This window comes from Symphalangus syndactylus, chromosome 6 (genome assembly GCF_028878055.3).
Source record: "Symphalangus syndactylus isolate Jambi chromosome 6, NHGRI_mSymSyn1-v2.1_pri, whole genome shotgun sequence".
Taxonomy (NCBI): Eukaryota; Metazoa; Chordata; class Mammalia; order Primates; family Hylobatidae; genus Symphalangus; species Symphalangus syndactylus.
Genome location: NC_072428.2, coordinates 71,241,838 through 71,386,016, shown reverse-complemented (window position 1 = coordinate 71,386,016; position 144,179 = coordinate 71,241,838). Strand labels below are relative to the sequence as shown.

General features: G+C 39.4%; 2 protein-coding genes, 1 non-coding gene and 5 pseudogenes across 3 annotated transcripts; 5 read left to right on the top strand and 3 right to left on the bottom strand.

The window, feature by feature from the left end:
- Window positions 1-2,639: 2,639 nt before the first annotated feature.
- LOC129485318 (tripartite motif-containing protein 43-like) lies at window positions 2,640-8,587 on the bottom strand (annotated as a pseudogene).
- Window positions 8,588-26,448: 17,861 nt separating this feature from the next.
- Window positions 26,449-36,201, top strand: LOC129485317 (putative tripartite motif-containing protein 64B; annotated as a pseudogene).
- A 1,707-nt stretch (window positions 36,202-37,908) lies between these two features.
- On the top strand, window positions 37,909-43,634 carry LOC129485316 (ankyrin repeat domain-containing protein 33B-like; annotated as a pseudogene).
- Window positions 42,584-103,764, top strand: LOC129485315 (N-acetylated-alpha-linked acidic dipeptidase 2-like). Its single transcript, XM_055284672.2, has 9 exons — window positions 42,584-42,641; window positions 77,068-77,177; window positions 79,654-79,925; window positions 80,638-80,749; window positions 97,966-98,152; window positions 99,640-99,741; window positions 101,115-101,240; window positions 102,930-103,116; window positions 103,360-103,764. Exons 2-9 carry the CDS (start codon window positions 77,125-77,127, stop codon window positions 103,410-103,412), a joined length of 1,092 nt encoding a protein of 363 aa, XP_055140647.2. The 5' UTR covers window positions 42,584-42,641; window positions 77,068-77,124; the 3' UTR covers window positions 103,413-103,764.
- On the top strand, window positions 69,487-69,557 carry LOC129485561 (small nucleolar RNA SNORD56). The gene has a single exon (XR_008658701.1). It is a non-coding gene; the product is annotated as a small nucleolar RNA SNORD56 (small nucleolar RNA).
- Window positions 103,765-109,098: 5,334 nt separating the features above from the next.
- On the bottom strand, window positions 109,099-109,889 carry LOC134737020 (cytochrome c oxidase subunit 1-like; annotated as a pseudogene).
- A 12,622-nt stretch (window positions 109,890-122,511) lies between these two features.
- Window positions 122,512-128,904, bottom strand: LOC129483949 (putative tripartite motif-containing protein 49B). The gene is made up of 6 exons (XM_055281360.1): window positions 128,494-128,904; window positions 128,134-128,229; window positions 126,101-126,331; window positions 125,366-125,388; window positions 124,101-124,198; window positions 122,512-123,011 (listed from the first exon to the last, which is right to left on the bottom strand). The coding sequence occupies exons 1-6, from the start codon at window positions 128,902-128,904 to the stop codon at window positions 122,512-122,514; spliced, it is 1,359 nt and encodes a 452-aa protein (XP_055137335.1).
- Window positions 128,905-135,561: 6,657 nt separating this feature from the next.
- On the top strand, window positions 135,562-141,722 carry LOC129485314 (tripartite motif-containing protein 49D-like; annotated as a pseudogene).
- Window positions 141,723-144,179: the final 2,457 nt, after the last annotated feature.

The following is a 144,179-nucleotide window of genomic DNA, read 5'->3' as shown; positions in this document are numbered from 1 at the left end:
TGCCTGTTCACTCTGATGATAGTTTCTTTTGCTGTGCAGACGCTCTTTAGTTTAATGAGATCCCATTTGTCGATTTTGGCTTTTGTTGCCATTGCTTTTGGTGTTTTAGACATGAAGTCCTTGCCCACGCCTATGTCCTGAATGGTATTGCCTAGGTTTTCTTGTAGGATTTTAATGGTTTTAGGTCTAACATATAAGTCTTTAATCCATCTTGAATTAATTTTTGTATAAGGTGTAAGGAAGGGATCCAGTTGCAGCTTTCTACATATGGCTAGCCAGTTTTCCCAGCACCATTTATTAAATAGGGAATCCTTTCCCCATTTCTTGTTTTTGTCAGGTTTGTCAAAGATCAGATAGTTGTAGCTATGCGGCATCATTTCTGAGGGCTCTGAAGAACACATTTTAAGACACAGATTATTCTTATAATGAAAGAGAGAGAAACACAAATAATTTAAATTTCAGTTGAATTGGCTGTATTTAGGCCTCGCCTAGTGGCTTATGCCTATAGTCCCAGCACTGTTAGAGGCTGAGGTGGGAGGATGACTTGAGCCAGGAGCTTGAGAGAAGCCTGGGCAACCAGGTGAGACCCTCTCTCTCTAGCAACAGCAAGAACAAAATTACTCAGGCATGACAGTTCAGCCTATAGTCCAGCTATTTGGGAGGCTGAGGTCGGAGGATTGCTTGATCTGGGGAGGTCGAGGCTGCAGCGAGCCGTGATCTCACCAGTACACTCCAACCTGGGCGACAGAGTGAGAGCCTGTGTCAAAAACAAAACAAAACAAAAGCAAAAAGCTGACCGTATTTAATCATTCTTCTTTATTGCTCTAATAGTAATATTCTAATATACAATGAGATTATATACAAGATGAGGATGGTTAAAACAGTATAATGCTATTAAAACATAAATGACTACAGAATTGTATGTTTGCATTACTCCTATCCTTGAAATAACCCATTACGTAACCCATCTGTCATTAAACTTTTGGATCAGAGTTACTCTTTATAAATGGAGTTGGCCTTTTTTAGACTTTGTTCTCAGCAATCCTCATTAAAGTAGGCATTCCTAGATTGCTTTAAATAAATTCAAAAAACACATATCAGAAACTTTTGATATGTTTGTTGTGTGCCATATTGCCAGTAATTAGATTAAATGCTAGAAAATACACCATGAAATATGATATTTGATATACAGTTGGACCTCCCTATGAATGGGTTTGGCACCCATGGATTCAACTCATCATGGATTAAAAAATTTCAGGAAAAAAATGGAATGATTACCTTTTCACTGAACATGTGCAGACTTTTTTTGCTCGTCATTATTCCCTAAATAATACAGTGTAACAACTACTTACATAGCATTTACATTGCATTAAGTATTTTAAGTAATCTAGAGATAATTAAAGTACATTGGAGGATGTGCTTAGGCTACATGAAAATACTTCCTCATCTTTTGTAAGGACATCTGAGGATTATTAGCATCTAAGGATTTTGGTATCTGTGGGGAGTCCTGGATCCAATTTCCAGTCGATACTTTAGGAAAGTCTTCATACAAAATTAACACAATAAAAATATAGGTATTTCTGATAATAAGGATATTTTACTGTACATGTATTTTAAAAACTTCAAACACCTAAATAAATGTGCAGTTTTCTTAAAATGTAATGAGGCTTCTGAGTATTCTGTATTTTCTGAAGCAAAAAGCGAGTCTTACTTTCTATTCTGGTAATGACATGTTCCCAGGTAACTGTCTGTAGGATGCCATCCATGAAATTACTAAAATCTTACAGGTTTTCAGCCTTTTTATCTGTATCATTGTCACTCTCTTAAGATCTGTGTCCATCAATAGTTTGTTCCTGAGCTAAAGAAAATTGACTGAGCCTATCAATTGGATAAGCAGTCCAATTTATAACTTTATTAAATAATATTTCTCAGTATCCCTGTTGATTTTGGTTACATTCAGTAGCCAAAATCAAAAGGAATACAGGGGTAAATTTGGTAGCCTTTTAAACAGTTGTATCATATGTTTTTATCAATTATTTTGTGCATTTATTCTTTTATTCAAACTGACAATTAATGAATGTTAGTTGTATTTTAAGCATTGTGTACTTTCTTGGAATATACCTGTGTGTAGTACAAACACAATCCTTTTCTTGTAACCTGAGAAGCAGAAAAGATGCCTACTATTACACTGTGAGTTTTACAAAGAAAAGTGTAAGGTTTTCTGAGTCTTTAAAACTAATAGCCTAATCTAGTCCAGGAGCTAAAGAAAGAATTCCCTGAAGAAATGTTGGAACTTACACTTGATGAAATGGGACTTGCAGATGTGGAACAGAGAAAAGAAAATTCCAGTTCAGGGGGAAGAAACCTGTGCTCTTGCATTAACCCATCAGTTTGGATAAACACACTCGGGTATTCATTTACCTGGGCTGGCTTGGAAATCAAGGGAAAGAAAAGATACAGCATAAAAGAAAAGACATGCGCAGTATTCTAAGAGAGAGTAGTTTAATGAAAATCAAAACAAATGTATACCTCCACACTTTTAAAAATGGTACAAAGTTTCATAGAAAAAGATAAAGAATGTCAAGTATTCAGTAGGTTAGCATTCTCAGAAGTTGGTGTTTCTGATACCTTTAGTCATGTTACTGACCTATCTCTGATTCTTTGAGTGCAAATCCAAGAAAGCAAAGCAAAGCAAAGCAAAGCACAGTTGTAAGAGGGTAAGGGAAAGAACCAGAGAGGCTACAGATGAGAAAACTGTTGGCCACATTAACAAAGCTTACTATGCCACATTCATCATCTAGAAACACCCCAATCTGGCCTAGATGTCTTTCTGGATACTGAAATAATGGTGGGGAAGAGGTCTTGAGATGACACCGGTAGCCTTCTTGACACAAAAAAGTAGAAAAATTTTCTTGAAGTTAACCAGCATGTCATTTCTCATTGGGCAAGGATCATTGCAAAATCCAACAGCCCAGTGCCAACACTGCCCAACATGCACCTCTCAGTAATATCTTCCAAGGGTGAATGGCAGGGCTCGCCATCAGGAAAACACTTAGATTTTGTTGTAGTTGGGGCAATGTTGAGATGATCAGAACCAAAGAGTAGCCGTCTCAGAAATTCAAACAACGGGAATGTACCAAGTGGTTATTTTATTATCCCAGGAAATATGCACTGCAGGAATAAGAAAACAGTCACATGAAAACATAGTGTTATAAACTTCTAATGGATGTGAGCTTTACATAGTGTCTACGTATGCCAGGTTATCCCTGGAAATATAGGTCAGGACAGCAGGCACATAAAAGAAGAAATACGTCCTTAGATTTAACCATTGTGCTATTCTTCCTTATCGAGGAGTCCTTACAGACTCCCAGAGCCTAGTCCCAAGAGTTGTCCACATCCAGCTCCCAGTAGTGTTTGCCAGAGGAGAAGACCCAGGCTCCCCATGCAGCAAAATAGCCAGATCTGTCAGAATGCAAAGATTCAGGTCTAAACCTCAAACTTCTCACATCCTCAAACAGCCTGATATTGTAATTGGTTACTTCCCAAGTGAAGGAAATTTCCACGGTGGAAAAAAGAGAATGTTCCAGTGAAAAGCAGTTTATCAATTCTTATTTCAGATAAGAAAGAGATTCTCACTAGAAAACACAGGTCAAGATTAGAAAGAAACTTCTGTCTGGAAAAATGTTGGAATCAAAGAGTGTTAGGATATCTGCACAAGTAAACGCCTAAACTTCAATGATCGCAATTTCTATAAACTCCAAAAGTATAAAGGGGAGGAAGGTCATGTCTATGTCTAGTTAGCGACCATTGATAACAACTGAAAAACTGGAAGCTCTTGCACTGAAGCCAAGTCCATAGCAATAAAATTAACATTCATTGTCTCTTCTCTGTCAGGGCAGAGCAGGAGGCTTGGGACAGGAGATGAGGTGGGAAGCCATCCTTAGACCCAAATAAGAAAGTTATCACTTTGCCGGAAATATTATAATCTGCCACTTAAACTAGTCAATTCACACTTAAAGAGAAAATCTGACTCTGCCCTCTGAAAAGTGCAGCTTCCTTGCAAGAATTATCTGACTTTCATTCCAGATTCAGGCACAGACATCTTTTACCTGCTGGGTTTATCATGATCTATCCTGGGGTTCTATCTAAGGCCTCATCAACCAACAAATCACGTTCCTATCGTTCACAGATTCTCAGTTTTTGCATAGTTATATAAGTTACCCGTGTATGCTTTAGTTGATTAAATTGCACACGATTAAAATTATAAATGCTATGAAACTTCACCTGAAATGTATTTAAAAAAACACTGTCACTCAAATCAGTCATTACCTGCACTGAATTTGAAATTGAAATGTCCTGAATTAATTCAGGTCTGTATACTTCCTGTAATAATTGTATACAGGAAATTGTATCACGGTTGAACCATACATGAATGGTTCTACATCCTAAAGGGCCCTTCTGCATGTTTTACTTTCCTAAGAAATTTGTTATATGGCTGGTTCCACCATCTTTTATTTAGTTTTGTCTGTTTGATGACAATGAAACTATAAATATAAATACCTATTCACAGGCCATTTTCTTCTAGATGAAAGATCATTACACTGAGAAAGCTGCTCATAGAAAACCAGAATTGAAGGCATTGCATGTGGATCCAACCAAGAGGGTGACACTCACCTAGAAAGCGGTTGAACCTATCCGCCAGCCCAGTGATGGGCCCTGTAGTGAGCTCTGGATTCACAGGCTGCGGCATGTGCAGCAGCACGGACTCACTCCTGCAAGGAAGTAGGTTGAGTTGGTTAGGTTTCTGATGTCTGTGTTTAAGAAACAGATTCCAACAGAAAATGCTTCATTCAAACCCACTTCTGATATTGTAATGTACCTCCACAATCCTAGGATGGGTTTCTGGCTCTTAGGGTATCTTTCTAACTCTTCACTCCATTTCTAACCTACTGCCACTGAAAGATAAATGCCTCTCTCCCTATCTGCCACCAAATAGCTGATCTCTAATTATGACTCTGAATCCTAAAAAGAGGCAATCGTATTCTAGCAACTTCTGCATTGAACTCTTCAAAACATAACCCCCTGAGTTACTTGGAAAAGTAAGAAAAGGTTAATGTCTGATAAAAGGCATAGGTAACATTCAACACACAACACAAACACATGAGTACACACACACACCCACACAATCACACTGACACATTGTGGTGTTAGTAAATTATGTTTTCACTTTGTTGGAAACAGCTTGATGTTTTTCATACCATGCCTTGTGCTCCAGCTTGCACTGATGGCCAATAACATACCTTGCCACCATGTCTCCCAAATCCTGTAGAGAGAGACAGAAAAAAAAATGACTTCTTTAGAAAGTTGTTATTCCTGTTGGGTGAGGTGGCTCACACCTGTGATCCTAGCACTTTGGGAGGCCAAGGTGGATGGATCAGCTGAGGTCAGGAGTTCCAGACTAGCTCGGACAACATGGCAAAAACAAATCTCTACTAAAAATACAAAAAAATTAGCTGTGTGCGGTGGTGCGTACCTTTATTCCCAGATACTAGGGAGGCTGAGGTAGGAGAATTGCTTGAACCAGGGAGGCAGAACTTGCAGTGAGCTGAGATTGGGCCACTGGACTTCAGCCTGGATGACAGAAGACTCTGTCTCAAACAAACAAACAAACAAACAAACAAACAAACAAGTTGCTATTCTGAGGATCTGCTCTTGAGGTTTTGAAAACTTTAGAATTACCACATACTATCACTGCAACAGTTTTAAAATGTATTCTCATCTCTAACACTTATTATACCGGTAAGACCTATTGACATAATCTATTTCTGATAGATTCAGGACCCTAAATTAGAGTGAGAGGGAAAGGTGTGAGTAGTGACTGCGCATTGCTGCAGCTGTCTACAATGTGGTCTTTTTCAGGGCTAGTCCCCGAAGGGTAATGTGGCTCAAATCAAGAGCATTTCAAACCTACGACTTCCCAAAAGGAGGAAGAAGGAAATGTTAGTTTTTCCCTAATTTCTTTGTATTATCCTATGGAAACAAAAATAGAATTTTCACATGAATTTTTTTCTTCCAGAGTTTGAATGAAATGTGCTGGAGGAGGAAGCTTGTGGTAGAAAACGTTCTATGGAAATCTAGTTGCACAATTCCATAAAGCTTTCTTTCAGTCCTTACCTGGAGCAGTTCCACATCTGGTTTATGACACATTTCCATTAGTTCCTGATACATTTCTTTCAAGTGTTTACTCTTGATCCATGTTGATCCAGCTTCTCTGCAGTTGCTGAAAAATCTCTTGGTATTCCTCGTTCAGTCTCTCTAAATGTTGCTTTTCTCCTTTATGGAGAACTGGTTGCAGCTTCCTATACTTATTCCTGATCATCTGTGCCCAAAAAACCACATCGCTCTGTAGGGACATGTCTTTGTAGGCTAAATGCTTAGGTCTACTTCCACCTCACAGAACACACACATTCATCCTCCTCATTCCTTCTTTTATTTTCCACCCTTTACAAACAGGATGATGAGTTAAGCAAGACCTTCCTTCAAAATTTATGTAATTCATTAATTCTCGAACACCTGCGAAAAAGCCCTTTAGATTTAAATGTTTAAATATATGTCCTCTTAAATCTGAAATACCATTAGAAAACAACTAAAATTTATGATTGATTGTTAAATTGTCATCAATAATATATATAATCTTTGTTATTCAATTAGTTTGTAGTCTCAAACATTTGTACTTCACAGTGCAAACAATCACTCTAAGTAGAGATGCTGTTAGTATATTATAATCAGGATCAGAAGCCATCACACGGAAAGGATCTTAGTAAAAAATTTAACCCCCATCTCTCAAACCGACTACTTATTTTCTGTCTCCCATCTTTCTTCCTTCAAAAGCCAAAGGCTCTGAATTGCCCTGCCATTCTGAGAACATGAATCTCCATTCCATTGTGTTTCTCCTCTCAATATTGACATATTTATTCTCTCACTCCCCCGGTCATTTGTTGTCCCTTCTCCTCAGCTTTTCATCGTGTTACATTTTCTCCTACTTGAGCTGGCATCATCTGGGTCCTTTGATGTCAGATTTCACCAGCACAGGCACATTTCTTAAATTACTGATCCCACCTGCTTTTTTACCCCTGGACAACATCATATTCACCATTAAATGCCTTTATTCCTCAATTATATACTATTTAATCAATATTACATAATTCATTTATACAGAAATCTCTGCCTGAAATACTTACTAATTTTAAGCATCTACTTGTCCTTCAGAATTTATATCTATTTTTATTTATCTGAAAAGCATTTACAGAAAACCTGCACAATTGTTATATTGAACAGTCTGGTTGTTTTCCAGCCTACGAATAAACACATGACAAAATCTGGTATATGAAAATTTCAACTCAAGTTGCTAATATAAATGCTCTCAGCATGCCTGTGTCAAGCTGGTCGTGAGGACTCCTGGTGTCATACTTACCCTCCAGAGGAAGGCTGTTCTTCTCTCCTCACTTAGATTTCTCTGATTTTCTTGAATCTTTTTCCATAAAATCCTCATTTGCTTTATGAACTTCTCCTGCAAAAGAATTACTAGCTTGAACAACAGAAAATGAAACACCATAAATTCCACACTCTGAGTGGTATACACAAGCAAGGGACATAATACATAAATACATTAGAAAGGGGAAAGAAAAACAAATTTTTCACTGCTCATCCTCAATGGATATTTTTCAGTTTGAGGTTTCGGAAGGCAGAACAGATTAGGGAACTGAAAAGTGAAGATTTCCTGTAACTTGGCATTAGCATCCTGCTTCAGAACCCACTATGCTAGCCCCCAGATTTTGTAGTGTGCTAGTCCCATACTCGTTTGTCCAATAATATTGAATATATTTCCAAAATACGTTTCTTTGCGCTAGTAGTTTTGGTGGCTTTTCAATGCCTTTAGCATTGAACTGTAGAATCAATAATAATGACATTTACTTGTTCACGCTCTGTTTGGGTCCAAGCTTCATGAAGGAAGGTAGAGTTGCATATTTTATTCAAAATTTCATCATTGGTACCTAGAACAGCACCTGGCACTCAGTAAAGAATGGAGTAATCACCATGATGATGCTCATCGTCCTTCTAATCTCTTTAACTCTGCCACCTTCCAGCTTTCAGGTGATCGCAGAACTATCTCTTACCTGGTGTTCCTCAGCTGCCTCTTCAGTGGGATAGTGTTTGTGAGCCCCGTGCTCCTGAGAGGTGGCGCACAGCAAGCAGAGCAGACTCTTGTCCATGTCAGAGAACATCTTCTTTTTTTCCGTGTGGTCCCACATGTTTGTTTCTCCGAGCTCAGGAATTGCCAGAGACTGGCTTTTCTCGCAGTGGTCACTAAGTTCTTCAGAAGAATTTTGGTTTTGAAGTCCTTGTTCAGTGATGGTTCCCTGCATGCAGGGCAGTTGGCAGGACTTCAGGCTTCTTCCCAGGAAAGGCAGAGACAGGGCCTACAGAAGCTGTGCCCACAGCAGACAGTGGCAGGGTCTACCAGGTAGTTCAGGCAGATGACGCAGGTGAGTTCCTTCTGGAAGGCATGTGAGAAGTCTGAGTCCATTTTCCTAAGGAAAGAAAACCACAAGAATTTAATCTTCTACCCTGGAGAGACAAAGGTCCAAGCAAAGTTTGAATCAGGTTGCAATTGAATAATATCCTTTCTTTCTAGAGAAGAATAGGCTTTGATTTGCAACAACAGAGATAGGAAAAATAGAAAACCAAGGCACTAAGAGATATCGACCTCTGTAAGAAAACGTGACTGTTCTCCAATCAACACAGGGCCAGCTTTCCAAACTCTATTTTCTTGCATAGAAGAATGTCGTATTTTTTGAGGGGTTAGTGTCCACAAAATTGCTTGGGCTTCAAAGGTTTCATCAACCTGTAAACTCAAGGGTTGAGTCTTGAATTGTCTGAGAATCAGTAACACTCTTAATTGCCAGTGATTGGTTTTAGAGAAGGCAAGCGAACTAAGCTCTTCTACTGTCACTTTTTCATTTAACTGTAACAACCATCCATCGTGACTTTTCCAGAAGGACCTTGCTTGAAAATGTTAGAGCAGAACTCATACTTAGAGTCAAATCAGAAAAAGCTAGCCTTTACTCTCCAAGATAAAACAGACAAATCGAGGTAAAGGCACTTCTCCAAGGCAAAACAAACAATCATTGCTTTTCTAGGCTGCTCTGTTAATTCAATCAACAGAAACTTTCTGGCGTGTTTACTGTTCCTTTACTGTCTGTTAATTTGGGGATGTACTGGTTAATATTATGACATTTTTAAAAGACAGGTAATTAAAATTACAAAAAGATTGATAAACTGTAGGAGAGTACACAAAGGATAGAAATATTTTCTAAGCCCTTTGGAAGCATTATCATTACTCTTTCACGCAGTCAGAAAACGAGTAAGTATTAGGCAATAATAATAGGCACTAGACAGTAAGTCAGAATTTTAAATGTATGTTATGAAAAAAAAAAAAAGAGGAAAAATAAACGTAGGCCAGGCAAGGTGGCTCAAGCCTGTAAATCACAGTATTTTGGGAGGCCAAGTCAGGCAGGGTGTTTTGAGCTCAGGAGTTCTAGACTGGCGACATGGCAAAATGTCTAGGTCGGCCTATCTCTATAAATATATATGTGTGTATAACAGCCGAACATGACGGCCCATACCTGTAGTCCCAGCTACTTTGGGAGATGAGGCTGAAGGATTGCTTGAAGTGAGAAGTAGAGGCAATAGTGAGTCTTATTTCCACCACTGCACTGCAGCCTGGGTGGCCCTGTCTAAAGCAAACAAAGAAACAAAGAAATGAACAACCTAAATCCTGGTTTCTACACTGTATAAATATATGATCCCTCTATTTCTGACATTTCTGCATGATTGCCAGTGAGACTTTTCTGCAGAAATACTCATTTCTTGCTTTCTTTGACAGACTGAAGTTTGTGAAGAGACTTTTACCATTTTTTAGAAAAAAATGTTTGCCCGAATCATCCAATACACTCTCTACCTATATATAGCCATACATCGTAACACAGGCACATTACCACTAGTACGGTAGAATGTAACACATTTATACACATAAATTACAACACCCATAAGCCATTTATAGAACCCACAGAGATTAAAAAACTACTAGATATTTGGAAACTGTTGCAAAACGCTTACAATCTATACAAATAACTTAGAAATACATTAAGTAAAAAATTAATCATAACCTTAATTTGAGGAACATGTAGCAAGACAGATGACGAAAATGTTAATTTGTAAATAGGTTAAGTAAATGGAGCTTGTAAACCTACAGATTATGTTGAGAATAATTTTAAAAAAGAAATGGAGCCGTTCTTAAAACTCTGAAAATGAGATCATTTCATCTAAAAAAATCTAATTCTGCAGATAAATTAAAGTCCCCAAATTTTGTTTGTTTTGGTTTGTAACCTAATAGTAGCTCCTACTCTGGAAATCGTGTGCTTACCTCAGAAAAATATCTATGTTCTCACCAAAGCCTGCTGTCAAATAAGATGAATTCAGTTCAGGGATCAGAGCCTCACCATGCAGTGCTGGTAGCTTTTGGAAGTCTCCAAGGCCAGTTGCAAAGACACTCTGTGGGTTCTGGAGAAGAATGAGCTTGACTCTTGAAGTGTCCTTATATAAATCTCTGAAGACCAACCCCTTTCTTTCAACTGACTGCATTTCAGGGGGCATAGGGGGGTGTTAAGATAGATGATGATTAAGTCTTTTCAAAACAGAAGTTTTTTTGTTTTTTTTTTTTGGATGGAGTCTTGCTCTATTGCCTTGCCTAGGCTGGAGTGCAGTGAAGTGATCTCGGCTCACTGCAAACTCTGCCTCCCAGGTTCAAGCAATTCTCCTGCCTCAGCCTCCCAAGTAGCTGGGATTACAGGTGCCCACTGCCATGGCTGGCTAATTTTTTTTTTTTTTTTTTGGCATTTTAATAGAGTGGTTAGTAAAGTGCTGGGATTACAGTCATGAGCCACCGTGCCCAGGCGATTCACTTTTATTGTAATGTAAGAATTTAATCTAAGAACACTGTCGGCCTCCACTCCAGAAGGGACATTTCTCCTGCTCCTCATGCTCCAGATGAAGGCTTTCAAAGGCCTCTCAACAACCACAGGATGTAAGATTCCCTCCTATAATGCCTGCCATTGCTCATCCCAGCTCAATGGGTAAAGGAGGGAAAGTCTACAAAGCTCCATCTCAGGGATCTCCCTGGGCCACGGTAGTGTAGGGCATGTTGCTCTGAGATATATTGAAATGCATTTCTACTTGACAAAGTAATGATGGCAGGGCTTCATCTGAATGCATTTATTCTACCGCTCATGGAGAGGAGTGACATGCCATTTCAGACACATGAGAACACTCTCTGCCTAGTTACCGGTGGCTCCAGATCTTCATGCAGTTATGGAAACCCGTGCTGCAGATTCTAGAGAAGCAGCTCAGACCTCGTGCAGACAAGAGTTCTTCAAGAACCACCTTGGCTATGCAAAGACTATCAGGCTCAGCAACAGTCTGAGCTGGATGAGAGATAGAGCAAAGCTCCCAGGAGCAGCAGAAGCTGTAAGGGAGGGAAAAGGGAAGGAAGAAACTCTAGATTTCAGGATATCCCCTTTATCTCTATGAGAATCTCAGCACCCACAAGGCCACCGTTCCTTTTTCTGACTCCTCTTGGATCCAGGACTTTTCCAGGGTTAAGCCATCCAGGGATAGGATAGGAGATGCCATTTGGCTCTAGGAGCAGAGGAGAGAAACTCAGCAGGAAGAGTATCTCTATGGGAGGAAAATTCAGTTGAGCATGTTTGTAGGGTCACAGGGCTGGATATGGGTAGAGTCTAGTGTACATGTTCAGAAGCCACAGTTCCCCCAGATCTTCTGATTCTAACAAGTACACAGAGCCAATCAAATGAAGGAGGGGCGGGTCAAGGGAATTCAGGGACAAGGGGAATGAAGGATATTAGTTGCAGGAGGAGGCTGTTGAGGTCAGTAGGCAGACATTCTCCTTCTCCTCTTATATTGAGAAACAAGTAATGAAGCTTTAAGATGTTGCTTGTGCTCTGGGCCAAAGGCAGCAGAGCACTTGTCTCTGGTCTCCATATACACTTGACCTATTTACTTTCAGTATTCCCAGTAAGATTTTGATTCATTTCACACGGAATAACGCTCACCTACCATGCTGAAATTGCCATACATATTATGAGACTTTACTGATCGTAAGTAAGTTACTCTCAACCTTGAGATCTGGCTTCAGTTTTCTCTATTCTCATTCCTTCTCCTCTATATCAGAAGTTTCATAATAGACAGTGGGGGCAAATATGGTGTGGAGAAATAATCAGTTTACATTTAGATATTTTCAATGTAGTTGTCACTTCCTAAAAAGCTAGGTAAAAGCTGAAATACATGAAATAGACACGCGCCTTCATTTCTAGCCTCCTTTAGGTGTCTGCCAAAATATATTCTATACTAGGTCTTTTCTGATCATAATATTATAAATTCAATTTTGGGCGGGGTGCAGTGGCTCATGCCTGTAGTCTCAGCACTTTGGGAGGCCGAGGTGGGCGGATCACGAGGTCAGGAGATCGAGACCATCCTGGCTAACACGGTGAAGCCCCGTCTCTACTAATAATAATAAAAAAAATAGCCTGGCGTGGTGGCGGGCGCCTGTAGTCCCAGCAACTCCAGAGGCTGAGGCAGGAGAATGGCGTGAACCCGGGAGGCCGAGCTTGCAGTGAGCTGAGATCGCGACACTGCACTCCAGCCTGTGTGACAGAGCGAGACTCTGTCTCAAAAACAAAAACAAAACAAAACAAAAATCAATTTTGTCTATGATACTTTATTTATTTTCCTTTCCTGCTGTGTTTTTCTCTAAAGCACTTATCACAATGCGTTTCTCTATCAATTTTTTTTTTTTTTTCAAAACCGGGTCTTGCTCTGTCATCCAGGCTTAAGCATGGTGCCATATCAGCTCACTGCAGCCTTGACTTCCCAATTTCAAGCAATCCTCTCATCTAAGCCGGTGTCTGAGAATACAGGAACATGCCACAACCCCAGCTAATTTTGTTTCTCTTTTCTTAGAGATGGGCTCTCTGTTGCTGAGGCTGGTCTTGAACTGCTAAGCACAAGTGATCCTCCTGCTTCAGAATCCTGAAGTGCTGATATTACAGGCCAGAGCCACTGAGCCAGCTTCACTTTTTCAATGTTGTATTTTGACTTGCTGACTTGTGTTTCTCACCCTGCGACCTCATTAGCTCTTTAGGTGCAAGAAAATCTGTCTCATTTGTTCATTTCTGCATTGGCTTAGAATGCTTATTAAGACACAGTAGGCACTTGATATTTTGAAGAAAAAAGTATCGTAAGTTACATCCTTTAGGATATCACTTTTAAAGCATCAAGATGACTTATAAATAATTTAGCTGATGATATCTCTCTCTTTCACACAGAGCCAATTTCTTTCTTAGTACTTGGGAGTGTCTTTAATATTATTTGTTTTTATTTTCCATCAGGAAATCTTTACTTCTTTCAGAATGTATATGTAATTTCCTTTAATCTCTTCTCTTCATAGTATTCATTTTATGTTTGAATTAGTAAATGATCCATACAGATTCTTCAGCCATGCATCTAGGCCCCATCTTGAACTACCCTATGCTACCTTTTCTGCTACATCTCTAAGCACTGCCTCTCTCATCATATGTGTGTTAATCACATATGTGAACTAAGTGGAAATCCAATAGTACAATGGTTTATCTAGTATATAGTTTCCAGCACCCCCCGCCCCAATTTACCTGCCTGAAATTCCAAGAAATTTTCTATTAATTTTTTTTATGTAATGTAGTTTAATTTTATTTAGAAAATTAGAGAATATAGTTTTAAAACTTTTGACCTATATATACTGTTGACCCTTGAATAACACTGGTTGGAGCTATGTGAGTCACGTATAATTGGAGTTTCTTCCGCTTCTGCTACCCCTGAGACAGCAAGACCAACCGCTCCTCTTTCTCCTCCTTCTCTGATTACTCAACATGAAGATGATCAGGATGAAAACTCTTATAATGATCCACTTCCACTAATTAGATTTAGTATTCCATTAATGAATATTAAATATATTTTTCTTTTGATTTTCTTAATAACATTTTCTTTCCTTTAGGTAACTTTACTGTAAAAATAGAGTATACATATAACATAGAAAATATGCATTAATCAACTGTGAATATTATCATTAAGGCTTCTAGTCGACAGTAGGCTATTGACAGCTAAGTTTTGAGGAAGTCAAACGTTATACACTGATTTCTGACTACATGGGATCTCGGCACCCCAACCACCATGGTGTTCAAGGGTCAACTCTAAGTTTATTAAATATCATTCAAATAATCTGAGAATCTCTTTGTGAACAAAGACTTTATCTTTCTGTGAAACCCTGTTTGTCTCACGCAGTAATTATTGCATTTCATAGTGATAGTGTATTTTATCATGCTTACTGATATTTTATATCATTTCCCAGGAAACAAAATTGTTTTAGCTGAATATTTTGATATTAGCAAGAAATCCTAATAAAAAGTTTGCTGCCATGTTGAAATGATTAGATAGAACCCTTTTGCTATTGTTCTGCTGCTCACAGTAGCATAACAATTGACACCTTGGTTGTGCCCATTGCTCTGTCTGCTACACTGAAGCATATGCTCTCCATGGATTTCTGATAATATCGTGCATTATATTAATATTTTTGAAAGTAATAGCTATATATTTCTAAAGTGTCCAAGAACTGTCACAAAGTTCCATATTTTGTCACAGTATTTTCATTTCTTGAATTATTTCTTAAGAAAAAGTATCAAATTTGGAAAAGAAAGACTGCTTTGAAAAAGACTTGAGTTCTAAAATGATAATAGCAAGTATTTCAAAGTAACCTCCTGCCTAAGAGAAGAGAAATTACTAAAGAAGTCGATATTCCCCAATGAGAACATTTTATAATCATTAGAATCAATGATTAGAGTCAGGTGTGGTGACTCACACCTGTAATTCCAGCTATTTGGGTGGGTGAGACAAAAATCCTGAGGTCAGGAGTTCGAAACCAGTCTGGCTAACATGGTGAAATCCCATCTCTACTAAAAAACAAACAAAAAAACAGACAAACAAACAAACAAACAAACAAAAAACTAGCCAGGTGTTGTGGCAGGCACCTGTAATCACAGCTACTCAGGAGACTGAGGCAGGAGAACCGCTTGAGCCCAGGAGGTGGCCAGCCTGGACGACAGAGCAAGATTCCGTCCCATAAAAAAGAAAAAAAATTATTAGAGATATAATATAAGAAGACATTTACAACAAAACATGAAGTAAGCAGAAAGAATTTAAAGTTGATTAATTTTATTCAACAAATATAGGAAAAACTTAAAGGGAGTTAATCAGTTAGTATAAGCACTGCATTATCTTCAGAGGAATATTGGGAGAATTATTTCCTTATTGTTCACAATTCTTTCCAATTTTTTTTATGTGGGTAAAAGGTCAACAATGAGAATGAAAATGTAAGCAGATTCCATGAAGCTGATTTTCTATCTTTAAAAGAAAAATGATGTTTTCTCTCCCTGACAAAATGCCTCATCATTTGAATTATGGTTTGTTAAGGACACACAGCTTTTTCTTCCTTGAGTATTTCTATATTTGTTTCATTTTCTCCAAATGATAGTAAAGATCCAGTCTGTGTCTCTATAAGATGTTTACAATTCCTGAAACACCTGAGCAGTGCATTGCACGTAATAATAGTAATTTCTCACTAAGTAAATTAAGTTGAATGTTGAATTTCTCAACAAAAACTTTGAAATCTAAGGAAGAGACATGTCTTCATCCTGCTTTTCTTGTATGACTTCTTTCCTCTGTATCAAAGGATACAGGGTGTTAACATAGGATACAGAGAAAGAGAAGTGTGTGTGTGTGTGTGTGTGTGTGTGTCTTTGTGCATTTACATGTGTGTAGCCACATCAATTTTTGTATTTGTAGCAATGGATTGTGAATTTGATTCAGAAACCCATAGCATTGTATTGAAATTATGTTTTATTTGATCGTCTCATCTGTTTATGAGAGCTGCTAACAGATAGTCTGTGTTTCATTTACTATATACTATTTCAAAATCTGAGTTCGTGATGCTAAATTCATAAATGTTGATTAGAGCTGATATCCAAATTATGGGGGTTGTAGTTATTCCTATTTTTCCTTTGTCAATAGGGTGCAGTTGAAAGAACAATATAGACCTCCCATTTCATTCTAAAACTATCTAGTGTGAGTTTAGGTAAGTTATTTAACTCCTGATCCTTTAGTATCTCATCTATGAAATGGGGCTACTAGCCTGCCCAACTTGCAGAATTGCTCTGAAGATTAAAAATCCTGTATTGTATAAACATTCAAAACAGTAATTGGCTCACAGGAGGTGATCAGCCAGTTCTAAATGCCAACTGTTAGTAAAACTACATTACAAAAAGTAAGAGATAAATGAATGAATATAATAATTAATGCTTTCATAATGTAATGATGGTTTCTCATTAGTTAATTACATTGTGACAGAATGGTATATTGAATTCAGTGACTCATTGTTCATCTACTCAGAGCTTGTTGATACACTTTCAATTAGATCGAATCATTCTTATTGCAATAGCAACCCCATCACTCCTTTTGGACTGTAAGTTCTGTGAAAGCAGGGAGTGTTTGATTCATAGCAGGCATCCAGATACTGTAGAAAGACTGAAATAAGCACCATGTTTTGTGTTCCTACTAGGTTTAGCTTTAAAAATTAGAATATTGATAGTTATCACTTGGTAAATATTTATAATTTGTCAGGCATCTTACTAAACATTACTAGATTATTTTAATTTAATATTAATATTATTTCTGTGAGCAGATTACTAGGAGACCTAAGGTGAAGAAAGTCTTGCCTATATTTGTATACCTGGGTTTATCAGTTAGTTATTATCGATGTAAATAAAAATCACTATCTTTTATCCCATTGGCACATGCAGCTGTTTATGTGCTTTCATAAGCTTTAGCAGAATAGTATTTTATAAGATTTAAAAAAAGTGGTAGCTATGTATTTTATTGTTCTTCATTTGCATATTATAGGAATTTAAAATACACATTTCATACTTGAAGAACACTGATTTGAATTGCACAGGTCTACTTAAGCACAATGTTTTTAAAAAATACGGTCAGCCCTTTCGATCTGTAGATTTCACATCAGCAAGCAAAGATAGGTAGAAAATCCAGTGTTATTCACTGTAATCCCAAGTACTTAGGAAGCTGAGAAAGGAGAATTGCTTACGCCCAGGAGTTTGAGGCTGTGGTGAGGTATGATCAAGCCACTGCACTCCACCTTGGCAAAAGAGCAAAATTCCATGTCTTAAGAAAACATAATAAAATACAGTATTGAAGGAAAGAACCCCACGTATGTAGAGGACCAACTTTTTATTTTTAAAGATGGTAAACTTTATTTTGCCAAATTATTTTTTTAAACTTATCTTTTTAAATATTAGTATTGCATACAGAAAATGATTTTGTTAAAAATATCACAAAGTGCCTGCCTTCTTTCCTTCCTTCCTTCCTCCCTCCCTCCCTCCCTCCCTTCCTTTTCTTTCTTTCTTTCCCTGGCTCGCTGCAGACTTCCTGCGTCCAGCTCCCGTGGTTCTCCTGCCCTGGCCTGCGGACTGCCTGGGATTGCCAGCGCGCGCCACCACCCCTCCCTCGTTTTTCTCCTTTGGCTGGAGGCGCGGTTTCGCCATGTAGGCCAGGCTTGTCTCCAGCTCCTGACCTCCAGTTGTCTGCCCGCCTCGGCCTCCCGAGGTGCTGGAACTGCAGACGGAGTCTCGCTCACTCGGTGTTGCCCGGGCTGGAGTGCGGTGGCGTGGTCTTGGCTTGCTGCAGCCTCCGCCTCCCAGCCGCATGCCTTGGCCTCCCAGGGTGCTGGGATTGCAGCCTCTGCCCGGCCGCCGCCCCGTCTGGGAGGTGGGGAGAGTCTCTGCCTGGCGGCCCATCGTCTGGGTTATGAGGAGCTCCTCTGCCCAGCCGCCACCCCATCTAGGAGGTGAGGAATGTCTCTGCCCGGCTGCCCATCGTCTGGGATGTGAGGAGCTCCTCTGCCAAGCCGCCACCCCATCTGGGAAGTGAGGAGCGCCTCTGCCCAGCCGCCCCGCCTGGGATGTGAGAAGCCCCTCTGCCCGGCCGCCCCGCCTGGGATGTGAGGAGTGCCTCTGCCCAGCCACCATCGTCTGGGAAGTGAGGAGCACCTCTGCCCGGCCGCCCCGTCTGGGAAGAAGTGAGGAGGGTCTCTGCTCAGCCACCCCGTCTGGGAAGAAGTGAGGAGCGCCTCTGCCCGGCTGCTCCATCTGGGAAGTGAGGAGCGCCTTTGCCCAGCCGCCCATCGTCTGGGAAGTGAGGAGCGCCTCTGCCTGGCTACCCTGTCCGGGAAGTGAGGAGCCCCTCTGCCCGGCCGCCACCCCGTCTGGGAAGAAGTAGGAGCGCCTCTGCCCGGCCGCCCCGTCTGGGAAGTGAGGAGCGCCTCTGCTCGGCTGTCCCGTCTGGGAAGTGAGGAGCGCCTCTGCCCGGCTGACTATCGTCTGGGATGTGAGGATCGCCTCTGCCCGGCCACCCACCATCTGGGATGTGAGGAGCGCCTCTGCCCGGCCACCCCGTCTGGGAAGAAGTGAGGAGTGCCTCTGCCCAGCCGCCCCATCTGGGAAGTGAGGAGCGCCTCTGCCCAGCCGCCCCGTCTGAGAAGAAGTGAGGAGGGTCTCTGCTCAGCCACCCCGTCTGGGAAGAAGTGAGGAGCGCCTCTGCCTGGCTGCTCCATCTGGGACGTGAGGAGCGCCTTTGCCCAGCCGCCCATCATCTGGGAAGTGAGGAGCGCCTCTGCCCGGCCGCCCTGTCTGGGAAGTGAGGAGCGCCTCTGCCCGGCCACCCATCATCCGGGATGTGAGGAGTGCCTCTGCCTGGCCACCCTGTCCGGGAAGTGAGGAGCCCCTCTGCCTGGCCGCCACCCTGTCTGGGAAGTGAGGAGCGCCTCTGCCCGGCCGCCCCGTCTGGGAAGAAGTGAGGAGGGCCTCTGCCCGGCCACCCCGTCTGGGAAGTGAGGAGCGCCTCTGCCCGGCCGCCCCGTCTGAGAAGAAGTGAGGAGCGTCTCTGCCCAGCCGCCCCGTCTGGGAAGAAGTGAGGAGCGCCTCTGCCCGGCCACCCATAGTCTGGGAAGTGAGGAGCGCCTCTGCCCAGCCGCCCATCCTCTGGGAAGTGAGGAGCGCCTCTGCCCGGCCGCCCCATCTGGGAAGTGAGGAGCGCCTCTGCCCGGCCGCCCCGTCTGAGAAGAAGTGAGGAGTGTCTCCGCTCAGCCGCCCCGTCTGGGAAGAAGTGAGGAGCGCCTCTGCCTGGCCGCCCCATCTGGGAAGAAGTGAGGAGCGCCTCTGCCTGGCCACCCCGCCTTGGAAGTGAGGAGCGCCTCTGCCCGGCTGCCCCGTCTGGGAAGTGAGGAGCACCTCTGCCCGGCCACCCATAGTCTGGGAAGTGAGGAGCGCCTCTGCCTGGCCACCCCATCTGGGAAGTGAGGAGCGCCTCTGCCCGGCCACCCCGTCTGGGAAGTGAGGAGTGCCTCTGCCCAGCCGCCCCATCTGGGAAGTGAGGAGCACCTCTGCCCGGCCGCCCCGTCTGGGAAGTGAGGAGGGCCTATGCCTGGCCGCCCTGTCTGGGAAGTGAGGAGTGCCTCTGCCTGGCCGCCCCACCTCGGAAGTGAGAAGCGCCTCTGCCCCACCGCCCATCGTCTGGGATGTGAGGAGCGCCTCGGTCCGGCCGCCCCTTCTGGGATGTGAGGAGTGCCTCTGCCCGGCTGCCCCGTCTGGGAAGTGAGGAGCACCTCTGCCCGGCCACCCATAGTCTGGGAAGTGAGGAGCGCCTCTGCCCGACTGCCCCATCTGGGAAGTGAGGAGCACCTCTGCCCAGCCGCCCAGTCTGAGAAGAAGTGAGGAGCGTCTCTGCCCAGCCGCCCCTTCTGGGAAGAAGTGAGGAGCGCCTCTGCCCGGCCGCCCTGTCTGGGAAGTGAGGAGCGCTTCTGCACGGCCGCCCCTTCTGGGAAGTGAGGAGTGCCTCTGCCTGGCTGCCCCGTCTGGGAAGTGAGGAGCGCCTCTGCCCGGCTGCCCTGTCTGGGAAATGAGGAGCGCCTTTGCCCGGCCACCCATCGTCTGGGATGTGAGGAGCGCCTCTGCCTCTCCGCCCCATCCGGGAAGTGAGGAGCCCCTCTGCCCGGCCGCCACCCCGTCTAGGAAGTGAGGAGGGTCTCTGCCCAGCCGCCTCGTCTGGGAAGTGAGGAGCACCTCTGCCTGGCCGCCCCTTCTGGGATGTGGGGAGGGCCTCTGCCCGGCCACCCGTCTGGGAGGTCTACCACAGAGGCCAGAAGCAATGTGGGGGCTGCATATGGTGGCTTACGCCTGTAGTCCCGGTACTCTGGGAGGCTGAGGCAGGTTGATCACTTGAGGCTAGGAGTTGGAGATCAGCCTGGCCAACATGGTGAAACATATGAAAAATACAACAGACAAAGCAACCAACCAACCAAGCGACAACAAAACAGGTCTAACCTGGAGTCATACTCTAATTTTTTATATTTTCCTCCCTTTCTGATCCTTTATCACACTTTCTTTCTCTTCCGCTTCCTTCTCCTTCTTCTTTGTCAAATAGAAGATTGAGTTGTTATCATTGATCCATACAAAGTCCCTCTCTCATTTATTTTCTTTAATTCCCACCCCCTATTTCTATTCTCCGTCTTCCCATGTGCAACCATCCTAATATGTTTGATATACATCATTTTGTTTGTACTTTTAAAAAAATTTTTAAAAAAAAGATTCATAAGAACAAGGATTGGCCAACCATGGTGGCTTATGCCTGTAATCACAGCACTTTGGGAGGCCGAGGTGGGTGGATCACCTGAGGTCAGGAGTTTGAGACCAGCCTGGCCAACATGGAGAAACCCTGTCTCTACTAAAAATATAAAATTAGCCGGGCATGGTGGCACATGCCTGTAATCCCAGCTATTCGGGAGGCTGAGGCAGGAGAATTGCTTGAACCTGGAAGGTGTAGGTTGTGGTGAGCCAAGATCACTCCATTGCACTCCAGCCTGGGCAACAAGAGCGAAACTGTCTCAAAAAAAAAAAAAAAAAAAACAAGGATTATTTACTCAATTTTTGGTGAATCAGGAAGGTTGTGGTCGTGGGTTAAATGAAGAAATAAATGTTTGCAAAACAAAAATTGTAAGGAGCACCTCCTACTACTTCACCTGCCTGAGTTCAAAAACAATCACGAATATGGAAGGCTTGCTGAGCACTTTCGTATGGCATTGTTTATCATTGTGCATCATATGATTATTGGATATTTACAGATTTTTATTTGACAATTAAAAAAAATATCACAAAGTAGGAAGGACATAAATCCAGAAGAAAAAGCTTTTAAGTGAGTCAATTTATTTCTATGGAACAAACCTCAACAATTATTTTTCCTTTAGCTTTGACATGTTAGAACTTTTTTTCATAGAATGATACTCATTACATGAGCTTGAATCTGAGAACCTCAGATGTGGCCAATAAAGAACTAATGAAAAATGTGTAAAGTAAGAAAATTATGAATGTTTTTCTAAAAAACAAAACAAAATGAAGCAAAACTGTTACGTTCCATTGGGACTCTTAGCCATGTTTTTCAGAAATATTTTGTTTTATATTATTGCCTACTTCATTGTCTTAACAATATGAAGACCAGGCTGTCAAAGGGCATTAGGCATGTGGTGAGAGTTATATTATGGCCAGTTAACACAAGGGAGGTCAGATGTGGCTCCACATTCCACATCCGCAGCTACCTTTCCTCACTGAGGCAGAGCAAGGTAATCCAGAAAGTCTTTTCAGACTCTGAGAATGCTGGACTTACATTATTCGGAAAATCACTTGAAAAGATGAAATATTAAATAATTTACACTAAAATTTGGATTATTATTCTGATAGATCAATTTGATTTGTTTAGTGTTTTTTTCACATTCAGCTTGTTAATTCCACAGAAGGGGGGGGCCTACTTTTCATGTATACATGTCTTTTCTGCAGGACTTGAGTATGCACAAATTTTGATCTCTGTCAGTGTCCTGGAACCAATCCCCAGAGCTGACTAAGTTCAGTTTTGTTCTGAAATTTTTATTTTGTCTATAGAAATGCATGTTCATGAAGTTATAACTATATTCATTTTATTTCTCATTCCAATATTATTGAGAATTATGAATAATCAACCAATGTTTCTGTAATGAGCATTTATTGATCCTTAGCGTTACCAGATAGACGTTTTTATAGGTAGAAAAAGAAAAAATGATTCCCTGTTATAGTATCACTTTTACTTTTTTTTTTGTACTGTGGAAAAATATCATAGATGATTTCTTGCAAGCCAATAGAAAATTTCAATATATATGTAGTAATGATAAATATAATATTCTCTCATACAATGTAATATAATTTTTGCATATCTTTATTTTCAGTATCTTTTTGTTTCTTATTTTAAAATAATGTTTATTTTAGAAACTGTAAAGATCAAGAAAGCCACAGCAGAAAGTAAATAGCTGCCTAATTCCATCAGAAAAATATGAAATCATGGTTATATTCTTGTGTGTATAATTCTAGCCCTTTTCCTATTTTAAATATATTTTGTGTATGTATACACAAAACCCAGTAAATCTCTCTATATGTAAGGTATATAATCAACACATCTTTATTTGTTCTTTTTCATATTTTTGACATTTAGAGGTGTCTTTCTTCCTAAATCTTGACTATTGTAATTTTTTTCAGCCAAACATTGACTATCCCCAGGTTGACCTTATATGTATTGATAGGGGTTAGGTCATTGGACAGCCAGAAATGGCTCCATCTTTCTCTCCAGGGATTATCAAAGTGTCTGGCTTGGGAGTAAGAGCATGTTTTCAACAGTTCGATTGGTTGGCCAATGGCAGCATATTTTAAACTTACCCATCGCCCCAGCTTATTTTGTTGTTGTTCTTAAGAGACAGGTTCTCACACTGTCTCCCAAGCTGGAGTTCAGTGTGCAATCTTAGCTCAGTGCAGCCTCCAACTCCTGGGCTTGATCAATCTTTCCACCGCAGCCTCCAAAATCGCTAGGACTACACTCACGTGCCGCAGTGCCCAGCTAATATTTGTACTTTCATTTGTCAAGACAGGGTGTCCCTGTGTTGCCCAGGATGGTCTCAAACTCCTGGCTTCAAGCAATTCTCCCACTTAAGCCTTCCAAATTTATGGAATTACAGTAATGAGCCACCGCTCCTGGCCTTATTTTTCTCTTCAGAGTTTGTCCTTCCTTTCTAGGTCTATGATATGAAAATGTCTTTGCCTGTTCCATAAAACATTCATCTGTCGTGGTCATATGAAACATTACAAAATTATTTTTGATGTTTCTTCATGTTTTATGTTAAGTATGCTAACATGGTAGTGTGGCTTTTTTAAAAAGGACAAAAAAAACACAATAGATGGTTGACTAATCACAAGCAGGACTTTAAGGATCACAGTTGTGCTATCATTTATTATGATATATTAAAAAATCAGCACTTACTTGTAATGTGCCTTGAGACAAACTATTTAGCAACTCGATTTCTCAGACCTCAGTTTCCTCCTCTGGGAAATACTAATATCAACTGTGTGTAGTTTATCTTGAAGAATTAGAAAAATTGTAAGTAAATACTTTATTACCCAGCACGATTGCTGTGGTTATTTTATCGTTGTTACTGTTGTAGCATTGAACCACTTACCACTTTAGGTTATTTGTTCGAAGTCAAATATTATTAATTAACACATATTTCATAAACTAGTCTTTTCCATTTTATTTATTTATTTATTTTTTAAAGGATGGAACCTTGCTTTGTAGCCCAGCCTGGATTGCAGTGGCATGGGATGATCTCAGCTCACTGTGACCTCTGCCTGCCAGGTTCAAGCAATTCTCCTGCCTCAGACTCCTGAGTACCTAGGACAACAGACACGTGCCACCATGCCTGGCTAATTTTTTGTATTTTTAGTGGAGACGGGGTTTCACCATGCTTTCCAGGCTAGTCTCGAACTCCTAACCTCGTGATCCGACAACCTTGGCCTCCCAAAATGCTGGGGGTACAGGCTTGAGACACCGCGCCTGACCATAATAGTCTTTAGAGTTGATTTAATGTGGAAGTTTAGTTGACAAGTGGCTGGTTCAAATTGTTAAATTAGAAATATTCAATGTTAGAATTGTAGAGTGCCCTTGTGTTCCTCTTCCGTATCATTTGGGCAACTAGTAAACAGTATACTGTTTTATCAACAGGTATGTCATCTATGCTCCAGGCAGCCACAGCAAGTATTCAGGGGAGTCATTTCCAGGAATTTCTAATGCTCTGTTTGATATTGAAAGGAAAGTGGACCCATGCAAGGCTAAAGGAGAAGTGAAGAGAAAGCTTCGTTGCAGCCTTCACTGGGCAGGCAGCTTCAGAGGCTTTGAAAGAAGTAGCCTAAGAGGATTCCTTAGAGAACCCATATTGAATTTGTGTGGTATGTCACTCAGAAAGAATCATGATGGGTATATTGATGTATTTTAAAATTAGTATTTTAGAAATAAAGATGGATAGTATATATAGTTATGTGAGTGTTCATGTATTTGTCTTAGTGTATATTTTTTCTTTTATTTTCTCGTGGATTAAAAATAAAAAATCAAAATTTATAATTATACAAGATTATTCTGAAGTAGAAGAATCAAAGTCAGTATTAAATCCAAGGGGAATGGAGAAATATCATAAAACTCTCATCTGGCATTTTCGAGGAATCAAGTCTAATGTGTCCATGTCGCTTCACACATGGGAAAACAGTTTGTCACAGAGCACACTGCGGAATATGCGCAACTGCTCCAAGCCAGAGGCCTCACGCCCTGCCTGGCCTCCCAAGGCTGAGAGGATCACTATCTCAGCGCACTAGTTGGGACACTGATTAAATTACACTTTTAGTATATGTAATCACTCTATAGCATAAGAAATCACTATTTTTTATTAAAATATTTTATTTATGTAAAAGACTATAATATAACACACAAGTATAGAGAAAAATAGTAATGAACATTTGTGAACCTACTAGCCATATTAAGAAAATAACATTTCCAATATCTTTGGGTTCCCCGTGCACTAATAACAGTTGTGCTTTTTCACTGTCTTGAATTTTGTGTTTATCTTTATTTCCTCTCTTATTCTTTATAATTTTATCACACATGGCTATATTATTTACATGTTGTATGGTTTGGCTTTAGGTAGTTTTGAACTTTTTAAAATAAAATCATACCATGTATAGTTTTGTGGTACTTGATTTTTTTCCACTGGTCTTTAAGTGTTCAGATAGATAGATAAGTAAGTAGATGATAGATAGATTGATAGATAGATGATAGATAGATAGATAGATGATAGATAGATAGATAGATGATGATAGATAGATAGATAGATAGATAGATAGATAGATAGATAGATAGATGATAGATAGATAGATGGATAGCATTTATTCAAATGAAAGGAACATTCAGGGTCTGTCAAGACAGAGAAAACATATAATAATGTGAATAGGGAAAGTTAATATAAAGAATGATTAATTATAACAGCATTTGAGCAAGGAAATATTGTCCAGTAGAATGTAAGGAGAAGTCTAAATAATACGTGATGAGCACATATAAGGAATTGCCATTGTTTCCAGGGTGAAGTTGGAGTAGCCAATGAAGAGTCCCCTCACCCCTTGGCCTCACTGAATGTTAAGAAGTCGCTGTGCTGTTGCGCTTGAACAACTTGCTTTAAGTCCACACTTCAGAGCTCCTCAGAAACTTGCCTTCTGGGCCACTTGTAAAGCTGTTTACAAAGAAATGTCATGCCAGACAGGCTCCACTTCAGATTTGGCAAAGCGCAGTATCAGGAGAAGCTCGTGGCTGCTCAGTTCTCCTGGCCACCATGAACTTCCGGAAGTGGATGCTATAGCAACTGCCTGAACTACACAATCTGGGCATTGGTGTATCCCTGTATGCCCTCTGGGCCAGACACTGGAGGTGTCATTTCCAAAGCAGATTGGAAGCGCTTTTTTTGAATTTCTCTCCAATGCTTTCTACTCACACAGACTGACATCTTAACACGTGGCAAAGAAAAAAATATTTAAAGAGTCCAGATCTATTTATGTAAACAATCAAGAGTGAGTTTGTAGTGGAAAACCCAAAGTTGGATACATGGTGCATAATGATATATATTTGTTCATTTTCTGCTGTTGTACACTTGGAATGATTTTTGTGTTTTGATTTTGTGAACATGTCTCCTAATGTAAATAGCCAATAGATTCTCTTTCCAGACAGTATCTTCCGATAACTGGAATGTCTGCGTTATAAAATTTGTGGATGTTAATTCTATTGGGCAATGCCACAGCGCTTCAAAGTAATTTTATTTGTTTATATTTCCACTGACAATCATGTTATACAAAATAATAGAAGTATAGATGATTGTGGCAAGTTAAAGAAATACAAGGCACTCACCCTTACTAGAATCCAAGGCATTTGTGGGAAGAACAATTCATACACTTAGCACCAAATACATCAAGTACGTTTTGGAAGACATCGAGAGGAGTGTAACTACTTTCCTGTAGTTTATCAAAATCCCATAATAAGGTTAAGCAGGTAGGAATATAGGCACATTTCCATTTCAGAAAGCATTCTGGCCTAGATAGAATAGAAGGATATCAACCCAGGAAGAGAACAGAACTAATATTTTGTGTGTGTGTGTGTGTGAGACAGGGTCTCACTCTGTCACCCAGGCTAGAGTCGGTGGCACAATCCCTGCTCAATGCAACCTCAGCCTCCTGGGCTCAGGCAAGCGTCCAGCCTAAGACTTAGCTGAGGTTACAGGCATGCACCCTCATGCCCGTCTAAATTTTGTATTTTTTCTGGAGATGGAGTTTCACCATGTTGCCTAGCCTGGTCTCGAACTTCTCAGCTTGACCGGTCAAGCCACCTCGGCCTCCCAAATTGCTGAGATTACAGGCATGAGCCACCATGCCAGGCCCCACCATCTTTTCTCATGACAACTGCTGTCACTTAGACTTTACTATCAGAAAATATAAGACTACTCTCATCCTTTGGGTTTCAGCTTAGGTGTCATTTCTTTTAGGAAGACTTTTAGGATGACTGTCCCTTCCTTTGTATCAACTACTAGACCATGAGCTCCTTAAGGACTTAATCTTGGGTTTTTTTTTACCCTTTTTTTACAAATTTTAATTTAATTTTTGGGATACATGTGCAGAACGTGCAGGTTTGTTACAATTTTGGCTCCAATCTCTACCAGTAAGGAGAGTCCATAGCAGACACTTATTTTGTGAGTAGTCAGAGTAGTGCACATAAGAGACCTCCTGAGACATTCTGTGCTTTGAAAAGCAGAGCTGCACTGCACACTAGGATTTCCACAATGCCTTTGTTATAGGGTTTGGCCGAGCATGCCCACAGGCCTTTTGTGATGTCATTGATAGAGGGTTGGACAGTATGGTAGATGTAGGACAGTGTGCATATTATTATTCAAAAAAGTGGACCAAAGCCTGCACAATACTTGAAGGCTTTGTCAACTTTCAATCAATTCTGCCAGCATGCAAGAAGCGTCCCCTCAAAATATTGTATGTAACACGGTGGCTTAGGAAGATACTTTGGCAACATATTTAATGTCACTGAAAGGAAAACAGTTTTCGGAGACAGACTGCCTGGTTTCAAACCCTAGTTCTCCTACTTAATTTGAGTATGCCTATGGACAAATTATTAAACTTTCCTGTTCTCACGTTTCTTAATCTTTAAATGAGTATAAAATATTATTTATCTTATGGGGTTGCTGCAACAATTAAGCAAGTTAGAACATGTGAAGCACATAGAACAGTTTTCAGCACAGAATTGGTGATCAATAAATGTCTGATATTTTCACTTGAATGACAGAGTATTTTTTGGTTAGGTAAGGAAATACTGCCTTTTCTCTCTTACCTACCCTGCATGATAACACACTTGTAGTAAAATAGATAACTTTTTCAGCTTCTAGCACTAAAATTTGCAACTATATTTTATTCTTTCATATGCATCTCATAAGTTGCTTATTGTTTATTTCTGTCTAATACAGGGCAGTCTACAAAATGTAGAATCAAATTTTTATTGAGAAGTGAGAATACCAGAAAGTCTTTCTTCTTTACACTTAGGTAGATAACATGCAACATCTTAAGTAGTGTTTGAATCTGTTTTCAGAGAACAAGATTTGTGGAAAAGTCTGCATATATATGTATCTATTATTACCTTTTCTTAACGTTATTGGATATACTTTTTGAAGCATAATGCTGGTGAAATGACACTTCAGAAAACATACTAATTTGCAATGCCATGGACTGATTAAAAGACAGCCACTTCATCTTTTTCTAGGATATGCTGGCTTTTATGAATTTTATAATTTTTTAAATGTCTCTTCAAATGTAAATGGTGACTTTTATATAGATTTCTACTTTTTCAAATTCTAGCAAGGTTTGTTAATTTTAAGTTTATAGAAATGACCTAAATCCCCAAACATTAGATAATTTATGAATACAACTATGTATAAACATAGTTGATTTATGTATAAACATGTATCTATGTATAAACATGGTGATTTATTAAATCATGGTAAAAGACAACAAAATCTGTTAGTATGGCAACCGTGTTACAAATAACTTTCATGCACTATTAAAGATAATTATGGACATAATTATTGTGTAAATAACAGCCAGGTGCCATGGCTCATGCCTGTAATCCCAGCACTTTGTGAGGCCGAGATGGGCAGATCACCTGAGGTCAGGATTTCGAGACCAGCCTGGCCAACTTGGTGAAACCTTATCTCTACTAAAAATACCAAAATTAGCCAGTCACGGTGGCAGACACCTGTAATCCCAGCTACTCGGGAGGCTGAGGCAGGCAGGAGAATCACTTGAACCTGGGAGGCAGAGGTTGCAGTAAGCTGAGATCGCGCCACTGCACTCCAGCCTGGGTGACAGAGTGAGACTGCATCTCAAAAACAACAAAAAAAAAAAAAAAAAAAAAAAAAGGAAGGAAGAAAGAAAGAAAGAAAATAGATCAATAGATCTAACCAACTGGCAAGGGCTCCCAAGAAGCTGCAACTTCCAAGTCACTAAGGAGAATGGTGAATTGGCGGCCACGCTTCCATTAACTGCATTTCTGGATTTTCTAGTGTAGAGTGGCAAACCTAATACATATCTTCATTTTTTTTGTTATTTTAGAAGATAATTAATTGTTGATTCATTCTTGTTAATTATTATAGGTGAAATATTGGCTATTTCAGAATGTGAAAGTGATCTCTCTAATCATCTGAATTGACTATGGGAAAAAACTTTCTTAATTAAAAATAATAGATATTATTTACATTTAATATATTGGAAGGAAGAGTTTTGATATTAAAGTTAAAAGGACAAATTTAATGATTCATAATTTTAGGAGTTGACAGTCCACTCTGATTAATCAATCTTAGATAAAACCTACTTTATTTATAATTGTCTGAGCATACTTCTTAGGTGAGTTTGGAGGCAGGGAGTATAGAATAATACCATAGATACTAAGTGTCTTTCATATATTATCATCAAGGAATCATTGAGAGAGATAGAATGACAGAGACAGGATGACATTCAGAATGTGCTTCTTCGTTGATTAGCTTATATAAGTGACTCAGAAATCATCCCAGCTTTTACCCTCCGCCCAGGCTTTAAGCTTGTCTAAGTAACTGGGAATGATTGAGAGCACGGCTTGTTTAACAAAAATGTCATGACGACTGTTGTCTCATTTTCTCATTTGCATCACGGTTGTTCATATCCATAAGTTTCATACCCGTGAATTCAACTAATCTCAGATAAAAAATATTTACAGGGAGAAAAAAGCAGCTGTACTAAACATGTACTTCTTTTTTGTCTTTTTTTTTTTTTTTTTTTTTGAGACAGAGTCTCACTCTATTACCCATGCTGGAGTGCAGTGGTGCGATCTCAGCTCACTGTAACCTCCGCCTCCTGGGTTCAAGCTATTCCCCTGCCTCAGCCTCCCGAATAGCTGGGACTACAGGCAGGTGCCACCACGCCCTGCCAATTTTTTGTATTTTTAGTAGAAACGGGGTTTCACCATGTTAGCCAGGATGGTCTCAATCTCCTGACCTCGTGATCTGCCCGACTCGGCCTCCCAAAGTGCTGGGATTACAGGCATGAGTGACCGCGCCCTGCCAAACATGTACATATTTTTAATCTTCTTGCTGTTACTAAACAGTATGGCATTACAAGTATTTATACAGCATTTACATTGTATTAGGCATTCAAAGTAATCTAGACATAAAGTATTCAGGAGGATAGGTTTAGGTTACATACAAATCCCACACCATTTACTAATAAGAGACTTGAACATCTTAGGATCTTGGTATCTCAGGGAGTCCTGGACTGAATCTTCGATGACTATTGAGGGAAAACTTTATAAATCCCGTATGTTTGCATTTACTATGTCTCAGTTTGTACTGGAGCTAACTTATTAGACATATTGGACAGAGCTCAAGTAGACAAGGAAAATTGTCCACCAGCCTTTTTTTCCTTTTCATCGGGACAAATAAAAATAAGAGAAAGAAATTCTCACTTTTTTTTTTAATTTTCAGAAACACGGATTCAGATGCCCTGCGAGTCTTCCAGAATGAGCTCATTTGCTGCATTTGCCTGAAATACCTCATAGACCCGGTCACCATTGACTGTGGGCACAGCTTTTGCAGGCCCTGCCTCTGCCTCTGCTCAGAAGAAGGCAGAGCACCAATTCACTGCCCTTTGTGCAGACAAATCTCAGAGAAGCCCAACTTCAACACCAGTGTGGCACTCAAAAAGCTGGCTTCCCTAGCCAGACAGACCAGACCTCAGAACATCAACAGCTCACACAATATCGGTGTGCTCCATGAGGAGGCTAAGGAGCTCTTCTGTGAGGCTGACAAGAGATTGCTCTGTGGGCCCTGCTCTGAGTCACCAGAGCACATGGCTCACAGCCACAGCCCAATAGGATGGGCTGCTGAGGAATGCAGGGTACGTGATGCCGCTAAGGCAGTTTGAATTATGTAGATTCCCAAATAAGAATGATGAGGGCCTATGATAATGACGGTGATGAGAATGCAGATGGTGGAGGTGGTGATAATTCCATGTCAATCATGATAACATAAATGTGTCCTTTCAATGTTGCTGACTAATTTGGCACTCTAATCATAGCTGTGTTGAGACTCCACTAAAGGAGGTTTCCTTAGAAACATTGTTCAAACATATAGAATGGAGCTGTGGAGCAGGTGGCCAGCACCAAGAACACTGTTCAAAGTCGGGTTATATAAAAGCCAGTTTCTCAGAAAATTGATGATATTATCTGAAGGGTCCCTTAAAACTCTCTATTATGTTTCTATCACTTTTCACATCCCAATGATTAGAACCAAATGTGTTTAATTTGGAAAAATCTGACCACTCCACTCTAACTTAATTTATGTTTCTTTCAATGACAGCCTTTTTTTTATTGATAAGGGGATGAAATCTACTATACTGTCTTCATTATTGCTAAGCTTCTTGCTTCTTTTGCAGGAGAAACTTATAAAGGAAATAGACTATTTATGGAAAATCAATCAAGAGACACGAAACAATCTAAATCAGGAAACTAGCAAATTTCATTCGTTAGAGGTAAAAATGAAAATGTTTTCTTTGTTTTTATGCAAATAAACACACTGTTAGCTTATAATTTTTAGCTAAATTCAAACTACCAGTTGAAAGACAGTGATTTCATCCACAGAAAATGTAGTGATTTCAATTAATATAATAGGAATTGCAAACAGAGAAGCCCACACAAGCTAGCCAAATTAATTCTAGTATATTGGATAAATGGCATGATGTGTATTCTAGTTCAAATTTGAAGGTTGGTATCAATCTTTTCAGACACCGCAGATGAGACAACATTTCACTAAGTTTGGGAATGAGGAAGGTGAAAGCAATAGAATAGTATATAGAGTAAAAATAAGGTAAAAGTAAAAAGAAACTGCATAATACGGTGTATGGCTAAATGTTTTTTAACATGTAGGTGAATCAGACAGGGAAAAATCCTAAAAGAGAGATTAATAGAGGAAATAATTGACTCAATAACAACTGTGAAGAAGCATCACAGTGATAGAAACCAGGAGTCTTTATATAGGTTTGATTTAAAAAGGGAGAGAGAATACAAACATTGACAAAGACGGACAGAAGAAGATAGAAAATGTTCAAGACTGCTTGCAAGAGTGAGGCAGAAAGTTTATAAGTTGCTTGATTACACCCAGCATATAATTATTTGAAGTTTTCTATTGAGAGTGAGAACGTGTAATCCTTTTAACCAAACATCTCTGCAGCACTATGTGTCATTAAGGAAGAGGATAATCAGTATTCAATATCAAAAGATGCATATATTTCTAGAAGAGGAGGAGCAACTGCATCTGCAGGCACTGGAAAGAGAAGCGAAAGAGCTTTTCCAACAACTACAAGACAGTCAAGTGAGAACGACCCAACATTTAGAAGGGATGAAAGACACGTACAGAGAGCTGTGGGAGACATGCCGCATGCCTGACGGGGAGCTGCTCCATGTGAGGAGGGAGGGTCCATCCTCAGAGACAGGAAGCCTTTGCTGGACAGTGCTGCCAGGACATGCAAATATCACCTGCATATGTCACTGCTCTAAGCTAAGTGACAAATGCTGTCTGACTTCCACCATTACGTTTCTCCATTCACTTATTACTGCATACTTTGGTAATCTTTGGGAAATTTTTGCCATCTTAGCTGATAGCATATAACAAAGTTCTCTTCAATATAATTTGGAGTGCTATCCACACAGAGAGATCATCCAAAATCATTAGAACTCTAGGCCAGGGGAAGGTTAGTAATACTCCATTTACATGCCCTAGTTCATCCTCACTCTGATGTCCCAGACAGCAGTGATTTGCTGAAGACATTGAGGGGTTTCCCCTTGCCTGGGCAAGATTTCTCAAAGCTGCTCATCAATGTCCATGTACTGTTTCTCATATGGTTCTCTGTTTTGTTTTAAGAGTTGTCATGTGTGGTCAGAACTTTCCTTGGAAATAAGATTAGGAAATTAATGACACTGGAAGCCTAGATATCCTTGCTTTACTCCACCATCTCTTGCTGAGCTCCTTTCTTCCTAATGCCCACTGATGAAGCTTTCTATTGTTTAGTTGAGGTTCTGTTATTAATGTAGCCTTGAATGATTCCTTAGCAGGAAATAAAAAGATATACATTATTAAAACACTAAAACAGAAAGAAACAAGAGTGTGAGAAAAGATGCAGAAGGAAAAATCTCTCATAATTAACATTATCTTTTTTTTTTTGCAGGATGTGGGAAATGTATCAGCAAGATGAGTTTACACTAAAAACAATGCTATTTCTGAAAATTTGTTCTCCTGTGAATGAAGGGGATGTATGCATTTTGAGGACTAACATCGTTGTCAGAGCTATTTCAAATTTTGTTTCAAAAGAGGGCCTGAGGTCTTCTTCTCTTTGGTCTGGAAAATATTCATCTTAAAATTTGTATGAATTAAAATATACATAAAAACACTTTGCCATTTGGAAGTTTTTTCTCCCGATCCATCCATCCTGACCAGCCATACCCCACAGATCTTAATACAAAATTACTCTGAGGAATCATAGAGGCATCTTCTACTCTAGAGGGGTTGGAGGTTAAAAAAAAAAAAAAAAGACAGAGGGAGGAGAGAGATTCCCTAAGGATGGGCTGAGGAGGGATGTTTTGTTCCTAAAAGCATCAATGACCTGGGCCTGCCCCATCACCGTACACCCAGTTCTAGGAAAGACCTCAGGAAAATGGTTGCCTCAGGACCCTCACCAGCAGGGTTCTCAGGCTGGAATTAGACTCCTTTGATTTGCACAAAAGATTAAAGCCTTTTGTCTCAGTGAACATTCTCTGTTACACACTGACTAGCGTTAGTGACAGTTGCAGACTGAGGTCCCAAAGTTTTTGTCTGGGTTTTCTGCTCTCTGAAATATTCCCAAGATTTCTGCCTACCCTCAGGGGGTGTGATGGGCAGAGGGAGGCAATGACTTTTTATGACTTTAGAAGTTGTGTAATGTCTGAGAATAACATATCTGGAGAAATTGGGTTTTTATGGAAGTAAAATTTAGAAAAAGTAACATCCTTATGGCCCCTAGAGTGTGGAATAAAATGTACAACCAGTTAACCAAAACTGGCAGAATTCTGAGGAAACATCTTATATGAAAATGTGATATCTTCGTATGACTGTATGATTAACTCTGGGCTTGGAACTATAGCTGAGGCCATTTTTTTTGCAGGACTGATTTGGCACAGATGCAACAGCCCCAGCCAGTGAACCCAGAGCTCACTTCATGGCGCATAACTGGAGTCCTAGACATGCTCAACAACTTCAGAGGCAAGAGCCAGCTGCTTCACAGTCCAGCCTCAAATTATTTCCTTATTGGGTCCCTTGGTTGAGGCTTTTTCCATTTAAGTTTTATTAGTTTTGACATGTAGTTAATACATACTTTTCCAAAACATGTGCATCTTCTCTACCTGCATAGTAATATTACAATGATGAAAACTCAATTTCCTGACTTACAGTTTGATGAAAATGTAAAGAAAGATACACACTTTATCTGCAGAATAAGAGGACAAAGAATATTCAGATCATGTAGTTATGAAGACACTAGTTCTCATAGTGGCATCAGTATTTCCTGTTTATTCAATTTAATTCAATTTTGAAGGCTTAGATTTGTCATAATGGTTTTTAATTCTTTCTATTCAATGTGCATTTACATGCATTCTACAAGTAACCTTTATTATTTACAAAATCAGAACATTTTGATCAACAAAGAAAATGACTGAAATATCCATAATCAGGACAATTCTAATGCCATCAGATACATCTCAAAACAAGTGAAAAGTGAGGGATCTGTGAACGTGGCTGAACCATGTTAGGCCCATTCTAGAGAGCAGGTCTAAGTAGCAGAGGGCAGGAACCCAGAGTAGATTGAATCAGGAGCTAAACAGATAATGTAAAGCCAGAGTATTCTTTTCAGAAACTTATAAATTTTACGTGTGTAAATTTCTACCAAATTTTTTATGTTTGAGACTATAACAGGCATTACTTACATTCCAATAAATTCCCACATCACAGCAAATTGATGTCTACCTGTTGATGATCTTAAACACAAATAATACAAGAAGATTTTTCTACTGAAGAAAAAAAAACATTTTAGATATGTCCTGAAACAAACTATGCAGAGATAGACATTAAATCATTACTTCGCCCAGTTATATGGTCACATTTTTTCTCTGATTTTAAGGAATAATACATAATTGTATGTGCTGAAGAGGTGTAATAACATTTCATCTTCATGCATGCATGGGGCTAAACTCTCTTGCTTTCCTTCCTTCTGTATTTTCTTGGAGGAAGAGCAAATGAAGTGAATAATTGGGCACAGAGCCTCTGTCCCTCATAGCACTCACTAATATAATATTTTTTCCTTGTCAGTGGATAATGCTCTGAGCACGGAAATGATTCCTTGCTATATAAGCCTTTCTGAGGATGTGAGATATGTGATATTTGGAGATGACCATCTCAGTGCTCCCGTGGATCCCCAGGGAGTGGAGAGCTTTGCTGTGTGGGGAGCACAAGCATTCACCTCCCACAGGCATTTCTGAGAGGTGGATGTGACCCTCTCCTCCAGCTGGATTCTGGGAGTCTGTAGAGATTTCAGGACTGCAGATGCCAATATCGTTATTGATTCTGATGAAACATTTTTTTTTAATTTCCTCAAAAAGGAGCAATCACTGTAGTCTCTCCATCAACTCTCCACCTTTAATTCAGTATGTACAAAGGCCTTTGGGTCGGGTTGGGGTGTTTCTGGATTATGATAATGGATCTGTGAGTTTTTTTGATATTTCTAAAGGTTCTCTTACCTATGGTTTTCCTCCTTCCTCGTTCTCTTCCCCTCTGAGGCCTTTCTTTTGCTTTGGTTGTACATGAAAAGTTGGTTTCATGATGATTTATTGTGACCTCCCATATATGAGGCAAATAGTGTCCTAAGACCCTACGTGTGAGAGCCTGTGAGCTCATTGTAACTTCATGGAATGTAATTACTTTATGGTAATAAATGGGATAACCACCTTGAATGTGTACATTTGTTAATTAAGTTATTTTAATTAATAAATTATTGTGGAATCTTCACTAGAACATCAATAATTTTTTGTACTAGTTTTGTTGAAATTCATTCACTTACCGTGAAAGTCATGTTCTAATGTATTTAATTCAGAGATTGTTAGTATATCACACTTGTGTAGGCATCAGAGCTCTCTACTGCCTGTGCACTTTTAACACTTCCAGAAGAATCCCGATACACATTAACATTTATTCTCCATTCAACCTCCCCCATTCCTTGACACCACTTAATCTACTTTTTATGTTTTTGCATTCAGGTAAATAAAATCATACAATGTAAGTTCTTTTTTTAATCTGACTCCTTTTTCAGAGAGTATGTTTTCAGTTTGTACACACTGTAAATCATTTCTCTTAGTTGTATATTTGAACCAGGCTGGGGTAGAATAATGAAGTGGTGGATATCTTATCTTACAAAGAATAAAAAGTGTGCTTATTTCCTTTTTAAGTCTGAGCAAGTTAAGTTGACCTCACAGACTTTATCGTTTCTCAACATCCTAGTTATTAATCACATTTCAACTCATGCAACAGATTTTCAGTGCCGGGTTGCTCTGCTATTACATCTCTGAATATATTATATCAGATTATAATATTCAGAAAACTCTTATACTTATTACTACCAGATTGAAAATTCCAAAGGGGCAATGGCAGTATTTGTCTTCTTTGCTAATATATTACAATTATTCAACGCAACTTTTAGAATAGATCATACAGTAAATAAGATGAGTAAATGGATAATTAGAGGAGTTAACATGTATAAATATTATTCTAACATTAAGAAACTATTCCAAAATATAAGTAACAAAATAGGATAGAACATACTAATGAATATCTATCAAAAGATAAGAAATAAATTGATTTTCAGATTCATATCAAAGATAACACTATTATGTTAGGGTTTAAAATAATTGTAGCATAATTTTTACGGGGTTGATTTCAATTGTCTTAGGTTTTTTAATATAAACAATCAAAAGAGGAAGGTTCCTATATAAGATGATGGGGAACAGGAACAGGACTTAGAATAATGGAGGCTGTCCTTATTTAAACTGACATATAAATTTAACTACTTACTAAGCATAAAGTGGTATAAACCTTCTTATGCAGTAGAAAGAACAAACTTTGTTTACATTTTAAATAAGAATCCAGATGATAGAGAATGGAAAATTCTATAAGAGAATGTAATAGCTACGTCTCCTAGCACACCGGCTTATGTGCTGTAACAAAGACCACGAATTTGAAATGATTCAGAAGGTGCATTTCTCTCACATGATTGTACCAATATAGGAGTTGGTCAAGAAGAAGACTGACATCTTCAACAAGTGAATTTTACCTCTTTGTGCAGGAAACTTCCATTTATTACCATGTCCCATGCAGCAGGAGAGCCAGAAGAAACGTAGGAGGGTCAAGAGTATTTGGCTTTAAGGAAATCACCTGGTGTTTCTCACAGTGCTTTTATTCCTGTCCTATAGGTTCAAAATTAGGCAGATGGGACACTAAGTGGTAATGTATCTGGGAATGCTGTTTACACTCTAAACCTTATTTATTCTTATCATTTGATTCAGAAAACAAATTAAATGACTGGAACAACTGAAAATAACCCAAGAGATTTGTTCAATGAAACAAAGCTGAACCTCAACCAAATAGATAAGCTGCTGCCTAAGGTTAGCACCAGTTGTTATTCAAGAGTGAGTAAACCCTGCTTTTTACCACTGTCGAGGTGTCCAGTGTCGTCCTTTTTAGAGCCTGGCTAGCTGAGTGTTATGTGTCAAGAAACATCTTATTTGTATTTTAGTCCCTTAAATGAACGATTTTGATAGAAATGATTCTCCCAATTTTGAAGATACTTATCAGAAAGATTCTCTTATTCCTTCACTCTATATCACGTAGACTATAATAAACTGTCTCTCTTCTGCCTCCACATATTTCATGCAGAACATTAGGAGTTAGCAGAGAGAAAGCTTCTCAACAGCTTCTTTTGGACTCGCTGCCTTTTTCCAAGTGATCTGAGATGATAAAATTATTCACCTTAGGGCTCCAACCCGGCACTCCTTTTTGATTTTCACCTATGTTTTGTGAGTTTTTCTGTTGATGCTACAACTCTATGCAACAGTCAAGGCCTCATAATTTAATTACATTATTTGTTGCTAGATTTCAAGGAAAAATTTGTTCCTGACATTCTTCTAATTTAGCTCACATTCACTTTGTCAGGAAGACAGAATTAGCTACTTTACGATCACTTAGTATTTGACTCTGATTTTGGAAGATGAAAATGTTTTTGTGTCTATTTACCACATTTTCTTAGCCATTTAACGAAGATAATTTTATTCTGTTGATTCTCCTAGAGATACTTAATTTATTTATTCTCTTCACCTGTCAGAATTTATGTTAGAATATCACCAAGACTTACTTACAATTGAAATAAGTCTAAGAGAGACCACTAACAACACTGTCAATCATTAATACAGAAATCTTTAACTTCCTGAGATTTTTATCCCTGAAAGAAGTTATTTATGAATAGCCTGGTTATAGTTTCTTTTAATACAAGAATTTTCACTCTTCTGTAGTACAAAAAGTAAAAACTGATAAAGAGGATAACTTGGAAAAAATTAATCTAACAAAACTGAGACACATTCTTGACTAGCACTTTATTTCTGTACTAAATTTAGGAGATATGTAAATGGCAGGTTTCCTAAGTGAAATGAGACAGACACACAGACAAAAATACTTCATGGTCCCACTCATATTTGAAATCGATTTTTAAAAGTTCAATACATTAAAAAATGGTGGTTACATTCATGGGAAGAAAATAAGTAAATGAAGGGTAACAGTGGTAAAGGTGCAGTAATGTAGAATAAATGAATCTGATGTACAACCTGTAGGTATATTAGATAATCTCGTATTGTTTTTGGGAAATATTCTGAGGGACTAGATTTTTGGCGTTCTTATCATAAAAAAGAAGCACAGCTAAGTGATATGATCGATTTGTTAATTTTCTTCATTATAGTAATCATTTCCTTATGCACATGTATCTCAAAACGACATATTGTGCACCTTGAAAATATAAAATAAAACAAATTAAAACATAAAGATAATTTTGTTCTTGCATGTAAGCCGAAAATAAGTGAAGACTGGGTCAGTAATAACAATGCTTTGCTGAATTAAGAGAATTCTAATAAAATATTTTTAGTTGGAAAGCTATCTGTATTAAATAAAATTGATCTAAAGCTCTTTACAGGGGCCATACTTATAATCCCAGTGCTTTGCGAGGCCAAGGCAGAAAAATCACTGGAGGCCAGGAGTTTGAGATCAGCCTGGACAACATAGTAAGACCTTATCTCTACCAAAGCATAAACAGAAAATTAGCCTTGAGTGGTGGTGCACACCTGTTGTCCCAGCTTCTCAGGAGGCTGAGTTGGGAGGATTGCTTGAGTCCAGGAGTGTAAAACTGCTGTGAGTTCTGATTGTGACATTGAACTCCAGCCTGAGTGACAGGGTGACAACTTGTCTCAAAAACAGCAACTAATTCTTTTTGGTAGTCATTTTACCCGAAAGGTATAATTCTTTCTTCTACAATTAAATCCGCATATGTCTAGGCCAGCTATATCAGGTAGAGCTTGTCCTCTAGTGCTTATATCTATAAAACAAGTAAGATAATTATAAGGAGGCTCTAAGCAAAACAATTTTTTTCTCATTCTGGACTTTGAGGTCTTAATTCTTAGACTAATTTTCTGTCTCAATAGTGGATATCACCCTGAAACTTAATTTGTCCAAGCACCTCACATATCCTGAGATTTTACAAAACATATAGTTCATAGGATCAATACGTTCTTATGCCTTAAAAGTCTCCAGGCATTGAAGGATACTACTATGTGGAAACTCGGGCCTTCTACTGCATTACTGAAAGAGCACATTTGAGACTCACAGCACTGGTTGCAGGAGTCTGTTAACAGGTCTGGACAATGAGTAATGTCAGTCTGGATAATTCTGAGGAAGGCTTTCTGCCTTGTTATAAGGAGGATAATCACTGGAGACTCTAGACAAGTTCCCGGTCATCATTCCAGCATTTAGTTGCTGTTTTTGTAATCCCAGCACTTTGGGAGGCCTAGGCAGCTGGATCACTTGCGATCAAGAGTTCAGGACTGGCCTGTTCAACACGGTAAAACTTTGTCTCTACTTAAAATACAAAATTAGCAGGGGGCGGGGGCGGGGAATATGCATTCGAAGGGAAGGAGAACATACTTAACATGCCATTGGAAGGTGAAATTCCTAATATTTGAGAATATTGTTGACAACTATGTTTAATTCTCAGTATAGAAAGATGTACCCTTTGAATGACATTAAAAATTCACTAGAAGAGTGAAGACTAATAGTTAAAATGTCACATAAGTAACAACAGTCTCAAAACAAAGTGTTCTAAAAGGTTAAAGTACGTATATGAGATAGAGGAGAGAATAAATAACAGTTAATTAATTAGACTTTATTATGTGAAAAGACTTTTCTAAAATTCTTCCATAATAATTGAAGATATAAATTACAATAATTAAAGTATACAAAAAATAAAAGCATTAAAATAGTGAAACATTTAAAAAAGGGTAAATTTGAAAATTATTTAATTTTTAATCTCAAAAATCAGAAAGTGATTTTATCAATGTCCTAAAAAATTAAAATAAAAACAAACAATAATGTAAAAGAAGTGAGGTTTCCCCCGGGCTGGGGGGGAGTTAGGGCTTCCTGGGGACACAGAAGCAAGAAGTAGGGACCTTGGCGCCCACCAGGCTTTCCCAGACAGAGCCTTCGCCCCACGCCCACGCCTCCCCCCCGCCCACGCCTCCGGCCGATTGTGTGGTGCTGCTGGCTGGGACCCAGCCACAGGGTGACGGGGCGCGCTGCATGACCCCGCCACCGCTGTCCCCACTCCTAGGCACACAGGTCTAGGAGGATCTCGCTGACTACAAAGAGTTCCAGGACTTCTCCAGTCTGCCCCACACCCGCAGCATCTCCTGGGACGACTCTTTCTACCCTTTCCAGGACCAGGAGGAGCACGGCGTCCAGGGCGTAGAGAGCGTCCTGGAGGAGGGCGTCCTGGAGGAGGGCGTCCTGGAGCAGTGGGGCTGCTGCAGACTCTGGTGCGGCGGGGGCTGAACTTTGAGAAGGCGCAGGAGACTGATCACAATGGCTAGACTGGCCTTAATGTCGCCTGCTACCACGGCTTTGTGGATATACCGTGGTGGCCTTAGCTGAGTGCCCCCAAATTGACGTCAACTGGCAGGACAGGGAAGGGAATGCAACCCTAATCGTAGCTGCACAGGCAGGAGCTGCCCCTGGCCCCATGGGCACAGTTGCCTTAGACACTGGCTCTCAGCCTTGCGCTTCCTGCCTCAGCATCACCTGGACTGGTTCATTTGAGCTTTAACACAGATCTGGTGGAAACACAGGCTACCAGGCCCTGCCCCTGGAGTCTTTCTTTGAATAGGCCTGGGTTGGGGCCCAAGAATGAGCAGAAGAACAGGTTTCCTGGTGAGGCTGATGCCCCTGGCCCAGGGATCCCACGTTGAGGACGGAGGGCTTCGAGGTTTTCCTGGCTGATGATGGCCAGGAACCCTTCACAGTAAGCATTGAAGACCAGCAGAGTCCCAGACCCCAGGAGAGATGTCGTCAGACGGACACAGAGGCATCACGGAATTAAAGTGAAAATGAAGAAAGGAGCTGAGGATGTGTTTCATGACTTTCCTGCGCTGTTTTACTAAAGAGGCTGTTCTGGCCCAGTCAGGGCATGCTATCATCACCAACTACTTGTTGAACTATGTCCTGGGTCTTGACCTTGAAGGATGGACGCGTTAGGTTGCAAAGCCGCCATGCAGGGTCGAACCCATCGCATCCGAGCCCTGAGCTAGCAGGGGCGGGTGTCCACGCGAGGGCCCCGCCGTGGGATGTCGCCAGAGGAGTGGCCACTTACACTTCTGCCTCATGCAGAGGCTCCTGGAGCGCCCCTGCCAGGAGCGGTTGGGGGAAAATTACCAGCTTGAGCTGCCTCCGCTCCAGGGCACGAGCTTGCAGAGGCTGAGGGACTGCGAGCTGTCCGCGCTGACACCGCGCTCCGTGCCTGGCCCGGAGGACCGGGGCGCCCTGGACCACATGGTCAGGATGATCACCAGCCTCTAACAGCCCCGCCGTGGCCCTCGCGTGCCAGACCGTGTGCCCCGAGTGCTCCCTGTGCGTGGGGAAGAGGCGGCTGGCGATGCAGGAAATCCTGGCGGCTCAGGAAATTCTCGCGGCGCGGCGGGGGATGGGGAGGCAGGCGCAGGAGGTGAGTGAAGCCGAGGGCACAGAGCAGCACAAGCGGCCCTGCCAAGTGGCCGCGGGCTCCCGGGAGGGCTCCCCAAGAGCCGGCCTCCCACCTGCCCTGCTACCGGGGTCCTGGGGCTCTGCCGACCCCGCCCGGCGGAAGGCCAGCCTCCTGCCCCTGCAGCGCCTGCGGCGGAGCAGCTTGCTGCCGGGCATGGTGCCCCGGGTCCGCCTCAGCAAGGCGCCCTCGCCCACCTTCCAGCCCCAGAGGCCGGCGCAGAAGGGCAGCACCAAGGTCAGTGGCCACCTGCGGATACCCAAGTGGCCTTACAAGGTGGCCAAGGAGGAGAAACCGGGGGCTGAGGAGGCCCAGAAGAAGCGCCAGGCCAAGGTGCAGGAGAAGCGCCCGCCGCCCTGGAAGAAGAGGACGTGAGAATCCGCGGGCGCTTCACACGAGTTTCGAGGACAGGGTGAGGCGGCGGGGCTGGGCACCATGGCGGCTCCGGGGACCACCAGGCCACGGGCGTTTCCACGCTGTCTTTCTAGGATGCTCCCAGGAAGGGGCTGGGGGATCCACATGGATTCGCCTGACACCAGCCACCCTAGCCATCAGTACACATAGAGGGCATGTTGCCTAAAAGGCTCCCTTTAGAGAACCTCAATTAAGATTTGTTTAAAGATCAATTTATGAGGCCGGGCACGGTGGCTCACGCCCTTAATCCCAGCACTTTGGGAGGCCGAGGCTGGAGGATCACCTGAGGTTGGGAGTCTGAGAGTAGCCTGACCAACATGGAGAAACCCCGTCTCTACTAAAAATACAAAATTAGCCGAGCATGGTGGCACATGCCTGTAATCCCAGCTACTCAAGAGGCTGAGGCAGGAGAATCGCTTGAACCCGGAGGCAGAGGTGGCAGGGAGCCAAGATCGCGCCATTGCACTCTGGCCTGGGCAACAAGGACCAAACTCCGTCTCAATCAAAGAAACCTCAATTTATTAAAGGGTATTTTCTGTTTAATTTTGTATTTTTAATTGTTATCCAATTTGCCAAGTTTTACAAGTGACAGGGCCCCTTGTATCCAAGGCAGTTTTAATACACTTGCCTGAAGACCTTTCATTTAAAATACTGTTTCTAGCAATAAATATTTATGATATCTGTAGGAGTTTACACAGAAATCATGGGATTCTCTCCTTTTTGGCTGTCTGTTTTGGTCTTTTCTTCTCATTGTGGGTGCACGTGCACACTGGATGTTTTTATTAGTTAGATTAAGTGATGCCAGATATTTCTATTTGATGGAGGGATTGACTCATTCAGCCACATGATCAAGTGAGAAAGAGATATCATATTTTATTGTATCTTTTTAAAAAGTATTATCCATACAGTCATATATTGGGGACAAACATTTATCATCAAATTACAAAACAATGCAGAGATAAGCATGTATGTATTGCTAGAATTAAACTCATTTTAATCAAGGAGTTTTAGATAAACTGGATACAAAATCTCTAACATATTAAAAATAGTTATGAGGGCCGGGCGCGGTGGCTCACGCTTGTAATACCAGCACTTTGGGAGGCCGAGGCGGGCGGATCACGAGGTCAGGAGATCGAGACCACGATGAATCCCCGTCTCTACTAAAAATACAACAAATTAGCCGGGCGTGGTGGCTGGCGCCCTTAGTCCCAGCTACTCGGAGAGGCTGAGACAGGAGAATCGTGTGAACCCGGGAGGCGGAGCTTACAGTGAGCCGAGATTGCGCCACTGCACTCCAGCCTGGGAGACAGAGTGAGACTCTGTCTCAATAAATAAATAAATAAATAAATAAAATAAAAAATAAAAATAGATATGAGGAAAACGTGTCATTTGATAAAATGCGGGAAATGTAATAGATGATTACCGGAACTACAAAATTAAGCCATATATGCTCTTAAGTAAATCAAATCCAGACATCCTTAAAATGAAAAAAAAGGATGCAGCAAGAGTAAGGAGCCCAGAATGATGCAAATTAAGGGAATGGGGGGAGGTGATGTTTAGAACAAGCAAAGAGAATACAATGGGAAGCAAATTTACTTTAGGCAAATTCTCCTGGAGTGGACCAGGAAGCCCTCTCTTCCAGACTCAGTTCCAAAGAGTCCCTTATGTGGGTATTTCTTTTATTTTTCCTTTGAGGACTGCACTTGGTGTTTAGTTCAACCTCATGCGGACCTCATGGAATTCCCAAGACTTGGGGCCTTGGCATTGTGGCACCTTCCTGCCACACGTACATAATTCACAGCATTACCAAGTCACCACGAGCTCCACGCTCACTTCTGTCAGCCCAGGGCCCAGCCAGGCAGTGTCGCATGGTCTCCCAGGCATGCCTTTCCAAGCCGGATATCCCTGCTGCGAAAGTTCTCAAGGCACTGGTCCGGGAAGCTGAGCCCTGGGCCTGTCCTAAAGCTCCACAGGTGACTGCACTGCAGCCCACATGGAGAGCTGCAGCTCTAACACAGGCATTTTGAGAGGCCTCAGTCGCCTTTAAGTGGCATTTCCAGGACACCCATCCTGAGCTCTCACAAATGGCTCCACATTCCCAAGGATGTCCTATTGTCATTGGAACAGCCAGTGTCAGGCAGCTTCTGCTCGGGCTGATGTGGCATCTGACCCTTGGTGGGTGGCCAGATATTCCTTCCCATTTCCGCCATGGGAAGTTGGCACTGGGAATGGTATGGAGCCCCCACGTCTACCCTAAGCCTTAGGTGTCTGCTGCTTCCAGGTCAAAAATGGACATTTCTGGTCCTGACCAGCTGCCACCACACTGTAACCGATGCTCATAGTCTCCAGGGATGTTTAGAACAGCAATGGCAGGACAGCAAACAACTGGCGATTTCTCCAGTTCCCACGCTGTTCCAGAGTGGGCATGTTGGATCCCTGTCCCCAATGTGTTCCAGCCTTACCCAGGTGCACACGGTACCCTGGGGCTAGCACAGGGCTTGTCAAGTAACACTCTTGGTGTCCACAAAACAGCTCCAGAGATACCTGCATTTTGAAAAGCCTGCCAAGCCAGCAAGTATAGGGCAGGACCCAGATTTCTTTGGCAAATCTGAAGGTGAGCTGGCCACTTGCCTGGTGAGTAGAAGCTGCCTTTACCTGGCCAGTGTATGCAACTTGAGAGAAAATGACAGCTTCATGGGGTGCTCTGGTGGGACTGGGAAGCCTGACCTCCCGGGGAGCTTTGTTATGGTCCCAGTGGAAAGACTGGATTTTGAAAACGCAACAGACCCAACTGAAAGAAGGGTCATCCCTGATTGGATCCCAGACTCTCCCTGATCTCTCTGGACTCGTTCTAGACGTGGCTTGCCTGTGGGCAGCCCTTCCCTTTGGCCCATGAGGCAGGTCCAGGTAGCTCCTGCAGCTGTGTGCCTGGCTACTGGCCCAGCACTTCTCATTTTCGCCATGTGGAAGCAGATTTGCTACTAGAGGAATTTTCCAAGTCAAAGGAAGTGTCGCCAAGCCTCTTTCCTCGACCTATGGCGAGCCCATGCCCTTGGTTTCTTATTCTCTTTGGAGTGGGCAGCAGAGGGGACAAGCCGGCCTCCAGCCAGGCTCAGGGAGTGTGGGGAGGGCAGGGAGAAAAATCTAGATGATGAGGAACTGGAGCCACCTTGAGGGGGGTGTCCTGGGGTCAGTGTCAGGGTGATAAGATGAGCCAGTTTATATTTAAGCAACATTATTATGTTCAATTATTTTGGGTAAGGGATTCCTCAGGGGAGGTGTGGTCATCTGGTCCCAGAGGGGGAGTGAAATGCCCACACATCTTCCTGAGCCATTTGGAAGCCCTTTCCTCTAGCCCTAGGTACTGATGACCCAGGCTCCTTGGTCTCAGGAGGTGCACAGGGCTGGGGGGTGCAGGCTTTTTGTCACTTACCCACTCAGCACTATTGGGCATCGGGCATTCAGAGGTCTCACAGTGGTCTCTCTAAAAACCTGGTGTCCTAGGAGAACAATTATTATTTTTGACTATTTTTGTTTCTTTGAACTGCTGCATTCACTCACTGAGGGCTCGCCCTCTCTGCACCCCTCATCTTGTTCAGGAAGGAGGGGACTGATGAGCATGGGCCCCCTTCTCCTCTCCTGTCAGTTGCCACTAAACTGTCCCCCCTGGCTTTATCACCAAGTTCTCCCACCCCTGTTGCCTCATCTCTTCTTCTTCATTCACACTTCCTTCCTTTGCCTGTTTTCTTCTCCCAGTTGGTTAAGTTCTTTATGATCCCTAGCACCACCTACCCTGAGGTCTACCAAGGACAGAAAAGCAGGGGCCTCTGTGAGGCAATGTGGTGTTATCATGGTGGGACCTCCAGGCCCCCAGAGTGAGGGAAGAGCAGGCCTGCCAGAATCTGTGCTGATGGCTAAGAATTCCTCCACCGCCGTGCCCCTACCACCCCCTACTCTTTACTCAGAAGGGAGAGGAGGTTTGCTCTCTTGCAATGACAGCCCAGCCCCTGCTGTGCACAGGGATGGGGCTCAGGGTCCCTCCCTGCACCCTGATGTTAATTAACTATAAATAGTGAATTTCAAGTTAATAGCTACCTTCTCAGGGATTTATATATAAATAGAGTTAGAGGAAAATCTAAAGCCTATTTTACTACTTTTTAGTGTTTGTGAAAATTAAGCTTAAAGTGGACAGAATAAATATTTCTCAGACAATGTCGACGCTACTGATTACAAGTGAGATGGCTGGAGCTCGCCCCTTGGTGGAGAATTTTTTGGTGATTGGAAATTGGGGACTCTGGCAACAGAAATGGCTTTACGGTGGGTGTGAAGTCACTTCTGTCCCTCGGAGAGCCTCTTGTGGATGTGAAAGCATGTATGAACACCAGTGAAATCCACCTCCACGTACACTGAGGCAGCTGATGAGAACACAAATGAGCCAGTCCTAGCACTTCCCTCCAGAGCTGGTCACTCCCGGTCTGACGTTAGAGCATGTGAATTAAGAGTGACAATTTTTTCTACTAGCTTCTGTGAATAAAGTGTTCTACAGTCAGCCAGCACTAAACTCACTAGAAAGGAGGAGGGAAGAGCGTGGAGCCAATCATCTAGAATTACCTCAGTGTGCAGAGGCTGTCCCTTGGCTGCCTTTGGGAAAAGCAGTGTGAAATATCATGTGCCTCTTTCTTTTCAAGCTCCTCCTGACAGTCACCTGGCAACACTGGAGACCTCAAAACTATGGAGATCAGAATTTCAATAGCTGTGTCGTCTCAGCATTGACCACTCCTCTGACCCAAGCTTTCTCCTGGCAGCAGGAGACGGAGTTCGTGATGTTCGTAGGAAAATACGATTTCTGAATGCAGGAGGGCCGTGCTGGGCCCCTCTGCCTGCTTCTCTCCCTGCTGTCAGCAGTGACCAGGTCTCCGGTGTGGAGGCGAGTCTGTCGTGGGTGAAACAGAAGTCCCTGGGGTAAGGCCAGACCCCAGGCCTGAAAAGGATGCAAAGCCTGCTGTTTCATGCAGCCCACCGGCAAGAGGACTACATCCGCTGCAGCCCCGCCATCCACATAACATGATATGTGAAGGCCGTCTCTTCACCCTTACCCTGGGGACCAAAGCCTGCCTTGAAGAGTGAGTACAGCACTGAGGTGTGCCTTGCATTGCTCTTTCCCCAGGTGTGCCCGTAGACTCAAGCTTGCTCATTTCTGTCCTGACACATCTCGCTGGTCCTGCGGTGGTCAGAGTCCTCCTGTTCTGTGTCAGCTCCTAGACATCATTAGTCTTTCACGTGATAAAGTATGAGCACTTTTCTCTTTTACAGTATTTGGGGAAATTCTAACACACTCCCCAGGGATTTGCGCAGGTCCCTCTGGCTCCCCTGGTGGGTAATTCTATGGATTCTGCACCTGGCAGCCAGCACTTTCCCTTGGAAGCCCCTGGGGTCCCTGTTTGTGTGGGCCTGGTCCTTGGTTTCTACCCCAGCACCTTTTGGCTGGGACCTGCCTAGAGCTGCCTGGAAGGTCATGGTCTAGGGAAGGACAGGTGGAACCCTGACCACAACAGATCCTTCTAAAACAACAAAGTCACATTGATGACGACGACTGCAGTGGGGTGAATGCCATCACAGTGGGCATGCTGGGAGCCGCCAAGGACTTACGGCAAAAGCAGTTCTTCCCAAGGCGCCCTTTGCATCTTCTCCTCCTCGTCTCTCAGTGCATTTGGAACTTGCTTATGCGTTGGAATGACTTAAATCAACTGCTCCTTTCTGTGCCCCTGCACTCAAAGCTTCCTTCATTATTAGGAAAAAGAAAAGCACACACTACCTGAAATGATTTTACTAATTTTTGAGTGACTCAGTGGAAAGTCAGTGTTGCATACACAATTTCCTCATGCTGAGCCAGCTTGAAATAAGACTCGATAAAAGGCACAGGCCTCAGTAGCAGGCGGTGCCACTGTGGACAGTGTACACTATGGTGTGAGGGTGTGCACAGGCGAGCGTAAGTGTGTTTACTCATACACACAGATAAACCAAAAGGACATCGGGCTTCCTGATGGCAAAGGTTATGGTGCTGCTGTAGCTTGTTATGGGCCCCTGGCAGTGTCAAATGGGAAATGCTTTTTTTTTTTTTTTTTATTATACTTTAGGGTTTTAGGGTACATGTGCACAATATGCAGGTTTGTTACATATGTATCCATGTGCCATGTTGATTTCCTGCACCCATTAACTCATCATTTAGCATTATGTGTATCTCCTAATGCTGTCCCTCCCCCCTCCCCCCACCCCACAACAGTCCCCGGAGTGTGATGTTCCCCTTCCTGTGTCCAAGAGTTCTCATTGTTCAATTCCCACCTATGAGTGAGAACATGTGGTGTTTGGTTTTTTGTCCTTGCGATAGTTTACTGAGAATGAGGTTTTCCAGTTTCATCCATGTCCCTACAAAGGACACGAACTCATCATTTTTTATGGCTGCATAGTATTCCATGGTGTATATGTGCCACATTTTCTTAATCCAGTCTATTGTTGTTGGACATTTGGGTTGGTTCCAAGTCTTTGCTATTGTGAATAGTGCAGCAATAAACAAACGTGTGCATGTGTCTTTATAGCAGCATGATTTATAGTCCTTTGGGTATATACCCAGTAATGGGATGGCTGGGTCAAATGGTATTTCTAATTCGAGATCCCTGAGGAATTGCCACACTGACTTCCACAATGGTTGAACTAGTTTACAGTCCCACCAACAGTGTAAAAGTGTTCCTATTTCTCCACATCCTCTCCAGCACCTGTTGTTTCCTGATTTTTTAATGATGGCCATTCTAAGTGGTGTGAGATGGTATCTCACTGTGGTTTTGATTTGCATTTCTCTGATGGCCAGTGATGATGAGCATTTCTTCATGTGTTTTTTGGTTGCATAAATGTCTTCTTTTGAGAAGTGTCTGTTCATGTCCTTTGCCCACTTTTTGATGGGGTTGTTTGATTTTTTCTTGTAAATTTGTTTGAGTTCATTGTAGATTCTGGATATTAGCCCTTTGTCAGATGAGTAGGTTGCAAAAATTTTCTCCCATTCTGTAGGTTGCCTGTTCACTCTGATGGTAGTTTCTTTTGCTGTGCAGAAGCTCTTTAGTTTAATGAGATCCCATTTGTCAATTTTGGCTTCTGTTGCCATTGCTTTTGGTGTTTTAGACATGAAGTCCTTGCCCACGCCTATGTCCTCAATCATATTGCCTAGGTTTTCTTGTAGGATTTTAATGGTTTTAGGTCTAACATATAATTCTTTAATCCATCTTGAATTAATTTTTGTGTAAGGTGTAAGGAAGGGATCCAGTTTCAGCTTTCTACATATGGCTAGCCAGTTTTCCCAGCACCATTTATTAAATAGGGAATCCTTTCCCCATTTCTTGTTTTTGTCAGGTTTGTCAAAGATCAGATAGTTGTAGATATGTGGCATCATTTCTGAGGGCTCTGTTCTATTCCATTGATCTATGTCTCTGTTGTGGTACCAGTACCATGCTGTTTTGGTTACTGTAGCCTTGTAGTATAGTTTAAAGTCAGGTAGCGTGATGCCTCCAGCTTTGTTCTTTTGGCTTAGGATTGACTTGGCAATGCGGGCTCTTTTTTGGTTCCATATGAACTTTAAAGTAGTTTTTTCCAATTCTGTGAAGAAAGTCATTGGTAACTTGATGGGGATGGCATTGAATCTATAAATTACCTTGGGCAGTATGGCCATTTTCACGATATTGATTCTTCCAACCCATGAGCATGGAATGTTCTTCCATTTGTTTGTATCCTCTTTTATTTCATTGAGCAGTGGTTTGTAGTTCTCCTTGAAGAGGTCCTTCACATCCCTTGTAAGTTGGATTCCTAGGTATTTTATTCTCTTTGAAGCAATTGTGAATGGGAGTTCACTCATGATTTGGCTCTCTGTTTGTCTGTTATTGGTGTACAAGAATGCTTGTGATTTTTGTACATTAATTTTGTATCCTGAGACTTTGCTGAAGTTGCTAATCAGCTTAAGGAGATTTTGGGCTGAGACAATGGGGTTTTCTAGATATACAATCATGTCATCTGCAAACAGGGACAATTTGACTTCCTCTTTTCCTAATTCAATACCCTTTATTTCCTTCTCCTGCCTGATTGCTCTGACCAGAACTTCCAGCACTATGTTGAATAGGAGCAGTGAGAGAGGGAATCCCTGTCTTGTGCCAGTTTTCAGAGGGAATGCTTCCAGTTTTTGCCCATTCAGTATGATATTGGCTGTGGTTTTGTCGTAGATAGCTCTTATTATTTTGAGATAAGTCCCATCAATACCTAATTTACTGAGAGTTTTTAGCATGAAGGGTTGTTGAATTTTGTCAAAGGCCTTTTCTGCATCTATGGAGTTAATCATGTGGTTTTTGTCTTTGGTTCTGTTTATATGCTGGATTACATTTATTGATTTGTGTATGTTGAACCAGCCTTGCATCCCAGGGATGAAGCCCACTTGATTATGGTGGATAAGCTCTTTGATGTGCTGCTGGATTCGGTTTGCTAGTATTTTATTGAGGATTTTTGCATCAATGTTCATCAAGGATATTGGTCTGAAATTCTCTTTTTTGGTTATGTCTCTGCCAGGCTTTGGTATCAGGACGATGCTGTCTTCGTAAAATGTGTTAGGGAGTATTCCCTCTTTTTCTATCGATTGGAATAGTTTCAGAAGGAATGGTACCAGTTCCTCATTGTACCTCTGGTAGAATTCAGCTGTGAATCCATCAGGTCCTGGACTCTTTTTTGTTGGTAAGCTATTGATTATTGCCACAATTTCACAACCTGTTATTGGTCTATTCAGAGATTCAACTTCTTCCTGCTTTAGTCTTGGGAGGGTGTATTTGTCGAGGAATTTATCAATTTCTTCTAGATTTTCTAGTTTATTTGTGTAGAGGTGTTTGTAGTATTCTCTGATGGTAGATTGTATTTCTGTGGGATTGGTGGTGATATCCCCTTTTTCGTTGTGTATTGCATCTATTTGATTCTTCTCTCTTTTCTTCTTTATTAGTCTTGCTAGCGGTCTATCAATTTTGTTGATCTTTTCAAAAAACCAGCTCCTGGATTCACTAATTTTTTGAAGGGTTTTTTGTGTCTCCATTTCCTTCAGTTCTGCTCTGATTTTAGTTATTTCTAGCCTTCTGCTAGCTTTTGAATGTGTTTGCTCTTGCTTTTCTAGTTCTTTTAATTGTGATGTTAGGGTGTCAATTTTGGATCTTTCCTGCTTTCTCTTGTGGGCATTTAGTGCTATAAATTTCCCTCTACACACTGCTTTGAATGTGTCCCAGAGATTCTGGTATATTGTGTCTTTGTTCTCATTGGTTTCAAAGAACATCTTCATTTTTGCCTTCATTTCATTATGTACCAATAGGCATTCAGGAGCAGGTGGTTCAGTTTCCATGTAGTTGAGTGGTTTTGAGTGAGTTTCTTAATCCTGAGATCTAGTTTGATTGCACTGTGTTCTGAGAGACAGTTTGTTATAATTTCTGTTCTTTTACATTTGCTGAGGGGAGCTTTACTTCCAAGTATGTGGTCAATTTTGGAATAGGTGTGGTGTGGTGCTGAAAAAAATGTATATTCTGTTGACTTGGGGTGGAGAGTTCTGTAGATGTCTATTAGGTCCACTTTATGTAGAGTTGAGTTCAATTCCTGGATATCCTTGTTAACTTTCTGTCTTGTTGATCTGTCTAATGATGACAGTGGGGTGTTAAATTCTCCCATTATTATTGTGTGGGAGTTTAAGTCCCTTTGTAGGTCACTCAGGACTTGCTTTATGAATCTGGGTGCTCCTGTGTTGGGTGCATATATATTTAGGATAGTTAGCTCTTCTTGTTGAATTGATCCCTTTACCATTATGCAATGGCCTTCTTTGTCTCTTTGGATCTTTGTTGGTTTAAAGTCTATTTTATCAGAGACTAGGATTGCAACCCCTGCCTTTTTTTGTTTTCCGGTTGCTTGATAGATCTTCCTCCATCCCTTTATTTTGAGTCTATGTGTGTCTCTGCACGTGAGATGGGTTTCCTGAATACAGCACACTGATGGGTCCTGACTCCTTATCCAGTTTGCCAGTCTGTGTCTTTTGATTGGAGCATTTAGCCCATTTACATTTGACGTTAATATTGTTATGTGTGAATCTGATCCTGTCATTATGATGTTAGTTGGTTATTTTGCTCGTTAGTTGCTGCAGTTTCTTCCTAGCCTCGATGGTCTTTACAATTTGGTGTGTTTTTGCAGTGGCTGGTACCGGTTGTTCCTTTCCATGTTTAGTGCTTCCTTCAGGAGCTCTTTTAGGGCAGGCCTGGTGGTGACAAAATCACTCAGCGTTTTCTTGTCTGTAAATTATTTTATTTCTCCTTCACTTATGAAGCTTAGTTTGGCGGGATAGGAAATTCTGGGCTGAAAATTCTTTTCTTTAAGGATGTTGAATATTGGCCCCCACTCTCTTCTGGCTTGTAGAGTTTCCGCTGAGAGATCAGCTGTTAGTCTGATGGGCTTCCCTTTGTGGGTAACCCGACCTTTCTCTCTGGCTGCCCTTAACATTTTTTCCTTCATTTCAACTTTGGTGAATCTGACAATTATGTGTCTTGGAGTTGCTCTTCTCGAGGGGTATCTTTGTGGCATTCTCTGTATTTCCTGAATCTGAATGTTGGCCTGCCTTGCTAGATTGGGGAAGTTCTCCTGGATAATATCTTGCAGAGTGTTTTCCAACTTGGTTCCATTCTCCCTGTCATTTTCAGGTACACCAATCAGACGTAGGTTTGGTCTTTTCACATAGTCCCAAATTTCTTGGAGGCTTTGTTCATTTCTTTTTATTCTTTTTTCTCTAAACTTCTCTTCTCTCTTCATTTCATTCATTTCATCTTCCATCAGCGATACCCTTTCTTCCAATTGATCGCATCTGCTACTGAGGCTTCTGCAATCTTCGCATAGTTCTCAAAACTTGGCTTTCAGCTCCATCAGCTCCTTTAAGCCCTTCTCTCCATTGGTTATTCTAGTTATCCATTCTTCTAATTTTTTTTCAAAGTTTTTAACTTCTTTGCTATTGCTTTGAATTTCCTCTCGTAGCTCAGAGTAGTTTGATCATCTGAAGCCTTCTTCTCTCAACTCGTCACAGTCATCCTCCATCCAGCTTTGTTCCGTTGCTGGTGAGGAACTGCGTTCCTTTGGAGGAGGAGAGGTGCTCTGTTTTTTAGAGTTTCCAGTTTTTTTGCTCTGTTTTTTTCCCCATCTTTGTGGTTTTATCTACTTTTTGTCTTTGATGATGGTGATGTACAGATGGGTTTTTGGTGTGGATGTCCTTTCTGTTTGTTAGTTTTCCTTCTACCAGACAGGACCCTCAGCTGCAGGTCTGTTGGAGTTTACTAGAGGTCCACTCCAGACGCTGTTTGGCTGGGTGTCAGCAGCGGTGGCTCCAGAACAGCGGATTTTCGTGAGACCACAAATTCAGCTGTCTGATAGTTCCTCTGAAAGTTTTGTCTCAGAGGAGTACCTGGCAGAATGAGGTGTCAGTCTGTCCCTACTGGGGGGGTGCCTCCCAGTTAGGCTGCTCAGGGGTGAGGGACCCACTTTAGGAGGCAGTCTGTCTGTTCTCAGATCTCCAGCTGCGTGCTGGGAGAACCACTACTCTCTTCAAAGCTGTCAGTCAGACAGGGACATTTAAGTCTGTGGAGGTTCTTGCTGAGCTTTTGTTTGTCTGTGCCTGCCCCCAGAGGTGGAGCCTACAGAGGCAGGCAGGCCTCCTTGAGCTGTGGTGGGCTCCACCCAGTTCGAGCTTCCTGGCTGCTTTGTTTACCTAAGCAAGCCTGGGCAATGGCGGGCGCCCCTCCCCCAGCCTCACTGCCGCCTTGCAGCTTGATCTCAGACTGCTGTGCTAGCAATCAGCCAGACTCCATGGGCATAGGACCCTCCGAGCCAGGTTCGGGACACAATCTCCTAGTGTGCCATTTTCCAGGCCCGTTGGAAAAGCACAGTATTAGGATGGGACTGACCCGATATTCCAGGTGCCGTCTGTTTCCCCTTTCTTTGACTAGGAAAGGGAACTCCCTGACCCTTTGCACTTCCCGAGTGAGACAATGCCTCGCCCTGCTTCGGCTCATGCACAGTGCGCTTCACCGACTGTCCTGCACCCACTGTTAGGCACTCCCTTGTGAGATGAAACCGGTACCTCAAGCAGAAATGCAGAAATCACCCATCTTCTGTGTCGCTGGGGTTGGGAGCTGGAGACCGGAGCTGTTCCTATTCGGCCATCTTGGCTCCACCCCCAACATTGGGAAATGCTTTAATGGCATGTTGTTCAATGTATATAATGGGGTCTCCCATGGCCCAAGGACCCACTATGAGCACTCCACCTTCTGTGGTGGAGAACACGGCTGGAGTCATCACAGCCCAGGTCTTTATTGAAATGCAGTGTTGACCCAGAAGGCTCATGTAGAACCCATTTGGCCAGGTCTGGACCATCTCTCTCCATCTGAACTGCCTTGGCTGCACAGAGGGACCCAGACCCAAAAGGCCCAGAATCAAGAGGAAACTGAATGACATTTACCATTACACCAGCTTTCATTTATTTTTTCCATATGATCATAAGGACTGTATTACTAAGTATGCTTATATATGCTATTTACAGTCTGTTCCCTTTTATATGATGAAAGATTAATAAAGAACAAAAAATTGCCTGCAGTAAAACCATGCCTGAGGCCAAGAGTGGTGGTTCATGCCTGTAATACCAGCACTTTGGGAGGGCAAGAGGGGCAGATCACCTGAGATAAGCAGTTCAAGACCAGCCGGGACAACATGGAGAAACCCCAACTCTACAAAACACACACACACAAAAAAAAATTAGCTGGGCATGACAGTGAGTGCCTGTTATTCCAGCTACTTGGGTGGCTGAGACAGGAGAATTGCTTGAACCTGGGAGGTGGAGGTTGCAGTGAGCCGAGATTGCACCATTGTCCTCCAGCGTGGATGAAAGGGAGAGAGAGGGAGGGAGAGAGAGGGGGAGGAGAGAGAGAGAGAGACAGAAAGAAAGAAAGAAAGAAAGAAAGAAAGAAAGAAAGAAAGAAAGAGAAAGAAAGAAAGAAAAAGAAAGAAAGAGAAAAAGGAAGAAAGAAAGAAAGAAAGAAAGAAAGAAAGAAAGAAAGAAGGAAAAAAGAAAGAAAGAAATAAAGAAAGAAAGAAAGAAAGAAAGAAAGAAAGAAAGAAAGAAAGAAGAAAGAAAGAGCAAGCCATGCCTGAAGGGCACAGTGTGGTCATCACCTCAGCAGGTTGACACTCACCTGGAGGTCATGAAATCTGTCCATTATGCCAGTGATGGGTTGAGCACTGAGCTCTGAGCTCACACACTGGGGCATGTGCCGCTGCTCTAACTCACTCCTTTAAAGAGGAAAATACAATTGAGCTTTCTAATACCAAATATTTCATCACAGGATTTAAAAACAAATAATCATTCAAGGGAAATTCGTCTTTAAAACCCTTTCCTGATGTAGCACTGCGAAATTATAGGGATTATGAACTTGAGCCACTGAGCCTAGACTGACTGATGTATTCTACCAATAAGCTATATACATAAACCCATGTCTTCCCACTTCTCAGAACCATGAAATCAATCATTCCTCCCTTTCTTTCCTTTATTTTTATTGTTTCTTAACAATACTAGAAGCCAAATTCATTCTTTTCTTAAACCACTTTTATTCATTATATGACTTCCTAAAACACCCGAAGAAAGGTTATTATCCACCATTTCTTCCATATACACCCTTTAATAACAGACAACCTACGTGAGAGTCATTGGAATTTATGGTGATTCACAGATAATTTTTTGCAGTCTTATGTTTTTAAATTAGTCTTTAGTACCAAACCTCCCTACTCCATAGCCTGACCACTCTCTCTGAGCAGTAATCAATGCTGCACTGTACCCTCAGGATTGGAAGCCATGAGAAAAAATCTTCCTCAAATCCTAACCAAGATGTTTTCCACTCAAGTGGTAAGTGGATACATTTGTAGCATGTCTGTCTGAGGCTGAATCTGAGGGAAAAGGCCTAATACTTACAATCCACTGGTTGGTTTTCCTGCTCTCCTCATTTAACTTTCTTTGGTTTTCTTGAATTTTTGCCCAAAAAGATCTCATTTGCTTCATTATCTTCTCCTATAAAAGAACTATGAATTTGAACATCACAGAAACAAATCGCTTTGGGTGTCAGACCCCCATTGATAAAGAAATCAAGGAATGAGATATGAAAGAGATTTGGGAAGATCTCAGAATGTAGAACCACGACATGCAACACAATCAGTTTAATAGGAAAATCATAAGCAGGGCCGGTTTACAGATAATGTGGCATCTTGCATCAGAATTGGAATCCACTGACACCGTGCCTTGCTAATTCTAGCATATTTTATTGTATTATTTCCAGTGTTGGTAAATAGGTTTCTTATATAGAAGGCTTTTGAACTTGTAGTTTAGATAGCCAGAAACCCTTTCTGATATTGAGCTCTTTACAGTGCCTTGAACATTAAAGTAAATAGCCAAATTATTATAATGATTATTAACTTCATCACTCCCTCAGTGAAATGCAAGTTCCAGGAAGGAAGGTATTCTCACAGATTCCGTTTAAATTTTTACCATTGATACCTAGGCACTACATGACATCCAGTACAGAAAAGAATAATCCTCATGCTCTTCATCTTCTCCCTAATCTCTTCACTTGTGCCATCCTCCAGCTTTCAAAGTGCTCTCAGAGCCATCACTTACCCAGTGTTCCTTAGTTGCCCCTCACAGTGTCTGTGAGCCCCGTGCTCCTGAGCGTACGGCAAATGAAGCAGGCTCTTATCCACTGCTCCAAATATCTTTTTTTCTCCCTGTGGAACCCACACATTTGTTCATTAGAACTCAGGAATTGCCAGAGACTGGCTTTCCTGGCAATGCACACCAGATTCTTCAGAAGAATATTGGTTTTGATGTCCTCCTGCTGTGACAATTCCCCACATGTGGGCAGCAGGTAGGAATTTTGGCTTCTTCCCAGGAAAGGCAGAGACAGGGCCTACAGAAGCTAGGGCCGCAGCCTGTAGTGATGGGGTCTATGAGTTAGTTCAGACAGAAGAGGCAGATGGGTTCTTTCTGGAAGGCTTGTGTGATGTCTGAAAACATTTCCCTGAAGGAAGGAAATTAGGAAGGGTATGATTGAAACTTCATCTTATGCCTTGGGGAAACAAAGACCAAAGCAAAATTTGACTCAGGTTGTGACTCAGTGATAAACTTCTGTCTAGAGTAGAACAGGCTTTATTTTGTATAAGACAAAAAGAGAACCTGAGGCCCAAAGAGAGCTCTTGGATCTGTAGGTAAAATTGTTGGGTTCATACACAACTCACAGGGCACTACATCCTACCATTTTCTTTTGCATAGAAAAATGAACCTCAGAGAGGCCAGGTGTGATGGCTCACACCTGTAATCCCAGCACTTTGGGATGCCAAGGCTGGTAGATCAGGTTAGAGACCAGCCTGGCCAATATAGGGAAACCCTATCTCTACTAAAGACACAAAAATCAGCCAGGAGTGGTGGCACATGACTGTAATCCCAGAAACTTAGGAGACGGGGCAGGAGACTCACTTGAACCCTGAATTTGCAGTCAGCTGAGACCGAGCCACTGCGCTTCAGCCTGGATAATAAAGCAAGAAGTAAGAAAGAAAGAAAGAATGAGAGAATAAGAGAGAGAGAAAGAAAGAGAGAGAAAAAAACAGAAAGAAGAAAGAAAAAGAAAGAAAGAAAGAAAAGAAAGAAAGAAAGAAAGAAATAGAAAGAAAGAAAGAAAGAAAGAAAGAAAGAAAGAAAGAAAGAAAGAAAGAGAAAGAAAGAAACAAGAAAAGAAACCTCAGTTTTGTTGAGTTTTGACTTTACTCCAAAAAGCTTCAGGTTTAAGAGTATGAAGTTAGGACCAATTTATACCATTAGAGGATGGGTCCTGAATACTCTGAAAATCATTCTTAATGCTCATTGTGATTGGTTTAGAAAAGACTGATTTAGTACAAAAGAAAAAAAGTGATTTGTTTAGGAAATGGTATTTAACTGCAATTTTACTCTCATTGTTTCATTTAGATGTCATAATTTTCTCCTTTAAAGTATTTTGTAAAATCTCAATCACAATCCACCACTGCAAAATGATTTCTAAATAACCATTATTTATTTACTGAACATTGTGAGATTTGATCAGATTTCACCCAGAAATGCTGAAGAGACATTTAGTATACTCTAAAACACTTGTATATATGCTTGTCTTGTGGAGGCGCAAGCACTATGGACTCAAAAGTGGGAAGCTTCTCTCCCTAGTAAGGGGAGGGCACCACTGGGATCACTGGTGCCATCTCCTGCAATGGATCTTCTGATGTTGGGTCGAACAGAAATTCAGGAGTTGATTTCCCTCGGCGGGTGGAGCGGGATCCTTCCTTGGCTATCTGTTCTTTTGCTACTAACACTGCTGCTGCCTGCCCTCTTAGCCACTGTGGGGGGTCTAGCACCAGCTGTAACCAAGTGTCTATGTATGAAAACTGGTCTGAGTGTCCTGACTTACCAGTTACCTTGTGCCATATCTTAGAAACAAGGGACCTGTCCAGGCTTCTTTCTGATGGCCAGGCCACTTCTAATGTTGGCCAATCTATTCCACACAAAGTTCTAAGTTTCCCTGGTGTCATAGTAACCCCATAGTCTCCATTAAATCCCATCTTAAAATTTTTCAACATAGTTCCTAGCAGAGTAGGCTTACTTTGTGTCTGACCCATGTTTCCTCAAGACAAAACACCAAGCTCACACCACACGCACACCACAGAACAAAGAATGGGTAAAAAGGTCACATACACACTTTTTCAGTTTTCACCAAACCAGAATCAAAACCAAAATCAGAGTATCCAGAAATCCAAGCCAGGTCAAACAAAAACCAAAGTATCAAGCAATTCAAGTCAATTCAAAAACGAAAGCCAAAGTGCCAGTACAGGCACGCAGTGGGTGATCAGGACACACTTCCACTCAAGTGGAGTAGGCAAGTTCCAAAGACCAGTCTTACCAAGTTTCAAATGTCTGGACTCCAAGTGCCTGTTCCTTCCCGGTGTTCAGCCACTGCGTTGATCCTCCACAGGGGCCTACCACACACCGCTCTGATGAGGCGTTCCACCGGGGCAATTGCCTACCCGGGAGCGCTCTCAGGATCCACATCGCTCAAACTGGCTGGAGTCCCCCGCAGGGATGCGCCACAGGGCAGGCCTAAGCCAACTAAGGGGCAGCCTCAACTGTCCATCAGTTACCTCGTTTCCTGGTCAGGGAACCAAGAAATGTAGCAGGACGAGTCACAGACAAAACTCCTCAGACACCGGATTAAAGAAGGAAGAGGTTTTTTATTCGGCCGGGATCCTCAGCAGACTTGTGTCTTAAGAGATGAGCTCTCTGAAAAAGAAATTCCTAGGGCTTTTAAGGGCTTACAACTCTAAGGGGTCTAGGTGAAAGAGTCGTAATAGATCAAGTAAGCATGAAGAACGTGACTGGGGGCTACATACATCAGCTAACAGAACAAAAAGTTTTTTTTTTTCTTTCGAGACAGAGTCTTGCTCTGTCGCCCAGGCTGGAGTGCAGTGGCGCAATCTCAGCTCACTGCAAGCTCTGCCTCCTGGGTTCATGCCATTCTCCTGCCTCAGCCTCTCCGTGTAGCTGGGACTACAGGCGCCCGCCACCACGCCCGGCTAATTTTTTTGTATTTTTAGTAGAGAGGGGGTTTCACAGTGGTCTTGATCTCCTGACCTCGTGATCCGCCCGCCTCGGCCTCCCAAAGTGCTGGGATTACAAGCATGAGCCGCCGCGCCTGGCCAGAACAAAAAGTTTTACAGTGCTTTCTCATACAATGTCTAGAATTTACAGATAACACCAGTAGTTTTGGTCAGGGGTTAATATTATTATTATTTTAACCACCAGGGCCAGGTGGTGGCACCAAGGTCGTCTAGGTATTTATCTTACTTCTGTTTCTTTCTTTTTGCTTTCTCCCTTTTCTCCTGTCTTATAAACTACAGAAAAGGGGAGGGTGGGGAGCAACTGGGAAGGACAACAGGAGAAGTGGTGGTCTCATACCATAATACAACAGCTAAATCTAGCTCTGATGCTTATTCTGTGTGGACAATAACAGCAGAGCCAATGGCTGATTTGTGGGAGGTAAAAACTACTTTTGCAGAATCGTACATGATTTCAGCAGAAGGGCAAGGACATTTCAGTTGGGAACAGATTGCTCTGTGGTAATGTGATCACTATGTACCCAACAATGGCTCTTTCTTCCTAGCGTCAATGCAGATGTTATTTTCTCCTTAACTATTATCATCTCTGTTTCTAACCATATAAAAGTATATCCACTATATATCTGAAGTAAATTCATACTAGTGGTGCAACATCTCCAGCATTTTAAGTGTAAAAAGAGAAAACGTATGATGTGTTTACTCACTGTTTTATACTCTGTAACACATGAAGAGAAGACCCTTTTATTCATTGCCTGTACTATTATTTTTAAACTTTCTGAAACACTTTATCTTATATCCAGCATAGAATTGAGTTTCCCTTTTTGATTTAATCTGACAATATTTTTTTCCTCTAATAAGAGCATGTTATGCTATGATCTATATGCACATATCTTCTTTTGCTGTCTTGTTTGTTTTTATTGATTTTGTTTTGATGTTGTGATATTTGGAAGAGTTAAATTTTTATTCTGATGGCTACCTTACGTAATTTCATAAAATCATCTCTTTCTTTAGACAGTAGCTAATGTCTCTAAACTAAGAACAATGATATTAACTCTTTCTTGTCTTCCCTATGTGATCTTTCATCCCCCAATTGGATATAATAATATTAACTTTGTTTCCCCTGGTGCCATTAAGTATGCCTACATTTCTATAAACAATATCCTTTGACTCCCAGGCATTACAGATGTGCAGTCAGTAAAATCATCCTGCAGAATACCTTCTTTTTCCTTTTCTTCTATTTTTCTTAGTGTATCATTTCTGTAATGCCAGAGCACCTACGGTTGCATTTCTTTCTGTCAGCTTTATCCAGCATTTGTTTTTGTCTTTTATTTAAGGTTAAATATATTCCTTGCTCACTATGACACTGGGGAAAGGAAGGTTTTTGTTGTCATGGTTGTGCTTGTACAGTTGCTTATTTAAAAACATTGGCGAAAACAAAAAATGTATGTAGATAGAATGGAGATAAGACAGAAAATGAGAGCGATTGATGATGAGTGTGCTTATTCTAGGCTGGGAGGGGTGCTACACCGAGTAGTGTCTCCAAGGCTACAGGAAAGGATGGTTGATTGGGAGCAGGTGGAGTTTCCAGTGGAGGAGAGAAGTCCTGTCTTCAACAACCTGTGCAGAACCAGGAACTGGTAATGGTTCAAATCAACTTACAGACCTGGAGGTAAAAATTTAGGACAACTCGTTTAGCACCTCGTTTCCTAGAAAATATTAGCTACTATTTGCTGAGCATCTGTCAGTCTGTCTGTAGCATGGAAGATCTGAGTACAGGGGAGACTGGATTAGTAACAGTGGGTCGGAAAATTATATAATATCCATCCAAAATTCCTGCTTTACATACACTGCACTTGGTATTTCCAGAACTAGAAGTTAAAGAAATTATTTGTGCTTGAACTTGCAGAAAACTGCCTTTTCCCGTCTTCTCTTGCATCTTAAACTGGAGTTTCTCTTTTTCTTGAGCTTCAGTGTCCTTCCCAACTCACTTTATAATTGACTTCCTGCAGTTTCTCCTTAGGGCAGGGCTTTGTTTCAGAGGTGGTTAATTTGTAGGGTTCATAGGATACAGACCACTCACAGCACCTGCTTTTTGCCATCCTCACTCTCAGCTGGGAGTTGAGGCTCAGGAAGCCTTCTGCAAGCCTCAGCTGCTGTTCTCAGATTAATCTGCTAAGTTCTTTTTGCCTAGTAGGAATCTCTGAATTTAGGAACATAGATGTTAGCGCTTGTATTTCTAGTTTTTCCAGTTCCCAGGGCCATTAAAGATTTTTTTCCTTTCCTTTCCTTCTTCCAAAAAAGTTGGTGATTCCCCTGGGTCCCTGTGGTTTAACCTCACAAAAGGTTCATGATGACACCCTGTTACATTGTTTTGTCATAGTTAATACTTCATTATCCCAGTTGCTCGGTCAGTTTTTGTGAGAGATTCAGGGATATTAATAAAACTGTGCTGCTGCTACTAACATCTTGCATAAAAGCCCTATTAATTAAAATGTTTATTTTACATGTGATTTGAACTTGTAATTTTTATTCAAAGTTTTTCAATAGAGATCCAGAAAAGACCCTCCTTATATTTGTAGTTTTGTGCATTGCAACACTTTCTAGTGAAAAAAAACAAAACAAAACATTAGAACAACACAAGTGATAGTAAAAGAATAAACCCTACAATCCATTAATTATAAAATGAAATACTGTGCAGGTGTTAAGAATGAGGGAATCAATAAGAACTTGTGTGGGGTAACTATAAACTTTTAAAAAATAAAGTATATGCTCATGTGACCATATTATCGTTAAAAAAAAAACCAAGCATACTTGCACACAGCTTCAAGCAAAATGGGTACATTCATTTAAAAATATTTAAATTAAGTAAATGGCCCAATAATTTAACTTTGTAAAATTCTATGTCCTCTGATTATTTTATATGCTAGAAACAGGCATTACTGTTTTGTTTATTTCATTTCAAATAATTGTAGTCACATGAGGTTTAAGTTATAATACACAGAGGTCACATATGCCAATTTTTTAAATGGATACCTTATTTACTACTATTGAGTTTTGAGAATTCTTTACATATGCTAGATATAAGCTCTTTGTCAGATATAGGGTATGCAAATTATTTCTCATGGTCTGTAATTCAGTTTTTCAACCTCTTTACAGGGTCTTTCTAAGTAAAAAAAAAAAAAAAAAGAAGTCCAGTTTTATCACTTTTTCCTTTTGTAGATTTTGTTTTTGATATCAAGCCTAAAAATTCTATGCCTAGCCCAAGGTCTCAAGAGTTTTCTTCTATTTTTAAAAGGTTAATGAATTAATAAATTTATTTATTTATTATTTTTGAGACGAGGTTTCGCCCAAGCTGTAGTGCAGTGGTGCCATCATTGCTCACTGTAGCCACAAACTATGGACTGAAGTGATCCTTCTGCTTCAGCCACTTGAGTAGTAGCTGAGATTACAGTCACGAGCTACCATACACAACTTAAAGTTTTGTAATACTACATTTCACACCTAAGCCTGTGATTTATGTGAGTTAAATTTTATATAAAGTATAAATTTAGGTCAATCTTAGTTTTTGTACCTATGAATGTCCAATTGCTCTAGCACCATTTGTTGAAAAAGGTATCCTTCCTTTAAACGGATTTTGCATCCTTGTTAAAAAAAGTCAGTTGAATATCCTGTGGTCTGTCACCTTTTAATAAGATAAAAACATTAACATTCACCAGATATCAAAGTTTAGAAATTTTTTTAAAGCCAAACTTCTGAAAATAGAATAAAAACACCTTCACATGTCAAATTAGTCAATTTGCATAGGACTAATTCATTTAAGTATATTAAAATACAAACTAATTCAAAACACTAAGGTGATAATACAAAACTATAAATTAAAGGCTAATTATTAAGTCAAATTGCTGTATTCTATGTCTTAGAGTGAATTCAGAAGGATCCATTGTATTATTGAATAGGCAAGTTTTAATTTCAGAGGATGAAACTGATATATTACTGCCACCTTGTGGATATTCTGTTATTATAGGCTATTATAAAAAGCAATGAGGATATGTAATCTGTTCTAACAAGAAGCATTTCCTTTTTTTTTTGCCATTTTTATTATTATTATTATTACATTTTAAGTTCTGAGATACATGTACAGAACGTGGAGGTTTGTTACATAGGTATACACGTGCCATGGTGGTTTACTGCACCCAACAACCCATCATCTACATTAGGTATTACTCCTAATACTATCACTCCCCCAGCCCCCAACCCCCTGACAGGTCCCGGTGTGTGATGTTCGCCTCCCTGTGTCCATGTGTTCTCATTGTTCAACTCAAAAAAAAAAAAAAGAAGCATTTTCTGCTTTCCCAATTTCTTAACTACAATGCAACTTTATGTTTAATTTAACTAATTTAATTTTTTTTGAGACAAGGTCTATCTCTGTTGCCCAGGCTGGAGTGGAGTGGCGTGAATATGGTTCAGTGAAACCTCCACCTCCCTGGCTCAAGTGATCCTCCTTCCTCAGCCTCCCGAATAGCTAGGACCACAGGCATGCACCACAATAGCCAGCTAATTTCTTTTTTATTTTTTGTAGAGATGAGGTCTCACTTTGTTGTCCACGCTGGTCTCAAACTACTGGGCTCAAAGGATCATCCCGCCATGGCTTCCCAAAATGCTTGGATTTATAGGTGTGTGCCATAGCACCAGGACAAAGCAACTTTAGAGAAGTCTTTTTTTCTTTCATAAAAACAGTTGTAGATATTTTCCTTATGGAATTTATTTGTGATAATATATTTTAAGAGATGGTTTAATTTGTTAAATAATTTGTCTCAGATAATAATAATTGATTAATATTAAAACTACAAAACAAATAGGGTCTTCTTTTACTATGAAAAATGAAAGTTGATTCTGACATCTATGTAAACATTTTAAGTATTCAAAGTATATAAATGTGAAGTCCTATCAAGAGTAATTAGACAAGAGAAAGAAATAAAGGGCATTAAAATTGGAAAGGAGAACATCAAATTGTTCCTGTTTGCAGATGACATGATCTTATCTATAGGAAAACCTGAAGACTCTACCAGAAAACTTTTAGAACAAACAAATTCAGTGAAGTTGCAAGACACAAAACTAATACACAAAAATTGGTAGCATTTATATCTATGGAAACAAACTAGCTGAAAAAGAAATCAAGAAGGCAAACCTATTTACCGTAGTTACCAAAAAAAAAACCTAGACATAAATGTAACCAAGGAGGTAAAATGAAAACTACAAAACACTGATGAAAGAAATTGAAGAAGATACAAACAAATGAAAAGTAGAAAGTAGAACAGAGGATACTGCAAGCTGAAAAGGGTAGGGAGAAAGGAGGGATGTAAGAGATTGTTAATGGATACAAAATTACAGCTAGGTAGAAATAATAAGTTCTAGTGTTCTATAGCACTGTAGATGACATTCATGCTCATGGATCAGAAATACTAATGTTGTTAAAGTGACAGAACTACTCAAAAGCAACCTACAGATTCAATGCAATCTCTATCAAAATACCAATGAACATTCTTCACAAAATTAAAAAAAAAATCCAAAGAGATTGTATGGAATCAAAAAATATCCTGAATAGCCAAAGCAATCCTTAGCAGAAAGAACAAAACTGGATGTATCATGCTACCAGACCTCGGAATATACTACAAAGCTGTAGTAACTAAAACATCATGGTAGTGGCATAAATACAGACACAGACCTATGGAACAGAATAAAGAACTCAGAAAATCCACATATCTCAGCCAATTGATTTTTTACAAAGATGCCAAGAACACTCATTGGGGAAAGGATAGTCTCTTCAATAAATTGTGTTTGGAAAACTGGATATCCAAATGCAGAAGAATGAAACTAGACCCCTGCCTCTCACCCTATACAAAAATTAACTCAAAATATCTCAAATGCCCAAATATAACACCCAAAATGGTAAAGCTACTAGAAGAAAACATAGGGGAGATCCTTCAGGACATTGTTCTGGGAAAAGATTTTATGAATAAGGCATGAAAAGCACAGGCAACAAAAGAAAAAATAAACAAATGGGATCACATCAAGCTAAACAGCTTCTGCACAGCAAAGGAAATAATAAAATGAGTGAAAAGACAACCTACAGAATGGGAGAAAATATAAACTACTCATCTGGCAGGAAATTAATCTCAAGAATATACAAGGAATTCAAACATATCAATAGCAAAGAAACTCAACAATCTAATTAAATATAAGCAAATTCTCTGAACAGACATTTCTCAAAATAAGACATACAAATGACCAACAAATATATGAAAAAATGTTCAACACCACTAATCAGCAGGGAAATGCTAATCAAAGCCACAATGAGGCAACATCTCACCCCAGTTCGGATGGCTATTATAGAAGAGACAAAAATAAATGCTGGCAAAGATGTGAAGAAAAGGGACTTTTTTTTTTTTTGACAGTCGCATTCTCTGTCCAGGCTGGAGTGCAGTGGTGGTGTAATCTGGTTCCCTCTGCTTCTAGGGTTCAAATAGTTCTCCTGCCTCAGCCTCCTGAGTAGCTGGGGGAAAAGGAACTCTCATACACTGTTGGTAGGAATGTACATTAGTGCAGCCAGTATGGAGAACAGTATTGAAACCCCTCAAGCAATCCCACTACTGGGAATTTATCCAAAGGAAAGAAAAGCATTATATTGGAGAGCCATCGGCATCCCCATGTTTATTCCAACAGTATTCACAATAGCCAAGATATGGAATCAACCTAGGTTTCCAACAACAGAAGAATGGATTTTAAAAATGTGGTATATATATACCAAGGAAGGCTATTTAGCCATAAAAAAGAATAAATAAAATCTTGTCATTCTCAGCAACATGGATGGAACTGGAGGATATAATGTCAAGCAAAATAAGCCAGGAATAGAAAGTTCAACACCACATGTTCTAACTCACGCAGAAGCTAAAAAAAAGTTGATCTCATAGAAGTAAAAAGAAGAAGAGCGAATACTGCAGGCTGAAAAGGGTAGAGAGAAAGGAAGGATAGTAAGAGATTTGTTAATGGGTACAAAATTACAGTTAGTTAGGAGTAATAAGTTCTAGTGTTCTATAGTACTGTAGATGACTATAGTTAACAATACTATATTATGTAGTTTAAAATACCAAGGAGTAGTTTGAATGTTCCCAATACAAAGAAATAATAAATGATTGAGATGATAGATATGCTAATTACCCTGATCCGATCACCATCTACATGTATTGAAACATCCCCATATAGCCATGAATATGTATAAACTTTGTCAATTTATAAAGTAAAAAAAAAAATCTTGAAGAATGCATTTGAAGAACTTGTACTCAAGAAATCAACTTATTTTAAGAACTTGAGTCTCCTGGGAATTTGTGTTTTCTAGACCAGTACTTCTCCAAATTAAAGCAAATTTAGGCTGGGCATGGTGGCTCATGCCTATAATCTCAGCACTTTGGAAGGCCGAGGCCGGCAGATCACTTGAGGTCAGGAGTTCGAGACCAGCTGACCCAATATTGTGAAACCCTGTCTCTACTAAAAATACAAAAATTAGCTGGGCGTGATAGCATGCGCCTGTAATCCCAGATATTTTGTAGGCTGAGGCAGGATAATTGCTTAAACTGGAGAGGTGGAAGTTGCAGTGAGCCAACATTGCACCACTACACTCCAGCCTGGGCAACAGAGCAAGACTCTGTCTCAAAAAAAAAAAAAAAAAGCTAATTTATTTCACTTTGGTTTTGTGTCAAAATGTAGATTCTTTTAAAGTAAATCCAAAGAATTTAGATGTAGTTGAAGCTTGTAATCTGTTCTTAATTGTTTTAATAAAAATAAAATATTTAGATTTAGAGTAAATCTAAAGTGAGGCCTGAAGCTGCTCCCAGGTGATACTGATGCTGCTCATTTTTGCCCACATTTTGAATCACAAGGTTCTAAATTAGTGGTTTGAAGTCCTACATGCGTAATCACTTGGGGAGCTCAATTAACACCCAGCAACAGACTAATTATTAATAAATCAGAAACTTCAATATTAGGCTTCAATCACTGGCAATTTTTTTTTTTTTTTTGAGGTGGAGTCTCCCACTGCCACCCAGGCTGAAGCACACTGGCACAATCTTGGCTCACTGCAAGCTCCACCTCTGGGGTTCATGCCATTCTCCTGCCTCAGCCTCCCGAGTACCTGGGACTACAGGTGCCCACCACCACGCCCAACTAATTTTTTTGTATGTTTAGTAGAGACGGGGGTTTCACCGTGTTAGCCAGGATGGTCTTGATCTCCTGACCTCGTGATCCGCCGGCCTCGGCCTCCCAAAGGGCTGGGATTACAGGCATGAGCCACTACGCCCGGCCAATCATTGGCATTTTTAAAGGTCCCAGGTGATTCTAATGTGAGGTCTTTACAGACATCTTGTAAGTTGAAAACTATAAAGTGTAAAATTGTCTTTGCCTCCCTTTTGGAAACCGCAAATGAATGTCAAAGTTGGAACAGAAGTAGAAAGCATACAAAAATGAACTTGACAATACCCATCTACCGATCCGTGATAGGTATTTGTGTACAACTTGACCTACTTGACTTTTAAGGTCAGTTTGCTCCTATTATTATTAAGAATAAGTTCTAGTACAATGATGGCAATATTTTTCATTGACAGCAGTTCACCCATTGAGTGTTGATACCATGGGTCTGAGTGAAGCTGAGGATGGAAGAAACACAGGGTGAGGGAGCGGGATAGTTTGCCCCTTCAAGGACTGACAGGAAATAACACAAAAGTGGGGGGGAGGTGGGAAGAATAAAGTCCACCTTCTGAGTAAAGCAAAGCAAAGTGTTCTCAGCCAATCCAAGGTTCACTGAGATTACTAAACAAGAGGGTACAGCAAGGGTTCAGGTCCCTTAGAAATGAAGGTAAATGATTCTGAATAGCTGAGATACTTGCTGAAAGCTAAGGGAATATGGGAGATAAGTGGTGGAAGGAAGTTATAAGTGACTTTATGATGAAATGCTGAAACAAAAATTTTATCTCGTGTGTCTCATTTCTTACTGCAACATGTATATATTCTTATAGCTTATCTTAAATTTCTTTTCTCTCTCCATATTACATGTATATTTTTTTAATTTTATTTTTTTTTAAATGGAGATCGCATCTCCCTCTGTTGCCTAGGCTGGACTCAAACTCCTTGGCTCAAGCCTCGGCCTCCAAGGTATCTGGGACTACAGGTATGAGCCACCATCTTGGCCAAATTTTTAGTTTTAAGAGGCATGGTCTCATTTGTTGCCCAGGCCAGAGTGCAGTCACATGATCATGACTCACTGCAGTCTCCAACTCCTGGGCTCAAGAAATCCTCCTGCCTCAGCCTCTCAAATAGCTGGAACTACAGGCGTGAGTCACTGAACCCAGCCTCCTATGCTTTACAATTTTGCTCATAGAATGAGACAACTGAGATAGAATCATGACAGAACTACAAGAAGAATGAGCATCAACTAGAAAGCTAGATTTGCAGCTGGATGCAGTAACCACAAGAGTTTGGGTCAATTTTTTCCCATCATATAAAAGCAACTCTAAAAGTAATAGTTATCTTCATTTCTGAATAAAAGTTTCTGATTCAATAGCTCTAGAATTGTCCTGAGACTGCACTTCTAACAAGTTGTCAGGTAATATTGACGCTGTTGTCTGGGGATTTCACTTTGCAAACCACTTCTCTAAATAATACTCTAATGCACTTTTTTCCTGTCTGCTTAGAGAAATGATGAGTGTAGTCTTGTTTGCTAAATGTGAAAATTACAAAACTACCACTGGGGATGTTTTTTTTGGAAGTTTATTGGAAGATTAACATGTACAGATATAGGGCAGGCAAAAAAAAAGAGACTATATAATTGTTTGCTGGTGTATTTTTGTCTGTACAGCATTTGAACACCCTTTCTATGTTTGTGGAATGTTCTGCTGTGTGATTCTTCATGGTCTCAGAATCTATAAAGTCTAGACATCTGTCTTCCCTGCCCCTGGTAGAGCACAGGCACATGATCTCACTGTTCTATGGTGGTGGTGATCACGGGGATCGTCTCTAAAACAAGGGGTGCCATCCAGTGTCCCGCTGCCGCAGCCACACCAGCCTCATCAGATTGTTCCTCTGTCATCATTTTTGCCATAGTTCTGATTGACTGGCCATTTTAATCACTGCCCACTTTAAAAAAAAAAGATTCTCTAATCTTGCCAGAGTTTCCATGAACTATATTTCTTTTCTGTTCAAGTTAGAGTAATGTATATTGCTTGCAAAATAGAAGCTAACAGAAACCAAAGCATAGGCCAAGAATGATACAGATTACAAGCAATACAGTTTACAATGGAGTCATTTTAATGATAAGCAAAATACTCTTTCACTTAGGTGAAATGTCACTTCCCAATGCTTACACATCAAGTATCCAAAGCATTTTTTAAAGTGGAAGGTAAACAAGAATCACCTTCCTCTAAATTCTGAAATTCTGTACTCAAAGATGACTCTTAAATTTGGTTTCACCAGAACTGATCAAATGGGATAAAAGTATAAGATGCAGGAAAGCTGATTGTCTAGTAGGCTAGAGTCTCTCTTTCACTGTATTTTGCTGAGTGGGAGATGGGTTCTCCTCAGGCCAATAAATTGTAAAGACAGACTCTTCTCTAAGCAATATATAAAATGCAATGTTTTGATGTTGCAACACCACTTTTGTAGTACACCTGCTCACCATGCCAAAGATGACAACAGGTAGGACAAAAATAATAGTCCTAGGGACTCTGTATCCTTCACTGTTGACTAAAGTGAAATGCTTTTTAAATCATTTTGAAGAAAAATTTTTAACCGTGTTTTCATTTGACTATAGTTATCCTCTGATTATTGCACATTTAATACTCTGCTTTATATATTTAGCTTGAGGGGATTTTATCCCATTTCTCAATATGGCAGTAAAAAAGAATTCTATGAAATAGTCCAATAAAATGTGTATCGTATATATTTAAGGTGTGCAACATGGTGTTTTGATGTATGTATACATAATGAAATGGCCACAACTGTCCAGCAAATTAAACTATCGATGACCTACCACGATTACTGGTGTGAGTAAGCATGTGCGCGTGTGTGTGTGTGTGGTGAGAGCACCTAAAATCTACCCTCAACAAATTTTTATACGCAATGCAATGTTATCGACTACAGTCCTCATGCTGTACATTAGCTCTCTAGAGTAATTTATCCTATAAAAGTGCAGTTTTCTACCCCTTGACCTAATACTTTCCATTTCCTCCTCCTTCCTGCTCCTGAAAACCACCATTCTTCTCTCCATTTCTATGTGTTTGACTTGTTCTAAATTCCACATAGAAGTAAGCTCATGCGTATTTTCCTTTCTGTGTCTGGCTTATGTCACCTAGTATAATGTTTTCCAGATTCCGGGTCTTTTTTAGGAAAAGAGATTTTAAGGAGAAGTAAAACAAAAGTTTGTGTTGGTTAGAGACTTAGTTTTGTTGTGGACAGATGACTTGTGTGTGTTTTGGGACTTAGAAAAGTAGCCAGGTACAGTTTCGGTCTTGGAGAAGGCCAGAGACCATTCACTGAACCAGCTATTTTATATCTTCTTGGGCCCCACCATGATTCTCTGACTCTCTGCATCTTCTTTAATCTTTTTTACCTTTGTATTAGCCCATTTTCATGATGCCAATAAAGACATACCCAAGACTGGGAAGAAAAAGAGGTTTAATTGGACTTACACTTCCACGTGGCTAGGGAGGCCTCAGAATCCTGGAGGGAGGCAGAAGGCACTTCTTACATGGTGGCAGCAATAGAAAATGAGGAAGAAGCAAAAGTAGAAAGCTGTGATAAACCCATCGGATCTCATGAGACTTATTCACTATCACAAGAATAGCACAAGAAAGACCAGACCCCATGATTCAGTTACCTCCTCAAGGGTCCCTTCCACAACAGCGGGAATCCTAGGAGATAGAATTCAAGTTGAGATTTGGATGGGGACACAGCCAAATCACATCATTCCACCCCTGGCCTCTCCAGATCTCAATTCTTGACTTCTGTGCAACGGCAGGCTCAACACCACATGGAAGCTGTCAAGGCTTGGGACTTCCACCCTCTGTAGCCACAGCCTGAGCTCTATGTTGTCCTCTTTCAGCCACAGCTGGAGTGGCTGGGATACAGGGCACCAAGTCCCTGGGCTGCACACAACACGGGGACCCTGGGCCCAGCCAATAAAAATCACGTTTTCCTCCTGAGCCTCTGGGCCTGTGATGGGAGAGACTGCTGGGAAGTTCTCTGACACTGCCTGGAGACATTTTCCCAGTGGTCTTGGGAATTAACATTTGGCTCCTTGCTACTTATGCAAATTTCTGTAGCTGACTTGAATTTGTCCTCTTAAAATGGGTTTTTCCTTTCCATCGCATTGTCAGGCTGCAAATTTTCTAACTTTTATGCTCTGCTTGCCTTATAAAACTGAATGTTTTTTACCAACACTTACCTCTTGAATGCTTTGCTGCTTAGAGATTTCTTCCATCAAATACCCTAAATCGTGTCTCTCAAGTTTAAAGTTCCACAGATCTCTAGGGCAGGGGCAAAATGCCATCAGTCTCTTTAATAAAACATGACAAGAGTCTCCTTTGCTCCAGTTCCCAACCAGTTCCTCATCTCCATCTGAGACCACCTCAGCCTGGATTTAATTGTCCATATTGCTATCAGCATTTTGGACAAAGCCATTCAACAAGTCTCTAGGAAGTTCTAAACTTTCCCACATCTTCCTGTATTCTTCTGAGCCCTCCAAACTGTTCCAGTCTCTGCCTGTTACCCAGTTCCAAAGTTAATTCCACGTTTTGGGGTATCTTTTCTGCAGCGCCCCACTCTACTGGAACTAGTTTACTGTATTAGTCCATTTACATGCTGCTGATAAAGACATACCTGAGACTGGAAAGAAAAGGAGGTTTAATTGGACTTACATGTGATTGGGGAGGTCTCAGAATCATGGCAGGAGGTGGAAAGCACTTCTTACATGGCAGCAGCAAGAGAAAATGAGGAGGAAGCAAAAGCGGAAACCCCGATAAACCCATCAGATCTCATGAGACTTACTATCATCAGAATAGCACGAGAAAGACTGGACCCCAGGATTCAATTACCTCCCCCTAGGTCCCTCCCACAACACGTGGGAATTCTGGGAGATACAATTCAAGTTGAGATTTGGGTGGGGACATGGCCAAACCATATCAACCTGTACAAACCAGAGAGTGCCATAACTTCATCACCAGAGGATCTGAAAAACTCCTTCACTCATTGATTAATAGCCTTGCTTGTCTGAGCCTAAGAAAAAGAATTTTGCTTGGAAGGTGGGATGGTAGTGAGCAGGGCTGGCAAATGTCTGGCAGCCTTTCTCAGAGTGGTCTGAGACTTAGCAGGAAATGAATGCTCAGTCTCAAATACTGGCAATATAATTTAGGGAAGCATGAGGTTATGGATGTGGCTTGTAGAATAGGGATTATATTCCTCTTGTTATGAATTAGACTGTCCTTGGTCAGGTTAGCTGGTCAAGAAAAGTAACCACTTAATAAAAATAATTCTCTTTTAAAATAACAAATGAATTTCAACTCACCACAATAAAAATATCAAATAATTTTAGTTTCTCCAATAGTTACCTCCAATTGTAAAATTGTTAAACACCCCCTTCTTGCTATTTTACTTTGGTAGGGATCTTTGAAAAATACTATAGAAGGCTGGGGCTTTCTTAGCCATTTGCCATATAACAAAGCCTCCTTTATCTATAGACATACGAATTTATGACACTTATCACTAGGAGGGCTTAGTGCCACAAGCCCTCCCTTTGGGTTTGTCTGTTTCTTTATGATATTGGTGATCTTTGTTGATTTTGTGGTTGCCTGGTCTCTATGTATTTGGCTTGAATGTATTTCCTTAGTGCCGTTTTTATTTGAAGGGAGGTGAGATTCAAAAGCTAGATCGTGTGAGTTTTTGGTAGCCACTCTACTGAGTCTAAATTTGGGGGAAATTGGGGTTGTTTTCAGTTTATATTTTTCTTTTTCCTCAGAGATCCTTGTTCTAATAAATTTTGTTTTTAAATTTAAAGACAGGGCTTTGGAAAATTTTAAGTTAAAACTTGATCTGATTGTTGCCTTAGGAAGGACATTCTATTGAGTCAAAGATGGTCTGCAAAGGTGGAGAAAGAGAACCCAATAAAAATGCTTTACATGAGAGATTATTGCAGCTAAGATTAGAATAATGCTGGTGAAGACGGTAAGCAGCTAGATTCAAGACACATTTTGATTGCAGAGTCAATAGAACATACTAAACAATTCTATGTGAGGTGTGAAAGAAAATGAGGAGTGAAGTGCCAAAGAATGGGGCACACTCAAATTCTACAATGTAGCCATTAAAACCACTGGAGAAAGTGGGATAATATCTTGGTGGGGACAATGATGAAAAAAGGAAGCAAATTATATAATCAGATGGAAGTGACTTCAGAAGAGAATGCACAGGGAATAATGGTGACAAAGCGAAGATCTGTCCTTCCTCTCTGACCCCATGTGTCAATGGAGAGGCAAGAAAAGGAAATGTCCATTTAACTGCTTTTCAGAAAAAAGTGGTATCAAGTGAAAATAGGTGTCAGACAAGAGGGGGTAGAAAAAGATATGTTATAGAGAGGATTCGAAATATAAAGGCATTTATACACAATAAAATGATACTAAAGGGATACAGGGACCGCAGCTGTAAATGAGGCTATAGGATGAGAGTTTGTAAAGGAATAGCACTGGAGGTACTCTAATTATGGCACTATTAGTTAAAACTATCATGGAAAATAGCTTGAAGGTGCATTTTAATGATGAGGGATGAGCAATGTTAAGTTGGAAAATCTTGTTTAAAGGCTCAGTTACACAACTTACCAGTGTCAAGGTTCCAACTAGAATGTTAGCATGATAGGAGGCATATCCTATGTTGATGAGAAGGTATGCATGGTCTATTTTACACATTAACCTGGTAGGTCTTTTGTAATTTCTACATTTATTGTTGAGTAGAGTAATTATGACATCAGAAGGAAATCATCCAATCATGGTTTCTGCTTTTCTTTTAAAATTTCTTCTCACTTTTATCAGTCTTTTACCTCTTCTCACTATCTAGACTTCTTTTGTCTCACCTCTCCTCTGTTATATAGGTTCTGGTATCTTGTTTGATGTACTAATTTTCTAACATCTTATTTTATGTTTGAAACTAATTTTTGACAATTTTGTAGCCCAGAATCTTAAAAATGCTTAACCACAGTGGTTCGTGTCTGTAATCTCAGCGCTTTGAGAGGCCAAGTTGGGAGGATTGCTTAAGCCCAGGGGTTAGAGACCAGCTGAAGCAACATAGTGAGACCCTCTCCTATAAAAGAGAAAAGAAACAAATACCTAACTGGAATATAATTCTTGTGCTGAATCACAGCTATCATAACATCAACCATTCACATTTTTGAAAGTGAACATTGCTTTCTAGATGACCCCAAAATCATGTGGGCCTATTCATTTCTCTAGTAATGCCACCTTGTGACATCACTAATGACATAATGTCTGTATCTATACAGTGAGCCTCACATATGCAGAAGAAGGCAACATTTTCAAGCAAAACCTGAAATTTTGTGGCACAGCACCTGGTGAGACTGTGGGTTTGACAAATATCTCATCACTTTATCATCAAGTTAAACACTATTCTTTTTTATTAAAGCTTAATAATTAAAGCTTAATTCTGCAAGTGAAATTTATATATACTGCTTTATTAGTACATATATGACACTTTGTTTTCAAACATTGCCATAGCCTGTTTGAAGGAACTTGAGCTTCAGAGTTACAAAATTGCCTCTGCTATGATGGAGAAGAGGAGGAAAAAATGCTTAGATAAGAGCAATTTAACTTAAATGGAGGAAGTGGTGAGTTTTGTTATGTTACAGGCTCACTGAATCCTGAGCAGGTCAAATGTGTCAAATAGCTTCATTGAGAGACTGGATTTCAATACTAAAAGTTTTTATATACCATTAGCTTTGATGGAGAAATTGAAAAGGATTGCCCTACGTCAACAGTGTTGCTTTGCTAAGTGTGCTTTGCAAAGTACAAGTATCTGCCAAGATGGTAACAATTAGGAATTACTTTTTGATAGCAGCCTTCTGTTACAAACTTAATTAACATAGAATTTTGAATGCTTGCAGTGTCTATATTGACAAAAGGACAAAGACTTTTTGAGCCAGCTAACTGGGCTTTTTACAATGGCTTTTGAAGATTGCAGATGCCGCCTACAGAGACGACAGTCATATTTGAGGTAACATTGCTCATTCTTGGAACTCTTTACATTTAATTTTTTTATTCAATGTTTGCCTTCTCATTGAATTATAGGCTTCATAAAAACAAGGATCATATTCTTGGAATTGTGCATAATGTGTGGCATGTTATAGCCTCTCAATAAATGTTGGTTGAATGAATAATCTAATTTTAATTTAGGAAGATTATTCAAACTGGCAAACTGTGTTAAATAATGCATTGATTTATTCTATTACTCAAACTTCAATTAGCAATAAAAAACAGAAAATGAGCAGGAAAAAATAAATTTAATAAATAGCTTAGCAACGTTATTCATTAGTTTCTACCTTATCTTTCTTTAGTAAATCTATTCCTGGAGATAATTTTGATCTGAGGGCTATGTGGTCAACAGTGAATGGTCCAATGGGTAGCAAATAGAAAAAGCCAAGAGTCTAAAAATTGAAAAATTACACAATCAATTCCCAAAATGTTTATATGTACAAAAATAACATTTGATATTGTTTGAGACCTTTATGTGTCACCTGTTAAACACTGGAGAGTTATTAAAATCCCAGTATAATTTCATAATGCAACACATAAAAATAATTCTGAGTGCTCTTGCAAAATATTTCTTAAGCCGTATTTGAGGGGTTCAGTTACTTCACTGGATATTGAACCTTTTGAATAATTCTATTCTAATTCCATATCTATGGTGTTGTGTGTATGCATATAAGGGGGAACAAACTTACTTTGTTATGAAAATGTTTTTTGAAAGATATTTCTCTCTAAAATAGAAAACACAATCAGTCAAGGAATGTCTAACGGGATAGTAGCTGAAAAAGCTGAAGTTAGTTGGGACTTAAATTGCATGCAAACATTTAGAAATCAATAGTTCATTATGGAGGTTTGCTTCAAAGTTAAGTACCAGGTATGCTACAAAAGTTTCAAGAAATAGGTCATTAGGCATACCTATCAACAATTATGTTCAATTCATAGCCAATGAAATACAAGAACAAAAAAATTATGTCCCAGAAAAATAAACTTGACTCTTCCAGTCCCTTGTTAGGAGCAAAGGTGCATTACCTAAAGCCATCAGGGCTGCAGACAATGCTGTGAAGTTTATCCTAGATATATTACCATCTTTGAAATCAACTCAGCAGTTTTGCTTTTTCTGAAAAAACTACTTTTGGTTAGATACGTGAAGCCAATCATAAATTCCTAAAATTTTTCTCTGAGGGGAGATGGTTGGATGCAGGGTATTTACAATGGCCACTATTTTGCAAACCCATCTTTAAAGAGAAATGCTTCATGAATGTAATATGGTGAAGACAGGGGCCATTGTTAATGTAGGGGTTAATGGAAAGCTTCCCCTTCACCCTCTGAAGTTTTGCTGGAAAATAAACTCATAAAAGGCAGACTATTAGAAAAAAAAAAAGGCTTACAAATTTATTGAACTGGATAGCATAGGGGAATCATAGTAGAATGATTACCCAATAACCAATGAGGTGCAGATGATAATATACCCATCTTTTTAGAGGAAAGGAAGATGGGAATGTGTGTATAATTTTAGGAGGGTAGTAAATAAATTTTAGGGGAATTCAATGGGCTTGAAGAATATACAATGGCCTGGGACAAAATCTGTTGGCCTTACAGGGCAGACAATGGTTTGTGACAGAAGTCTGCCAGTTGTTTTGACAGACTGCAGTCCTTCTTCCTGAGGTATTAGTTCGGTTAATGAAAACTCAGGAAAGAAACAGTTTTTTTTTCTTTGTTTGTTTTTTCCTTTAGTAGTTCTGGACTTTAGGCAGATAAGGGAACTTTAGAGAACAGCTTTATTCTGTGCTGTGGGAGAGACAAAGGATTGAGAGAGAGGAGCTGGAAGAGAGGGGTATTGTGAGAGAGAGCCTCTGGTTTCTTCGGTTTAGCATGTCAAAGCACCATATTTTGGGAAATTGGTGTCTGAGCTTCAGCATGAAGAGCCTACTCTCAGTAACTACTGGCAGTGCAAGGTCCTTTCAATGATTACTTTTACTAATGTGAACTTAAAACATTCCAGTGAGGCAGGTAAAAACCTCAGTTAAATGAGTGGGAACAGAATTACAGAAATGTGGAGTTTTGTTTAAGTAAAGGGGAACAAAAGAGCGCAATCCCATCGATTTTGATGCTGACAGTGATTGAGGTATTAGTGGTGTTAACAGCTTTAACAGCGGAGCACCCAGGCAGGACCAGAAATTCTTTCCGAGTTTGACGAGTGGGAAATTACAGCAGAGAATCTGGAAGAAGAATAACCAATAGATCAGGAAAAGCAATACTTAAATTCACTTCTGAGCCGAAATTGGGCTTTTTGGGGGATGGGCGTGGCAAACAGCCGTCGAGTTCCTTAGGAAATAATTAGGGACATTTTCAGCAGCTCCCGCCACCTACTACGTCCGGTTTACTGCGGGATCCACAGAATGGAAGTTGTCCGCCAACAGGAAGAATGCCTCTTCCCTCTGCAGGGCTTCCTTTCCCCCATCGAGGGCCCCTGGGGACCACAGGTCCCCAGCGGGTAGGGCGGAGGCGTGGCCTTGCGAAAGTCAGCGGAGGTCACTCAGCGCTCACAGCCTCCTGCCAGCGCGCTCTGTGTTTCTCTGCAGCCCCGAAGCTCACCAATGTAGCAGGCGCCCCAAGCTCAGTCCTCAAGAAGCCATGGCGAAGTCCAGGGGCCGTCTGTACCTTTGGATGTGCTTGGCTGCTGCGCTGGCATCTTTCCTGGTGGGATTTATGGTGGGTAAGTGAACGAAACACTCTCTCCTGACTCCGGGGCTCGTGATTCTCTGCAGAGATAAAGGGAGAAATCCTGGAGCCGGAAGGGATTGGGCTGTGCGCTAGCCCTGGCCGGCTGGGCTAGATATGATAAACTCTGCAAATTTCAGCAAAACTAGAAACCAGATGGAATGTATTTTGGGCTTCCTAACAGACAAAGTGTGCTTGAAATTCAAATTTATTAAATGTTCCCTGAGTTCACTAGAGACAACCTACAGCTGTCACTATCTGCAGGGATGAAAAAAAATCGTTTTATTTCCAAGCAACATGAGTGAGTCAAAACTTTCAACTAATACGGGCAGCACTAAAAACAAAGCAAAACGAAACAAAACAAAACCCTTTTCTATACGTAAATAAATATTTGTGGAATGTTCCCTATGTGTCAGGGACTAGATATCCAGGGAAGAACAAGAAAAGCCACGCCTTCATGCATAAAGTGAGAAAATGAAAGAGCTTCTCTTAAATAAAACTCCTTTTAAGCATCTCAAAATTATATTACATATCAGAATTTACAGGTTTTCTGCATTTAATATGAACATTATTTTTTAAAGCTCACCATGATCTATTTGTCAGATAAAGGCTTTTTGTGGGGAAGGAGAGAGGGGTGGCTTCTGGTTTTAATAAAGTCGAAGTGATTTTGTGTATATGTGTGCATGTTTGTGTATTTTTTTCCTCAGCCTGGTTTATTAAGCCTCTCAAAGAAATAACCACTTGTATGCGCTATCATCAAAGTATACGGTGGGAACTGGTATCTGAAATGAAAGCTGAAAACATCAAATCATTTCTTCGGTAAGTTTATTTACGTATTTGATCTTAAAAATCATGTTTAAAATATCACAGTGAGAAGCATATTATACCTGGTGATATGCATGAGGACAGTCTTCTCTGTGTGAAATTACATATTAGTCATCAACTTAACTTTTTTTTGTTTTTTTTTTAATGTCTCTATGCCACTCTTAGGGTGAAATCTGTTACAATGTTATAAAAGTAGGTGTTTCTTCCCTAACTTTATCTAACAAAAAGTATCTGGTTGGCTTATTAAGAGATGTTTCAACTTCATGTAACTTTGGATCTCACTGAATGTTATTCTTTGTTCATCAGGGCCTGGGATTTAATCAGCAATTTTTTTAGATACCGTATTCTGTCAGGGAAAGTTAGATGCTGGTTGACTAAGTGATTTAGTGGAAAAGTGATCAAAGTGTCTGATTCTGTCTGCCAAAAGTTAAACCTTTATCCCATCTTGCAGGTATAAATTTGTTGTTTACAAATAAGACAAAATGAAACCAAAAACAATCATTGCCATTCCTCCAGCTTCTAACCATGAAAAACAGTGGAAATTGGGGGAGTCATCATAAACTCCTTAAGAACAATGGCCATGATATTTATTTCTGTATTCAGACTCTTTCAAATGGGTGTTAATTTTTAAAATCAGCTTTAGTGAAGTATAATTTACATAAAATAAACTGCATCCCTATAAAGCCTACAATTTGAGAGTTATGACAGATGTATGCTATAGTGAACATACCACCTCCTCCATCACGCTACAAAAATATTCCATTATGCCCTTTGCAGTTTATTCCCCATCCCCCTCCATCTCTGGCACTAGGCAATCACTAATCAATTTTATATCACTGGAGATTCATTTGCATTTCCTAGAATCTTATTTAAATGGAATCATAGAGTATATGCTCTTTCGTATGTAGCTTCTTTTACTCAGAATAATGATTTTGAGATTCATCTAGATTGTTGCATGTATTAGTAGTTCATTATTTTTATTGCAGACTAGAATTACATTGTATGGATATACTGCAATGTATAGTTGATGGAAATTTGGGTTGGTTATAGTTTTTGGCTATTGTGAATAAAGCTGCTATGAACAGATGTTTACAAGTCTTTCTGTGGATATGTGGTTTATTTCTCTTGAAATGATTGAGTTTGATGATAAGCATAAGTTTAACTTTTTAAGAAAATGCCTAAGATAAGTGAAAAGTGGTGGCATCATTTTGCATTTCTACCTCAAAATAAGGAAATCAGTATTCCAAAGAGATATATGCACTCTGATGTTTACCACAGCAGTATTCACAATAGCCAAGATACCGAATCAACCTGATGATCAACTTCCATCAACAAATATTATGGTGTATATACAGGATGGATTTTTACTCAGCATAAAAAAGAAAGAAATCCTATCATTTGTAGCAACACAAATGGAACTAAATGTCATTATATTAAGTGAAATAAGCCAGTCACAGAAAGACACATATTGCATGATCTAACTCATATGTGGGAGCTAAAAAAAAATGATCTCATGGAGATAGAGAATAGAATGATGGTTACCAGAAACTGGAAGGGTAGCGAGGAGGATGGACGATACTGAGGGGTTGGTTCAATGGGTTCAAAAATACAGTTAGATAGAAGGAATAAGATCTAGTATTACATAGCACAATAGGGCAATTATAGTTAACAATAATTTATTGTATGTTTCAAAATAACTAGAGTGGATTTGAAATGTTCTGAACTCAAAGAAATGATAGGTGTTTGAGGTGATAGATATCCTAACTACTCTGATTTGATCATTACTTATTGTATGCTTCTATGAAGATATCACATATACCCTATAAATGTGTACAAGTAGTAGGTAGCCATAAAATTTAGAAATAAAGAAATAATTTTAGAAGTCTATTCATGGCTTTGGCTTATTTTGTATTTAGATATAAGTTGTTTTCCCCCTGTGGAGTTTTTGGTTTGCTGTTGTTGTTGTTGTTGTTGTTGTTGTTTTGAGACAGAGTCTCACTCCATCACCCAGGCTGGAGTACAGTGTTGCAATCTCAGCTCACTGCACCCTCCATGTCCTAGGCTCCAAGGGATTCTCCCACCTAAGCCTCCTGAGTAGCTGGGACTACAGACATGCATCACCACACCCAGCTAATTTTTTTAATTTTTGTTTATTTGTTTATTTTTTGTTGTTGTTTTTGTTGTTGGTAGCGACAGGGTCTCATTATTTTGCCCAGGCTGGTCTCGAACTCGTGAGCTCAAGTGACATACCCACTTCACCCTCCCACAGTGCTAGGATTACAAGCATAAGCCACCATCCTCAACCCCCCTATGGAGTTTTTAGAGTTCTTTATATAGAGTTGACTCTTGAATAGTGTGGGCATAGCGTGCTGACCCCCCATGCAGTCAAAAATCCACACATAAATTTTAACTCCCCCAAAACTTAACTATTAATAGCCTACTAGTGACCTTAGCAATAACATAGACAATTAACATGTATTTTGTATATGTATTATGTGCTGTATTCTTACAATAAAGTAAGCTAGAGAAAAGAAAATGATTTTTAAAAAATCATAAGAGAAAAGCATTTACTATTCATTAAGTGAATGTAGATTTTCATAAAGGCCTTCATCCAGTATTCACATTGAGTGGGCTGAGGAGAAGGAGGAAGAGGAGCGGTTGGTCTTACTGTCTCAAGGATGGCAGAGGCAGGGAAGGTAGAGAAGGGGAGTCAGGAAAGGCAGTCACTTTCTGTTGAATTCATAGACATCATGCCTGTTTTTTACCTTTCCTTTTCTCTAAAAATATTTTTATACACTACCAGTTCTTCTTCCATCATTTGCTTTACTTTTGTGCCTGTATCATAGAACGGACCGTGTTGTAAAAGAAGTCAAAAGCAGTCTTGAATAATGGAAACCCTTCTGCCAGATTGTCTAATATCATCTTGTTTTCTGGCATTGCTTCTTCTGTCTTCTTCCTCATCATCTGGTACTGGTTTAGAAGTATTCATCTCCATCAAATCATCTTCTGTTAATTTTTCTGGTGTCTACTACCTTTTGAATTTTTCCAAGATTACTGTCATGAAACCCTTCATCCCTCAAGCTTTTTTTTTTTTTTTTTTTTGCCATATTCACAATCTCTTTCATGATTACCTTGTTTGGCTCTGTCATCAATCCTGTGAAGTCATGTCCGCATCTGCACACAGTTTTCTTTAGCAGGAATTTGTTGTGTTGGGCTTGATGGCTTTCACAGCATTTTCTATAACAATGATGGCATCTTCAGTGGTGTAATTTTTTTCAAAATTTCATTAAGTTCTGTCAGGGTTCTCTTCCGTAGTATTGACAATCCTTTCCATAGAGTGCAGTGAGCCTTAAAATTGTTATTATGACCCCTTGATCTAGGGGGCAAATTAGAGAGATGTGTTTGGGGGCAAGTAGACTACTTGATCTCAGGGTTTCTGGGTAGCCAGACGTGTCTTCCCATACCAAAAGGATTTGAAAAGGCAATCCCTTCCTGGCAAGGTATTTCATGACTGCAGGAACAAAGTATGTGTGGAATCAATCTAGAACATTGGTTTCTGTTGTCCAGGCCTTCTTGTTGTACAACCAAAAGACTGAAAGCTGCCGTTTATCTTTTCCCTTCAAGGTTTGGGGGTTAGCAGCTTCATAGATAAGGGCAGCCCTTATCATAAACCCAAGTGCATTTGCACAAAACAGTAGAATTTGCCTATCCCTTCCAGCCTTAAATCTCAGTGCTTACATCTCTTCCTTACTCTTAAATATCCTTTGTAGCATCCCCCTCCGCCCCCAGGATAGGGCATTTTCATTTGCATTGAAAAACCTTTTCAGGCAGATATGCCCTTTCTCCTCAGTAATTTTCTTAATGTCATCTGAAGACTTGTCCACTGCCTCTTGGTGAGCAGAAGCTGCTCCTCCTCTTATCTTGACACGTTGAAAGTTAAACTTCTTTCTAAATTTATCAAACCATCTTTTGCAGGCATACTATTCTCCACCTTTACCTTCCGTTTGCTTTAAATCATCATAGAATGACTTTGCTTTTTCTCAAATCACATTAATTAGAGTCTATAGATATGCCTTTCTTATAGCAATCCTACACCCACATAAAAGCTACATTTTCAATACAAGAAAAAAAGGTAATTTGCAAAAGAACAAGGTTTTCACACTTGTTGGCATAGCTGCCATGACAGCTTCAGAAATTTTTCCGTTTTATTTTTTTTTTAACAATAGTCCTTATGCTGGATTTATCTTGAAAATGGAGGGCAATCACAGCTGCACATCTCAGTCTAGGGTATACCAAGCAATTCATCTTTATATTATGATGTATCATTAGTGGCATTTTGAATGGATCCCATGGTGTTATTCAAGGTTTACAGTATTATACTAAACACGGTGAGAACTACATTAGAACCATGGGAGATCATTCTTTAGACTGCCATAAGCAATTTACTGGAGAAACAAACTGTTCACGTAGTGATGATTAGGGAGATGCTTAGTATCATACAGTGGTTTAAGCAGATAGTCATCACACAAGCTCACTGCAAGAGCAATAAGCTGTTGCTACAAATGTATTCCTGAAGTACACAATTTATTACAGTTAATTTTACATAATTATGACTTTATATTGTATTTTTATGTTTGTTTACAGTTCTCTAGACTGCAAATGGCACCATGTAGTCTGCAGGTGTATGCATATATTTTGATACATTTTAACTTTTTATAATAGATTCATGTTATTTTAAAACAGTAAATGATAAAATACTTTTACATGTACTGCATGCATTCATGACAAACCTTTTTTTTATATTTCTAGGCTATGTGGTTCATTTATGAGTTTTTTTTAAATTGCTGCAAATCTCAAAAAAAATTTCCAATATATTTATTGAAAAAAATTCATATATAAGTGGACCCATGCTGTTCAAACCTATGTTTCAAGGGTCAATTCTATTCTAGATTCTAGATACAAGTCTTCTGTTGGAAATGCAGTGAACAAATATTTTTTTCCAGTCTGTAATTTGTCTATTTGCCCACCCTCATTTGCAGATCAGAAGTTAAAACCTTATTTTGATGAGGTGTAATTTATCAATTTTTCTCTTTTTGGATCATGCTTTTGGGTTCATATCTAAGAACTCTCTGATCTGGACTTTGACCAATTTTGTCTTCTTTTTTCCCCCAAAGGTTTATAATTTACCTTTTACGTTAAAGTTTCTGACCTATTTTGAGTTATTTTGTGCATAAAGATATAAGGTTTAGGTTGAGTTTATTCTTTTGCCTGAGAATGTCCAATTGCTCTATCACCATTTGTTAAAATGTTATCCTTCTTTCATTTAATTGCTTTTGCACCTTTGTTAAAAATTGGTTGGGTGTATTTGTGTGAGTCTATTTCTGGATTCTCTCTTTTGTAGAGACAGAGTCTTATTCTGTTTCTGGGTTTTATATTCTGCCCTATTTATCCAGTACCGTACTGTCCTGATTATTAAAGTGATATAGCAGATTTTAACAAAACATAGAATGATTTCTCTTACCTTATTCTTTTAAACTATTATTGTAGCTATACTGTATCCCTTACCTTTTCATTTAAAATATATAATAAACACATATTTGTCTAAAAAACTATTTGTGGAGCTTTGCTAGGAATTACAGTAATCCTATAGAGCTATTTGGGAATTCTTGACATGTTTGCTGTGTCCAGTCTTCTATTACATGAACGTGGTATGTTTCCAATTGTAGATCATCTTTCTTTTATCAGCATTTTGTAATTTGCATGAAGCAGATGCTTTATATGCTTTGTTAGATTTGCATCTTTCATTTTCTTTGGAGCAAATGCAAATTATATTGTGTTTTAATTTCAATTTCCACATATTCTGTTGTTAGCATATAGAAATGCTGTTGTGTTTGTGTATTGATGTGGCATCCTGTGGCCTTGCTGAACTCTAAGAAAGTTTTGTTTGTTTGTTTGTTTTGGTTTTGGGGGACTTTTCTGAGACAGAGTCTTGCCATATTTCCCAGGCTGGTTTCAAACTCCTGGGATTAAGCGATCCTCCCACCTAGGCCTCCCAGAGTTCTGGGATGACAAATGTGAGCCACTAGACTTGGCTGGAAGGTGGGAAAGAGTTTGGTTTGTTTGTTTGGTTTGGTTGGTTTCTACCTCAAAATAAGGAAATCAGAATTCCAAAGAGATATATGGACTCTGATGTTTACCACAGCAGTATTCACAATAGCCAAGATACCGAATCAACCTGATGATCAACTTCCATCAACAAATATTATGGTGTATATACAGGATGGATTATTACTCAGCATAAAAAAGCAAGAAATCCTATCATTTGTAGCAACACAAATGGAACTAAATGTCATTATATAAAGTGAAATAAGCCAGTCACAGAAAGACACATATTGCATGATGTAACTCATATGTGGGAGCTAAATAAATTGATCTCATGGAGATAGAGAATAGAATGATGGTTACCAGAAACTGGAAGGGTAGTGAGGAGGATGGACGATACTGAGGGGTTGGTTCAATGGGTACAAAAATACAGTTAGATAGAAGGAATAAGATCTAGTATTACATAGCACAATAGGGCAACTATAGTTAACAATAATTTATTGTATGTTTCAAAATAACTAGAGTGGATTTGAAATGTTCCGAACTCAAAGAAATGATATATGTTTGAGGTGATAGATATCCTAACGACTCTGATTTGATCATTACTTATTGTATGCTTCTATCAAGATATCACATATACCCTATAAATGTGTACAAGTAGTAGGTAGCCATAAAATTTAAAAATAAAGAAATAATTTTAGAAGTCTATTCACAGCTTTGGCTTATTTTGTATTTAGATATAAGTTGTTTTCCCCTGTGGAGTTTTGTGTTTGTTGTTGTTGTTGTTGTTGTTGTTGTTTTGAGACAGAGTCTCACTCCATCACCCAGGCTGGAGTACAGTGTTGCGATCTCAGCTCACTGCAACCTCCATGTCCTAGGCTCAAGGGATTCTCCCACCTCAGCCTCCTGAGTAGCTGGGACTACAGACATGCATCACCACACCAAGCTAATTTTTTTTTAATTTTTGTTTATTTGTTTATTTTTTGTTGTTGTTTTTGTTGTTGGTAGCGACAGGGTCTCATTATTTTGCCCAGGCTGGTCTCGAACTCGTGAGCTCAAGTGACATACCCACTTCACCCTCCCACAGTGCTAGGATTGCAAGCATAAGCCACCATCCTCAACCCCCCTATAGAGTTTTTAGAGTTCTTTATATAGAGTTGACTCTTGAATAATGTGGGCATAGGGTGTTGAAACCCCATGCAGTCAAAAATCCACACATAAATTTTAACTCCCCCAAAGCTTAACTATTAATAGCCTACTAGTGACCTTAGCAATAACATAGACAATTAACATGTATTTTGTATATGTATTATATGCTGTATTCTTACAATAAAGTAAGCTAGAGAAAAGAAAATGATTTTTAAAAAATCATAAGAGAAAAGCATTTACTATTCATTAAGTGAATGTAGATTTTCATAAAGGCCTTCATCCCATATTCACATTGAGTATGGTGAGGAGGAGGAGGAAGAGGAGGGGTTGGTCTTACTGTCTAAAGGATGGCAGAGGTAGAGAAGGTAGAGAAGGGGAGTCAGGAAAGGCAGTCACATTCTGTTCAATTCTTAGACATCATGCCTGTTTTTTACTTTTTCTTTTCTCTAAAAATATTTTTATACACTACCAGTTCTTCTTCCATCATTTGCTTTAGTTTTAGTGCCTGTATCATAGAAAGGACCGTGTTGTAAAAGAAGTCAAAAGCAGTCTTGAATAATGGAAACCCTTCTGCCAGATTGTCTAATATCATCTTGTTTTCTGGCATTGCTTCTTCTGTCTTCTTCCTCATCATCTGGTACTGGTTTAGAAGTATTCATCTCCATCAAATCATCTTCTGTTAATTTTTCTGGTGTCTACTACCTTTTGAATTTTTCCAAGATTACTATCATGAAACCCTTCATCCCTCAACCTTTTTTTTTTTTTTGCCATATTCACAATCTCATGATTACCTTGTTTGGCTCTGTCATCAATCCTGTGAAGCCATGACCTCATCTCCACACAGTTTTCTTTGGCAGGAATTTGTTGTGTGGGGCTTGATGGCTTTCAAGCATTTTCTATAACAATGATGGCATCTTCAGTGGTGTAATTTTTTTCAAAATTTCATTAAGTTCTTTCAGGGTTCTCTTCCATAGTATTGACAATCCTTTCCATAGAGTGCAGTGAGCCTTAAAATTGTTATTATGACCCCTTGATCTAGGGGGCAAATTAGAGAGATGTGTTTGGGGGCAAGTAGACTACTTGATCTCAGGGTTTCTAGGTAGCCAGAGGTGTCTTCCAATACCAAAAGAATTTGAAAAGACAATCCCTTCCTGGCAAGGTATTTCATGACTGCAGGAACAAAGTATGTGTGGAATCAATCTAGAACATTGGTTTCTGTTGTCCAGGCCTTCTTGTTGTACAACCAAAAGACTGAAAACTGCCGTTTATCTTTTCCCTTCAAGGCTTGGGGGTTAGCAGCTTCATAGATAAGGGCAGCCCTTATCATAAACCCAAGTGCATTTGCACAAAACAGTAGAATTTGCCTATCCCTTCCAGCCTTAAATCTCAGTGCTTACATCTCTTCCTTACTCTTAAATATCCTTTGTAGCATCCCCCTCCGCCCCCAGGATAGGGCATTTTCATTTGCATTGAAAAACCTTTTCAGGCAGATATCCCCTTTCTCCTCAGTAATTTTCTTAATGTCATCTGAAGACTTGTCCACTGCCTCTTGGTGAGCAGAAGCTCCTCCTCCTGTTATCTTGACAGGTTAAAAGTTAAACTTCTTTCTAAATTTATCAAACCATCTTTTGCAGGCATACTATTCTCCACCTTTACCTTCCGTTTGCTTTAAATTATCATAGAATGACTTTGCTTTTTCTCAAATCACATTAATTAGAGTCTATAGATATGCCTTTGTTATAGCAATCCTACACCCACATAAAAGCTACATTTTCAATACAAGAAAAAAAGGTAATTTGCAAAAGAACAAGGTTTTCACACTTGTTGGCATAGCTGCCATGACAGCTTCAGAAATTTTTCCTTTTTTTTTTTTTTTAACAGTAGTCCTTATGCTGGATTTATCTTGAAAATGGAGGGCAATCACAGCTGCACACCTCAGTCTATGGTATACCAAGCAATTCATCTTTTTCTTATGATGTATCATTAGTGGCACTTCGTATGGATCCCATGGTGTTATTCAAGGTTTACAGTATTATACTAAACACGGTGAGAACTACATGAGAACCGTGGGAGATCATTTTTTAAACTGCCGTAAGCAATTTACTGGAGAAACAAACTGTTCACGTAGTGATGATTAGGGATATGGTTAATATCATACAGTGGTTTAAGCAGATAGTCATCGCACAAGCTCACTGCAAGAGCAATAAGCTGTTGCTACAAATGTATTCCTGCAGTACACAATGTATTACAGTTAATTTTACATAATTATGACTTTATATTGTATTTTTATGTTTGTTTACAGTTCTCTAGACTGCAAATGGCACCATGTAGTCTGTAAGTGTATGCATATATTTTGATACATTTTAACTTTTTATAATAGATTCATGTTATTTTAAAACAGTAAATGATAAAATACTTTTACATGTACTTTATGCATTCATGACAAACCTGTTCTTTTTTTATATTTCTAGGCTATGTGGTTCATTTATGAGTTTTTTTTTTAAATTGCTGCAAATCTCAAAAAAATTTTCCAATATATTTATTGAAAAAAGTTCATATATAAGTGGACCCATGCTGTTCAAACCTATGTTTCAAGGGTCAGTTCTATTCTAGATATGTCTTTTGTTGGAAATGCAGTGAACAAATATTTTTTTCCAGTCTGTAATTTGTCTATTTGCCCACCCTCATTTGCAGATCAGAAGTTAAAACCTTATTTTGATGAGGTGTAATTTATCAATTTTTCTCTTTTTGGATCATGCTTTTGGGTTCATATCTAAGAACCCTTTGATCTGGACTTTGACCAATTTTGTCTTCTTTTTTCCCGCAAAGGTTTATAATTTACCTTTTACGTTAAAGTTTCTGACCTATTTTGAGTTATTTTGTGCTTAAAGATGTAAGGTTTAGGTTGAGTTTGTTCTTTTGCTTGAGAATGTCCAATTGCTCTATCACCATTTATTAAAATGTTATCCTTCTTTCATTTAATTGCTTTTGCACCTTTGTTAAAAATTGGTTGGGTGTATTTGTGTGAGTCTATTTCTAGATTCTCTCTTTTGTAGAGACAGGGTCTTATTCTGCTTCTGGGTTTTATATTCTGCCCTATTTATCCAGTACCGTACTGTCCTGATTATTAAAGTGATACAGCAGATTTTAACAAAATATAGAATGTTTTCTCTTACCTTATTCTTTTAAACTATTATTGTAGCTATACTGTATCCCTTACCTTTTCATTTAAAATATATAATAAACACATATTTGTCTAAAAAACTATTTGTGGAGCTTTGCTAGGAATTACAGTAATCCTATAGAGCTATTTGGGAATTCTTGACATGTTTGCTGTGTCCAGTCTTCTATTACATGAACGTGGTGTGTTTCCAGTTGTAGATCATCTTTCTTTTATCAGCATTTTGTAATTTGCATTAAGCAGATGCTTTATATGCTTTCTTAGATTTGCATCTTTCATTTTCTTTGGAGCAAATGCAAATTATATTGTGTTTTAATTTGAATTTCCACATAAACTGTTGTTAGCATATAGAAATACTGTTGTGTTTGTGTATTGATGTGGCATCCTGTGGCCTTGCTGAACTCTAAGAAAATTTTGTTTGTTTGTTTGTTTTGGTTTTGGGGGTGTGTTCTGAGACAGAGTCTTGCCATATTTCCCAGGTTGGTTTCAAACTCCTGGTATTAAGCGATCCTCCCACCTAGGCCTCCCAGAGTTCTGGGATGACAAATGTGAGCCACTAGACTTGGCTGGAAGGTGGGAAAGAGTTTGGTTTCTTTGTTTGGTTTGGTTGATTTCTTGTAGATTCATTGAAATTTTCTATGTAGACAATAACGTCATCTTCAAAAAGGGAACGTTTCATTTCTTTTTTCTTTCTAATCTGTATGTCTTTTACTTTTTTAAGAATAATTGCCTCTTTGTGCTGACTGGAACCTCCATTACTCTGTTGAATAAGAATAGTAAGAATGGACATTCATTTCTTTTTACTAATCTTAAGGAGAAAGATTTAGTTTCACCGTTAAGTATGATGTAGCTGTCGGTATTCTGTTGATGCTCTTTGTCAAGTTAAGAAAGCTCCCCTCTATTCCAAGACTGCTGAGGGTTTTTATCATGAATGGGTGTTGTATTTTGTCAAGTGCTTTTTCTGGATCAATTAATGTGATCATATGATTTTTCTTTTTTAGCTGGTTGGTAGGGTAATTCCTTTATTTCTTTACTAATTTGGGAGGAGGTCAAATTTAATCCAGAGCTATGTTATAGTTTTCTCCACGAATGCAAAATTGTCTATTTGTCCCATTAATTTGGTCAGTTTTTGCTCTATGTATTCTGAGGCTCATTCATTAGGCATATACACATGGATGTTATGTCTTCAAAACAGAATGACCTTTTATTTTTATGAAATGTGCTTAGTTATCTTTAGTAATAATCTTTTAAGTCTATTTTATTTCATATGAATGGAGCCATGTCAGCCTTCTAATACTTAAGTTTATATAGGATGTCTTCTTCCATCTACTTACTTTTAACTATCACTTTCATTAGAAATAAAGTGTACCCTCTATAGAGAGAACACAGTTGTCATTTGCTGTTTTACTCATTTTTGTAATCTTAATGTAAGTATGCCTTCTGTGGGCTGCATATAATAGATATTTGCTTTTTTATCCACTCTGGTAACCTCTGCCTTGTGGGTATTTAGTCCATTAACATATAATATAGTTATTGATTGATATAATTAAACTTAAGTCTGCCACTTTATGGTTTGTTTTCTGTTTTCTTTCTGTACCTTTACTCATTTTCTGACTTTTGGATAGTGGGGAAAATATACGAAATTTTATTTTGTTTCAATTTATCTTTTGGCTATACCTCTTTGGCTATACTTTTTAGTGGATACTCTAAAACTTATATAATACATCTATAATGTTTCACTGTATTCTTAAATTTACTACTGTGTCACTTAATATGTAATGGAGAAACTCACATTTCTGTATATCCATTTACTCTCTCCCCCACCATCCTTTATAAAGTAGCTGTCATATGTATCATACATACATGAAATATAAACCTCAAAAAATAATGCTATATTAATGTTATATTTTTTCTTTGAACGTGTATATGTATTGTAAACCAGTTAAAGTTAAAATTAGTATTTCATGTTTCTTAGATATTTATCATTTTTGATGCTTTTCATTGGTTTCTGAAGATTTAGGTTGCCCTGTGCTATTTCTGTTGAGTCTGAATAACTTCCTTAAGTATTTCCTGTAATGTGGAGTCTGATGGTGACAAATTCTTAGTTTTTCTTCATCCATAAAATTCTTTACTTCAACTTTATTCTCCAAACATATTTTTCCTGGATATAGAATTCTGGGTTGACTCCGCTAATACACATGAAGTTTTTAGAACTTTAAATGTTTCACTGTCTTCTAGCTGCTATGTTATCTGATGAGAAGTTTACAGTCATTAAATCATGTAACATGTATCATTTTTGTCTTTGATTTTTGGCAGTTTTACTATGTGTCTAGGCATAGTTTTCTTTAAATTTAGCCTGTTTAGGCTCTCTGAGCCTCTTGACAATGGAAATTTATGTCTTCCATTTATTTAGAAAGGTCTTGTTTACTATTTCCTAAAATATTTTTCTGCACCATTCTTTCTCTTCTTTTCTTCTGATACTCCAGTTAAACCCTACAGACAGATATACCGAGTGAAGTACATACACACTACAGTTAACAATCCCTGACTTATGATGGTTTGATTTAGAATTTTTCAACTTTATGATGGATTTATCAGGATATTAAATGCATTTTCAATTTAGTAATATTTTTGACTTTCAATGGGTTTATAGGGACACAACCTCACCATAAGTTGAGTAGTATATCTATTTTCTACCCATCTGTGCTGTTGAGATCACAAGGTTCCATGTTATTGTCTATGGATGAACTCGAGTGAGCTATTGTAATGAGGAATAAATCAGCTATAATGTTCTTATTAAATTTCAGCTTATGTATTATCAAGGCACATCAGATATCAAGAGGTTAGTTCAAAATGTCTGTTGCGAGGTGCTTTTTTGATGATACAGGAAAAGAAGGAGTAGGAATGAACATCACTTGAAGAGAGACTCAGTCTATATATAGCTCATGCAATGGAGTAGAATGGCAGAGGTTTTTTTTTTCTTCTTCTTCTTCTTCTTCTTTTTTGACAGTCTTGCCCTGTTGCCTAGACTGGAGTGCAGTGGCACAATCTCAGCTCACTGCAACCTCCACCTCCCAGGTTGAAGCAATTCTCCTGCCTCAGCCTCCTGAGTAGCTGTGATTACAGGCTCCCACCACCACACCTGGCTAGTTTTTGTACTTTTAGTAGAGACGGGGTTTGCAATGTTGACCAGGCTGGTCTCAGGTGATCCGCCCACCTCGGCCTCCCAAATGCTGGGATTACAGGCATGAGCCACCGTGCCCAGCCATGAATGTCTTATCAAGTGAGACAGAGTGCTTACATTTAAATTTGCTTAACTTAAAAGGCCAGGTAAGATGTTAACACTATTGAAGTATTTGCACTGTATCATCAAGTGTCCAGAAGAAAGCTCCTAGAAAATGACGTGAGGTATCAGAACTAAATTATGGTGATGCTCTTGATTAAACATTAACATTTTCTATTTATATTATTAGTATTATGCTTTAGTGTATAATATGCATAAGTTGATAAACAATCTTTGAATGGTTTTCGTGATGATTAAATATCTTGTTGGTGTTGATTTTCCTTTCTTTTGCATCCAACCACATACAAATATTACACACCAAGAATGATGACAAGAACAGGGATAGAGGGAAATACACCATATTAGGGGCCCCCAACTTTAATGAATGAAGAGGCATGACCCAAAGTTTTGTAGATGACAGTACATACCTAGAAGGTGTAGTGGGTGGTGACTTTTGTTGTAAGCTTCAAAAAAGCTGTTAGTTTGGAAAGAAGAAAAAAGAGATATATTTGAAACAGCCAGTGGAGAGTAAGGCCTCCTAGCTGAACTTTAGCCATGAGATATATGGGGTCATGGAAAACAAAACAGCCTGCAGCTGAGCAGGGTCCTCAGAGGAAACCAGTTAAGACAAGGAGGTTGGCTGGGCACGTTGGCTCACGCCTGTAATCCCTGCACTTTGGGAGGCCAAGGACAGTGGATCACCTGAGGTCAGGAATTCAAAACTAGCCTGTCCAACATAATGAAACCCCACCTCTACTAAAAATACAAAAAATTAGCTGGGCATTGTGGCATGCACCTGTAATCCCAGCTACTCGGGAGGCTGAGGCAGGAGAATCGCTTGAACCTGGGAGGCGGAGGTTGCAGTAAGCCAAGATTGTATCACTGCACTCCAGCCTGGGCAACAAGAGCAAAACTCCATCAAAAAAACGAAAAAAAAAAAAACAGAAAAGAAAGACAAGGAGGTCAAGGAAACATTCAGAGAAGGTGCTGAAGAGATAAGCGAATTGTTGATTGCAGAGCTAAAGGGTAAATGAACACAGCAGAAGAGTTTAGAAGGCAAAGGAGGGCTTGAAGATTGAGTTAAAGGGCTTAAATGTGGGAACAATTGTATTTCTCCCAGCCACTTTCTTATTAACAGAGCCTCAACTGTGAGTGTTCTCCCTCTCTCAGGAGGGTATGTGTTCAGTAAAGGTTACCTTCCTCCCAGCCCAGGAATCTCTTGATTAGTCCATAAGCCAATCATTATCCTCCCTCTGGCAATGATTGATTTGAGAAGGGGTAAATGACCCTATTTTGCCTAATGAGATGGGAGAAAAACTTAGCTAAGATCTTCTACAAAAATGTTCCTTTGTTAAACACAAAAGAAGGAATAGTTGTTCCAGTTTGTACTTGTTTCTCCTGAAGTTACTGGGTGAATATGTATGCCTGGAGCTGTAATGCCCATCTTGAGACCATACGGAGAGAAACCCTGATATAAAATAAAGGATGTTATACCTTCCTACTCTTTTTCTGTACTTCTCTATTTCATTTCAGGGAGTTCTTGAAAAGATGGGAGGCAAAAAATTCGTGGCTAATCCTCCCTCCTAATTTAAGGAAATACATATATTTTTTTCTAATTGCAAGAATCATATCTGCTCTATGTAGAAACAAAAATAATGAATTGTATAAAGTAGAAATTAAATATCTCTAGCCGTTTTGCCTTTTTATTCCTATACATATAAAATAACTTCTGTCTGAACGCATTTGTACTTTTAAAAAATAAATATGGTAAGAAATTAAACATCTGATACCTGCAGTTTTCATTTTCTGATATAGAGAAGGACACCTTCTCAGAGAAGATGATGCTTGAAGAGTCCTTATGGATGATTATAGTTTGCAGATGAGAAAAGAGAGTGATTAGAAGTGGTGATAGAGGAAGATTCAGGTAGATGGGACAATATTTTTGGCTGAGATAAGACATTGTGCAAAGGCTAAAAGATAGTAAAGATCATAATCATTTTATGAGAAAAATAAGTATACTCAGTGACAGAGAGTAGAGGAGTTTATAAGAGAGCGATGTGGAATTAATCTGAAAAGACAGAAGAGAGAATCTAACCTAAAAGTGCTTTAGATGCCTTGTTGGGGTGTGAACTTTCTAATGCAGGGTACAGTGAGTTGTAGAAGAATTTTAAGCACATGGGTAATAACAGCAGATGAATTATTTAGAAACATCATTATTTCTCAGGATCAGATAACTACAATTTTGGATTCCAGTTCCAGCATTTGTTAGCTGTAAAATTATGAGTAGATTATTCGGCCACTCTGTCAGTGTCCTCATTTGCCAAATGGGGATGATGGAAGAAAGATTGTGATGATTAAATGAGAAAACACATGTGAAAGTGAATGTAGAGTGCTTGTCATACAACAGGTTTTCAATACATGTTAATTTCCTTTTACTGCTGTATATTTTGTGGCTGTTGTCTGGTTAACAAAAAAATTTTTAAAGGGTTTATTTTTGTTCTACTGATGATGGGTGACTTTAATTTTTTTTTTTTTTTTTTTTTTTTGTGACGTAGTCTCACTCCGTCACCCAGGCTGGAGTGCATTGGCATGATCTCGGCTCACTGCAACCTCCACCTCCCAGATTCAAGCAATTCTCCTGCCTCAGTCTCCCAACTAGCTTGGATTACAAGCGCTTGCCATGATGCCTGGCTAATTTTTTTGTATTTTTGGTAGAGACAGGGTTTCACCATGTTGGCCGGGCTGGTCTCAAACTCCTGACCTCAGTTGATCCACCCTCCTCGGCCTTCCAAAGTGCTGGGATTACAGGTGTGAGCCACCATGCCTGGCCAGGGACTTTAAAAATATTATTCAACCCAAGTAAAATAAATCTCACTAAGAACTATGTTTGTGAGGTCACTTAAATGTTACAACCCATTTACATCCAGAACCAAGAGAACACTGCCCAAATTAAATTCAGCAAGCCTGCACTTTTTGGGTAAAAGACAAGAACTAAGCACTAGGGGATATGAAAAATTAAAATGCATGGACTTTGACATCAGTGAGATAAATAAACAACTGCATACATGCTACAATCAACAGTAGAAATACATAAGTTAAACGTGGAAGTGCCCAAGTTGGTCCCCGCGAGATATTAAGATCTAATTTTCTTTCCAAAATGTCTCTGTTCTCTGACAAGCAGCAAAAAGGAACATTATTGGTATAGAAGTATGACATTCTTCCAGGCTGTCTTCTCATATCTGAGTCTTTGCTGATTGTGTCTACCATGGAATGTGTTCTTTTCTGAGGAAGCATAATATGAAAACTGCAGTTGTACACAAATAACTTAAAAATTGGCCTATCTAGAAACTGGTAGCATTAGCTGTGTTTCTTTTATCTATCATATAGGAATGACAACTTAATGCCCGAAGCATAAGTAGTGCATTTAGAATAGTTTTTAGGCACATCGTCTGAGCATAGTCTTTAACACCCTCTTATATTTTATTTTCATTTTAGTTCTTTTACAAAGCTTCCTCATCTGGCAGGAACAGAACAAAATTTCTTGCTTGCCAACAAAATTCAAACCCAGTGGAAGAAATCTGGACTAGATTCACCCAAGTTGGTTCATTATGATGTCCTCTTATCTTACCCCAATGAGACAAATGCCAACTGTATATCGATTGTGGATGAACATGAAACTGTGGTATGTGAAATTGTTGGTACCTTTTATATTTTGCAATCCAACCGTTTTATGTGGATTGTAATGTAGGGTCAAGTAAAAGTAGAAATTTGTTAATAGTGAATTATTCAGTATCCACTATGTGTTCAACATGGTGTTAAGTCCTGAGGCCAGAATGAGACTAGGACATGGTTCCTTTGCCTAAGTAAGTTGAGGCAGACAATGGAATACTTCAGACTTCAAATTAGTATGGTAAGTGCTATGAAGATTATGATTAGAGTTCATTATTTACAGAGAAAAGGGTCACTCAGCCCAGCCTGGGAGTTAGACAATGTTTCCTGAAGTCTTGACATGTGAGTCATGAAAGGACGTAAGGAGATAACCATGTGACAAAATAGGATAAGAGAATTCTCAACAAAAGACAAAATATTGGCAAAGGATTGGAGGCATATATTAGCTTAGTATTATTGGGAGAATGTAATGATTTTCTGTATTTCAAAAGTGTAAAATACAAAATGGGCCATGATATGAGATAAACCGGTAAATATGTCCTGGGAACAGATCATAGAAGGGCGTATATGCTGTCCTAAGAAGCTTCAACTTCAGTTCATGGGCGCCAATGACAAGTCCTGAGCAGGGGAAGGATGTGGCTAGAGGGGCATTTTAGATAGACAAGGTCCTCTGTAGATTACACCTAGGCTAAGCAATGGGTTAAAGTTGTTGTCTTAAGACAATAGTCCAGGTAAAAGATAATAAAGTTTTAGGATGTTAGTAGGAATGAGGAAGAGGGATGGATTTCAGAAATAGTAAGGAAATGTATTAGCAGGACATGATTAGTGATTGACTTGGGGAAGGAGGGGAAGATAGAGTTGAGGATGACTCCGCGACTGTCTGGTGTGAGTGGCTAATGACTGAAGCTATTAATAGAGGTAGGAAATGCAGATCAAAAGCAGGCCCAGGGTGAGAGATGATAAATTTGAATTTTAACATGTTGAGTTTGGACATCCAGGATGAAATAACCACCAAACATTTAAATATATGAATCTGAAAAGGTAAGTATCATAAGCATATTAGCTACTAGTAAAATTCTGATACTTAATGAAGTCTCGCAGTGAGGGAGTACAGAGGCAAGCAATGGGCTGGGGATGAAACATGGGGAAATATTATTTAAATAAAGATGAAAGAAAAGGAGCCCACCAAGGAAGCTGAATAGGCATAGTCAAAAAAAGAGGATCACCAAAGTGCCACCTTTGAAGCTCTGCTGTTACACTTTATAAGGAAACTTTTGGTTACCTGAGATTGCATGCATTTATAAAAGTTTCTATTATTAGGAAGACATTAATAATGACAAGGCTCTTTCTCATTGTTGTCAGTGTAATTTATCTATTTAATTATATAACCTAGTTCCAGGATGCTTAATCTGAAGTATATACTTGATGGCAAAATGAATTATATCTTAATAATAATCTGGAATTTTTCTCTCTAACTTGACATATTTTAATTCTTGCTAGATTTTCAAAACATCATACCTCGAACCACCACCAGATGGCTATGAGAATGTTACAGATATTGTGCCACCATATAATGCTTTCTCAGCCCAAGGCATGCCAGAGGTAAAATAAAATACATTTGTAATCCAAGTCTTTAAATGGTTCTTTTGCAATGTGAAACCTGTATAGAGGACTAAAACCAAGGAAATTAGGTGAATCATTCATGCGGGTTCATTGTTTGATATTCAGTACTATGAAAACCTCATCCCTCAAATTAAAAAAAATTATAATAAAATAAAATAGAAGAGAACACCAGACAGAGAAAAAAGAAACAAAACAAATACATTAAAAACTGACCCTGCTGAAGGAGTTGCCACTGTCTGAAATAACAAACTGCTGAACATGCCTTTCAGTGAGGCAGTAGGTGTTTTTTTGTTAGTTTGTTTTTATATTTGTTTTGTTTTGTTTTTTTGAGACAGTTTTGCTGTTGTCACCCAGGCTGGAGTGCAGTGGTACGGTCTCGGCTCACTGCAACCTCCACCTCCCAGGTTCAAGCAATTCTCTTGCCTCAGCCTCCCGCTTAGCTAGGACCACAGGTGCATGCCGCCACGTCCTTCTAATTTTGTATTTTTTTTAAGTGGAGACAGGGGTTTCTCTATGTTGGTCAGGCTAGTCTCGAACTCCCGACCTCAGATGATCTGCTTGCCTCGGCCTCCCAAAGTGCTGGGATTACAGACATGAGCCACTGCTTCTGCCCAGCAGTAGGTGTTTTTACAAGCTTCTTTCCATTTTTCATAATTTGAATATTTTATGGATTCATAGATAGGATTTTACAGATCATACCATAGAGGTTCTTAAATTAATGCAATGGTTGGAAATTAAATAAATATAGTTAGGATCTTTAAAATGACATTTATTTACTCTATTCCCTGTGGCTTTTTATACACTGATAATTTCTTCAACACAGGACATACTGTTTAGATATGTCTGGCTGGGTGCGGTGGCTCACACCTGTAATCCCAGCACTTCGGGAGGTTGAGGCGGGCAGATCTTTGGAGGTCAGGAGTTCAAGACCAGAATGGCCAACATGGTGAAATCCCATCTCTACTGTTAAAAAATACAACAATTATGTGGGCGTGGTGGCACATGTCTGTAATCACAGCTACTCTGGTGGCTGAGGCAGAATCACTTGAACTCAGAAGGTGGAGGAGGTTGCAGTCAGCCGAGGGAGTGCTACTGTACTCCAGCCTGGAGGACAGTGAAATTCCGTCTCCAAAATAATAAACAAATAAATAACTTTTATGCATTATCCTTTTTTAAACCTTTTCAGGATTTTAAAAGATTCTCTAATGACTTCTGCATAATTACCGTGGGTCTGTTTATTATTCCCCAAATAAAGAAACACTTTTGATGATGCAGTATTGTGAAGCAAACTTATCTTTTGTTTTTTTTTCTTTAATTTTAGCAGTATTATATATATTTTCTTTTCCCTATAGGGAAATCTTGTATATGTGAACTATGCTCTCACTGAAGACTTTTTCAAACTAGAAAGAGAGATGGGCATCCACTGTACTGGGAAGATTGTTATTGCAAGATATGGAAAAATCTTCAGAGGAAATAAAGTACAGTATTATTTATTTTTCTACAGAGAATGAGAGGATATATATATTCTGTAAATGTAAATGACCAGCTTGCTTCTCTGTTTCCAAATTGCTTTCAAACATTTCTTTTCTTTTCTTTTTTTTCCTATTTGCCATGGGTACACAGAAACTCATGTTTCTATGTTTTCTCACATACCTGGACAAGAAAATTATTTCTAATCATTTTTATTACAAAAGTAATATTTGCTTTTAGAAATTTAATTGAAGGAAATTTATATAAAGTAAAAAATGAAAAGTTCCTCTGCATTACCCACTTCATTATTCAGATATAATCAATCTTAATAGCTTTTTTCAAACCTAATTCTGTGAAATATAAATATATCTGTCCCTATATGCCCATTTTACATTATTTATTTACTTTTACATTCTATATTATAAGACTTTATTTTTTTTCATTCAGCCATGACTCATATTCTTCATGTCCACATGTTGAGAGTTATGTAATACATTGGTTAAGAGTATAGAAACCTAGATCCATTATCACTTGGGTTCTGGTCTAGTCTGGCTCCTATTCTTTCTAGATATTTTGCTGTGAGCATGTTACTTAACTTCTCTGTTGCAAAGTTTCCTCATATATAAAATGCGAATGCCGAGGGCACCAATCTCACAGAGTCCTTATTAAATGACTTTCTTTGAAAGCACTTAGGATAGTGGCTGGTACTTAGTAATTTCTATATAACTGCTTATTAATTACCTCACTGTTTTAAATGATGGCATCGTATTTCACAGAATTGACAAGCCATTTATTTAACCATTCTACTACTGACGATGTTTGTCTTATCTTGAATTTGTTACTATTACAAATAATTTCATTGTGAACATCTTTGTCCATATATGCTTCAGAAATTTGTGTGAAGATTATTGTAGTATAGATTCATAGAAATTAAATGGCTAAATAATAGTGTATATTCTTTCAAAATTTTGATAGACATCATCAATTTTCCTTCAAAAAGTTGTGACAGATTGTACTCTTAGTGATATAACAGGGTGTTCTCTAAATATTGGAATGCTTTTTTATGAATCAAGACTGTTATCCATCTTCTGCTGCAATACTTTTGGTGAAGAAGAATTTAGTATCTCACAGGGTGTATTTTCCTATTCTTGGCCAGTTTGGATGTTTAGAAAGATGTTTACAAAAACCCTGTGCTGTTTTTCACAAATATGACTGCTCTGCGTACAATTTTAAATCAGTTTAGTTCCTTAAATGTTTGTAGGATGCTTGCTCTATGATGTGCAAGATTTCACAGGGCAGTAGTTTAAAATTAAGAAGACATGGTTCATGTTTTCAAAAACACCCTCAGCCTTATAGGAGAGATAGACATTTAAAAGATATGTTAATACATTAAGAGCTATCCTATAATATAGAAAATATAGAACTACAAAGAAGGGACATTAATTCTACAGTTGCAGGTTGTAATAGGAATGTTTCACAGAAGAAATGATAACTCATTTAGAATTCCGTGGAATAATGGAAGTCTGTTAGGTCTAACAGGAGAGAAATTGTGTTCAAAGCCAAGAGAACTGAATGTGTAATTGTATGGTAAAAGGCAGTGTCTAAATATCCTTCCATTATTAAATTAATGTCTTTCTTATATGAATAAGCCAACCATTTGCCATATCTGCATTATGAATTGCACACTGCCCCTGCAGGTTAAAAATGCCATGTTAGCAGTGGCCATAGGAATCATCTTGTACTCAGATCCAGCTGACTACTTTGCTCCTGAGGTACAGCCATATCCCAAAGGATGGAATCTTCCTGGAACTGCAGCCCAGAGAGGAAATGTGTTAAATTTGAATGGTGCTGGTGACCCACTCACTCCAGGCTATCCAGCAAAAGGTAAGGGATGAGTCTATCAGTCCACCAATTTTGCAAAGATATTCCTTGCCCTTTTAGAAGGAATACAGGCAACCATGTTCACAATAATATTAAACTAAAATTCAGTGCACTTATATCATTTTGGATTACTGCTGCTAGGAATTTTAAAACATTTGCTCTTGTATTATTTTAGTTTTACATTTTCATGAGATGTCGGCATGGGGAGTAAACACTCAGTTCATACTCTTCTTCTTCCTTTATTAGAGTTCAGAAATGCTGATCCTCATACCCAAAGCAATGCTGCTTTTAACAAATGACAACTTAGGTTTGCTGAGTTACCGATGGATTGTATCCTTCTTTATATCATACATTTCTTCTTTAAAAAAATGAGTTTTTGTGTTATTTAAAACATAAAATTGGAAGTTTTACATATGTGAAATGATCTCTACAATCAAAATAGTGAACACACCCATTATCTCAAAAAAGCTTCCTCTCATCTCTTTATATTCTCACCCTCCCAACTCTTCCTTCCCACTTCATCCAATCCCTAGACAACCATTCATCTTGCTTTTTGCTGTCAGCATGATTATTTTGAGACCTGTCCATGTTGGCATCTTTGTCAATAGTTTTTCTTTCTTTTGCTAAGTAGTATTGGCAGGCTTTTCAAAATGCAGGTATCTCTGCAGCTGTTTTGTGGACACCAGGAGCATTACTTGACAAGCCCTGTGTTGGTCCCAGGGTACCCTGTGCACCTGGGTAAGGCTGGAACACATTGGGAACAGGGACCCAACATGCCCACTCTGGAACACCGTGGGACCTGGGGAAATCGCCAACTGTTTGCTGTCCTGCCATTGCTGTTCTACACATCCCTGGAGTGTGTAGAGCATCGGTTACAATGTGGTAGTGTCTGGTCAGGACCAGAAATGTCCATTTTTGACCTGGAAGCAGCAGACACCCAAGGCTTAGGGTAGACGTGGGGGCTCCATACCATTCCCAGTGCTAACTTCCCATGGCGGAAACAGGAAGGAATGTCTGGCAACCCACCAAGGGTCAGATGCTACGTCAGCCCGAGCAGAAGCTGCCTGACACTGGCTGTTCCAATGACAATAGGACATCCTTGGGAAGGTGGAGCCATTTGTGAGAGCTTAGGATGGGTGTCCTGGAAGTGCCACTTAAAGGCGACTGAGGACTCTCAAAACGCCTGTGTTAGAGCTGCAGCTTTCCACGTGGGCTGCAATGCAGTCACCTGTGGAGCTTTAGGACAGGCCCAAGCTCAGCTCCCTGGGCCAGTGCCTTCAGAACTTCCGCAGCAGGGATAGCCAGCTTGGAAAGCCATGCCTGGGAGACCACGTGACACTGCCTGGCTGGGTCCTGGGCTGACAGAGATGAGCGTGGAGCTCGTGGTGACTTGGTAATGCTGTGAATTATGTACATGTGGCAGGAAGGTTCCACAATGCCAAGGCCCCAAGTCTTGGAAATTCCATGAGGTCTGCATGAGGTTGAACTAAACACCAAGTGCAGTCCTCAAAGGAAAAATAAAAGAAATACCCACATAAGGGACTCTTTGGAACTGAGTCTGGAAGAGAGGGCTGCCTGGTCCACTCCAGGAGAATTTGCCTAAAATAAGTTTGCTTCCCATTGCATTCTCTTTGCTTGTTCTAAACATCACCTCCTCCCATTCCCTTAATTTGCATCATTCTGGGCTCCTTACTCTTGTTGCAACCTGTTTTTACATTTTAAGGATGTCTGGATTCGATTTACTTAAGAGCATATATGGCTTAATTTTGTGTTTCTGGTAATCATTAATTACATTTCCCCATTTTATCAAATGACACGTTTTCCTCATATCTATTTTGAATATGTTAAAGATTTTTGTATCCAGTTTATCTAAAACTCCTTGATTAAAATGAGTTTAATTCTAGCAATACATACATGCTTGTCTCTGCATTGTTTTATAATTTGATGATAAATGTTTGTCCCCAATATATGACTGTATGGATAATACTTTTTAAATAGATACAATAAAATATGATATCTCTTTCTCACTTGATCATGTGGCTGAATGAGTCAATCCCTCCATCAAATAGAAATATCTGGCATCACTTAATCTAACTAATAAAAACATCCAGTGTGCACGTGCACCCACAATGAGAAGAAAAGACCAAAGCAAACAGCCAAAAAGGAGAGAATCCCATGATTTCTGTGTAAACTCCTACAGATATCATAAATATTTATTGCTAGAAACAGTATTTTAAGTAAAACATCTTCAGGCAAGTGTATTAAAACTGCCTTGGATACAAGGGGCCCTATCACTTGTAAAACTTGGCAAATTGGATAATAATTAAAAATACAAAATTACACAGAAAATGCCCTTTAATAAATTGAGTTTTTTAAAATTGAGACAGAGTTTGGCTCTTGTTGCCAGGCCAGAGTGCAATGGCGTGATCTTGGCTCCCTGCCACCTCTGCCTCTGGGTTCAAGCGATTCTCCTGTCTCAGCCTCCCGAGTAGCAGGGATTACAGGCATGTGCCACCATGCTCGGCTAATTTTGTATTTTTAGTAGAGACGGGGTTTCTCCATGTTGGTCAGGCTACTCTCAGACTCCCAACCTCAGGTGATCCGCCAGCCTCGGCCTCCCAAAGTGCTGGGATTAGGGCGTGAGCCACCGTGCCCGGCCTCATAAATTGATTTTTAAACAAATCTTAATTGAGGTTCTCTAAAGGGAGCCTTTCAGGCAACATGCCCGCTACGTGTACTGATGGCTAGGGTGGCTGGTGTCAGGCGAATCCATGTGGCTCCCCCAGCCCCTTCCTGGGAGCATCCTAGAAAGACAGCGTGGAAACGCACGTGGCCTGGTGGTCCTGGGAGCGGCCATGGTGCCCAGCCCCGCCGCCTCACCCTGTCCTCAAACCTGGCGTCAAGCACCCGCGGACTCTCACATCCTCTTCTTCCAGGTTGGCGGGCGCTTCTCCTGCACCTTGGCCTGGCGCTTCTTCTCGGCCTCCTCAGCCTCTGGTTTCTCCTCCTTGGCCACCTTGTAAGGCCACTTGGGTATCCGCAGGTGGCCACTGTCCTTGGTGCTGCCCTTCCGCGCCGGCCTCTGGGGCTGGAAGTTGGGCACAGGCGCCTTGCTGAGGCGGACCTGGGACACCACCAAGCTCGGCCGCAAGCTGCTTTGCCGCAGGCGCTGCAGGGGCAGGAGGCTGGCCTTCCGCCAGGCGGGGTAGGCAGAGCCCCAGGACCCCGGCAGCGGGGCAGGTGGGAGGCCGGCTCTTGGGGAGCCCTCCCGGGAGCCCGCTGCCGCTGGGCAGGGCCACTTGTGCTGCTCTGCACCCTCCGCTTCACCCGCCTCCTGTGCCTACCTCTCCACCCCCCGCCGCTCAGCCAGAATTTCCTGAGCCGCCAGGATTTCCTGCACCACCAGCTGCCTCTTCCCCGCGCACAGGGAGCTCTCTGGGCACACGATCTGGCACGCGAGGGCCACGGCGGGGCTGTTAGAGGCTGGTGGTCACCCTGACCATGTGGTCCAGGGCGCCCCGGTCCTCCGGACCACGCACGGAGCGCGGCGTCAGCACAGACAGCTCGCAGTCCCTGAGTCTCTGCAGGCAGTTCTTTGATCCCTTGGGCTTCCGCGCCCTCTCGTGGATCGGAGACAGCTCAAGCTGGTACTTTTCCCCCAACTAATGAAACTGGCAGAGCTTTGACTGTTTTAGCTTGGCAGGAAACCCAAATGAGGAATGCTATCTATCAGAATAGACTGGCCTTGGACTACTTGCTAGCAGCTGAAGGAGGAGTTTGTGGAAAATTTAACTTAACCATTTGCTGCCTACAAATAGATGATCAAGGACAGGTGATTGAAAACATAGTCAGGGACATGACAAAGGTGGCACATGCGCCTGTATAGGTTTGGCACGAGTTTAATCCTGAGTCTTTATTTGGAAAATGGTTTCCAGCTATAGGAGGATTTAAAACCCTCATTGTAGGCGTATTGCTAGTGATAGGAACTTGCTTGCTGCTCCCCTGTGTGTTACCCTTGCTTTTTCAAATGATAAAAAGTTTTGTTGCTACTGTGGTTCATCAGAAAACTTCAGCACACTTGTATTATATGAATCACTATCGCTCTATCTCACAAAGAGACTCAGAAAGTGAGGATGAGAGTGAGAACTCCCACTAAAAAGTGAAAATTCTCAAAGGGGGGAAATATGGTATGAGATCACCACTTCTCCTATTGTCCTTCCCAGTTTCTCCCCAACCTCCCCTTTTCCCTAGTTTATAAGACAGGAGAAAATGGAGAAAGCAAAATGTTGGAAAGAAACAGAAGATAAATAGCTAGACGACCTTGGCACCACCACCTGGCCCTGGTGGTTGAAATAATAATATTAACCCCTGACCAAAACTACTGGTGTTATCTGTGAATTCCAGACATTGTATGAGAAAGCACTGTAAAACCTTTTGTACTGTTAGCTGATGTATGTAGCCCCCAGTCACATTCCTCACACTTACTTGATCTATTGTGACTTTTTCACATAGACCCCTTAGAGTTGTAAGCCCTTAAAAGGGCTAGGAATTTCTTTTTCGGGGAGCTCGGCTCTTAAGACACGAGTCTGCTGATGCTCCCGGCCAAATAAAAAAACCTCTTACTTCTTTAATCCGGTGTCTGAGGAATTTTGTCTGCGACTCGTCCTGCTACAATAGGACTGAGGAGAGAAGCCATTTCTCTTACTGTCTCCTGTCTCTGAAGAGGAGGAGATAGTAAAAGTTGAAAACAGGAATGAAGTCAGTGGCAAGACCAGCTGGTGCCACTGATGACCAGGCCTGAGGTTAAAAGATTAACCCCCCCCACCAACTCTAACCACATGTGCTCTCAGTCCATCACAACCCTTTCACGTGGAACCCCTTAGAGTTGTAAGCCCTTAAAAGGGCCAGGAACTCTGTCTCCGGGGAAGCTCAGCTCTGAAGATGCGAGTCTGTCGATGCTTCTGACTCATCCTGTTACAGGACAAGGGAACTATTAGGAAAATAATTATAAGAACGTGGTCATGGAAAGTAAGTAGCTCTTCTATAATAGGGGAAGTAGCATCTTGAAGGCCTAATAGAATTGGATGAGCCATTAAGGCATACAAGATCTAACCTATAATTTAACTTTGACAAAGTTATGTAATGATTTTACTAATATCTTATGGAGAAAGTCATAGAGGTTATGGGACTGGCTTGAAACCAGTTTTTGGAGGCGTGATTCCTTCCTTTTTTGTCTGGAGTTTAACGTAGATTGGTTCTTCGAATGTGTGATCCATGTGGTGTACAGCCGTAAATTCTTTCTAAATTAGATGATTATTCAATTGTTAGAACTTTTACTTTTGGAGCAAAGATTTCTCGGATTATAAAGATTGTTAATATAACTGCTGTTATTGAAATAAATGAGCCTACAGATGAGAGAATATTTCACGTGGTGTACGCATCAGGATAATCGGAGTAATGTCGAGGTATACCAGATAGGCCAAGGAAGTGCTGTGGGAAAAAGGTTAGATTTGTACCTATAAATACAATGGTGAAGTTGATTTTAGCATAGGCTTGATTAAGTCTGTAACCTGAAAACAAGGAGAATCAGTGGACAAAGGCTCCTATGATGCCGAATATTGCTCCTTTTGATAGGACCTAGTGGAAATGGGCTACAAAGTAATATGTATCATGTAAGATAATATCTAGTGATGAATTAGCTAGCACAATGCTGGTTAGACCTCCTACTGTGAAAAAGAAAATGAATCCTAGGGCTCAGAGTATTGTGGGTGATCATATGATGTTACCGCCGTGCAGTGTAGCTAATCAGCTAAACACTTTAATGCCAATACAGATAGCAATAATTACAGTGGCAGAGGTGAAACATGCTCGTGTGTTTATGTCTATTCCTACTGTAAATATGTGATGGGCCCATACAATACACTCTAGGAAGCTAATTGATATTATGGCTCATACTATGCCCATATACCCAAAGGGCTCCTTTTTTGTCCAGAGTAATAAGTTATGATATGGGAGATTATCCTGAAGCCTGGTAGGATAAGGATATAGACTTCAGGGTGACCAAAGAATCAGAATAAATGTTGATATAAGAGAGGGCCACCCCTGCCAGCGGGGTCAAAAAAAGTAGTGTTAAGGTTACGGTCAGTTAATAGTATGGTCATGCTGGTGGCTAGGACTGGGAGAGAAAGGAGAGGAAGGACTGCCGTAATGAGAACTCATTAGATGAAGAGGGGTGTTTGATACTGGGATATGGCTGGGGGTTTTATGTTAATAATTGTGGTAATAAAGTGAATGGCCCCTCGAGTAGAAGAAACACCTACCTGCCAAGTGGAGAGAAAAGATAGTAAGATCCACAGAGGCCCCTGCATGTGTCAGGCTTCCTGCTAAAGGGGCATAAACTGTTCAGCCGGTTCCAGCGCCAGCATCTGCTGTTTCAGATGCAAGTAGGAGTAGGAAGGAGGGTGGGAGAAGTCGGTAGCTTATATTATTTATCCGGGGAAATGCCATATCGGGTGCACTATCAGAGGGACTAGTCAGTTGCCGAAGCCTCCAGTTATAATTGGTATAACTATAGAGAATATTATAATGAATGCTTGGGCAGTAGCAATAACATTATGGATCTGATCGTCTCCTAGCAGAGTTCCTGGTTGGCCTAATTCTGCTCGAATTAGAAGGCTTAAGGCAGTGCCCACTATCGCTACTCATGCACCAAATAGTAGATACCATGTTCTGGTATCTTTGTGGTTAGTTGGAAACAATCAACGATTGATTAACATAAGTTGGGCCAGGCGGGGAGGTTGGGGGGGGGGCGGGGGTGGCGGTTGTAAAATGGCTGAATAAGTATTAGACTGTAAATCTAAAGACACATGTTTTACCAGCCCTGAGGTGATTTCTCATGTTGAATTGCAAAATCAAAGGAGCAGCTTCAATCCTGTCTGGGCTTCTCCCGCCTTTTTTCCCCCAATGGGAGAAGTAGATTGAAGCCAGTTGATTAAGGCGTTTGGCTGTTAAATAAATTTTGGTGGGTTTGAATTCTACCAGTCTAGTAAGGTCTTAGCTTTGTGTTCAATTGATGCAGAATAGAGTCTTGCAGTCCTTAGGTTTGTTAGAGAAATTAAGTGTAATTTACTTACTAAGGGCTTTGAAGGCTCTTGGTCTTATTTAACGTAAATTTCTAAATCATATTTAGTATTAATGGAGAGATGGGTAAGAGGAGGATGAAAAAATGGTAAGTGGGGGGAGGAGTAGTATGGGTATTGTTTTCTTGAACTGTCATTTTCATGTTATTCAATGTGGGGAATATTGCCGCTGAGATGGAATAAATTAGGCATATATAAAAGCATAGGTTGAGTAGACTTATAATAGCAATAATTGTTGGAGCAGTAAGACTATTGTTTTTTTGTAAATTCTTGAATAATTAGTCATTTAGGCCGAAAACTTATTAATGGAGGTTAACCTGCTAGGGATAGTAGAATTGTGGGATTTTGGGTGTTAATCATGTTAATTTCTTTCAGGCATGAGATAGTGACAGGGTCGTGCTGCTGATATTCAGGTGGAGTGCTAGAAATGCGTTAACTGTTAAAGTAAATAATCAGGTTTAGAATACTAATGTTTGGATTATAAATTAACACTGCTATTATTCAAGCTATGTGAGTAATTGAGGAGTAGGCTAGAATTTCTCACAGTTGTGTTTAAGTCCTCCACAACTGCCCACGATAATGGATAGGATTGTGACAGATAGGAGGATGTTCATGTTTATTGTTGGAGAAATTTGAAACATAATTGAGATAGGGTCTAGTATTTGTTACGTGAGAAGTATACCAGACATTAGGGAGGTTCCTTGAGTTACCTCTGGGACTAAAAGGTGAAAGGAGCCTTTCCTAGTTTTATTACTAGGGCCATTATCATTATTAAGGATGAAAATTGATTAATAGTGTTTATTATTGTTCATTGCCCAGAGAACAAGTTATTGAAGAGGATACCTATTATGAGAACTGTAGATGCGATTGCTTGTGTAAGGAAATATTTGGTGGCTGCTTCTGTAGAGCTAGGATTTATTTTTTTTAAATTAAAATCAGGGTAAGGGCTAACATATTTATTTCTAAGCATGTTCAGATGAGAAATCAGTGAGCCTAGCATTGTGATAAGAGTTCCTGTGAAAATAGTGGTTCTAGGGTAGGTAGAACCACAAGAGGTTGTAGTCCTACTTTCTGCTCTATTCCTTAAAGTTTTTACACCCAACCCTCATTAGTTCATAACCTGGAATCCAACAGAGGGAAAAGGCTAAGATCATGAACCCCTTTAGAATATCTATGGTTGGATTGGCAGGGGCTAGGAAATAAGATGGGAACTCTACTTTGCATTGCTCATTTCACTATTCTGTGCTATGAAATATAAATATTAAATTGAAAACAAACATTTGGCAATAGGTTGTGTAAGAAAGGGATACTAAGCCAGATATGGGAAGAGTAAATGACATTAATCTTCTACCTACCGAATTTAGAGATTAACATAGAAGAAAACGTTCTGTTAACTCTGCTATGAAAATGTTTTGAGGCTGGAAATGGTGGCTTACAGCTGTAATCCCATTGCCTTGGGAGATATAGGCAGGAAGATATTTTGAGTCTAGGAGTTGGAGACCAGCCTGGGTGGCATAGGAAGGCCATGTCTCTACAAAAAATTTTTAAAAAATAACCCAGAATGGTAGTGCCTGACAGTAGTTCTTTCTACTCAGGAGGCAGAGATGGAGGATGGCTTGACCCCAGGAGGTTGAGGCTGTTGTGAGCTAGGAACCACCCACTGCACTACAGCCTGGGTGACACAGCCAGACCCTGCCTCTAAGAAAATAAATAAGAAGAGAAAAAAAAGTTTAAAATCTTGCATCTATGGTACTGTTTGCAATTGCTGCCTTCATTATTTTCTTAAGGAATGTAATCTATTTGATTCTGATTTTTTTATAATAATAAATTTAGTACATTCTTACATTTAACGGCATAACACTTGTAACATAAAAGCTACGGTGGCATAAAGGAAGATATTCTGAATTGTTGTATTATTTGATTCTGATTTTTTACAGGCTTCTATCATGTTATAGTGTTCAACAACTGAATGCTTTATTTGTGAGATAAATAAACCTGAAAATGTAGGCTGAAAATCAGCTGGACAAACACAAAAGGAATCCTACATGTTTCTGTGGTTCTAGATAAGGCAATACATTGAAATATTTGAGGATTTATGGAGTTAGTGACATGGGACTGATTCCTGACCCCCTCCCATACAGGAAATAGGATGGAAAAGAGATTGCTTACTATTTGTGTGCTCATATACGAAGTTGGGACAATGGGACACATTCTATGTTTTCTGTTGTGATTATGGAAGGTGTGGGCAGGGAGATAGCAAAGTATGTGGTACATCATAGCCCATGTAGTACATTGTTCCCTTCCTTTTTCTAACATATTTATCTTAACAGAAATAAATAAGGGGTTTGAAGAGAAAATGACTGGGGTTTCCAGAAGAATATCTAATAAATGGGATTTTCAAAGAAAGGAAATTTAAAAGATTTAAAAATAGTCTTGGACATTCAGAGGCCACAAAGCAAAATATAATTTATTATTAAATTAATGAATTTTTTTTATTATAATTTAGATTTTAGGGTACATGTGCACAATGTGCAGGTTTGTTACATATGTATCCATGTGCCATGTTGATTTCCTGTACCCATTAACTTGTCATTTAGCATTAGGTATATCTCCTAATGCTGTCCCTCCCCCCTCCACCCATCCCACAACAGTCCCCGGAGTGTGATGTTCCCCTTCCTGTGTCAATGAGTTCTCATTGTTCAATTCCCACCTATGAGTGAGAACATGCGGTGTTTGGTTTTTTGTCCTTGCGATAGTTTACTGAGAATGTTTTCCAGTTTCATCCATGTCCCTACAAAGGACACGAACTCATCATTTTTTATGGCTGCATAGTATTCCATGGTGTATATGTGCCACATTTTCTTAATCCAGTCTATCGTTGTTGGAAAATTAATGAATTTTTATTAGCATGGATAGAATTGGGCACATCTCTCCATCTGAACAAATAAAACAAAGTGGCAGTTACAATTTAAATGGAATTGTAACTGTTTAATTTTAAATAATATGCTATAATTGAATTTTCAGTAAAGAAATTTCTAAAATAAAATAAATTTAGTTTTCTATGCATATTAAGAAAGCAGAAATAGATCCCAAACTCCTGTATGAAAATTTTATAATGAGTTATGAAACCTACATGAGGGAGAGAGTCTCTTAACGGTTCTCAAAAACAGAATTGTAATTCAATAGAAATCTTTGTTGTAGAGTAAGGTTTCAGATGCTAGAGTGGAAACAGACTCCCAGGTCCAAAACAGAACGTTTTGTATTGAAAGGGGATTCAGTTGGAAATGAGGAAATGAACAAGATTGTTTAGAGTGCTCTTTGTCCACATCATGTATTGTTCTTGCCCATACACACATCTCTAATGCCCAGACCCATCTCTATTCCTGCTTCTGGCTTGGTTAGGACTTTTAGAACCTACAAAATGCCAACTCTAAAGGGACTTACATTCTTATATTTGTTTCATGGTTTGAGATTCATGTAGGAAAATAAGTTGTTTCATTAGTAATGCCACGGTAGAAAGAAGTAGATCTAGAATTGAGAGCTCCTAATTTCCAGGGCTCTAGACTTCATCTGCCTAAAGTTGACAGTTGGGATGAGTCAATTATGTGGTGCAAAAAAGTTGAAATTAAATTAGAAGCTACCCTTTTTCCTTTCTCTCCTTGCCCCAATTCTTTCCTGATACACATAGTCATCTGACCTTGGGATGGAATACCAGAGCCCCACTGGGGAGCCCCTGAATCTCAGCAGAGGATGCCTGCAGGGTCCAGTCCATGAACTAAGGTCTCAAAGGCTTCCCACTCTTGAGTGCAGGGCTGAGTCCCCAGTAACCCCATGCACCCAGGGCAGATCTCACCTCTGTGTGGACACTTGGATTACCTCAATTTATTGAGTTACAGAATGTATATCCAAGGGCTTCAGTCTGTTGGTGGTCTTGCACAGTAAACTTAGAAAGGAGCAAGGAATCCTATTTTTCTCTTTCTTAAATTTATGACATATAACCTCTTAATGATTTTTCAGTGTGGCAAATTGGCTAGGTTTAACTACAAGGAGGGAAATGAAAACAGCATCAATTTGTAGCATACACACACCTCCTTCTTAGTCAATGAAATGCTAACGTAGTCCCTGCTGGGAAGGCAGTTTTCAGATGTAAGTAAAGGTTCTAATTCTGGGACTTGGAAGTTTACCCAAGTAAGTCTGACTTTAACAGTGAAAGTTCTCTGAAGGAAGACTTAGACTTTCTTTGGACAAGGCTAAACTGTGAAGGGATCTCTATTGTTCCAGTTCATCCGTACTGACTGTGAACTAAAGCTTTATTCCACGACCATTGGGATCCAACCAGCAGAATTTGTTTTTTTTCCTGATGGACTATACCAGAGATCTTATACTTCCTTCATCAGCCACCACAATTGAGTAAGCTAATTCCATGTACTAAATCCATATATGAATCTTCCTAAGTGTACATATATCTTATGAGTTCTGCTTTTGTCTTTGAACCTTGACTGATATAAGGCTGATAGATATGTTTGCACTGTTCTGACCGTCTTGACCATAAATCTTGTGAGCCATTGGCAAATAATTCCTCTGTCAGAAGATATTTAGGTATCCCCTTCTGAAATCTTTTCCTTCTTTTGGAGTTTCATATCACAAAAAAAAACTTTGAAATAGAAAAAAAACATGCATGGTCTCTCCCCATCATTTGGATTCTGTATTCGTGAATTTGCCTACATCCTAATAGATATTTATAATCCCAAAATCAATACCCATCGTACTTTTCTAGCCATTCTAGGATATTATGCACTATGTGGAGGAAAGCATTTAAAAGAGTAACTCATGTTTTACCCATGAGAATGGAAAAGCCTTTGAAAATTTGATAAGATGCTAAATTATCATTTGGATTATTTGATTAATTAGTGAATTCTCTTAGAGTGCTAAAAAAGAATAAAAGAAAATTTTAGTTCCTGTGGGCCTCCTCTGAGAATGTCATAGATAAAGGAGCATTTCTGACTGGGTCATGTGGCTCACCCTGTATTCCCATTGTTTTGGGAGGCCGAAGTCAGAGGATAACTTGAAGCCAGGAATTAGAGACTGGACTGGGAAACGTAGAGATATCCTGTCTTTAACAAAAAAATAAATGAAAAATTAGGAAGGTGCAATGGCATAAACCTCTAGTCTTTTTTACTTTGAAAGCTGAAGTGGGAGGATTACTTGAGCCCTGGAATTCAAGGCTGTAGTGAGCTAAAATTGTGCCACTGCACTCCAGAGGGTGAAACTTTCTTTGGCATAAATAAATAAATGTGCACTTGGAATAGTTTCAGAAGGAACGGTACCAGTTCCTCCTTGTACCTCTGGTAGAATTTGGCTGTGAATCCATCAGGTCCTGGACTCTTTTTGGTTGGTAAGCTATTGATTATTGCCACAATTTCAGAGCCTGTTATTGGTCTATTCAGAGATTCAGCTTCTTCCTGGTTTAGTCTTGGGAGAGTGTATTTGTCGAGGAATTTATCCATTTCTTCTAGATTTTCTAGTTTATTTGCGTAGAGGTGTTTGTAGTATTCTCTGATGGTAGATTGTATTTCTGTGGGATCGGTGGTGATATCTACTTTTTCATTATTTATTGCATCTATTTGATTCTTCTCTCTTTTCTTCTTTATTAGTCTTGCTAGCGGTCTATCAATTTTGTTGATCTTTTCAAAAAACCAGCTCCTGGATTCCTTAATTTTTTGAAGGGTTTTTTTTTCTCTCTATTTCCTTCAGTTCTGCTCTGATTTTAGTTATTTCTAGCCTTCTGCTAGCTTTTGAATCTGTTTGCTCTTGCTTTTCTAGTTCTTTTCATTGTGATGTTAGGGTGTCAATTTTGGATCTTTCCTGCTTTCTCTTGTGGGCATTTAGTGCTGTAAATTTCCCTCTATACACTGCTTCGAGTGTGTCCCAGAGATTCTGGTATGTTGTGTCTTTGTTCTAGTTGGTTTCAAAGAACATCTTTATTTCTGCCTTTATTTCATTATGTACCCAATAGTCATTCAGGAGCAGGTTGTTCAGTTTCCATGTAGTTGAGCAGTTTTGAGTGGGTTTCTTAATCCTGAGTTCTAGTTTGATTGCACTGTGGTCTGAGAGACAGCTTGTTATAGTTTCTGTTCTTTTACATTTGCTGAGGAGAGCTTTACTTCCAACTATGTGGTCAATTTTGGAATAGGTGTGGTGTGGTGCTGAAAAAAATGTATATTCTGTTGACTTGGGGTGGAGAGTTCTGTAGATGTCTATTAGGTCCACTTTATGTAGAGCTGAGTTCAATTCCTGGGTATCCTTGTTAACTTTCTGCTCATTGATCTGTCTAATGTTGGCAGTGGGGTGTTAAAATCTCCCATTATTATTGTGTGGGAGTTTAAGTCCCTTTGTAGGTCACTCAGGACTTGCTTTATGAATCTGGGTGCTCTTGTGTTGGGTGCATATATATTTAGGAGAGTTAGCTCTTCTTGTTGGATTGATGACTTTACCATTATGTAATGGCCTTCTTTGTCTCTTTTGATCTTTGTTGGTTTAAAGTCTATTTTATCAGAGACTAGGATTGCAAACTCTGCCTTTTTTTGTTTTCCATTTGCTTGATAGATCTTCCTCCATCTCTTTATTTTGAGTCTATGTGTGTCTCTGAACGTGAGATGGGTTTCCTGAATACAGGGTCTTGACTCCTTATCCAATTTGCCAGTCTGTGTCTTTTAATTGGAGCATTTAGCCCATTTACATTTAAAGTTAATATTGTTATGTGTGAATTTGTTCCTGTCATTATGATGTTAGTTGGTTATTTTACTCGTTAGTTGAAGCAGTTTCTTCCTAGCCTCGATGGTCTTTACAATTTGGCGTGGTTTTGCAGTGGCTGGTACCGGTTTTCCTTTTCCATGTTTATTGCTTCCTTCAGGAGCTCTTTTAGGGCAGGCCTGGTGGTGACAAAATCACTCAGCATTTGCTCGTCTGTAAAGTATTTTATTTCTCCTTCACTTATGAAGCTTAGTTTGGCTGGATATGAAATTCTGGGTTGAAAATTCTTTTCTTTAAGAATGTTGAATATCAGCCCCCACTCTCTTCTGGCTTGTAGAGTTTCTGCCGAGAGATCAGCTGTTAGTCTGATGGGCTTCCCTTTGTGGGTAACCTGACCTTTCTCTCTGGCCGCCCTTAATATTTTTTCCTTCATTTTAACTTTGGTGAATCTGACAATTATTTGTCTTGGAGTTGCTCTTCTCGAGGAGTATCTTTGTGGCGTTCTCAGTATTTCCTGAATCTGAATGTTGGCCTGCCTTCTAGATTGGGGAAGTTCTCCTGGATAATATCTTGCGGAGTGTTTTCCAACTTGGTTCCATTCTCCCCATCACTTTCAGGTACACCAATGAGATGTAGGTTTGGTCTTTTCACATAGTCCCATATTTCTTGGAGGCTTTGTTCATTTCTTTTTATTCTTTTTTCTCTAAACTTTCCTTCTCGCTTCATTTCATTCATTTCATCTTCCATCAGCGATACCCTTTCTTCCAGTTGATCTCATCAGGTACTGAGGCTAATGCAATCTTCGCATAATTCTCAAAACTTGGCTTTCAGCTCCCTCAGCTCCGTTAAGCCCTTCTCTGCATTGGTTATTCTAGTTATCCATTCATCTAATTTTTTTTCAAAGTTTTTAACTTCTTTGCCATTCTTTTGAATTTCCTCCCGTAGCTAGAAGTAGTTTGATCGTCTGAAGCCTTCTTCTCTCAACTCATCAAAGTCATTCTCCATCCAGCTTTGTTCCATTGCTGATGAGGAACTGCATTCCTTTGGAGGAGGAGAGGTGCTCTGCTTTTTAGAGTTTCCAGTATTTCTGCTCTGTTTTTTCCCCATCTTTGTGGTTTTATCTACTTTTGGTCTTTGATGATTGTGATGTACAGATGGGACTTTGGTGTGGATGTCCTTTCTGTTTGTTAGTTTTCCTTCTACCAGACAGGACCCTCAGCTGCAGGTCTGTTGGAGTTTACTAGAGGTCCACTCCAGACCTTGTTTGGCTAGGTGTTAGCAGCGGTGGCTGCAGAACAGTGGATTTTCATAAGACCGTGAATTCAGCTGTCTGATAGTTCCTCTGGAAGTTTTGTCTGAGAGGCATACCTGGCCGTGTGAGGTGTCAGTCTGTCCCTACTGGGGGGTGCCTCCCAGTTAGGCTGCTCAGGGATCAGGGACCCACTTTAGGAGGCAGTCTGTCTGTTGTCAGATCTCCAGCTGCGTGCTGGGAGAACCACTACTCTCTTCAAAGATGTCGGACAGGGACATTTAAGTCTGCAGAGGTTTCTGCTTTTTGTTTGTCTGTGCCCTGCCCCCAGAGGTGGAGCCTACAAAGGCAGGCAGGCCTCCTTGAGCTGGGGTGGGCTCCACCCTGTTCCAGCTTCCTGGCTGCTTTGTTTACCTAAGCAAGCCTGGGCAATGGCAGGCGCCCCTCCCCCAGCCTCCCTGCCACCTTGCAGTTTGATTTCAGACTGCTGTGCTAGCAATCAGGGAGACTCTGTGGGCATAGGACCCTCCAAGCCAGGTGTGGGACACAATCTCCTGGTGTGCCGTTTTCCAAGCCCATTGGAAAAGCGCAGTATTAGGGTGGGACTGACCTGATTTTCCAGGCGCCATCTGTCACCCCTTTCTTTGACTAGGAAAGGGAACTCCCAGACCCCTTGTACTTCCCGAGTGAGGCAATGCCTCGCCCTGCTTCGGCTCGTGCACAGTGCGCTGCACCAACTGTCCTGCAGCCACCGTTTGGCACTCCCTAGTGAGATGAACTCGGTACCTCAAACGGAAATGCAGAAATCACCCATCTTCTGTATCGCTCACCCTGGGAACTGTAGACCGGAGCTGTTCCTATTCGGCCATCTTGGCTCCACCTCCTGAATCGGATCAAAGACTTAAATGTTAGACCTAAAACCGTAAAAACCCTAGAAGAAAACCTCGGCAATACCATTCAGGACATAGGCATGGAAAAGGACTTCATGTCTAAAACAGCAAAAGCAGTGGCAATAAAAGCCAAAATTGACCAATGGGATCTAATTAAAGAGCTCCTGCACAGCAAAAGAAACGATCATCAGAGTGAACAGGCAACCTACAGAATGGGAGAAAATTTTTGCAATCTACTCATCTGACAAAGGGCTAATATCCAGAATCTACAAAGAACTCAAACAAATTTACAAGAAAAAAACTAGCCCATCAAAAAGTGGGCAAAGGAGATGAACAGGCACTTCTCAAAAGATGACATTTATGTATCCTACAGACAAATGAAAAAATGCTCATCAACACTGGCCATCAGAGAAATGCAAATCAAAACCACAATGAGATACCATCTCACACCAGTTAGAATGGCCATCATTAAAAAGTCAGGAAACAACAGGTGCTGAAGAGGATGTGGAGAAATAGGAACACTTTTACACTGTTGTTGGGACTGTAAACTAGTTCAACCATTGTGGAAGACAGTGTGGCAATTCCTCAAGGATCTAGAACTAGAAATACCATTTGACTCAGCCATCCCATTACTGGGTATATACCCAAAGGATTATACATCATGCTGCTATAAAGACACATGCACACATATGTTTATTGTGGCACTATTCACAATAGCAAAGACTTGGAACCAACCAAAATGTCCAACAGTGACAGGCAGGATTAAGAAAATGTGGCACATGTGCAATGTGAAATACTATGCAGCCATAAAAAATGATGAGTTCATGTCCTTTGTAGGGACATGGATGAAGCTGGAAACCATCATTCTCAGCAAACTATCACAAGGACAAAAAAATGAACACTGCAAGTTCTCACTTATAGGTGAGAATTGAACAACAGGATCATTTGGACACAGGAAGGGGAACATCACACATCGGGGCCTGTTGTGGGGTGTGGGGAGGGGGAGGGGTAGCATTAGGAGATATAACTAATGTAAATGACGAGTTAATGGGTGCAGCACACCAACATGGCACATGTATACATATGGAACAAACCTGCACGTTGTGCACATGTACCCTAGAACTTGAAATATAATAAAAAAATCAAACTTTCCAAAGACATCTCCAGAGAAGACACACTGAATATGAACCTGCTAGGCTTCAGGCACCCAAGAATTACTGCTTACCTAGATATCCACAAATCCTCTAGACATGTGACTATTCATAGCAGATTCTGGTGTGTATCACATTTGTAATGAAGCACTTCATCCTCACTTACTCTAATAAAAATACTTTAAACTTACTTCCCAGGGCACTTTTGTCTGGTCTAAGCAAACATGTAGCTATCTCAGCTTTCTCAGTTATTTTAAATAACATCAATATTTAAAATACCTATAATTAGAGCATTTATAATATATTGGTTTGTGTTATGTCAAGTAATGATAGTTTGTTTTACTGTTGAGACAGACTGTCATTCTGTCACAGGCTGGACTGCAAGGCACCACCATGGCTCACTGCAGCCAGGATCTTCTGGGCATGAGCCATCCTGCTGCACCAGCCTCCTGAGTAGCTGGGACTATAGCATGTGCCATGATGCCAGGCTGATTTCTAAAGGAATGTTTGGTAGACATGAGGTCTCACTATGTTGCCTTCACTGGTCTGGAACTCCTGGCCACAAGCCATTCTCACACCTTGGTCTCCCCAAGTGCTGGGAGTGCCAACGTGCCTGGGCTCTTTTTAATTCTACTACCTTATGCATTATTTGCCATTTTGGGTCTTAAAAGTTATAATTCCACAGTGTTCATGTAATTATGGAACCCATAAAGAGCATACAATTACCAATATATCATATACATGGAAGAGTCTTTTCTTAACTTCAATTTTATTGTTTAAATTGGTGTATGTTTATTATCTTGTTTCTGAGATTCATCAACTTTGTTGCATTCAGTGAGTTATTTATTCTCTGTTTTATAGGATTATTTTGCATATATACACCAAATTTATTTAGCTATTCTACAGTTTAAGAATATTTTGGGTCTGATTTGGAGCTACTATAAAAGTTGATGCAGTGAACAATATTGTGTATGTTGAAGTATATATAGGCGATCAGTTGACTACATTTTAGAATTAGAATATCTAGCCCATAATAAATGCCAATAGTCAGTTTCCCAAAAAGGATTTCCATTTACATCTCTCCAGCCATGAATAAATTTCATTTATTCTGTATCTTTGACAACACACACTATTGTGTGTCTTTAAATTTTGGTATTTTTGTATGGGGGCCTGTGGTACAACTGGTGGATTAATTCTTACTTTTGTAAGACTAATGAAAGTGAACACTTTTTTATATTTGGCTAGTTATTTATGTATCCAATTCTGTAAAGTGTCTGTTCAGATATTTTAGCCAATCTTCTATTGAGTTCACTGTCTTTTATTTATTACAATTTAAGTATTCATCATATACATGCATTACATTTTACTTTATGTATGTTGGGGTAAATATCTTTCTCCACTACTAGTTTGCATAATGTTTTTTGAAACACAGAAGTCATCATTATCAATATAAATGAACTAATTGTTTTAATTAATAATTTGTTCCCTGGTTAAGATATACTTATGAGAATATTGTATAAGGTTCCTCTTCCTTTCAGGATTTGAATCTATCTGGAAATGACTGTGTATGGTTTGAGGTAGGAGTCAATATTTAGTTACGTTTTTTGCAATATTTAATTAATCCAGCATTGGTCTGATCGCCTCGTGTATTTCAATGTAGACGAGCACACTAATAATGAAGGATTAATCATATCTGTGTTGAGAATTGCAAAATAAAGCCCAGCATAGAAGGTCATATAATATTACCTCAAAGGACAGATTAATACAATGAAACATGATGGATAAGTGTGATATAGTTAGATAAAGAGGGAGAAAAACATTTCCCATTTATCATTGATACTTCACTCCATGTTTTTTGCATGAAGCAAGAGATCTGGACTGTCTTCAATTGATTTTAACTTCATTCAGACATGTCTGTCATCTATTATTTCACTCAGTGACAGTCAGAAATAAAGAAAAAAAAAGAGAATATACTGTATGCCATGATCATGAATAATGATTTTTCAAAAATTATTTAATAAAGGACCAATGCATATACTTTTAGTGTTTTCAGCATATTTAATAGTAACACAATAAATGAGTTTTGATAACATTAGAAGGCAATTCAAGACATAAAAGAGAGCCTATTTGTCCTGTATGTTAAGGCACAAGGAAGAGGACTTCCTCGGATAAGGGGGTTCCCACAGCATGTAAACACATTTCTGATTTGTCTCTGGTCAGAAGTGAATACAGCAAAAGATAGGCCTGAGAGGAGGTGAGAAAGAGCAATTAGGGATGGTGTATATTAGGGAGCTTTGATTAACATCAACAAAGCTCACAGTCTTAGCCTCACAATCCAGGAATAATCCTACTTGGCTGGTAGGTCTTCGGATATATTGCAGCATAAGTGGGGAGGTGGTAAAGAGACTGCATTGAATTTCATTCTTAACACACCCAAAAGGAAAGAGTCCCTCCTCTCCATCTGTCTTCTCATTCTGATGCTTCTCTTTCCAATACATGTTACAGACACCAAAAGCCCAATTCCAGGAGTCCCCCACATGGACCTCCCAGTAATATTTGCCGGAGGTGAAAGTCTGAGCACCCCATGCAAGAAAACTTCTAGGTGTTGCAGTGACATAGGGTACATCTTGATGGTCACATCCAATACACATGCTTCTCAAAATTTCATGTAGAAAGATATGACTGTTGGCCTCTTCATGATGCAGAGTAATATGCACTGCAAAAAAAAAAAAAAGAAAAAGAAAACATGCATAGACATGTGTAAATAAAAAAAAATAATTGTTCTATCAGGAAGTTACTTTACCAGGAAAAGTAAAGTCATAAAGACAGTTTTGCTTGTAACTTCCAGTAAAGTATAGAGATGATTAATATTGTATACAAGACAAACAAAACCCTAACCACAGATATTATATTTTTTTTGAAAACTTACATGTTGAGAGCCAAATGTGAGATCAACTTCTTGCGATCCAATTTTCAAAGTAAAATTTACACATTTTATGCCCTAAATGCTATGCTGTTATCAAGATCATTATTTAGAAATGTTTCTTATTCTTAAAAACTAGTGCTATCATTATGGAAAGAAGGTGAAGATTTTCACTTACTCAAGAACTGCTCTAGGTATCTGGATAAAAATCCATATGTGCACGTTATAAATGATAATTTAAAACAGATCTCTGCAAAATCTTTGACCAGACTCTCTGTGGTCCTCCATGCTAGCTCTGGGCTGAAGCTGGATTTTAGAATTAACATGTAGCTCTTCATATTGCAATTAAACTGAAGTTAATTTCATTTGTAATTGTACTTGTATTCACAAAATGATTTCTTCCTTTTAGCTTTACCCATTAATTCAAATGTTTGCAATATATGAATAATATATACACATTAAAAAAATACAAAACCCCCAAGAATCTCCAGAAAACTATATTCCCGCAAAGAACAGTTCTTAGCAGTTCAAATGAATATACTAAAGAAATGTACAGTTTTGTATTTACCATTAAATAATTCACCATCCTGAGCATTATTTCCTTTGCTCCTTTTGTAAATTTTCTACCTACTCCTTTTTCCCGTTATATAATTGAGTACATATTATGCCAGAAAGTATTTCTTTTTCACTATCTTTCAAACTTCATGCTATAAAACTGACTATAAATACAGACACAGATACCAAACAGTTGCATGGTTATATTGTTCACTTATGTCTTAAAAGAAGTAAAATATTTGATAAAATATGAAATATTACCTATATGATCTTAACAATAATAATATTTACATAAAGTGGGAGTGCTGCCTATGGGTGGAGACTTACCTCGGAATTGGTTGAGCCTGTCCATCAGTCCAGTGATGGGCCCTGTACTGAGCTCCGGATTCAGAGGCTGGGGCATGTGCAGCAGCACGGACTCAGTCCTGCAAGGAAAAACCTGCAGTTACAACATCTACAGCCATAAAATGAATAAAAATCACTATTTGTATGTAAAAGACATTTCATGAGAATCTTTTGAAAGCATACATTTGATAATTCAAAAATTATTACTTCCTTTTGCAAATTAATTCTTTACAGTTTCTAAATTTTAAAGCATGGTGGAAAAGTCTAAGTCAGAATTCAATCTGATCCTTCTTTTTTTTTTGCCCCAAATGTGTAAGGTTCCTCAGCCTTATGGCTTTGAGAATACTTAGAAATGAAATTCTGAATTCCACTTCTTGGCAGACTCCTCTGACATTTTTGTCTGAAATAGCCGGGTTCTGGGGAGACTGATGCATCCACTGCTTCCTTCTCAAGATAAAGACTGGAAACTTGTTCTAGGCAGGGAGATCTGCCTTTTAGCAAAGAACTTCCCTAGAGACTTATATTTCTAACACTCCACAGTTTTTTTCAATCCATTTTTCAGAACTGTTAACTGATATGTATATATGTATAAAAAACCAAACATCAACACTTTTTCACTGGTAAAATACTTCCTCCTCTTCTTTCCTGCTTCCTCTGGTGACTTTCTCACCATCCACAAAACAAAACTCTTATCCTTCTCCTGTGCAGGCTTTTAAGTAATAAAAGAAAATCGGAGCTGGCCACGGTGGTTCACGCCTGTAATCCCAGCACTTTGGGAGGCCGAGGCGGGTGGATCATGGGGTCAGGAGATAGAGACCATCCTGGCTAACACGGTGAAACCCCGTCTCTACTAAAAATACAAAAAAATTAGCTGGGTGTGGTGGCAGGCGCCTGTAGTCCCGGGTACTCGGGAGGCTGAGGCAGGGGAATGGTGTGAACCTGGGAGGCGGAGCTTGCAGTGAGCTGAGATCGCGCCACTGCACTCCAGCCTGGGCAACAGAGCGAGACACCATCCACCCACCCAAAAAAATCAGGAATAAAATTGTTTGTTTTAGTTCTCTCTTCTTTTATTCATTTATTTTCATTTATTTACTTTGTGGCTTTGTCTTTTAAGGTGTGGGAACGAAAGTAGATGCAAAAAAAGTGGTATCAATATCTTAATTATTTATGCCATGAGTTTAATAGAGCCTGCTTTGATATTCGTGGCATCTTAAATAACATATGCTGAAATCTAGGTACACACTCACCTGTGTAATATGTCTCCAAAAGCCTGAAAAAAAAAAAAGAAGAAGAAGAAAGATTTAGTGCATTTCACAAGATGCATCTTTCACTAAGTTCAGTGTGAGATTTGTACTCAGTTTCTGAAGATATTATTCACCTACCATCTTCTCTTCTGGAAAGCATTTTCTATTTCTTCTGTAATGAAAAACCCAGTCAGTTGTATTGTCATTAATTAACGTCCTGGGAAAGTCTGAGTCTTGAAGACATTCTCTAAACAAGTGAAGGGAGAAGAGGTCCAGAGGGTCTATGCTCTGTGTTAACCACGAAAAACCTACGCAGTCATCTTTAGCTGAACCTGTTACCCAAATGAGTGTACCCCAAAATAATGTTAACACGAACCTAGATTCCTAAAACTTCTGATTTTGCCATGTTTCCAAATTAACCTAAATGTAAATGAATCACTCTTTTATACATGTTTAACAACCCAAAGTTTATTATTGAATTAGATTGGGAATATTTCTTGGGGCTGTTACCTTGACCATTCCATAAAGTTTTGTGGCTGGTGGATAAAGTAGGAGGACTTTTGGCCTGGTGGAATCCCTTGGTGGGGCTATACTCTCCCAAAAAGTAGCATTAGTTATGTGAATGTGTTTTTGGAAACACATCATGGAAATAAATATAGGGAGATGGATTTCAGCTATGAGGAAAATACTTATACATGTGAATATTCAAAAACCTGAAACCACATTGTGAGTTTGTACCTGAAGTAGCTCCACATCTGGTTTATGGCACATTTCCTTCAGCTCCTCATACATTTCCCTTAAAATCTCCCTCCTATGAGCCATTTTGGCTTTACTTAAATGAAGTTGATGAAAAATATCTTTCCCCTTCTTTTTCAGCATCTCCAAATTATGTTTTTCTTCTTCATGGTGAAATGCAGGCATCTTCTGATACTCGGCTCTAATTGCTTCTAGCCTTAAATTCACATAATCCTGCAGTGATAATGGGTTAGTCAATAGAGAAATGTACTTATTCCTCTCCTATTAAATCTCACGGATTCTTTTGGCTCTCGAACATCCAATACTTTAAACCTCAGTCTTACCAGTTCTTAGAATCTACAAATTTTGTTCCTTTCCTTTCTTTCTGCATAAGGATCAACATAGCTGTATCTGACCAATTACATTAAATTTATTCAAGATAATGTGTTTTCTAAGAGAGTTGGAAATAAAAAAACACAATTCGAATTTCTCTATTCCAGCCCATGTTTATGGAAAAATAAGAAAAGTTCATGCTTAAGAGTTGGAGTATAGAGCTATAGTTACTAGAAAGGAAACAAATATTTCTATTTCCGAGATATGCAACAAGTTGCTTAAACTCATTGTATATAAAATGACCTTAGACTAACATGTCCAGCTAAATGCGTTTCACCCTGCAAAACCTATCCTAATAAGGCTGCATTTATGATTTGGCCATCTTTGTCTCTCTGAATTCATTTCCTTCCATTCTTTTTCTAAGTCATCCCAATCTGAAACATAGACTTCTTTGTGGTTCCTCAGGCCTCCAAATGTACACAAACTCAAAATTACTGCATATACTGTTCTCTCCAACTAGAATTACAAATATATATATATATATATATATATATATGTATATATAAATAAATAAAATATATGTATACAAACACACACACATACATATACATATATATATACACACATACTTATATATACACACTCGTTGTCCACATATATATCCACACACACATTTGTGTTCCCCCTCCTCTTGAAAACTTTGTTTCAATTTGAATTTTTCAGTGAGTCTTTTTTCTGACCACCCTATTTAAAACTCAGACACTAATCTCCAGTTTCTGGCCTCTACTGTCCTTTTCTACTTCCCTGCTTGATTATTCTCCAACAAAAAACCTACCACACTCAAATACATCATGTATTGCATATATTTGCTTATTGACCACTTGACTCTCTCATTTGGATTGTATCATTTGTGAGGACAAAGGTGCTTCCTTTCTTCTTTACTAGTATATTTTCTAATTTAATATTCAACATAGACTAGGTTCTCATGAAATACTTTTCAACAAACTAATATTAGCTATCATACACTCAAAGTACACACCCACAGAGAGAAAATTATTTTTAATATTTTTCTGAAGTCCTCAGAGTTCTCCTTATATTTAGATACTAGTTCCCACATTTCTGGCATGTTTACATGTCTCCCTCAAGACACAAATCCGTATTTCTCACCACTTTTCTCATCATATGTTATGTATTATTCCACATTAATTAGTTGAGATTCTTAATTTCATGGTTGCCCTAGATTTGTCCTGTCAATTTTTCTGCCTCAAATTATCCATACAATTCCAAATACTACTTGCACACCAGCATTCAGATTAATGCTGACCGACACTCAGAAGTTTCAGTTGAGCATTCCATGACCGCCAAATAACTCTTATGCCCAGCATTTATCCAACCAGCACATATAGATTGCTGTGAGATGGCCCAGTTTCTTGGATCTATTGGTGTATAACTACAGGTTTGTATGAAACAAACCAGCATGCTTTGGGTGACATCAGTGGTTTTCTTAGAAATCTTACCTAACAGGCATACTATTCTATATAAAAATGAGGCCACATTTTCTCAATGTTTTCTCTCACTTTTTTTTTTTTTTTTTTTTTACTGAATCCCAGAAATATTACAGTTTGATATCAAGTTCCTATTTTAAGAGTCACCCATTTGCCCACCATAAGTTCCTGGAGAAGGTAGAGTAGTACAGGACTAACCTTCCAGTGTCTGGTTCTGGTGGTTTCCACATTCAGGTTACTGTGATTTTCACAAGCTTTTTCCCATAAAGACTGCATTATCTGTAAAAGCTTCTCCTGCAAAAGAGCCATAAATTGAAGCACCAGTGCAGACCATGACATAGGGAGGGGCCCAGAATGAGAGACAAATAAGCCCCTAGTAAATGGCATTTCCTTTGTTTCCCTTCATGTTTGTCAAAGCCCGGAGGTTGGAAACTAAGAAAGCCCAAACAGAGCTGCTTAAAGGGACTCAGAGTTGGCTTTATCCAATCTCCAAGAAAAGAGACCCACAGGAATTTTATGCATCCTTTAGAGAAATCAATCTTCAGACGCATCACTTACCCGGTGTTCCTCAGCAGCCGACTCAATGGGACAGTGTCTGTGATCCCGGTGCTCCTGAGAGCTGGAGCACAGCAAACAGAGCAGGCTCTTGTCCACTTCACAGAACATCTTCTTTGTCTCCTTGTGAGTGCCACACATTTGCTCCTCAGAGCTCAGGAATAGCCAGAGACTGGCTTTTCTGGCAAGAGAAGCCATCTTCTTCAAATCAATGTTGGTTTTGAGGTTTCTCTGCTGTGTTGACTTTGTGCATTCAAAGCACTGAGTCAGAATTGGGATGTCTCGCCAGTTGAGGTAGAAACAGGGCCGGCAAAAGCTGTGCCCACAGTCTATGGTGACCGGGTCTATGAAGTAGTTCATGCAGATGGGGCAGGTGACTTCCCTCTGGAAGACTTGCCAGATTCCAGAATTCATGTTTCTGAGGAAGAAAGAGCAACATGTCATTTTGGTGTCTGGGTTGATGAAAAGCTTCTGAACATGTGGAGATAAGTGATAGCTCTAGTTTCTTCTCTTGACAGTGTTCATTAAAGCACAGCAAACTATTTCTTCTGTAACAAAAGTAAAAATCTCACACAGAGAGTCTCCCGGCTTTATAGTAGATATTACTGACTAGATGACTCACAACCCCTTCTATTCCTGGTTCCTGTCTGTAACATAATACTAATCTCTTCAATTTCCCATTTCTCAATGTGCATCTGGAAATTGGGTTTGATTCTAAGTGGCCTAGAATAAGTTGTAGTTGTTCCTATTCTTCTTTCATGTAACTGCTGAATGAGTATGAAAGAGTGGGAAAAACTGCCTTGGCCAAAGAAATATGAGAAGATGGCTAGAGGGTCTTAAGACATATTTTTAGAGAGAGACACAACAGTGGGGCAGCAAACCACCATGGCACATGTTTACCTGTGTAACAAGCCTGCACGTCCTGCACATTTATCTCAGGACTTAAAATAATATAAAATTAAAGTAAAATAAAAAACCAAAACCAAAAGAAAATAGAAAAACCAATCAACCAACCAAATAAACAAATAAAAAACAGCAATTAAACCAATTTAGGTTGAATAGAAGAGAAAAAATAATTAAAGATATTGGGCCTTTTTATTTTCTCGTGGATTAAATTAACTTCTCCTAGGGATACCCAAACTCTGAACTAACATACGGTAGGATTTTTGTTAAACTTAAAGAGGTTTAATTATATTTCTATGGTGTGATGGTGAATTTTAGGTATCAGTCTGACTGGATTAACCAACATCTAGGGAACTGGCGCAGCATTGTTTCTGGGTGAGTCTGTGAAGCTGTTTCCAGAGGAGAGAGACACGTGAGTTGGTGAGCCGAGTGGGACCATCATCCCTCAATGTGCGTGGGCACCATTCAATCAGCTGGTAGCTCAGACAAAAGGAAAAGGCCAGAGAAAAGGCAATTTCCTCTTTCTTTCCCCTGAAGCTGGTTCTGAGGCTTTCAGCCTTGAGCTCAGTCAAGATACCGGTATCCTCAGGACATCAGCTTAAAGACAGCCTATATTTGGAACTGCTCAGACTCCATAATCAAGCAAACGAATTATCCTGATGAATTCCCTCTCGTGTAGAATCATGTGTAGCTTGAGGACAGATACATGTTCTGAGAAATGTGTAAGGAGGTTTTATTTATTTACTTTTTGAGATGGAGACTCACTCTGTCACCAAGGCTGGAGTGCAGTGGTGCAATCTCGGCTCACTGCAATCTCCGCCTCCTGGGTCAAGCGAGTCTCCTGCCTTAGCCTCCTGAGTACCTGGGATTACAGGAACATGCCAATACACCCGGCAAATTTTTTCTTTTTTTTTTTTTTTCCAGTAGAGATGAGGTTTCTCCCTGTTGGTCAGGCTGGACTTGAACTCCTGGCCTCAAGTGATCTGCCCACCATAGCCTCCAAAAGTGCTGGGATTACAGGCATGAGCCACTGCGCCTAGCCAGGCGGTTTTATTGTTTTGATATGATAGAATATACTTATACAAACCTAGGTGGTATAGCCTGCTACACACCTATGATATACAGTACAGTCTATTGTTCCTAGACTACAAAACTGTACAGCATGTTCTGTACTGTATACTGTAGGCAATTGTAACACAGTGGTAATTATTTAGTATGTAAACATATTTAAATACAGAAAAGGTACAGTAAACATACTGGTATTACAATCTTATGTGACCACCATGTGTGGTTTGTGGTTGACTGAGACGGCTCATGAATGTATCTCTACATGTATACATATACATCCTATGATTCTGTCTGTCTGGAGAGCCCTGACTAATACATAAACTATGGTCTTTGGCAATTTTAAGTCCTTTTCTTCACTCTCCTTTCTTTGATAACACTGCTGAATTTTAGTGAAAGAAATGAAAAATCTTAGAATTGTAAATATTCTCCAGAGGTCATCTAAGTCATTTTAAGGAATTTTTCATAGTTTAATAAGACTAAGACTCAAGAGAGATGGCAACCACCATCACGTATCAAATTATATCTTATATATTTATTTGGTCAAATAATGTGTTTTGATTTCCAAACTAGGATATTTTGTGGAGCTTTCTCATTTTTTTCAGTTTCACTATTTTGCGTCTCTCATCATTACCTTACTAATTTAAACTTATGTCTAAATGCTGAATGAATTAATTAACATTCATTAATGTTTTCTCAATTAAATTGTATAATATTAATACACTCATTACACATATATTTACACACACCTATGTGTACATACACGTATAAGTATCAACTCCATTTATTCATTATGCATACATATCTGTTGCAGCAAACACTAGTTATTTCTATTTTTTCAAAACTATATTGAAGAATGATAGAAAATGCAAAATAACCACAATTAGTATCCTCATAATTCATAAAATCTATAGCAAGAATATGAATTACAAATGGCATCATTGTGTAGATTTAAGATAATGAGATATTTTTAACTCTCCAATTTATTATTTTGTAAAGGAAAGAAGATATAATTTTATCAATATAAGTTTCACTCACCTCTGGATTATTTGAATGTTTCCCATGATGATTCTTCGAGAAATAATTCTGTTAAGTGTTCCTCAAGGTCAGGAGCTCATTCACCGCAGTACTGAATTTCAGAGGTCACCAAAATACAGCTCCCTCTAAGCGCGCTCCTTCTCCTTTGGAGAAAACTGAGCTTGTCTCTTCTATGTCCTTTTATAAGAATCTGTGAAGACCACACCCAGCTCTTTAAGTGGGTGGAGTATTGAGAAAGGTTGAGAATAAGATGATTAGGTTTATGCAGTATGTAGATCACAATTTTGCACCTCTGATTAAATTATCATCACTTCTTAAAAAACCATGACTGAAATGAATCATATGTAACATTAATCCTATCAGATTAGACACACAGTGGAAATCAACTAAGATGCATTTTATACTGTTTATTGAGTTTCATCCAAGATACAGGCATTCCTCTAAGTTTGTCTATGCCACAAAGTCCAGTTTCATTCTCCTACATGTGGCTTGCCAATTATCCCAGCACCATTTGTTGAATAGGGTGTCCTCTCCGCACCTTATGTTTTTGTTTGCTTTGTCGAAGATCAGTTGGTTATAAGTATTTGGGTTCATTTCTGGGTTCTCTATTCTGTTCCACTGGTCTATGTTCCTATTTTTATACCAGTACCATGCTGTTTTGGTGATGAATAAAGGCCTGGAGTATGGGGATGTAATGCTCAGCGTCCAGAGAGTCGGGTGCAGCAGCACAGCCTCATCCAGCAATTAGAGAGGGGATAGGAACAGAGAAAGGTGGGAAAGACTAGTGGCAGGTTTAGGAAAGGAACCAGAGCCCTTTGTTGGGTCGAAATGGGTGTGGAGGGCGATTCCAGCTTGTCTTCTGCAGCATGAATACCCTGACCCCCTGCCACAAACAGATATCTACACACAGCAGCATTCCTGTGACAGAGATTCTTGGTTATTTTCTTGCTTGATGCAATTTTCTTGCTTGAGTCAATTGATTTACTCCCGGAAAGTGGTGTAAAAATTGGTTCCTAATAAAATTTGCAATTTGAAAATATTCTATTTGAAGCAGACGAATGGTTAACAACTTTGGAAAACCTATATTTGCAATGTGTGTCTAATCTGATAGGATATACATTACATATGATTCATTTCAGTCATGGTTTTTTAAGGAGTGATCATAATTTAATCAGTGGTGCAAAGGTGTGATCTACATACTGCATAAACCTACCCATCTTATTCTCAACCTTTCTCAATACTCCACCCACTTAAAGAGGTGGGTGTGGTCTTCACAGATTCTTATAAAAGGACATAGAAGAGACAAGCTCAGTTTTCTCCAAAGGAGAAGGAGCACGCTTAGAGGGAGCTGTACTTTGGTGACCTCTGAAATTCAGTACTGCGGTGAATGAGCTCCTGACCTTGAGGAGTACTTAACGGAATTATTTCTTTGAAGAATCATCGTGGGAACCATTCAAAGAACCCAGGGGTGAGTGAATCTTATATTGATAAAATTATATCTTCTTTCCTTTACAAAATAATAAATTAGAGTGTTAAAAATATCTCATTATCTTAAATCTACACAATGATACCACTTGTAATTCATGTTCTTATTATAGATTTTATGAATTATGAGGATACTAATTGTTGTTATATTTCGTTTTCTATCATTCTTCAATATAGTTTTGAAGAAATTGAAATATCTAGTGTTTGCTGCAACAGATATGTATGAATAATGAATATATGGAATTGATATTTATACATGTATGTACACATAGTTGTGTGTAAATATATGTGTAATGAGTGTATTAGTATTATACAATTGAATTGAGAAGACGTTAATGAATGTTAATTCATTCATTCAGCATTTAGACATAACTTTAAATTAGTAAGGTAATGATGAGACTTGCAAAATACTGAAACTGTAAAAAATGAGAAAGCTCCCCAAAATATCCTAGTTTGGAAATCAAAACACAATTTTTTGACCAAATAAATATATAAGATATAATTTGATACGTGATGGTGGTTGCCATCTCGCTTGAGTCGTAGTCTTATTAAACTATGAAAAATTCCTTAAAATGACTTAGATGACCTCTGGAGAATATTTACAATTCTAAGATTTTTCATTTCTTTCACTAAAATTCAGCAGTGTTATCAAAGAAAGGAGAGTAAAGTAAAGGACTTAAAATTGCCAAAGACCATAGTTTATGTATTAGTCAGGGCTCTCCAGACAGGCAGAATCATAGGATGTATATGTTTACATGTAGAGATACATTCATGAGCCATTTCAGCCAACCACAAACCACACATGGTGGTCACATAAGATTATAATACCAGTATGTTTACTGTACCTTTTCTGTATTTAAATATATTTACATACTAATTAATTACCACTGTGTTACAATTGCCTACAGTATACAGTACAGAACATGCTGTACAGTTTTGTAGTCTAGGAGCAGTAGGCTGTACTGTATATCCCAAGTGTGTAGCAGGCTATACCACCTAGGTTTGTATAAGTATATTCTATCATGTCAAAACAATAAAACCACCTTGCTAGGCGCAGTGGCTCATGCCTGTAATCCCAGCACTTTTGGAGGCCGTGGCAGGCAGATCACTTGGAGCCAGGATTTCAAGTCCAGCCTGGCCAACGGGGAGAAATCTCATCTCTACTGGAAAAAAAAAAAAAAAAGAAAAAATTTGCCGGGTGTATTGGCATGTTCCTGTAATCCCAGGTACTCAGGAGGCTAAGGCAGGAGACTCACTTGACCCAGGAGGTGGAGGTTGCAGTGAGCCGAGATTGCACCACTGCACTCCAGCCTTGGTGACAGAGTGAGTCTCCATCTCAAAAAGTAAATAAATAAAACCTCCTTACACATTTCTCAGAACATGTATCTGTCCTCAAGCTACACATGATTCTACACGAGAGGGAATTCATCAGGATAATTCGTTTGCTTGATTATGGAGTCTGAGCAGTTCCAAATATAGGCTGTCTTTAAGCTGATGTCCTGAGGATACCGGTATCTTGACTGAGCTCAAGGCTGAAAGCCTCAGAACCAGCTTCAGGAGAAAGAAAGAGGAAATTGCCTTTTCTCTGGCCTTTTCCTTTTGTCTGAGCTACCAGCTGATTGAATGGTGCCCACTCACATTGAGGGATGATGGTCCCACTCGGCTCACCAACTCACGTGTCTCTCTCCTCTGGAAACAGCTTCACAGACTCACCCAGAAACAATGCTGCGCCAGTTCCCTAGATGTTGGTTAATCCAGTCAGACTGATACCTAAAATTCACCATCACACCATAGAAATATAATTAAACCTCTTTAAGTTTAACAAAAATCCTACTGTATGTTAGTTCAGAGTTTGGGTATCCCTAGGAGAAGTTAATTTAATCCATGAGAAAATAAAAAGGCCCAATATCTTTAATTATTTTTTCTCTTCTATTCAACCTAAATTGGTTTAATTGCTGTTTTTTATTTGTTTATTTGGTTGGTTGATTGGTTTTTCTATTTTCTTTTGGTTTTGGTTTTTTATTTTACTTTAATTTTATATTATTTTAAGTCCTGAGATAAATGTGCAGGACGTGCAGGCTTGTTACACAGGTAAACATGTGCCATGGTGGTTTGCTGCCCCACTGTTGTGTCTCTCTCTAAAAATATGTCATAGGATCCTCTAGCCATCTTCTCATATTTCCTTGGCCAAGGCAGTTTTTCCCACTGTTTCATACTCATTCAACAGTTATATGAAAGAAGAGTAGGAACAACTACAATTTATTCTAGGCCACTTAGAATCAAACCCAATTTCCAGATCCACATTCAGAAAATGGGAAATTGCATAGATTAGTATTATGTTACAGATAGGAACCAGGAATAGAAGGGGTTGTGAGTCATCTAGTCAGCAATATCTACTATAAAGCCAGGAGACTCTCTCTGTGTGAGATTTTTATTTTTGTTACAGAAGAAGTAGTTTGCTGTGCTTTAATGAACACTGTCAAGAGAAGAAATTACAACTATCACTTATCTCCACATGTTCAGAAGCTTTTCATCAACCCAGACCCCAAAATGACATGTTGCTCTTTCTTCCTCAGAAGCATGAATTCTGGAATCTGGCAACTCTTCCAGAGGGAAGTCACCTGCCCCATCTGCATGAACTACTTCATAGACCCGGTCACCATGGACTGTGGGCACAGCTTTTGCAGGCCCTGTTTCTACGTCAACTGGCAAGACATCCCAATTCTTACTCATTGCTTTGAATGAATAAAGTCAACACAGCAGAGTAACCTCAAAACTAACATTCGTTTGAAGAAGATGGCTTCCTTTGCCAGAAAAGCCAGTCTCTGGCTATTCCTGAGCTCTGAGGAGCAAATGTGTGGCACTCACAGGGAGACAAAGAAGATGTTCTGTGAAGTGGACAAGAGCCTGCTCTGTTCACTGTGCTCCAGCTCTCACGAGCACCGGGATCACAGACACTGTCCCGTTGAGTGGGCTGCTGAGGAACACCGGGTAAGTGATGCCTCTGAATATCTATGTCTATTAAGGACACATGAAATTCCTGTGGGCCTATTTTCTTGGAGATTGGGTAAAGCCAACCCTGAGTCCCTTTAAGCAACTCTCTTTTGGGCTTTCTTAGCTTCAAACCTCTGAGATTTGACGAAGAAGAAGGGAAATAGAAGAAATGCCATTTCCTAGGGACTTTCTTGTCTCTCATTCTGGGCCCCCTCCCTATGAAACGGTCTGCATGTTACTTTACTGTCTTCACAGGTGCTTCAATCTGTGGCTCTTTTGCAGGTGAAGCTTTTAAAGAAAATGCAGTCTTTATGGGGTAAAGCTCGTGAAAATCAGAGAAACCTGAACGTGGAAACCACCAGAATCAGCCACTGGAAGGTTAGTCCTGTACTACGCTACCTTCTCCAGGAACTTACGGTGGGCAAATGGGTGACTCTTAAAATAGCAACTTGATATCAAACCATAATGATTCTGAGAGTCCATTAAAAAAAAAAAGAAAACATTGAGGAAAACTGGACTCATTTCTTATGTAGAATAGTATGACTTTTAGATGGGATTTCTAACAAAACCATTGATGTTACCCAAAGCATGCTGGTTTCTTTTCATACAAACCTGTAGCTATACACCAACAGATACAAGAAACTGGGCCATCTCACAGCATTCTATATGGGCTGGTTGGATATGCTGGGCATAAGAGTTATTTGACAGTCATGGAAAGCTCAAGTGAACCTTCTGAGCCTGGGTCAGCATTAATCTGAATGCTGGTGGACAAGTAGTATTTGGAATTGCATGGAAAATTTGAGGCAGAAAGAGTGACAGGGGAAATCTAGGGCAACCATGAAATTAAGAATCTAAACTAGTTAATATTGAATAATAACATATGATGAGAAAAGTGGTGAGAAATACGGATTTCTGTCTTGAGGGAGACATGCAAACATGCCCAAAATGTAGGAACTAGTATCTAAATATAAGGAGAACTCTGAGGACTTCAGAGAAATATTAAAAATGATTTTCTCTTTGTGGATGTATACTCGGAGGGTATGATAGCTAATATTAGTGTGTTGAAAAGTATTTCATAAGAACCTAGTCTATGTTGAATATTAAATTAGAAAACCTGCTAGTATGGAAGAAAGAAAGCATCTTTGTCCTCACAAATCGTACAATCCAAATGAGAGAGGCAAAAATGGTCAACAAGCAAGTATGTGCAATACATGATGTGGTCGAATGTGGTAGACTCTTTGTTGGAGGGTAATCAAGCAGGGAAGTAGAAAAGGACAATAGAGGCCAGAAACTGGAGATTAGTGTCTGAGTTTTAAATAGGGTGGTCAGAAAAAAGACTCACTGAAAAATTGAAATTGAACAAAGTTTTGAAGCAGAAGGGGAGCATGAACATGTGTATGGATATATATATGGACCATGAGTGTGTATATATGTATACGTATATGTATATGTGTGTGTGTGTGTGTGTGTGTAAAATTCTAGTTGGAGAGAACAGCATATGCAGTAATTTTGAGTTTGTGTATATTTGGAAGCCCTGGGAACCACAAAGAAGTCTATGTTTCAGATTGGGATGACTTAGAAAAAGAATGGAAGGAAATGAACTCAGGGAGACAAATATGGCCAAATCATAAATGCAGCCTTATTAGGATAGGTTTTGCTGGGCAAAATGCATTTAGCTGGACATGTTAGTCCAAGGTCATTTCACATATAATGAGTTTAAGCAACTTGTTGTGTATCTCAGAAATAGAAATAATTATTTCCTTTCTAGTAACTATAGCTCTATACTCCAACTCTTAAGCATGAACTGTTCTTACTTTTCCATAAATATGGGTTGGAATAGAGAAATTCAAATTGTGTTTTGTTTTTATTTCCAACTATCTTAGAACACACATTATCTTGAATAAATATAATGTAATTGGTCAGATACATCTGTGTTGATCTTTATGCAGAAAGAAAGGAAAGGAAAAAAATTTGTGGATTCTAAGAACTGGCAAGACTGATGTTTAAACTGTTGGGATTTCGAAAGACAAAGGGAATCAGTGAGATTTAATAGCAGATGGATAAATACAATTATCTTTTGACTAACCCATTATCACTGCAGGAGTATGTGAAATTAAGGCTAGAAGCTATTAGAGCTGAGTATCAGAAGATGCCTGCATTTCATCATGAAGAAGAAAAACAGAATTTGGAGATGCTGAAAAAGAAGGGGAGAGATATTTTTCATCAACTTCATTTAAGTAAAGCCAAAATGGCTCATAGGAGGGAGATTTTAAGGGAAATGTATGAGGAGCTGAAGGAAATGTGCCATAAACCAGATGTGGAGCTACTTCAGGTACAAACTCACAATGTGGTTTCAGGTTTTTGACTATTCACATGTATAAGTATTTTCCTCGTGGCTGAAATCCATCTCCCTACCTTTATTTCCATGATGTGTTTCCAAAAACACATTCACATAACTAACGCTACTTTATTGGGAGAGTATAGCCCCGCCAAGGGATTCTACCAGGCCAAAGGTCAATCCTACTTTATCCACCAGCCACAAAACTTTGTGGAATGGTCAAGGTAACAGCCCCAATAACTATTCCACAACTAGGTCAATAATACATTTTGGGTTGTCAAACATGTATAAAATTGTGAGTGATTCATTTCCATTTAGGTTAATTTGAGGACATGGCAAGATCAGAAGTTTTGGGAATCTAGGCTAATATTATTTTGGGATCCAATCATTTGGGTAATAGGTTCTGGGAAAGATGACTGAGTAGGTTATTCGAGGTTACCATGGAGCACAGACTCTCTGGGCCTCTTCTCCCTTCGCTTCTTTAGAGAGTGTCTTCAAGACTCAGATCTTCCCAGGACATTAATTAGTGGCAATATGACTGACTGGGTTTTTCATTACAGAAGAAATAGAAAATGCTTTGCAGAAGAGAAGATGGTAGGGAAATAATATCTTGAGGAACTGACTCCATATTTTACACTGAACTTAATGAAAGACGCATCTTGTGAACTGCACTAAATCTTTCTATTTTTTTTTTTTTTTTACAGGCTTTTGGAGACATATTATACAGGTGAGTGTGTACCTGGATTTTAGAGTATGTTCTTTCAGTTTCCACAAATATCAAAGCAGGCTCTACCAAAGTCATGGCATAAATGATTAAGATATTGATTGATACTACTTTATTCTTTTTTCGCGTCTACTTTCATTCCCGCACCAGAAAAGACAAGACCACCAAGTAAATAAATACATACATAAATAAATAGTGATAGAAAATTTAAAAAGAACATGTTTATTCCTGATTTTGTTTTATTGCTTAAAAGCCTGCATAGGTGAAAGATGAAGTTTTGTTTTGTGGATGGTGAGAAAGTCACCAGAGGAAGCAGGAGAGAAGTGGGGGAAGTATTTTAGCAGTGACAAAGTTGATGATTTGTTGTTCATACCTATATACATATCAGTTAACTGTTCTGAAAAATAGATTGAAAAAACTGTGGAGTGTTAGAACTGTATGAGTCTCTAGGAAAGCTTGTTTCTAAAAGGCAGGTCTAGCTGCCTAGAACAAGTTTCACATTCTTTATCTTAAAAAGGAAGCAGCAGATGCAGCAGTCTCCCCAGAACCCCGCTATTTCAGACAAAGATGTCAGGGGAGTCTTCCAAGAAGTGGAACTCAGAATTTTGTTTCTGAAAATTCTCAAGGCCATAAGGCTAAGGAACCTTACACATTTGGGGCAAAAAATGAGAAAGATCAGACTGAATTCTGACTCAGACTCTCCCACTATGCTTTAAAATATGGAAACTGTAAATAGGAATTAATTTCCAAAAGGAAGTGATTTTTGAATTATCAAATTTGTGGGTTCAAGGGATTCTCATGAAATGTCTTTTAAATGCAAATAGTGACTTTTATTTATTTTATGGCTGTAGATGTTGTAACTGCAGGTTTTTCTTTGCAGGAGTGAGTGCGTGCTGCTGCACATGCCCCAGCCTCTGAATCTAGAGCTCAGGGCGGGGCCCATCACTGGACTGAGGAACAGGCTCAACCAAATCCGAGGTAAGTCTCCACCCACAGGCAGCACTCCCACTATCTAAATATTATTATTGTTAGGATCACACTGGTAATATTTCACCCTTTATCAAATATTTTACTTCTTTATAGACGTAAGTGAACAATATAATCATGCAACTCTTTTGTATCTATGTCTGTATAGTCAGATTTTTATAGCATTAAGTTTGAAAGATAGTCAAAAACAAATATGTTATGGCCTCATATGTACTGAGTAATGTAATGGGAGAAAGGAGCAGTGTAGCAAATTTAAAAAAGGAGTAGATGGAACAATGCTCAGAATGAAGGTGAGTTATTTAATGCTAAATACAAAATTTTACATTTCTTTAGTGTATTCATTTGAACAGCTAAGAACTGTTCTTTTGGGGAATATAGTTTACTGGAGATTCTTGGGGTTTTAAATTTTTTAAATGGATATATATTATGTATTTCCAAGAAAATTAGTTAATGGGTAAAAATAAAAAGAAGAAATCATTTTGTGAATACAAGTAAAATTACATACAAAAAGAAGTTCAGTTTAATTGCAATATGAAAAGCTACATGTTAAGTCTAAAATCCAGCTTCAGCCCCAAGCTAGCATGGAGGGCCACAGAGAGACTGGTAAAAGATTTTGCAGAAATCTCCTTTAAATTATCACTTTTGACATGTACTTATGGATTTTTATCCAGTTATCTAGAGCAGTTCTTGAGTAACTGAAAATCTTCACTTTCATTCCAAAATGATAGCACTAGTTTTTAAGAATAAGAAACATTTCTAAATAATGATCTTGATAACAGCATAGCATTTAGGGCATATAATGTGCAAATTTTGCTTTGAAAATTGGATTGAAAGAAGTTGGTCTTACATTTGGCTCTCAGTGTGTAAGTTTTCAAAACTCTTTTAATATCTGTGGTTAGCGTTTTGTTTGTCTTGTAGATAATATTAATCATCTCTATACTTTATTAGAAGTTACAAGCAAAAGTGTCCTTGTGACTTTACATTTCCTGGTAAATTAACTTCTTGATAGAATGCTTTTTGCTTATTTACACCTGTCTATGCATGTTTTCTTTCTTTCTTTCTTTGTATTTATTTATTTATTTATTTATTTATTTTGCAGTGGATATTGCTCTGCATCATAATGAAGCCAACAGTCATATCTTTCGATGTGTACACTTGAGAAGCATTTGTATTGGATGTGACCATCAAAATGCCCCACATATCACTGCAACACCTACAAGTTTTCTTGCATGGGGTGCTCAGAGTTTCACCTCCGGCAAATATTACTGGGAGGCCCATGTGGGGGACTCTTGGAATTGGGCTTTTGGTGTCTGTAATAAGTATTGGCAAGGGAAGAATCGGAATGGCAATATATATGGAGAGGAGGGACTCTTTAGTCTTGGGTGTGTTAAGAACGACATTCAGTGCAGTCCCTTTACCACCTCCACAATTACACTGCAATATGTCCCAAGACCTACCAGCCACATAGGATTATTCCTGGATTGTGAAGCTAGAACTGTGAGCTTTGTTGATGTTAATCAAAGCTCCCCCATATACACCATCCCTAATTGCTCCTTCTCACCTCCTCTCAGGCCTGTCTTTTGCTGTATTCACCTCTGGCCAGAGACAAATCAGAAATGTGTTCATCTGCTGTGGGAAACCCTTTATCCCAGAAAGCTTTCTTCCTTGTGCCTTATCAAACAGGACAAATAGGTTCTGTTCCATGTCTTGAATTGCATTCTAATGTTATTAAAACTCATTTATTGTGTTACTATTAAATGCGGTAAAAACACTAAAAGTATATGTATTGGTTGTTTATTAATTAATTTCTGAAAAATCATTATTCATGATCATGGCATAAAATATATTCTCTGTTTTCTCTTTTCTTCACTTCTGACTGCCACTGAGTGAAATAATAGATGACAGACATGTTTTAATGAAGTTACAATCTGCGGAAGACAGTGGGGATCTTTCGCTTCATGCAAAAACTTGGAGTGAAGTCTCAATGATAACTGTGAAGTGTTTCTCTTTCTCTTTATCTAACTATATCGCACTTATCCATCGTGTTTCATTGTACTAATCTATCCCTTGAGTTAATATCACCTGACCTTCCATGCTGGGCTTCATTTTGGAATTCTCACCACATATATAAATAATCCCGCATTATTAGTGTGCTCTTCTACATTGAAATACACAAGGTGATCAGAACAATGCTGGATTAATTGAATTTTTTTTAAAAAGTTACTAAATATTGACTCCTACCTCAAAACACACACAATCATTTCCAAATAGATTCAAGTCCTGAAGGTAAGGGGAACATGATACAATATTCTCATAAGCCTTTCTTAACCAGGACAAAAATTAACAATTAAAAAAATTATTTGGTTTATATTAATGATGACTTCTGTGTTTCAAAAAACATGATACCAGAATTGAAATGCAAACCATTAGTGGAGAAAGATATTCACTCGAACATATATAAAATAAAATACAATACATGTGCATGATGAATACTTAAAATGTATTTTAAGTATTTTTCCAGATTCTTCCAGATTAGCATAGAATAAACTTGGATGGCAGAGTCAATGATGAGATTTGCTGTGGAAGTGGGAAACCATTTTTTGCAGGACAGTAGTAATGCTGTGAACTTATGAAAACATCCAATTATTCAGTAGCAACTAAGATGTGTCTCCATAAGATTATTTTACAGATGCGTATCTGAAATCTGAAATTTGGGAGAACATTCTGCTAGTGTTCTCTAGTGAGAAAATACAGCTGGAAGGAAGAAGGGAGGGAAGATGAAGGAGAGAAACAGAATGTGTTTGAGAGAAAATGCTATTTAGACTAAAATAGAATACTTCAGATACCACGACAAAGTGGTTAAGGTGTGTCTTATGGAGCAGAAATGGCAGAAAATACCACAGTAAAGAGATCTACAATTGGATTTTTAGTTCTGGCTTTTATTCTGTCAATGTTGTGGCTTCTAAACACATCAGTAATCTCCTTTGATCCATGTGCTAATTAACAAGCCACACTCTGCCCCCTCTCCCAGATTCTTTCATTGTTTTAAACCCGATCTAATTCTAATCCAGCTAGTCACTGTAACAAACATAATCGTCTAAGAATTTTAAAAATATTTTTGATGAACTAGTGAATATACCTCATTCTCAATAAAAATACTGTTTGAGAGGAAAAGTCGATGGTATTTAAAACCATTTAAGTGCATCCACGCATGCAGAGATATACATATATATGTATTTATTTATGTATCTGAGTTAATTGCATCAATTAGAGTGGCTACCTGGATTAGGATTACATTGGGCTTTGCTGATGAAAGAATTCGGAATGTTGTTTGGTTACCCTGTAATGCCTATATGAATATATTAACCCTGTAATTTTATTACTGGAGAAATTCCCTTAGATGTAATCAAGGATGATTGTATAGGGATGTATATTGTTGCACTCTTTCCAATCATGAAAGAGAGAAAAACAAACACACTGTAATGTGGAAATTGTTTAGAAAACTAGAATGCATTTTACTAAACCCTGTAAAAACAAACACCATCTATATGTATCAATATGTTGATACTAACAGTCTTTCTTTTGTCTCTTACGTGACTATCGTTCCTATTTTACCCTAGTATTTTTATTAGGGACAGACATAGTATTTTATTATGGATGGATATAGAAACAAAAATAATTCCCTCTACAGAGGGTATAAAAATTATATATAATTATATATTATATATACAATGTAGTATGTAATATAGGTAAATATTTATGTATTTATATTTTAAATAAAATATATATTAAATATTATATTTTTATTTATATATTATATTATTATTTATATGATAAATATATATAAATATAATAATTATTAACTATAAACAATATTTATGTTATATTTATCATATAAATAATATTTATATTATATTTATCACATAAATAATATTTTATATTTATATTTTATATAATATATTTTATATATAAGAAATTACATATATATAATATAGGGACTCGATTAGTTTCTGCTAGTGTGAAGACAAGTCATATCATATCTAGGGGCCATGATGATAGGAGCAGTCAGAGGATTTCTTGCATTGTGATGAGTGCATATATGTTAAACGAGCCACTTATCAGTAGAATTGATAGCAAGATAACGACTAGGGTTAC

Bases quoted from the DNA above. Each gene is read 5' to 3' on its own strand.
- LOC129485315 (XM_055284672.2), top strand. From the start codon at position 77,125: ATGGCTTTTGAAGATTGCAGATGCCGCCTACAGAGACGACAGTCATAT. The intron at 80,750-97,965 runs GTAAGTTTATTT...TTTTCATTTTAG, and splicing joins AACATCAAATCATTTCTTCG to TTCTTTTACAAAGCTTCCTC. The intron at 101,241-102,929 runs GTACAGTATTAT...CTGCCCCTGCAG, and splicing joins AAATCTTCAGAGGAAATAAA to GTTAAAAATGCCATGTTAGC.
- LOC129483949 (XM_055281360.1), bottom strand. From the start codon at position 128,904: ATGAATTCTGGAATCTGGCAAGTCTTCCAGAGGGAAGTCACCTGCCCC. The intron at 125,389-126,100 runs GTACAAACTCAC...TTTTTTTTTCAG, and splicing joins CAGATGTGGAGCTACTTCAG to GCTTTTGGAGACATATTACA. The intron at 123,012-124,100 runs GTAAGTCTCCAC...TTTTTTTTGCAG, and splicing joins CAGGCTCAACCAATTCCGAG to TGCATATTACTCTGCATCAT.